This window comes from Mustela putorius, unplaced genomic scaffold, assembly GCF_011764305.1.
Source record: "Mustela putorius furo isolate JIRA1106 unplaced genomic scaffold, ASM1176430v1.1 tig00001093_pilon_pilon_pilon, whole genome shotgun sequence".
In the NCBI taxonomy this organism is placed as follows: Eukaryota; Metazoa; Chordata; class Mammalia; order Carnivora; family Mustelidae; genus Mustela; species Mustela putorius.
Genome location: NW_025421565.1, coordinates 620,873 through 765,051, shown reverse-complemented (window position 1 = coordinate 765,051; position 144,179 = coordinate 620,873). Strand labels below are relative to the sequence as shown.

At 40.4% G+C, this 144,179-nt stretch overlaps 1 protein-coding gene across 4 annotated transcripts; it reads left to right on the top strand.

The window, feature by feature from the left end:
- Positions 1–59,515: 59,515 nt before the first annotated feature.
- LOC123393940 (cancer-related nucleoside-triphosphatase homolog) lies at positions 59,516–122,966 on the top strand. 4 transcript variants are annotated; one of them, XR_006608765.1, is made up of 7 exons: positions 59,516–59,712; positions 64,874–64,968; positions 65,371–65,430; positions 85,429–85,638; positions 87,709–87,930; positions 99,269–99,373; positions 122,705–122,966. XR_006608765.1 is itself a non-coding variant. In XM_045087307.1 (4 exons), the coding sequence occupies exons 1-3, from the start codon at positions 64,834–64,836 to the stop codon at positions 99,359–99,361; spliced, it is 438 nt and encodes a 145-aa protein (XP_044943242.1). In that variant the 5' UTR covers positions 63,690–64,833; the 3' UTR covers positions 99,362–99,373; positions 122,705–122,966. The 4 variants fall into 4 exon arrangements, 2 of the variants coding, with proteins under 2 accessions (XP_044943242.1, XP_044943241.1); XR_006608766.1 differs by lacking the exons at positions 59,516–59,712; positions 64,874–64,968; positions 65,371–65,430 and adding an exon at positions 67,697–67,737; XM_045087307.1 differs by lacking the exons at positions 59,516–59,712; positions 65,371–65,430; positions 87,709–87,930 and having other exon boundaries at positions 63,690–64,968.
- The last annotated feature ends 21,213 nt before the right edge of the window (positions 122,967–144,179 follow it).

Sequence of the window (144,179 nt, the reverse complement as noted above, 5' to 3'; positions counted from 1 at the left end):
AATTCAAAGCCAATTAAAAACCTAAATGTGAGTTGTAAAATCATAAAAATTTTAGAAGAAAACATAGGACAAAGGTTTCACAATATTGATTTTGTACTGGTATATGGGATATGATACTAAAGGCACAGGCAACAAGAGAAAAAATAGGCAAATTCAAGTTCATGAAAAGGTAGAAATGGTGTGCAATGAAAGACAACGTCAGCAAACACTTGTCAACCTGAAAATTGAACGAAATGCTTGCAAATTCATGGTAAGGAATTAATATTTAGACTATATAGAGAACTCCTGAAACTCAATGAGAATATGTACAATGGACTTGAATAGACATTCTTCCAAAGAATATTTCTCTATTTGGTCAATAAGTACCTGAGAAGAGGTTCAGCATCACTTGCCATCAGGGAAATGCAAATCCAAACCACAATGAGATACCACCTCACACCCTCCAGGATGACCACTATAGAAAAAGAAAAAAGGAATCCTCAGGTGGGGACTAATCTTGGTGAGGTTGTGGAGAAATTAGAACCCTCAGGAACTGTTGGTGGGAATGTAAAGTGATACAGCTCTGTGGAAAACAGTATGGCAATTCCTCATAAAATTAAAAATAGGACTATCCTATGATCTAGCCATCCCACTTCTGGGTATATACTCAAAAGAACTCAAAACAGGTCTTGAAGAGATATTTGCACAGATTCACACAGCATTATTCACAATGACCAAAATGTGAAAGCAAAGTAAGTGTCCACGGATGATGAATAGATAAGCAAAATGTAGTATTTCCATACGATGAAATATTACTCAGCCTTGAAAAGGAGGGAGATTCTGACCCAGGCCACAGCATGGTTGAAACTTGAGGACATTAGGCTAAGTGAAACAAGGCAGTCACGAAAAAAGATAAATTGAGTTTGATTCCATTTACAAGAGCTACTCAGAGCAGACAAACCAAAGAGACAGAAAGCAAAATTGTGTTTTCCAGGGGCTGAGGGAAAGGGAACAGGGAATTGTTTTTTAATGGGTAAAGAGTATCAGTTTTCCAAGATGCAAATAATTCTGTTAGAAGGATAGTGGTGATGATTATACCACATTACGAATATATTCAGAAATGGTTGAGATGGTAAATTTTTGGATATGTGTATTTTATCACAGAGGAAATTAGAAAAAAAACTCTACTGAACTATTATGCTGTCCCAGGCAAGCCCCTGAATGACAAAGGGAGGAGACCCAATAATTTAAATAGTGTTTAAATATTATTTCTTAATCCTGGATGCCAAACTAGATACTTTATGTATTTCAATGAAGACAGCCACGGTATCCTATAGCATGGGCTTAAAAAAAAAAACATACTGCAATTTTCTTTTCCAGATGAGAGTTTGAATATTTAAATTAGTCAACGTTTTCTGTGTAACAAACCACTCCAAAACTCAGTTGTTTCAATAATAACAATTTATTAGCATACAATGCTGTGGGTTGCCAATAAAGGTGGGGTTCTACTGATTGGTTCTTCCCTGCTGGGCTTGGCAGGGCTCACTCATATGTTTGTGATCTGTCTACTGCCTTTTGGGCTTGGTTACTGGGGAGTGGGCTTCTGGAAACTACACAACAGAAATGAAGGGGCTGTTACTGATATCCATCATCATCCAATAGGCTCACTAACTTGGGCTTATAAACATGGTATGGAAAGGCTCCAAGTGTAGCACTGGGGCAAATGCTTCTCAAGTCTCTACTTCTATCACATTTGCTACTATTCTGTTGGTCAAAGAAGGCCACATGGCTAGTCCAGCCATAAGGGATGGAAGAAGACTTCATCTCCTGATGGAAGGAGTTAGAAAGCACACATGTAGGTGAGATTAATAGGAAGGAGTCCTTCTGACAAGTATTACAATTTACCACAGTATCACAAGTGAAAATAGGCATGGCTCCAAGGACAAGGGAATGTTCCTTGGCAATAATTCACATGGAAGGTGACTTTTATCAATCAAAAATATGAGAAGCATCTTAAAATTCTGCTCAAAGTGTTCATGCCTCAATAACCTACCATATTAAAAAGAGAAACAGAGAACTCCCACAATATCATTTCACTAAATAGAACATGATCTCATTGACAATGGGAAGCTGAGATGTTCTTGAGGTAAGACCATAGATAATGGGAACTGGATTAAGACCTCTGTTCATCTTATTTGTCCCCTCATTTAATCTTTCAATCCACTCTGAAAATCCCAGGCTCTTTGGCACATATTTTGAAAACCCTCCTCAATGGCAGAGTCACTGGGCAAAGATGGTGACCTTGCCAGCCTCTCCTGGTTTCAGGCTGCAGGCAACACTCCTGCCTCTGTCTCTAATCTCTGAGGCCCAGTGGCCAGACTCGCTAGGTATCAGAGAAGCAGGCCCTCCACTGAATAGAGTGTTGACCTACAAACCCACCGCCAAGCTGCGAATGTTTATGTCAGGTTGAATGAAAAAAAATAATTGCTTGTCAACACACGTAATTGCGTTTGAGAAGCTTTGTGTCCATCTTTCATTTTGACAAGGTGTCCTCCATGTTCTCTTCTTAGATTCTGAACTCTCAGCTGATATTGGCTTCAGTCTGTGTGAATGATGGACAGACTGTCACTAATCCATTCGATTTTAGATGGTGCCAGGTCCTTCTAGGTTGGAGGAAAGTTGGCAATGAAGAAAGGAGTGCCCGAGGTTCTGATGGGAGGGGAATTTTATTTATTCGTGCACCGCTTTCACAAAAAAGGGATTTCAGGTGGACTCTCAAAATACATGTGTAGCAGAATTTAAAAAATAAATCAAAAAAGGGGTGCCTGGGTGGCTCAGTGGGTTAAAGCCTCTGCCTTCGGCTCAGGTCATGATCCCAGGGTCCTGGGATCGAGCCCCGCATCGGGCTCTCTGCTCGGCAGGGAGCCTGCTTCCTCCTTCTCTCTCTCTGCCTGCCTCTCAGCCTACTTGTAATCTCTGCCTGTCAAATAAATAAATAAAATCTCTAAAAAAAATAAATCAAAATGAAGGGAAAATAAAAACAAAAAAGAATTAATGAAATATTAATTGGGCACAGAGTTTCCTTTCAGACAATTCAGTCAGGAAAATATAACCCAGTGTTCATGAGATATAATTCAATCAGTTCCTCAGGGGAAAGGCATTTTTTCCTACCATCAGACTTTGAAACATACTTTTCCCAAGGGTCTTTATGGAGAGAATGTGCCTGTGGACATTTTCCTCACCAACCTCCTGATGTAGAAAATACTGGGATGGCCTGTGACAAGGGTTGGAAGTCGGGAACCCCTGAGGTCTGGCGTGACATAGATGGGCCTCCTCAGCTCAACAGCTGATAGCACCCACACAGTCAGGGCCCAGAGGATTTGAATGCACTGACCTCTTTCAAGGGGCATAGACAGATCATTAGTAAGGGTTCAGCCTTGCCTGTGAAACCCTGAGGGATTTTTGAAAATGTAACAAGAGTCTGTTCAAGGTAACCAAAAACTGGGTTCTTCTCAGAGAAACATTGACCTAAAGTCCATGTACACCATGGAATTAGTAAAGGGAAAAGGGAGATTGCCTGACGTAAGCATGGCTGGGATTGGGGACATCAGCTTTCTCTGGAGAGCACTGGTAGGGCGAGATCGACCCACCCACTTCTGGAAGGTTCTAGACTGGTTTCCTTGTGGAAGCTGGTCACTGACTATAGGGGAATAGAGTGTGAATGGGTAAGATTGCCCCAGGAAGCTCCTGAGACTCCAGATTTCTAGTACTTAAGGAGGGAAAGAACATGCAGGCTCAGTGCAGGCGCAGAAATTGGACACCCCTGGACTCCCGGCATTATCACCGTGGGCTGTGTGGATGGAGCAAGAGACAATCTTTTGAACCTTGGACTCTTTTGGTGAAAACAAGTTATATACCCGCCACAATTACCCCAGGCTTAAACAGAAAGGGTGTTATTCATCTCGCACAACGAGAATTCCGAGGGACTGCACTACAGGGCTGGTGGGATGGCTTAGCAGCCCCATCAGGGACTCAGGCTCCACCTTCCTTCACTGCCAACTTTGATTTGTACCCTTCGTTCTCATGACATCCCTCCAGGCTTGGTGTCTGAAGTTCCAGGTAGGGGGAAGGCAGGAAAGATAAAGCCTTCTGTTGCAAAGCTTCACTATTTTCTCCAGAGGAGAAAAAATTCAGAAATGCTTGGATCCATTGCATCAGTCTAATGTCGCCCATTCATCCCTGGCTGCAAGGGGGTCTGGGAAGTTTCTCTGTTTGCTGCCAGCCTTGGAATTAGAGAAGGAGGAGGGGAGGGTCCATGTGGCATGTAGGTCGTTCTTTCACATTGCCAGTCCATAGCCAGTAACATTTCTGTCAAAGAGCTGTCTTTCAAGCATTTAGCTCACTCTTCAGGAACATGGCGAGGACACAATAAATGTTACTGTTTCTCCCACTGCAGGGCAGAGCCCCAGAACGAGGCAGTCTTGGCTAGCCGGACCCAAGAGATCTGTCCACGAAACTTCCCAGATTTTCCAGATGAGCCTCTGTTTACAAACTGTTGTCTAAACATATATTAGATAATGAATCCTGATTTACGGGTCAGAAGACAGGACTGCCACACTAAAAAGCAGTTCTGGTGAATGGCTGGTATGAAGTTAATGGACATGGAATTGACATTACAGCCCTGGATACGGGAGAAATGTCTGGGAGGTATTTCTACATAGAAATGCAGCAACATAATAACGGAAAACAAAGGCTTCAAATATCTTGGGAAAATCTAGGCCCGGAGAAAAGAATAGGGTGTTTGTTTCTAAACCCAGTGAAAATTTTGGAGAGGAAAAAGGGTTTTCTTAAGAACCTATTTCTAATTGACCAAAGCTAGGATCCAGAGCTCTGAACTTCCGTCCTCTCCCTCGCCCACTGAGACTGAATAAAGCTCTCACTCAGGGCATGAATACTGTGGAGCCCTGGGGATGCAGTCTCTTGAGGGACAGGGTGGGGACCACAGTGAGTCCTGGGACTGGGCGATCTTCCAGACCCTCCCCTCTCCCGGGGTCTCATGGAAGCCTTCCAAGCTTCCAAGTTGCCTTTCCTGGAGGGAGCTGGACCCACTGTACCCGGTGGTTTGGAAAACAGGGATAGGAAAAGTTTCTCTCACCCACCTGTGGGTTGCTGGAGCTGCCAGCCCTGCCGTGTCTTGAGTGTGATGCTGCACTGTGGCTCTTGGGCAATTTCAGCACAAAAGGGTCTCACTGTTACACTTGGAAGCTCGATCTATTGCTTTGTTAGGTGCTACAGTGTCCTTTTCAGTTCTTTCTGGAATTCCAAGTCTGGCCTGCTGACTCTGGAAAGCTAAGGAGGGGGTAGGGAGATAGAATACATACATACTGATCAGAGAAGAAATTTACGAGAGATGGAAGGATACTTGATGTTTTGAGCCAATCACAGCAAAGCAAGAGGGCCAGTCTCTTGTGCTCCACCACCTAGAAGCTACTCTCTTTCTGTCAAAAGCCAGGCCAGCCCCTGCCACCATTCCAGCTGCTCAGACTATGGAGATAGAAAGAGAAGCAGAAGACAGACAATCATACCCTGGCAATAAGCAACAGCCACAGCTTTCCCTTTAGAGGGAATGCACAGAAAATCCAAGAAAGAATCTACTCAATGATGCTAATTCAGGAACAGAAATCACCAAAATCTGCCCTTTGTGGGGTCCTCCAAGCCAGCTCAGCCCTTTCCAGGCATCACAACACACATGCCTCTAATGGTTGTTAAGAACCAAAGTCCCCCATTCCTCCCTCTTGAAAATACTGGGAAATGTTATTTCAGTGCCGGCCTGCATGGACAGGGTTCCCCAGGGATCACAGAGGAGAATTGCTGAGATCCACAGCTGGGATGGGGAGAAATAGGAATTTGGAAAAGCTGCACGGAACTCTATCACATATCACTAGAGTTCTCAGTGATTCCTTGGTCAGAAGGGGAGGATGAACCTGCTAGCTGTCCTCTTCTTTTTTTGTAGGAATAGGGACACTAAACTCCATCCTAATCTATACGGCTACTCAGAGTAAAATTGCTTTAGTCTGTAGTGTCCTTTGCTGCTTCAGTGTGGCTATATGACTGAATTTTAGCCAATGGAGTATGATGAATGACTTCTGGAGAAGGTCCTTAAGATGCCAAGTCATGCTCTTCCCTTCCATGCTTCTGCCATTTGGAATAAGCCTGTGATGTGATGACTGGGGCTGGAGCAGCCACATTGGACCATGAAGTGGCTTTGGTGTAGGAGATAACTTGGAGAAGACAGGGTGTAGCTCATATAAACTTGCAGAATCACTATGTTGCACAACCCATCATCAAAATCTCCCAACAAACAAGAGCTCAGAGCCAGACAGCTTCATGAAACTGCTCCAAAAAATAGAAATGGAAGGAAAACTTCCAAACTCATTTTATGAGGTCAGCATTATCTTGATCCCAAAACCAGACAAAGACCCCATCAGAAAAGAGAATTACAGACCAATATCCTTGATGAACATTGATACAAAAATTCTCACCAAAATACTAGCCAGTAGGATCCAACAGTACATTAAAAGGATTAGTCACCATTACCAAGTGGGATTTATTCCTGGGCTGCAAGATTGGCTCAACATCCACAAATCAATCAGTGTGATACAATACATTAATAAAAGAAAGAACAAGAGCCATATGATTCTCTCAATAGATGTTGAAAAATCATTTGACAAAGACAGCACCCTTTCTTTCTTTTTTTAAGATTTTATTTATTTGACAGAGAGAGATCACAAGTAGCAGAGAGGCAAGCATAGAGAGAGAGAGAGAGAGAGAGAGAGAGGAGGAAGCAGGCTCCCTGCCCAGCAGAGAGTCTGACACGGGACCCGATCTCAGGACCCTGAGATCATGACCTGAGCTGAAGGTAGAGGCTTAACCCACTGAGCCACCCAGGCAGCCCCAACAGCACTCTTTCTTGATCAAAACTCTTCACAGTGTAGGGACAGAGGGTACATACCTCAATATCATAAAAGCCATCTATGAAATACACACAGTGAATACCATTCTCAATGGGGAAAAACAGCTTTCCCCTAAGGTCAGGAACATGGCAGGGATGTCCACTATCACCACTGCTATTCAAAATAGTACTAGATGTCCTAGCCTCAGCAATCAGAGAACAGAAAGAAATAAAATGCATCCAAATCAACAAAGAAGTCAAACTCTCGCTCTTTGCAGATGAGATGATATTCCATGTGGAAAACCCAAAAGACGCCACCCCAAAACTGCTAGAACTCATACAGGAATTCAGTAAAGTGTCAGGATATAAAATCAATGTACAGAAATCACTTGCATTTATTTTTTTAAAGATTTTATTTATTTATTTGACAGAGAGAAATCACAAGTAGATGGAGAGGCAGGCAGAGAGAGAGGAAGGGAAGCAGGCTCCCTGCTGAGCAGAGAGCCCGATGTGGGACTCGATCCCAGGACCCTGAGATCATGATCTGAGCTGAAGGCAGCGGCTTAACCCACTGAGCCACCCAGGCGCCCCATCACTTGCATTTCTATACATCAACAGCAAGACAGAAGAAAGAGAAATTAAGGAGTCGATCCCATTTATGATTGCACCCAAAACCATAAGATAACTAGGAATAAACCTAACCAAAGATGCAAAGAATCTGTACTCAGAGAACTAGAAAGTACTCATGAAAGAAATTGAGGAAGACACAAATAAATGGAAAAAATGTTCCATGCTCATGGGTTGGAAGAACAAATATTGTGAAAATGTCTATGCTACCTAAAGCAATTTAAACATTTAATTCAAACCTTATCAAAATACCGTCAATTTTTTTTCAAAGAAATGGAACAAATAATCCTAAAATTTATATGGAACCAGAAAAGACCCCGAATAGCCAGAGGAATGCTGAAACAGAAAGCCAAAGTTGGTGACCTCACAATTCCAGGCTTCAATTTCTATTACAAAACTGTCATCATCAAGACAGTATGGCTGTGACACAAAAATGGACACATAGATCCATGGAACAGAATAGAGAGCCAAGAAATGGACCCTCAACTCTATGGTCAACTAATCTTTGACAAAGCAAGAAATAATGTCCAATGGAAAAAAGGCAGCCTCTTCAACAAATGGTGTTGGGAAAATTGTACAGCCACATGCAGAAGAATGAAACGGAACGATTTCCTTACACCACACAAAAAAATAGACTCAGAATGGATGAAAGACCTCAATGTGAAACAGGAATCCATTAAAATTCTTGAGGAGAATACAGGCAGCAACCTCTTCAACCTCAGCCACAACAACTTCTTCCTAGGAACATCGCCAAAGGCAAGGGAAGCAAAGGCAAAAATGAATTATTGGGACTTCATCAAGATCAAAAGCTTTTTTTAAACATAAAAAAATTAAAAATTAAAAATTAATTAATTAATTAAAATAAATAATTTTTTTTAAAAAAATAAAAAAAAATCAAAAGCTTTTGCACAGAAAAGGAAACAGTTAACAAAATCCAAAAGAGGACACCTGCGTGGCTCAGTTGGTTAAGCCACTGCCTCTAGATTAGGTCATGATCCCGGAGTCCCAGGATCGAGTCCTGAATTGGGCTACCAGCTCCACAGGGAGTCTGCTTCTCCCTCTGACCTTCTCACCTCTCATGCTATCTCTCTCTCTCTCTCTCTTCTCAAATAAATAAATAAAATATTTAAAAGAAAAAAAAAGACAACCTACAGAATGGGAGAAGATATTTGCAAATGACATATCAGATCAAGGGATAGTATCCAAAATCTATAAGAACTTAATAAATTCAACACCCAAAGAACCAATAGTCCAGTCAAGAAATGGGCAGAAGACATGAACAGACATTTCTGCAAAGAAGACATCCAGATGGCCAACAGACACATGGAAAAGTGCTCCATATCACTCGGTATCAGGGAAATACAAATCAAAACCACCGTGAGATACCAACTCACTCCAGTCAGAATAGCTAAAATTAACAAGTCAGGAAATGACAGATGTTGGCGAGGATGCAGAGAAAGGGGAACCATTCTGCACCATTGGTGGGAACGCAAGCTGTTGTAGTCACCCTGGAAAACAGTATGGAAGTTCCTCAAAAAGTTGAAAACAGAGCTACCCTATAACCCAGCAATCACACTACTGGGTACTTACCCTAAAGATACGAATGTAGTGATCCAAAGGCGCACGTGCACCTGAATGTTTATAGCAGCAATGTCCACAATAGCCTAACAATGCAACGAACCTAGATGTCCATCAACAGATGAATGGATGAAGAAGATGTTATATATATTCCATATATACATATATGGAATACTATGCAGCCATCAAAAAACTGAAATCCTGCCATTTGCAATGGCGTGGATGAACTAGAGGGTATTATGCTGAGCGAAATAAGTCAATCAAAGAAAGACAGTTATCATATGATCTCTCCGATGTGAGGAGTTTGAGAGGCAGGGTGGGGGTTCATGGAGGGAAGAGAGAAAAAAATGAAACAAGATGTGATCAGGGAGGGAGACAAACCATAAGAGATTCTTAATTTCAGGAAACAAACTGAGGGTTGCAGGGGGGTGAGGGGGTAGGGAGATGGTGGCTGGGTGATGGACATTCAGGAGAGTATGTGCTATGATGAGTGCAGGGAATTGTGTAAGACTGATGATTCACAGACCTGTAGCCCTGGGGCAAATAATGTATGTTAACAAAAAACCGTGATACATTTAAAGGATAAAAGCCAATTACTTCAAGTGAACCTGAAAAGTATAATAAAAATTTCTGAATTATCTTTATTTAAATTGAGCCAGAGATGGAAATTATTAGGCATACCCAAAAGAAAAAGAGATATGGCAACCATTCAGTCACTGGAAACCAATGTTCCGGCAGGCAGGGCTGTTTTGTGGGATAGTAAAAAGGACTCTAAAATTCATCTTTGGGGGAAATAGAATAATCAGAGGATTTTTTCCAAAAAATAAGAATAACATAAACTGCAAAAGGGAAATGGTGCATTGTTTCTTAAAGTGGTAATATTGATACACAAAGAAAGACTGATGGAATGGAATAAGATCTATATGTATACATATATATATATATATATATATATATATATAAATGTAAATATATTAAAGGAGTGGAATCTTAAAAAGAAATCAGGGGGGATGGGGTGATAGGGATAAAGAATCCTTCTGTGGAAATGAAGAATCATTTTGTGGAAGATTTAGCCACAATTGGATGTTCTTCTTCTTCTTTTTTTTTTTTTTTCTGGTACTTTAATTTGCCTTTTCTAGGCTTTCATTATTTGACTTAAAAAGGCAACTTTAAGAAGCATGAAGGGTGCCTACAAGTTAACTATTTCCTTTCCTCTAAATGTTATCAATCATGATGGAAGACACACGGTAGCCACTAGATTAGGAAATTAAATGATTTCTAGTAATTCAAGATAAGTCCATTTCCCGACAGCCTCTTTATTATCTCTATATTTTTTCTTTGCAATTCTTCCAGAAAGTTCTTGTCCCCAATCAAACAGATCAACTTGTTTTTCCCCTTTTCCTCTCCCTTCCCCTCTCCCGCGCTTTTATCTTCCTCTTTCTCCCCCGCCCCCCATGCTCCCTCCCTGCCCTTCTATCCCTCCTCCCCTCCACTCCTCCCAACCTTCTAGTCCTCTCCCTCTCGCCTCAATCTCGCCACTGCTCAAAAGAAACATTCTCAAATTCCCTAACCTTTTAGGCCTCAGTGATGAATAATGGGATCTATTATCAAGGATAGCCTTTTCTAAAACTGTAATTTTTAGACTGTTTCCGGTATTTTAGATGGCAGCCAGCAGTGGCAACCAGGTACAAAGTGACAGAAAATAGTGTGTCTGCAAGTCTGGTTTTATAAATGGTGCTTTTTAAGTCTCTGACTAGATTTGGCTCTGAGAACTTTAAGAGAGAGAGCAGTTGAAGCTCTCTTTCTCTTGGAGACAGAAGGTGAAGACTCCTACCTTCCAAAACAAGAGGCCAAGAGCAAAATGGCAGGAAGTCACCTAGGGTTATTTTCTTTCTTTTTTCTCCTTTTTTCCCCAGAGGCAAATGGCCCTCCGGGTGAGCCCTAGGACAGGGAGCTCTCATGTCTGTCCCTGGAGCCTAGGTGACTCGAGCAGACGTTGGCTGAGCAGAGAGTGCTGGGAAGGACACGGTCACAGCTACTGCTCCCTGGGGCCATTTAACTGCCACATAAAAACAAACAAGGGCACAGTGTGCGGGGATAGTCTCTAGCTGGACACTGAGCCGGAAGTGTCGGGCACATGGTACTCAGTAATTAGCCGCTGAGCTGAGTTAATGAATTGAATGGATTCTCCCTCCAAGTAGGGCTTAACATGCCTCTTCCATCACAAAAGCACAGCACAGAAGTGGAGATCTGCCACTTCAAGAACCATCTAATTAACTCATTAAGTAGCAGCACCTCCCAAAGTATAATAGTGGTAGGAATTTTCTGGAAATCATCAACTGGCGAAGACTCAGCTCACAAAGACTGTTTTTAATAAAGAAGTGAAGAGCAGGTCGTAAACGGGGGACTGAAGGGAGCTCCAGACCTGCCGCGACCCATGCTCTCTCCCTGCCTTTTGTCTGTGTCCCTGAGGAAATGGAGGACGAGAACTTCCACGTATGTCTCCATGAAAGTGCCACGTTGCCAGCCTTTGCCCACTTCTGTGTGTCCCTGGTGCAGAGCCTTGGAGCCCTCCCTCGTTCTGAGGACTTGGCCTTCAGTCATCCCTCCTTTTGATGCTCATCTGGCTCCCACCCTGTGAACAACACCCCCAAGCTCTCATCTTAACAATGGCAGCACAGGACCGTATGAAACCCACTGGGGCCACCGGCTCTCCCCACTGCTAGTCTCTTTACCTGTTTCCAGCTACCCCCCTCAGAGGGTGGCTCACCTGTCCATTCCACCTGTGCCCCTCTCAGAGTCTCACCGCTGACCCTGACCAAGCCCGCATTCCCCCAGACTTCACCTGCTCTCTGCAGGGTACCCACTCTGTCTCTGATGGCTCCTCCTTTCTTGAAAGCCTTTCTCCTCTGGGCCTCTAGGACATGCTGTTTCCTGTCCCCTATAGCTTTTTGGTCTCTCACATTTGCTGGTTTTCCCTCCTTTTCCCAACTTCTGAGAATGGCCTTCCTAGGACTCTATTGTTCTTTGCCCTTTGTTAGAGTCCTTTAAAAACAGAATCCTTTTTCCTTTCTGGGCTCACTCTCTTTCCCCAGGCTTCAAAGGCATATACAGAAGGAAGACTTCCATGTTTATGCCTCCATCTTGGATATTCCTTCTGAATTCCACACTCACATACCTGACATTTCCCCTGAGAATCTATAAACCTCTTGAATTTAGCAAGTTCAAAGCCAAACTTATTATTTTAATCCACAAACATGTTTGTTCTCATAGTCCTTCCCCACATCAGTAAATGGCAAAGTCATTCTTCATGTTGCTTGGATAAATAATTCTAGAGTCTCCTATTCTCCACTTCCCAGCCAAGAGCATATCCTGTCCATTTTGCTTTAAAATATGTCCAGAATCTGATCCCTGCCACGACCTGGGCCTCATCAGCATGGACTGTCCCTGATTCCATCCTTGAACCTGGCCCATCACCTCCAAGAGCCATACTTGTTCTCAGTCATCACTGGCCAGAGTTGAGATACCTCATTGCTGAATTTAAGGAGGATGACATGCAGGGACGTTGAAGGATACTGTCTTAGCTAATTCTTGACTCTTGGACCAAATGGCTCAATTTCCAGTTCCTTCCTTTTTTCCCGTTTTTGAGGCTCTGACCTGACAAAGGAAAATTATAGAAAAATATATCCTTTCCTTCCTTTCCTTTTTGGGGCCTAAAGATTTTGAACCTCCATTTTCCTGGACTAAAAGATTGTCCCACAAGTATTGACATGCACTTAAACAAGTATGGACCTCCCTCTCAGGGTGACCGAGAAGAAAACCCACCTGAGACCCCAAAAGATAACCCAGTTAAAGATAAGAGGTGCATTCACAGGAGTTAGAACAGAGGTTTCTGAAGATGCCACTTACAAGAAACACAAGAAGAAGTTGGAAATTTTCAAATACAGATCTTCAAAAGATGTAATGGAACTTTATGTCTATAAAGCTAGAGAAGACAGCTTTCTAAAATCATAAAGCACTAGATGAGGGTAGTAAATGATATGATAGGTGATCACATTTACCCCTAAATGGAGAACCCCAGGGAAGGCAGGGCAGGCAATACAGGGGTGATATTGTAGAATATCAACTAAGCGGCTATAAACCAGGAAAGAGAAATACCACCAGAACACATACACACAAAAGGAAAAAAATAAGACTGGAAGAGTACAAAGCAAGCTATGTAGAGGGATCCTGAAAAAGAGAAAAGAGAAAGTGTAAGGAAAGAGATAATAATAATTGTAAGAAAGCTTTCCAAACACAGCAAAGACAGGCTTGCAGTACCATAGAAAAATAAAGGAAAGGGGAAGAATTTGAATTTCAAGCATAAAGTTAAAAAAAAATTATATATCCAGGCAGAAATAACTGAGGAAACAGAATTTAAAAAGTTGTCTGCAAAGGAATGAACAGACTTCTCTTTGAGTTCTCTTCCAGAACAATGGAGTTAGCATGGAATGCTCTATGTCCAGCCAAACTGTCATTTATGTATCATGTTAATAAATAGACATCTTAAACTATAGAAAGATCTAGAAAATACAATACCCCATACTCTCCCTAAAACAATCATTTCATTCTACACTTAGCCAACAGATCAATGAATTAAACTGAACTTTGAAAAAGAGAACTGTATTCAGCCTAATACCAATGAAACAGGGTTGGCTAAGCCCATGAATTCTTTTGATCCTGTTCTAATAGGATACGAAGGCCAACATCGTCATTGGAAGAGATGTTACAAAACAGACCTAAATTTTTAAATAGTTCTGATTGATCATCAAAAATCAGATCATATTCCTCAGATCATATTCAGAACAAAAGGAATGACACCAAAGGCAGGGAGTGTAGTGAAGCCCAAGAAGGACGGTCCACATTCCAGTATGGCATATGTGTGGCATGCATGCTGGTAGGACGTGGCTTGTGTGGTCCCATTGCTGGGTACGTGGTGGGAGCCACAGCTCTTCGTTCCCAGATAAATCCAGGCTGGGAGTGAAGAAGACACTTAAGAGAAGATGAAGGGTGTTGTTCTAGTCCAGATGTTGAGAATAGAGAAGTATTCCTGTTCTATGTCTTGAGTGTTGCCATGAACCAAATAAAAATAGCACGGGTAGTTCCCAAAGTTTTAGAGATATGCAGAAAAAAAGAAGTTCCAACATTTTCCAGGAACCTTTTGTTGACTTCAGAATAACTGAATTTTGGAAACTTTCTGGGTATTGTTAAAACGACCTCCTGAACCCTGAGGCCACTTTGTGATGATGACTGTTGTGATTCCAACACCCAGTATGGACAAAACCAGTGGGCAGCACCTGCTTCTTTCATAGTTGTGCAAAAGTATGGATGCTTTCTGGCGAACATATGAGTTAGGCTGTTTTTCTGATTTTGTTTTACTTTTAAACTCCCATGACGAAATCCTAGCAGACAGTGTCCTCTGAATGGACACATCAAACCATATGAAAGCCAATTTGCAATTGCTTTTAAAAATTGCAAAACAAATACTGCTTTGGAGGACAAGGGGAGATGGAGAGGAGAAAAGAGTTGAGGGAAATTGGAAGGGGAGGTGAACCATGAGAGACTATGCACTCTGAAAAACAATCTGAGGGTTTTGAAGGGGCAGGGGGTGGGAGGTTGGAGGAACCAGGTGGTGGGTATTATAGAGGGCACAAATTGCATGGAGCACTGGGTGTGGTGCAAAAACAATGAATACTGTTACACTGAAAAGAAAAACAAAAAAAACAAATACTGTTTTAACAAGATTTATTTCTATCAGAGGCTGTTGCAGACTATTGGGCCCAGGACTAATAAAAGGACAGGGGTTTATTTCTGGTCCTCTGGGGCAAGCATTTCCCTACATTCTGGAAGTTGCAACATCCTGTTGATTTGATTCTGTAGCTTTCTCTCTGGTTCCCTCCACCCAGATTAAACATGCTTTATTTATTTAATATTTAAGGGTGGGAATTTAAATTGTTACTGTTCTAAAAATTTCTCGGCACTTTTACAATATCCTTTTACATAATGGGAGCTACTACCACAGGCTGAGAATCAGAGTTTTAAGGCAATATTCAAAGGAATGAATGGGACACAGAGCCTGCAGGGAAAAATAAATCAACAGAGAACAAACGTGACACAGAGTTAAGGAGGGGGGAAAATCAGCAGGGAATTTAATTGGTAAAAGAACCCTCAGATTCTGCTTTGGAATTTCAGCATAACAGTATTCAGAACCTTGGTTTGGGGGGAGGGTTATATTTGTGTTACTGACAGGGGGACTAAGTTGACTCAATTCAATTCAAAAAGAAGTATTTTTGAGAAGGTGCCACATTATGGGCAGTTTGGTGGGCATGAAAGGGAACACTAAAGATAAATAAAATGTTTATTCCCTTGAGGAACTCCAAACCTGCCAGGGAAAAGGAATGGTCAACTGAGTCAGAAAACAGTTAACAACTATGTTCACTAAGACAGGACCAGAAATCACACCCCAGTCACCTTCAAATTCCAGCAAAACTGGACTTCCTTTCCAGAACTGGCCTAATCTAAACCTTAGAGAGAAATTTCCATGGGAAATATCTCTAGAATAGGGTTCTAGGGAAATGTTTGGATTTTTTTTAATCATAGTTACCTCCAGGATAATCAAGATCTCAAAGAAATCATCCAAAAAGAATCTACAGAGATGTTAGAGAGCTCCCCACCCCACCCCTAGACCATGTAGGGAGCTTTGACTCCTTTCCTTGTGTCGTCCCCTACAGATGGGGTCTTCAAATATTTACTGGATGTATCCGAGGGAAATTGGTACAATACAATTATTATTGTTATGGACTGAATTGTGTTTCCCTCCGCCTCCAAAAATACCCCTATATTAAAGTCCTAAGCCTCAGGACCTCAGAATGTGACCCTATTTGAAAACAGGGTCATTTGCAGATGTAGTTTGTTAAGAAAAATGTTATTACACTAGACACTACTCAGATAGGACTGGTGTCCTATCTCTCTCTCTCTCTCTCTCTCTCTCTCTCTCACACACACACACACACACACACGAGAATGTCATATGAGAATGAAGGTAGAAATCAGAGGGATGCTTATATCAGCCAAGGAACATCAAAGGTGGACAGAGCTAAGAGAGAGGAATGGGCCAGTTCCTTCCCTCATGGTCTTCAGAAGAAACTCACCCTGCTGACATCTTGATCTTGAATTTCTGACCTCCATTACTGTGAGACAATATTTTTTTTTCAAGTCAGCCAGTCTATGGTATTATGTTAGGGAACCTATAGCAACCTAATGGAATCATGTTTTAATTTTCTTCTCTCTGATTACCAGTAACAGAGAATATTAGGTGGCTTTGTTTACTGGTTGTAATTTCAAAGGGAATTTATGAGTACTAAGAAGTCACTAAGATAACAGAATGACTTCATGATGTCGTGTCACACAAGGTATGCCTTTCAGAAGTGTCTTTACTGGAGTTTCTGGAATGCTTCAATGTGTGGACCCTAGCTGTGAACTTCTGAGGAAGATTGTCCTGGAGTGGGGTCCAGAAATCTGCATCTTTATTATGCTTCCTGGTCACTTGGATGTACATTAAGGTTTGAAAACCACTGCTCTAAAGGGAGACTTCTAGCTGTTGGTGGAGAGATGCTCCTCACTTGAGTGCTCTATCCTGTGCAACTCAAATCACATCACGTTGGTTAATTCTAGGCATCAGCTTAGCTAGGCTATAGTGTCACATAGCTCTAATCCAACTCCAGATGTTGCTGTGAAGGCATTTTTTGATGGCATTAATATTTAAATCAGTTGACTTTGAGTAAAGCCTGTGAATATGGGTGGGCCTTATCTAATCAGTTGAAGGCTTTAAAAGGAAAGACCGAGATCCTCCTGAGGAAGAAGGAATCCTACCTCTATATAGTCTCCATATTCAAACTGTAGCATCAGATCTCCCCTGGGTTTCCAGGCTGCTTTTAGACTCGCCAGCCCCCACAATCATGTGATCCAATCCTTAAAATACACCTCTCCACATACACACCTCCTGTCCATTCTGTTTCTCTGGAGAAGCCTAACTAATACCTATGTCATGTCTATTAATGTCTATGATATCTATGATTAAGGCTGGGCCTGCAATTGGCTAATGTCTTCATTAACTCCAGTTGGTTATGCTCATTCTGCCTTTATTTTGTAAAAAAAAATTTTTTGGAGCACCTACTATGTGCCTGGGCAATCTTCTAGAAGTGCAGACTTTAGCACAAACAAAAATAGCTTCCTGACTTTAAGAGTTCAGAAGTTTACTAGAGATATTGAGATAAGAGACATCTAATTCTCAAAGGCATCTTGTATGTGTTTACTTAGGAGTGGTAATTTGCTTGTTTGGAGCAAATTTTCCTGATGACTTCATCAAGTAAAAAGTTGATTTTTGAAGTTCCCTCCCTTGATTGGCCCAAAAGAATTCATAATTTGGCATAATGATGGCCAATTCTGTCATTCCAGTGATACAGCGTGTATTCCATTTGTGTTTTAAGCAAAGCAAATAGCACTCTTCTAGAGTATTTGCTTTCCTTTCTCAAAAAAATTGGTGTGTTTCTTCATAACAAGGGGAATCTGGGGGAACATTTGTTTATGCTTGAGCACTTGACAGATCTTGAATAGATATGACAATGTGGAAGGCTACATTAGGGAGCAAATTCAAGCAATGGTAGATGTTCATTAGCTCTTCCAGATCATTCTCTTTTTTCCCCCATGTAGTAAATTGCTCATTCAGGCCCTCAGGCTCAGGGGAGGACCTGACTCACTCAGCTTTGATTATGTGCTGAGAGTGGGTGGCAGGCCTGGAGCAAGGGCAAGTAAGGACATGCCACCACCCCCATGGCAAAGGGAACGTTCCCATCTTCATCCCTATCCATGGGTTACTAGGTGGTGCAGCTGATATCTCTTTCCTTGTTGTGGCTCTGAAGGGGCGGGAAGTTGGCATTTACTGTGAGGTTGGAGCAAAGGTGAAGGAACGCCTTTCCAAAAGAGGAGCATCTCTTGGTGATGGGATCAGATTCTGTGACACTGATTGTTGTCACGGGTTAAGTTAGGCACAGCCTGATGGGTATTAGGCACTAATGAGGCTAGAATTTACCAGAGACCAACTGGGTTACAGCTACCATTTCAGTCTCTGGAAGCTGGTGGAGATAATCAAAACCATACTTAATTTCTAAGCCATTCACTAAATCAAAACACAGTTCAGAAAGGAGGGAAAAAGCAGTGCCCTGTGAGCAATTTCTCCTTTCTGACTTTCTGATTGGGCATAGAGCAACAAAAATTACTTTGACCCTGATATTACCTTTAGGCTCCAAAGACTCTTTAAGGCGTTAGTAAATGCAGACACTGTAATTAGGAACTCCCAAATGCAGACACTGTGATTAGGATATCCCAGAGCAACAGCATGGGGCTGGGCCTTGGACTTGGTGGTAGCCAATGTAAAATGGCTGCAAACCTCCATCTTCCATTTTCATGGGGACGACTGTTAAAGGATATAGCTTGGTCAGTAAAGGACTTCTATAGAATCTGGAAGGGGATTGAAATTTCTAACGTTTTCGCCCTTGGTTTAGGACCAGAGACTGCGGATACGGTACCCACAGGACATGGATATCAAGAGAATTTAGGGTGGGAGACCACAGAGTCGTCTGCCTGGTGATGTCTCCATGAGCCAGGATAGAGTGGATGGGAACAATCTTCTGCTTTGCTCAACTCTGTATTTCTGGGTTGCAGACAAATTGCAATGAGTTGCAATGACCTCACATTCCTGTGACCTCTACTTTTGTTGCCCCCCAATTTACTCCCAGAGACTACACTACACCAGGGAAATGTACATGGAAAATATCTCGTGAACATCTCCAAGACGGACAATAAAAACATACCATTCAGAGCTAGGTTCTGGAGCCTGATTAAGCCCCTTTGGTGATTTAAAATGAACTCACTGGATGCCAGGGTGGCTCAGTCAGTTAAGCATCTGCTTTCATCTCAGGTCATGATCCTGGGATCCTGAGATTGAGTCCCGAATCTGGCTACTGGCTCAGGGGGGAGTCTGTGTCTCCCTCTGCCCCTTCCCTGACATGTGCACATGCTCTCTCTCTCTCGGAAATAAGTAAATAAATAATAATTAAAATGAATTGACTGAATTTCCCAGATCATTCCCACAGCTCTGTGTTACCTCTTGATGGACAGATGCCGTACCAGTGGTGTGAGTAGGGTTGAAATTTGCTAATGTTAACCTGAAAAATAAAATTGCCAGTTACTTTACTGGCAAAAATGGGCTAATTTGAGAAGAGCCGAGAATTGAAATTTGGGACATGTGAACCACGGCAAAACCATAGGCAAGCCTGCAGAACAAAGGAGAGGACAGAGGGGATGGGGGACTAGCTGTTACAAACAAAAAGTCCATTGATGTAAACTGAGAGCCAGAAGTGTGCTGGCTTTTCATTGAGTGAGTTGTGACAGTCTGTCTTTGGCTGGGCTGTTGCTGGGCAAGAAGAAAATCTTTCTTTCCCCTGGGGGATAGTCAGGGGTAAGTTTTTCTCCAGTTAGGAATTCAAGGCACTTTTCTTCCTGGTGGGTCTGCTATTGGTAAGGACAGGCAGTGAGGCATGAGAGCTCCCCCTTCTGGCTTCCCAGCTCCCTCTTAAATGAGGTTTCCTTGATCCAGTCCCACACTAATAATTCTCTAGCCCAGAGCCAGGCCTGGGAAAGGCCAAATGTTAAGGCTGGAAGAAACCACAGACACCCCTGGGTCCCACTGCTGGTTTCTACAGATGGAAATCCACAACAGTCAGACTAATGACTGACCCAGGATCACACAACTAATGGTGGCGACGCAGGGACTAGAATCCAGATCTGAACTCCAACTCTCGGCTTTATTTATCTATTTTTTAATTTATTTTTTATTTTTTTATTATGTTATGTTAGTCACTACACAGTACATCCTTAGTTTTTGATGTAGCATTCCATGATTCATTGTTTGCATATGACACCAGTGCCCCATGCCATCCGTGCCTTATGTAATACCCATCACGGGGCTGGCCTGGGCTGTATTTAAAGACTGCTCTGCCCTGCCAGCAACAATAGGTCTGGTCATGCTGACGATGCTCCACTTTCCAGCTGAGATAGACCCAGACTTACTTCAGCAATCAGGAAGCCAGAGGAGCAAGGGAATAATTTGCCCCTGCAGGGTAGAGACAAAACAGCTTCTTTCACTAGTTTGCTAAGTTCCCCCATTTAACGTGAGCCAGAGAACAAGCCCAGACAAAAAGCATCTCAAAAACAAAACTCTTCCTGGGAGCTGGGGGCCGTGAGGGCCATGTGCTTATCCGTCCACTTGCACCAGATGTCTGCTGCTACTTGAAGACGTCCCTGTGATGTGGTTATTTAATTCTCCTGTAAAGGGAGTTCTGCTCAAATTCAACAGGACGACTTAAATTCAAACCAGGGTGCGGTGCACTGCTGTGCATTCGTTCCAGTGGCACATCAAAGCTCCAAGAGGGGGGTCTTGGGTTTCTTCAAGCACGCCAACAGCCCTTGAAGCACCGTGCTGTGGTGAGGATGGCGTCTCATTCTCAGATGCATTTATGTTCGGCTCTGTGGCGGGATTGCCCTGCCTGGCCCATTGAGCCTTTTGTTCAAAAGTCTAGACCTTTGAAGTAAGCGGGCAAAACTCAACCACAGAAGGCCGCTTGGGCAGGGCCCTTGGCCAGATGCTGGAAACAGGGGAGGAACAGCCAAATTCTTCACACACAGGCAAATGGGTTCTTTGAAGAAAGGGCTGTTAAGAAACCAAATAATGAGATAGAAGATGGGTGTCCGCTGTGACTCATGTGTGCTGAGCCAGAGAGAGGAATCAAAGGTCTCAAGTCAATAAATATTTTCCTAGAACCTCCCAAGGGTAAGAAGCAAAAGGCTGGGCCATGCTTGCTCTCAACATGTGGTTGTAACTTTCAACCAACTCCTTTATCACATAGGTATCCGACTAAAACACAGACATATTAGAAATTTAAGAATAAGGGCCAAAATGCTATTTCAAGAAGGGATATCCAAGCACCATGATTCACTAGGTGAGTAACATTGTTTGCTGTGGGTCCGAGAAGGGAGAGAGGGACCTGGCCTGGCACAGCTTTCCATTTGTCACGGACTTTGCTAGATGGCATTTATATCTGTGTATTGTGAACAAGTGAGGCTTTATTCGTTTAGGAGAGGAGTTAAGAGCCACCTGACTGTCGCAGACAGGAATTCCTCTGTGATGGGTTCCAGTCCAAACAAAAGAAAACACAAGATTAATGATGTGATGGCCTCGTTTTTAGGTCTCAGCGGTCCTTCAGGTTCATACAGGAGACTGCCATGATTTCTGGCCACACGGCACAGCCTCCACGATGGCTCTGCCCTTGACATTCTGACAAATAGCCCCGCGATGCCTAGTGTCACTGCTGTGCGAGTTACAGTGTTTTTCACTTCTGCACTGAACCTCGTCCTTACTTTCCAAGTAATCTTCCAGGTTCACGAAAAAGGACATTTATGGAAATTCTGTTTACCTCTTGCTGTACCTGGACATTTATGGAGCTCTCGTCTTTTTCATTCTTGGGAACAGTTGCAACAATCCACCCTTTCCCCAAATTATACTCATTCCTGTGTTCATTCTATAATTCAATGATATTTAATTGAGCACCTGTTATGTGTAGGTGCAGGAGAGTCAATAAAAACATTGGAGGTCAAGTGAAGGGATAGAGGAAAGTAAAGAGGCTGTGGAAATACTCTGTTACACGCATGGTGCCTGACCTAAGGTGTAAGGAACAAATCCCAAAGTGACATAGAAGCTGAACCCAATGAGTAGGAGATGGTCTCATAGAGGTTGACGGAGGAGAGGGGGTTCTGACCAGATAGGAGTGTATGTAAAAGGGCCGAGAGGCTGGGCGAGTGGCCAGGCTCCAGAAGCCCAAAGGTTGTTTCAGAGGGCTGAGCAGCAGTCAGTTGCTGAAGGCCTTGTTGGAATGCCAAGAGTCTTGACTCTGTCTTCAGGGCAGTGGGGAGCTCGTAGAAGAATCTTAGGGTCTTAGCATGACAAACTCAGAGCAACTTGCCATGAAACATTCATTGGGTGCTTTGATCTCCCTCAGCATTTTAAAGAAATGACAGCACCCCAGGGGAGCCTTAGCAGGCATGCAATGAAGCAAAGAGTTTTCTCATTTTACAGGTGAGGAAATTTGAGATACATGGAGGTGACAGGGCTTTCCAAGGTCACAGAGAAGCCAAAAGTAGAAGTTGAGCAATCAGCGAAGTTTGTGACAGGAGAAGAAAATGGGATCATGGTGTGATGAATATACTGCCCAAGTAGAACTGAGCTAATGTACAATATAAATTCTTTCAAGATTTCTTTTTTTAAAGAACCAAACTCCCTGATTGAAACTTAATCAGGAATGTATCATGCAAGTCGGAACATCAAAGGTCAAGGCTTTGCAATTGCACTGCAGCTACCTCTTATTCTGCCTCCTAAAATATAGTTAGGCCAACAACGATGTCACCAGAAAGTGAGTGAAAGTGAGAGCTTCTGCCTTGAGAAAAGAACGCACTTCATTAACCCTATACCCTTGGTAGTGGATCTACAGTATTCTTTGTTTTTTTTTTTTTTAAGATTTTATTTATTTATCAGAGAGAGAGGGAGAGAGCGAGCACAGGCAGACAGAATGGCAGGCAGAGGCAGAGGGAGAAGCAGGCTTCCTGCCGAGCAAGGAGCCCGATGTGGGACTTGATCCCAGGATGCTGGGATCATGACCTGGGCTGAAGGCAGTTGCCCAACCAAGTGAGCCACCCAGGCATCCCAGATCTACAGTATCCTGAGTGGTTTCAGTTCCAGAGGGAGAAACAAGACACCAGTGACTTTTTCTCTGTGAAAATGTGAGAGGAGGAGTCCAGGATCAGTTATTCAGAGCCACAGGGAGGTGGACAGTGGCTTATTTCCTCCTCCATAAGAAGGGATAATAAGGCACCCAATTCATTGGACTTTGGTATGAGGATGGCTTGAGTTAATGCTCATCAAAACACTTAGGGCCATGCCAGGCATATGATACGTGCTCAATTTGTTAACCATCCTTTCCCTAAAAGATATGTGCACCCATTTGGAGAAACCTGGTGGTAGGAGGTCTTCTGCATGTAAAGGCTTCCCTGGGATCTAGAGGGGCCATAACTCTTATCTTTAGAAGAATGGAGTCAAGTGGACATGAGCCCCATCTCCCTGAAACACCCAAGAGATGCAAGTACAGAATGTCTCTCCATCATTCAATCCATGTCCACCATAGAGCAGAGGAAAGCTGGTGCTGATGTAACACTGGATTGGATTCTTGTGTGGACCATCAAGAACAGCTGACCAGATATAAATGGCCAAGTACATTCATGTGAAGGGTGATTTAGCTGAAAGTGTGGTGTTTGAAAATTATTGTAATTTAAAATTTTTATTTGTGGGGCGCCTGGGTGACTTAGTCGGTTAAGTGTTTACTCTTACTTTCAGTTTAGGTCATGATCTCATGGGTTTGAGATCAAGTCCCGCATGCTGCTCCATGCTCAGCAGCCAGGTGAGGGTGAGGAGGTAGGGGTGGAGGGGTGGGGAGGTGGGGTGGGGTGGGGTGGGAGGAAAGCATCCTGCTTGAAGAGTCTCTCCCTCTGCCCCTCCCCATGCACTCATGCTCTCTCCCTCTCTCTAAAAAGAAATCTTTCAAAAAATTTTACTGTAACTTTCTTGTATGACTTTAATTTAATGTATAATATTTAGTAAAAATCCCTGGAAAGTCAAATTGGAGTACTACATAAAAAGGAGAGGAATACATATCATGTACTACTCAAAAAAAACCACTCTTCTCAAGGACTTACATCAGTTTAACAAACCCATGCTCTCTATTTTCCAATCTCTAACTGACCCTTTCTACCAATCTCTAGACCACAGATTCAGTGAGGAATGAAGACACCTCACCCTTTTGTAAAAGCTCTTGACCCTTCAAGTGATGATTAAGGAGCTAAATCTACCTAGTCAAAATAATCCTTAGAAGTCTTTTCCGTGTTCTAGGCAGAGAGCTATAGGCAGCCAAGAGCTGTCTAAATTCAGCAACAATCTATAGGCCAGTTCTTTCCTTTAGAAGGCTGCTCATTCTTGGTCAGTGGGTCCTGGAGTAGAAGAACTGGTAGTGCCCACATCTTCAAAACCATTTCCCCACCACCATGAGTATTATTTTATTTTATTACTTTATATTTTTTTACCGAAGTACCCCCTGGTTGGTTTCCCATCGGTTGTGCATGTGGGCAGGGCTGTGCCTATGCATGGCATCTTTGTTTCCCTGGATGACCTCTCTGCTAGGTCTCTCTAGGATACAGAAAGAAATAGCTACCCTCAGGTTTATGCTTTCTTATATAACGAAATGCTATGACCTTCTGGAGTCATCTATCTCCCCTTGCCCCAGATTTAACCAGAATGGACTTGCACAATAATCTTGCTAATTTAATTTTTGCATGGCCATGACATGAGTCAATACCTTTGATTTCAGCAGCGATGGGCTTTGCCTGTGACCTCTTGTCTATGGAGATTGCAAAAGCATTGTGAACCAGGATGTCTGACTCCCTCCTGTCTTATACTCCTCCCACCTGTAATATGTTGTCTTAGGTCTGTAAATGCTTAGTTAAGATTAAGATTTCAGCAAGTTTCCACTATGTCTACTTAAGGATTTGCTTAAATTCTAGCATAGCTAATTAGGGCCAGAACCAACATTTGCTGTTTCTCTGACAAGGAATTTTTATCAAGAATATACAAAGTGCAATTATAACTCAGTAACAGGAAGAAAAAGAACCTAATTAAAAATGGGAGTGGTTATTGGATACTTCCCTAAGGCAGATATATGAATGGCTGATTAGCATATGAAAGATGCCTAACATCATTGATCAGCAGAGAATGTAAAGTGAACACATAAGAATGTTTCACTGGATAACATTTTTTAAAAAGGCCTGACAGGGGTGCCTGGGTGGCTCAGTGTGTTAAAGCCTCTGCGTTCGGCTTGGGTCATGATCCCAGGGTCCTGGGATCAAGCCCCCCATCAGGGTCCTTGCTCAGCAGGGAGCCTGCTTCCCTTCCTCTCTCTCTGCCTGCCTCTCTGCCTACTTATAATCTCTGTCTGTCGAGTAAATAGAAAAATCCTTAAAAAAAAAAAAAAAAGCCTGACAATACCAAGTGTTGGCAAGGATGCTCAGTCTCCAGAGCTGTCATACGTTTCCAGTAGCAATGTAAAATTTTACAAACACATTGGTTATTTGGCAATTTCTCATAAAGTTCACAGACACCTGCCATGTGACCCAGCCACTCTACTCTTCAGTGAATACCCAAGAGATAAAGACATAGACACACAAAGATGGTGCATGAATATTTATGGTGGTTTTGTTTGTTTGTTCCTTTCTTTCTTTTTGAATAGCTCAAATGTCCATTAGCAGGTGAACAAACCCTGGTATATCAATAGGATAGAATACTATTCAGAAAAAAAAAATGGAATGAATAAAACACTCCTTGAAATAAATTCATAGGGCCGTTTCTTTCTTTAGCTTGTACAATGTCAGCTTGTGGCCCTTCTCCCTCTTTGATTTCTCGGGCTTTGTAACTGAGTTTATATAGATGGACCTTCTAGGTCGTAACTCGTGGAACCAGCACTGTGTGTATTATAAGTGAATATAGTCAGATACACACAGAGATATATGCTACATAGCATTCTAAAGAGTAAAGACTAACCTATTTTGATGGAAATCAGATGAGGTTTTGTTTGGTGTATGTGTGGCAGTGACTATCTGGAACGAGGACAAGGGAACTTTCTGAGGTGATGCAAATTGCTCTCTGCCACCCATTTGTCAAAACTGATTAAAGGATGTTCATCCTCTAGTTTAAAAAGTGCCCACTTCAGTGGTGGTGTTATGTGGATTAAATGAGATGATGCCTGTAAAGCCTTAGGCAGAGATCCCAACACATAACAGGTCTGCTTTCTGAAGTAGTGTTAGAAGCTTCTGGTTTCAAAATGGAAACCATAATGAAAGGCTGAAATGTGAGACAGGAAACCATCAAAATCCTAGAGGAGAACACAGGAAGAAATCTCTTTGACCTTGGCCATTCTTACTAGACACATCGCCAGAGGCAAGGGAAATAAAAGCAAAAATGAACTCCTGGGACTTCATCAAGATAAAAAGCTTCTGAGCAGTGAAGGAAACAGTCAACAAAACTAAAAGGCAGCCTACAGAATGGGAGAAGATACCTGAAAATGACATATCTGATCAAGGTCTAGTATCCAAAATCTATAAAGAACTTATAAAACTCAACACCCAAAAAACAAATAATCCGTTAAGAAATGGGCAGAAGCCATGAATAGACATTTTTCCAAAGAAGACATCCAGATGGCCAACAGACACATGAAAAGATTCTCAATGTCACTCATCCTCAGGGAAATGTGAATCAAAACTACAATGAGATATCATCTCACGCCTGTTAGAATGGCTAAAATTAACAACAGAAGACACAACAGGTGTTGGCAAGGATGTGGAGAATGGGGAATCCTCCTACACGGACACTACTGGAGGGAATGCAAACTGGTACAGCCATTCTGGAAAACAGCATGAAGCTTCCTCAAAAAGTTGAAAATACAGCTACCCTATGACCCAGCAATCACAGTACTGGGTATTTACACAAAGGATAGAAAAACACAGATACAAAGGAGTACATGAACCCTAATGTTTATAGCAGCATTATCAACAATAGCCAAACTCTGAAAAGAGCACAAATGTCCATCGACTGATGAATGGATAAAGATGATGTAGTACATATATACATTGGAATATTACTCAGCCATCAAAATGAATGAAATCCTGCTTTTCATAATGGCATGGCTGGGACTAGACTGTTATTATGTTAAGCAAAATGAGTCAGTCAGAGAAAGCAAAATACCATATGATTTCACTCATATGTACAATTTAAGAAACAAAACAGATGAATATATGGAAGGGAGGGAAAAGAGAGAGAGAGGGAAACAAACCATCAGAGACTCTTAAAGATAAAGAACTGAGGGCTGATGGAGGAAGGTGGGGGATGTGTTCCATGGGTGACGGGGATTAAGGAGGGCACTTGTGATGAGCCCTGGATATTGAAGGTAAGTGATGAATCAACTCGCAAAACCAATATTGCACTGTATGTTTATTAGCTAGAATTTAAATAAAAATCAAAGGAAAAAAAAGGAAGCCTTAATGAATTAGAGAAAAACATGTATTATGAAAGTTATCTGTCAGTTTAAAACTTCTCCCCAAGCGTTCGGGACTTATGAAAGCCTGTCTAAGAGCATTAAGGAGAATGAATTAAGGGAAGGAAGAAGAAGGCAAACAGCATCTCCATTTTAGAGAAGAACAAAGGAAAGATTAATTTTCTTTGCAACTTAAAATTGTCTCTTTGTTTGTATAATTAAAGTACCACTGATTTGTAAGCCTTAGTAGAGGGGCAAAGTGTACACATTCAAAATTTGCAATTTAACAAAACATGTTTTAAATAAAGCAAGAAAAGCATTAATTATAAGTTTGTTTTTTTAAATTACAATGAGGCAGTTCAGTGAAATCCTTCAGTTTTCTAAAAAGAGCTCTAGGCTTAGAGTCCATGAGCAGCTTAAAAGTAATTTAAACCCACACAGATGCTTAGTTACTCTGAAATTCGAAGACCACTGGAACAAATCAAACTTGGCACAGGGGAAAAACTAGGTTAGCCTTTAAAATGTATAAAGGGGAATTCAAAAGTGGTTATTTTGTCCAAAAAGAGATTTCGAGCATAAGTGCAGATTTCTGCCATATTCCTTGGTATAAAAGTGGTTCTGGGAATTTCTTTGAAATCAATTCATGGAGTTAATTATATTTCTGAGCCCTGCATCTGCCCGTGTTCCTTCTTCCTCCTTTTGTTTTCTCCAGCTTTTATAGCTGGGTTGATACCAACGGGTTCCCCCAAGATGTACCCAAGACCATCCCAGGGTCTGAACTAAACAAGACTTGGTACTTTACTGTCTTATCAACTGGTCTTAGGATAAAGGGCACTGGGACATCCCTACGTGCCATTGTGGGCACTTGGTGTCCCCTCTCCAGCCAGACTTGGCCTCTACTGAAAGCCTGGGTTCCTACAAAACAAAGCAACACCAACAGGCAGCTGCCAAGCAGCCAGACAATGATAAGGGGACTCTCTGAGTCAAGTGTTAGTGTTGCAACCTGATTCAGCTGCAAATTTGACATGTTTCACAAGTGCGGTCTATGTCACAAAGCCAAAGGCCAACTTTCCACCTACACACAGCGCTGTGTTTTGCAGACCATGCATCTGCACCTTTGGGGACATTTCTGACTAAATCACTTGACTCTTTGGTTGGAGAGAATGGGTGATGACATTCTCTTTAGGCCAGAAAGGCCTGTGAGAACTGCTGTCATTGAACTAGATGCTCTGCATTCAGTGGGGATTTTGGAGTCCTGAGATTTGGGGATTAGACAGAAGCATTGAGCCACAGACAAGGACTTGTAACAGGACAGCAGAAACACAAGCCACTCAGTGATCGGACTCTTTAGGAATCAGAATAATCGGTACTGCAATGTCTTCAGTGTTAATCATGACACCCCATAACTGAAATATGTACTGAAATCTTAATTTCTAGAAGCAGAAAAGCTCTACATCTGGTGAGCAGAAGTCTGAGCTGAGTCACCACCACAAGAGAGTATTACAGCCTCTCAACCATTTCTCAGACTGGTGCCAGCTCACATCCAGTCAGGGCCTGGGCTGGGATGAAACAGGAAGACACAAGTTAAGGTCTTAGATTTAAGGAGGCACTCACTCTCAGGGTTATATAAATGCAGGACCAGCCCCTGCAGGACCCCAGGAATACTCACCTCCTTAAATCCTGCACACAGGTCTCTCTTGGCTCACCTTAGCCCTGGTCAACATATTCTCCCTGAATGAAAAGGAGGCTAAGCCCTCTAGAGGAAGGGCCAGGTTACACTGCAAACATTGGTACTGTGAATCCTCCACAAGGAACTGTGGTCATTTACCAGAGCAATTGCATTTGGGGGAAAGGTAAATAATCAGAACTTCCGTGTCTTACAGGACATGGGCTCTGAACAGAAACTCATTTCTGGAGCAAAGCAGCACTATACTCCACTAATCAGAACCAGAGTTTATGAAATCAGGTGACCAATTAAGTTTTGATATAAGTTTCACAGTGGACCCAATGTACCCCCAGACCACCATTTGGTGATTTCCTCAGTTTGGAACGTATGAGTGGAATATAGCTACAGGTTTTGCATAAGGAATGCATAATTGGGGAATCTTCAGCAATAGGCAAACTCTCCACATTGGTTCCATGATCTCTGGAGTGAGGATGTTGTGGTAAAACAAGATCAAATAGAAGCCGCTGACATTGACTCCACTGAACGAGATAATAAAAGCAAAACTACATTCTTGGAGAGATTTCAGAGATCACTGCTACCTGACCAAGGTCTTAAAAGATGCAAGAGTAGGGGTGCCTGGGTGGCTCAGCGGGTTAAAGCCTCTGCCTTCGGCTCAGGTCATGATCCCAGGGTCCTGGATCAAGTCCTGCATTGGGCTCTCTGCTCAGTAGGGAGCCTGCTTCCCCCTCCCTCTCTCTCCGCCTGCCTCTCTGCCTACTTGTGATCTCTGTATGTTAAATAAATAAATAAAATCTTTAAAAAAAAAAAAGATGCACGAGTAGGTGATTCTGACATGACCCCATTCTACTCACCTATCTGGCTTGTGCAAAAGAGAGATGAGTCTGGGAGGATGAAGACAGGTTATCACAAACCTAGTCATGCTGGGACTCCTAATTACAGTTATTATTGCAGAAGTGGTTTCATTGCTGTATTGAATCAATACATCCCCCAAGCCAATGTATACAGCTGTTAATCTAGTGAATACTTTTTTTTTTCTCTGAACCTGTTAGCAGAGACCACAAGAAGCCATTTGCTTTCTACTGGCAGAGTTAGAAACACATCTCAACTGTCCTATCTCAGAGCGCCAGCCATAAACCATATTCTTTTTTTTTAAAGATTTTATTTATTTATTTGACAGAGAGAGATCACAAGTAGGCAGAGAGGCAGGCAGAGAGAGAGAGAGGAGGAAGCAGACTCCCTGCTGAGCAGAGAGCCCGATGCGGGACTTGATCCCAGGACCCTGAGATCATGACCTGAGCTGAAGGCAGCGTCTTAACCCACTGAGCCACCCAGGAGCCCCCTAAACCATATTCTAAACACCCTTCCATCACACAGGATATCATGGTAGTCCATTATATTAGTGCTGTCATGCTGATTTTTGCCTGGTGAATGAAAGAAGCGACCATTGGGAGATAATACTTTTCACATTTTTGCATGTCTTATGAGCAGAAGCACTGACTGCCTTTATTCTATCTTTTCAAGGAAATTTGTATAATGACTAGCCTTGGAAGAAGATAGAGATAATGTCTTAATGTCTCTTGAAAGCAAAAGGTAAGCATGCTTACAGGATAGTATAACAATGATAATGTCTCCTTCTGGAGCAAAGGGTGGACACGCTTACTGCTCATTATAAAAGATTCAGCTTCCCTGATTTCAGGGTTCTTCAGGGTTCAACTGTGTACAGCTTTCAGCTGTCAAGTGGTCCTCTTTGTGTATCCCTATAGGAACTTGAGCTTTGGGAACCAGTACAAGAAACGCTGATACTCTCCTAATATGATTTCGAGTAATAAACTCCTTTGTCTCTGACCTAGGAATCTCATGTCTTCTATCAGCATTAATGAAACTATTGCAGATAACTTGTTAGCTGAGGAGTAGCATAAAATCTCAGAGCCTTCACAGATATTAACAGCAATTAGTCTAGATACCTTGATAAGACACAAAAGGTGGGAAATGAATCCCACAAAAATCTAGAAGGGTACCACCCCCTTGATTCAATTTCCAGAAGACCAGGGATTTGGACTCTGTTGGGATATTTCTTCCAAAATGAAGAATAAGCTGCCTCATTTGTCCCCTGTGATATTCCAATTCATAATAAGAAAGATGTATTTGACCTTTGTTCCTTTTTCTGGCACGGAGCTCCCAAAACCCTTGAAATTTCCTAGATGAGAAGAGCAGTAAAAGTGTCTTTTGTTTCATTGACAAGGCGATTTTAGAAAGCATATAAAGATGGAGGCTGGTTGCCAAGGGAGCCAATCATGGGATCAGACAGTTGAAACTTTTGCATGGAGCACTGTGTGTGTGCTGCATAAACTGGGTGTGATGCATAAACAAGGAATATTAGAACACTGAAAAAATAAAATTACATTTTAAAAAAAGAGAGAGAGAAAGTTGAAACTTTCAGTTCCACGTCGCCTGACCTCTGGAGAAAGAAGAGGGCCTGGAGATCAAGTTCAGTCACCAATGGCCAATGATCTCACCAACCATGCCTATGTAGTGAAGCTTCCATAAAAACCTGAAAGGAGAGAGTTCAGAGAATTTCTGGGTTGGTGAACCTGTAGAAATTTGGGGAGAGTGGTGCTCAGAGCGTCAAAGCTCCACACACCTTTCCCCAGATCTTACACTGTGCATCTCTTCCATCTGGTTCTTCCTGAGTTGTGTCATTTTATAATAAATGACCTAGGGGCACCTGTGTGGCTCAATCAGCAAAGCATCTGATTCTTGACCTCGGTTCAGGTCATGATCTCAGGGTCATGAGATTGAGCCCCATGTTGGGCTCTGCACTCAGTGCTCAGCAGGGAGTCTGCTTGAGATTCTCTCTCTCCCTTTCCCTCTGCTGCTTCCCAGCCTCACCCTGTCTCTAAAATAAATAAATAAATCTTTAAAAAAATGCAACCTAGTAAGTAAAATGTTCCTCTGAGTTCTGTGAACCACTAGAGCAAATTAATCAAACCCAAGGAGGGATGCTTAGAACTTCCTGATAGCTGTTGGTCAGAAGTCCTGGAGGCAACCTGAACTTGAGACTGGCCTCTGTAGTCGGGGAGGGGCACAGTCTTGCTGAACTGAACCCAAACTTGAGGAATCTCGTGCTGTTTCTGGGTAGATCATGTCAGAACTGAGTTGAATTATTGGACACTCAGCTGGTATGTGAGAACAGTTTGGAGCTGTGGACACCCTTCACTCCCACCACACATACACATACACACACACACACACACACACACACACACACACACACACACACATATGCACAAATTGGAATATTAGTCCTTCTTCTCACTGAAAAACAGGCAGTACATAACTCACCTGCTCTTCCTACTCCCACCCATTTATTGAGTGATCTGAAAAGTTGCCAGTTTTGAGTGGGGCTGACAACACTGTGGAATTATGGAAAGGCTTATTCTCCCACATGTCATTCTACCCAGCATTGCTTCTGACCAAGGGACTCACTTTTCAGTAAATGAACTGCAGCCACAGGCTCATTCCCATGGGATTGGCTACTTGTACTATGTTTCCCATAACTCCCAGTACCTGGCTTCATAGAACAATGAAGAACCATCTGGAAACTCAGTTACATTATTTCTGAGTACATTGTTTCTGCTGGATCCATAGAGTGTGTAATATACTTTTTAAATCAACCAACCAAATATGATACTGTTCTCCATAGACAGAATTTGGGGGCCTGAAAATCAAGGAGTGGAAATGGGAGTGGGTCCTTTCATTATTATCCCTAATGACATATGTTTTCTTCCATCCCCATGACTTTGGGTTCTGTTGGTCAGGAGGTCTTCACAAGGAGACACATGAATGGTTCTGTTAAAAGGGAAGGTAAAACTTTGGGCTTCCCTGTGCCAGAGAATCAACCAGCAAAGGAAGGGGTTACTTTACTGACTGGGGTGATGGATCTCATCTGTCAAAAAAAGAAAAAAAAGGGGGGGTTGTTACTATATACTGTGGGTGGAGGAGGAGGAAAAGCAGTTCAGGAATGTATCTATTGGGCATAATCAATGGAAAACCAGCAACTCACTGTAGCAGGACTGCTAATGACCAGAACCTTCTGAAATGAAGCACAGGAAGGAAGGTTTGAGTCACTTCACCAGGGAAGGAATCACAATTAGCAGAAGGGTTTGTTGAAGGCAAAAGGAATTCGGAATGAGTAGTAAAAAAAGATGGTCTTAAATGCCAGCTGTGGCCATGTGACCAATTATAGACATGAAGACTGCAATGGTCTGAGCATTATTTCTTTCTTTTAATATATGTGCATTAACCATGTCTTCTTCATCTCTTCTATTCCCCTACTATCTAATATAAGTCTCCGTAGGGGTTAACCCTGTTCTCAGCACTAGTTACAGGATACGTGAGGGCCTGGGAGGCCCGGCTAGAACAAGATGACCACAGAAAAGTGAATAAAGTGTTAGCATACCCCCCTTTGTTTCCATCTCACTAGGAATTGCTAAATTACACTAAGCAGATTCCTGAGCTCCCAATTATCTTGACTTGGAGCTCACATCTGGCAAAGCCCTGTGCATGTAGACGCCAGGATTACATGGGGTAGACTGCAATGACTTTGGGCTGTGTCCCCTTAACTAAGCTGGAATTCCATTTTCCAGAATTCCCAGCTCTTGTCTATTTTTACAGGTTAGCTTTGGCCTCAGGAAGCATCTCAGGAAGAAAGGAGAAGTAAAGCAGCAGCTGTGTGTTTCACCCACCAAGAGACAGTTCACCGCCCCAGACATGAGGTTAGCTCTGCATGTCGTCACTGATCTCCCAGCTCCCCCTGTGGCTGGGCACACAGCCAGGCCATTGTCTCCCCTGGCTCCAAGGGTCTGAGGGTGTGGCTCCAAGGCAAAGGCTCCTTCCTCTGTCACCCATACCACCGAGGCTGGAGGTGGTGAGAAGCAGTGTGCCCTTGCCCTTGTCTTTGTCCAGTTTCCCTTCCCGACATCAGTCAAAGTGACCTTTAGGGATGTCAGGCTGAACACCAGGAGCAGAGGCAAACTGGCTCTTTACAGGCTCTAATTTATGCCCTTACTCTATGTCACCCACAGAAGCTTGGTTTCTTTGACCAAACTATATCTGATCCAGAAGGTGACATTATTAACGGGGTCATCTTTAAATAGAGAAGATAGAATTTGCTAGAAGAGGAAACATGCATGAGGGAACAAGAACAGTAATTGTGTGGCAGTGAAAGGTTCCCTCAAGGCCACAGAGAAAAGCATTGAGTAAGAATCTTTGTGTCAGCTGGGCCCTCAGTGAGAGTGGGTGAGAGTGTGCAAGTTCATGTGTGAGTGTGTGTGTGTGTGAGTGTGTGTGTGTGTGTGTGTGTGTATGTGTGTCTATGTGTGTGTGTGAGTGAATGGTCCTTCACAAAAGGGCACAGGAAGACCATTTGCCTCTGGCCTGAAATGATCTCCTAGTACACAGCCACAGCAATACACTGGTAGGATTTGATGAAGACAGACACCATAATGGCCAACTTGAAATCATTAGCAGTCCACATCATGTGCCATGATGGTTAATGTTATATGTCAAAGTAGCTGGGCCATCGGGCCCATATATTTGGCCAAATGTTATTCTGGATGTTTTTGTGAGGGTGGTTTAAGGGCTGAGATTAGAGGAGTCAAGATGGCGGAGAAGTAGCAAGCTGAGACTGCTTCAGCTAGCCGGAGATCAGCTAGATAGCTTATCTAAAGATTGCAAACACCTGAAAATCCATCGGCAGATCGAAGAGAAGAAGAACAGCAATTCTGGAAACAGAAAAACAACCACTTTCTGAAAGGTAGGACCGGCGGAGAAGTGAATCCAAAGCGACGGGAAGATAGACCCTGGGGGGAGGGGCCGGCTCCGGGCAAGCAGCGGAGCAACCGTGCACAAAATCAGGACTTTTAAAAGTCTGTTCTGCTGAGGGACATCGCTCCAGAGGCTAAACCGGGGCGAAGCCCACGCGGGGTCAGCGTGGCCTCAGGTCCCGCAGGGTCACAGAAGGATCGGGGGTGTCTGAGTGTCGCAGAGCTTGCGGGTATTGGAACGGGAAAGCCGGCTACAGAGACAGAGCCGACAGTAAGCTCGCAGCTCCGTGTTACCTTGAACCGGTCGCAGGCTCGGTGAGCTCAGAGCGCGGCCGGAGGTCAGGCAGACGGGAGTAACTGGGCGTTGTTCTCTGAGGGCGCACTGAGGAGTGGGGCCCTGGGCTCTCGGCTCCTCCGGGCCGTAGACCAGGAGGCCGCCATTTGTATTCCCGTCCTCTGGAACTCTACGGAAAGCGCTCAGGGAACAAAAGCTCCTGAAAGCAAACCCGAGCGAATTACTCACCCCGGCCCCGGGTAAGGGCGGTGTAATTCCGCCTGGGGCAAAGACACTTGAGAAGCACTACAACAGGCCCCTCCCCCAGAAGATCAACAAGAAATCCAGCCGAGACCAAGTTCACCTACCAAGGAGTGCGGTTTCAATACCAAGGAGAGCAGCAGAATTCCAGAGGAGGAGAAAGCCAAGCACGGAACTCATGGCTTTTTTCCTGTGATTTTTTTTTAGTCTTGCAGTTAATTTAATTTTTTCTTTTTCATTTTTTTTTTTTTCTCGCCTTCGGGTAAAATTTTTTTTTTAACTGTTACCTTTTTCTTTTTTAACGATTTTTTACTAGTTTATCTAATATATATATATTTTCTTTTTTACAATTTTCTTAGGTGTTTTCTTTTTTTAAAAATTCTTTTCTTTTCTTTTCTTTTCTTTTCTTTTCTTTTCTTTTCTTTTTTTTTTTTTTCTTCTTTCTTCCTTTTTGAACCTCTTTTTATCCCCTTTCTCCCCACTCACGATTTTGGATCTCTTCTAATTTGTTTAAAGCATATTTTCCTGGGGTTGTTGCCACCCTTTTAGTATTTTACTTGCCCCTTCATTTACTCTTATCTGGACAAAATGACAAGACGTAAAAATTCAACACAAAAAAAAGAACAAGAGGCAGTACCGAAGGCTAGGGACGTAATCAATACAGACATCGATAATATGTCAGATCTAGAGTTCAGAATGACAATTCTCAAGGTTCTAGCCGGGCTTGAAAAAGGCATGGAAGATATTAGAGAAACGCTCTCGAGAGATATAAAAGCCCTTTCTGGAGAAATAAAAGAACTAAAATCTAACCAAGGTGAAATCAAAAAAGCTATTAATGAGGTGCAATCAAAAATGGAGGCTCTAACTGCTAGGATAAATGAGGCAGAAGAAAGAATTAGTGATATAGAAGACCAAATGACAGAGAATAAAGAAGCTGAGCAAAAGAGGGACAAATAGCTACTGGACCACGAGGGGAGAATTCGAGAGATAAGTGACACCATAAGACGAAACAACATTAGAATAATTGGGATTCCAGAAGAAGAAGAAAGTGAGAGGGGAGCAGAAGGTATACTGGAGAGAATTATTGGGGAGAATTTCCCCAATATGGCAAAGGGAACAAGCATCAAAATTCAGGAGGTTCAGAGAATGCCCCTCAAAATCAATAAGAATAGGCCCACACCCCGTCACCTAATAGTAAAATTTACAAGTCTCAATGACAAAGAGAAAATCCTGAAAGCAGCCCGGGAAAAGAAGTCTGTAACATACAATGGTAAAAATATTAGATTGGCAGCTGACTTATCCACAGAGACCTGGCAGGCCAGAAAGAGCTGGCATGATATTTTCAGAGCACTAAACGAGAAAAACATGCAGCCAAGAATACTATATCCAGCTAGGCTATCATTGAAAATAGAAGGAGAGATTAAAAGCTTCCAGGACAAACAACAACTGAAAGAATTTGCAAATACCAAACCAGCTCTACAGGAAATATTGAAAGGGGTCCTCTAAGCAAAGAGAGAGCCTACAAGTGGTAGATCAGAAAGGAACAGAGACCCTATACAGTAACAGTCACCTTACAGGCAATACAATGGCACTAAATTCATATCTCTCAATAGTTACCCTGAATGTGAATGGGCTAAATGCCCCTGTCAAAAGACACAGGGTATCAGAATGGATAAAAAAAACAAAAACCCCATCTATATGTTGCCTCCAAGAAACACATTTTAAGCCCGAAGACACCTCCAGATTTAAAGTGAGGGGGTGGAAAAGAATTTACCATGCTAATGGACATCAGAAGAAAGCAGGAGTGGCAATCCTTATATCAGATCAATTAGATTTTAAGCCAAAGACTATAATAAGAGATGAGGAAGGACACTATATCATACTCAAAGGGTCTGTCCAACAAGAAGATTTAACAATTTTAAATATCTATGCCCCCAATGTGGGAGCAGCCAACTATATAAACCAATTAATAACAAAATCAAAGAAACACATCAACAATAATACAATAATAGTAGGGGACTTTAACACTCCCCTCACTGAAATGGACAGGTCATCCAAGCAAAAGATCAGCAAGGAAATAAAGGCCTTAAATGACACACTGGACCAGATGGACATCACAGATATATTCAGAATATTTCATCCCAAAGCAACAGAATACACATTCTTCTCTAGTGCACATGGAACATTCTCCAGAATAGATCACATCCTCGGTCCTAAATCAGGACTCAACCGGTATCAAAAGATTGGGATCATTCCCTGCATATTTTCAGACCACAATGCTCTAAAGCTAGAACTCAACCACAAAAGGAAGTTTGGAAAGAACCCAAATACATGGAGACTAAACAGTATCCTTCTAAAGAATGAATGGGTCAACCGGGAAATTAAAGAAGAATTGAAAAAAATCATGGAAACAAATGATAATGAAAATACAACGGTTCAAAATCTGTGGGACACAACAAAGGAAGTCCTGAGAGGAAAATATATAGCGGTACAAGCCTTTCTCAAGAAACAAGAAAGGTCTCAAGTACACAACCTAACCCTACACCTAAAGGAGCTGGAGAAAGAACAAGAAAGAAACCCTAAGCCCAGCAGGAGAAGAGAAATCATAAAGATCAGAGCAGAAATCAATGAAATAGAAACCAAAAAAACAATAGAACAAATCAACGAAACTAGGAGCTGGTTCTTTGAAAGAATTAATAAAATTGATAAACCCATGGCCCGACTTATCACAAAGAAAAGAGAAAGGACCCAAATAAATAAAATCATGAATGAAAGAGGAGAGATCACAACTAACACCAAAGAAATACAAACTATTATAAGAACATACTATGAGCAACTCTACGGCAATAAATTTGACAATCTGGAAGAAATGGATGCATTCCTAGAAACATATAAACTACCACAACTGAACCAGGAAGAAATAGAAAGCCTGAACAGACCCATAACCAGTAAGGAGATTGAAACAGTCATTAAAAATCTCCAAACAAACAAAAGCCCAGGGCCAGACGGCTTCCCAGGGGAATTCTACCAAACATTTAAAGAAGAACTAATTCCTATTCTCGTGAAACTGTTCCAAAAAATAGAAATGGAAGGAAAACTTCCAAACTCATTTTATGAGGCCAGCATCACCTTGATCCCAAAACCAGACAAGGATCCCACCAAAAAAGAGAGCTATAGACCGATATCCTTGATGAACACAGATGCGAAAATACTCAACAAAATACTACTAGCCAATAGGATTCAACAGTACATTAAAAAGATTATTCACCACGACCAAGTGGGATTTATTCCAGGGCTGCAAGGTTGGTTCAACATCCGCAAATCAGTCAATGTGATACAACACATCAATAAAAGAAAGAACAAGAACCATATGATACTCTCAATAGATGCTGAAAAAGCATTTGACAAAGTACAACATCCCTTCCTGATCAAAACTCTTCAAAGTGTAGGGATAGAGGGCACATACCTCAATATCATCAAAGCCATCTATGAAAAACCCACCGCAAATATCATTCTCAATGGAGAAAAACTGAAAGCTTTTCCGCTAAGGTCAGGAACACGGCAGGGATGTCCATTATCACCACTGCTATTCAACATCGTACTAGAGGTCCTAGCCTCAGCAATCAGACAACAAAAGGAAATTAAAGGCATCCAAATCGGCAAAGAAGAAGTCAAATTATCACTCTTCCCAGATGATATGATACTATATGTGGAAAACCCAAAAGACTCCACTCCAAAACTGCTAGAACTTATACAGGAATTCAGTAAAGTGTCAGGATATAAAATCAATGCACAGAAATCAGTTGCATTTCTCTACACAGCAACAGCAAGACAGAAGAAAGAGATATTAAGGAGTCAATCCCATTTACAATTGCATCCAAAACCATAAGATACCTAGGAATAAACCTAACCAAAGAGACACAGAATCTATACTCAGAAAACTATAAAGTACTCATGAAAGAAATTGAGGAAGACACAAAGAAATGGAAAAATGTTCCATGCTCCTGGATTGGAAGAATAAATATTGTGAAAATGTCTATGCTACCTAAAGCAATCTACACATTTAATGCAATTCCTATCAAAGTACCATCCATCTTTTTCAAAGAAATGGAACAAATAATTCTAAAATTTATATGGAACCAGAAAAGACCTCGAATAGCCAAAGGGATATTGAAAAAGAAAGCCAACGTTGGTGGCATCACAATTCCGGACTTCAAGCTCTATTACAAAGCTGTCATCATCAAGACAGCATGGTACTGGCACAAAAACAGACACATAGATCAATGGAACAGAATAGAGAGCCCAGAAATAGACCCTCAAATCTATGGTCAACTAATCTTCGACAAAGCAGGAAAGAATGTCCAATGGAAAAAAGACAGCCTTTTCAATAAATGGTGCTGGGAAAATTGGACTGTCTCATGCAGAAAAATGAAATTGGACCATTTCCTTACACCACACACAAAAATAGACTCAAAATGGTTGAAGGACCTCAATGTGCGAAAGGAATCCATCAAAATCCTTGAGGAGAACACGGGCAGCAACCTCTTCGACCTCAGCCGCAGCAAAATCTTCCTAGGAACAACGCAAAAGGCAAGGGAAGCAAGGGAAAAAATGAACTACTGGGATTTCATCAAGATCAAAAGCTTTTGCACAGCAAAGGAAACAGTTAACAAAACCAAAAGACAACTGACAGAATGGGAGAAGATATTTGCAAACGACATATCAGATAAAGGACTAGTGTCCAGAATCTATAAAGAACTTAGCAAACTCAACACCCAAAGAACAAATAATCCAATCAAGAAATGGGCAGAAGACATGAACAGACATTTCTGCAAAGAAGACATCCAGATGGCGAACAGACACATGAAAAAGTGCTCCATATCACTCGGCATCAGGGAAATACAAATCAAAACCACAATGAGATATCACCTCACACCAGTCAGAATGGCTAAAATCAACAAGTCAGGAAATGACAGATGCTGGCGAGGATGCGGAGAAAGGGGAACCCTCCTACACTGTTGGTGGGAATGCAAGCTGGTGCAGCCACTCTGGAAAACAGCATGGAGATTCCTCAAAATGTTGAAAATAGAACTGCCCTATGACCCAGCAATTGCATTATTGGGTATTTACCCTAAAGATACAAATGTAGTGATCCAAAGGGACACATGCACCCGAATGTTTATAGCAGCAATGTCCACAATAGCCAAACTATGGAAAGAACCTAGATGTCCATCAACAGATGAATGGATCAAGAAGATGTGGTATATATACACAATGGAATACTATGCAGCCATCAAAAGAAATGAAATCTTGCCATTTGCAACAACATGGATGGAACTAGAGCGTATCATGCTTAGCGAAATAAGTCAAGCAGAGAAAGACAACTATCATATGATCTCCCTGATATGAGGAAGTGGTGATGCAACATGAAGGCTTAAGTGGGTAGAAGAAGAATAAATGAAACAAGATGGGATTGGGAGGGAGACAAACCATAAGTGACTCTTAATCTCACAAAACAAACTGAGGGTTGCCAGGGGGAGGGGGTTTGGGAGAAGGGGGTGGGATTATGGACATTGGGGAGGGTATGTGATTTGGTGAGTGCTGTGAAGTGTGCAAACCTGGTGATTCACAGACCTGTACCCCTGGGGATAAAAATATATGTTTATAAAAAATAAAAAATTATAAAAAAATAAAAAAAATAAGGGCTGAGATTAACATTTAAATCAGTGGACTTTGAGGAAAAGCCAGATTCTCCTTCATAATGTGGTTGGGCCTCATCCAATCAGTTGAAGGCCTGACTAGAACAAAAAAAATGAGGTACATTAAGTAAGATGGATTTCTCCAGCCTGGAGTCCTTTGGACTAGAACTGTAATACTGGCTTTTCCCTGGATCTCCAGTCTGGTGGACTACCCAGCAGATTTTTTAACTTGTTAGTCCCTATAATGTGATTTTCTTCTGTTTCTCTGGAGAACCCTGACCAATAAACCCCTGGTGAAGTAAGGATTAATTTTGAAAAATTATTGTGATTATTTTGTGAAAAGAAGCACAGTTACATTACATTACATTTCTGTTTGAAAATTTGATTTGTTACATGTCAGTACTCTTTTATATTACACAATGTTTTATAATCCTGTTCTAATATTCTCTCTCTAGATTACTCTGTTCTAGCCATGCTAGCCTCCTCCCACTCTTCAAATATGTCCCCAAAGACTTCGCATTTGCTATTCCTTCTACTGGAAATGCTTTTCCCTCAGATACCTGCATGGCTTGCACCCTTGCTTTCTTCAGAGCATTGCTCAGATGCATGTACAGAGGCTTTCCTTACCCTCCACTCATCTGAAATAACACCCTCCCTGCCACTGGCTCCTCTGGGTTCACAAAGACTCCCCAGACATCCAGAAGGCCTGCTGCTTACCATAGACTTCCTTTCTGCAGGTGGAAAATGACAGTAAGTGTGACTGATCATGAGATCTCGTAAAAACCAGAAGAGAAAGAATTGGCCCCAAAATGAGGATTTATCTCTCAATAATAGCATTTCCAATTCTCAATCTGTTTCATAGAGTTGCTATTTTAGAATTTAATTTTAAACACATATTAGATTAGATTTTAAACACATATTAACTGGTTTCTACATCGATACCTGTGTAGAGCTACCTTCTGTTTCTTGTCAAAGAGTTCTCCACTTGTAGAATGTCAATATTGTCTGATTAGAAATGTGACACATTTAAAGGGCACCTGAGTAGCTCAGTTGGTTCAGCTTCCAAGTCAAGGTGGTGGGTTCCAGCCCTTAGTGGGCTCCAAGAGCAGTGCAGGGTCTGCTGGGTACAGATTTCTCTCTCTCTCCCACTCTCTCCCTCTGACCCTCCTCACTCTCTAAAATAAATAAATAGCATCTTTTTAAAAAAAAAAAAAGTGATATATTCAAGCCCACTTAGGGACACTGAAAAAAAAAATGATGCATGATTTTGTAGAAAACAGGAAGATACAGTAAAACATATGTGAGAAAAATCAGTCATTGAAAATCCCAAGTATCCAGAGATAAGCAATACCAAGATTTTAATCATTCACCTTTTATTTATTTATGTTTTATTTATTTATTTCTAGACATATGTAATATGTACAGCTATCCTTTAGATTTTGTGTAGTTTTGTTCCTTTATTTTTAAAGTTTAACATGTTTTCTTAGGCTCATTAAAATTCTTCATAAGCAGAAATTTTTCCTGGTTACATGACACAGAATATTCTATATGATTATGTCATAACATATCTAACAATACCTTTATTTTAGGACATTTAAATCATTTCCACTTTTTCATCATAACCGATAACAATAAGGTGAGCAATTTGTTCATAAATATTTGACATGAATCCCCTTTATTTTTTTATATTTTGACACAAGCCTCTTTAATATTTGAATACTAACCTTGCCTTTTTACCTGAAGCTAAGCCTACAAATGTAAAGAGAATTATGAAAAGAGAAAATGTCAGTGTATAGTTTGGTACTGTAGAAATATTAGCTAAATTTCCTGTCACAATGTGTCATTTTTTTCTTTTTCTTTCTTTTTTTCCTTCTTCTTTTTTTGCCTTTATAGATGTTCTAAGCCTCAGGTTTTGCTTTTCCTCCTCCTAACAGTATTTCAGAAACAGAATTTGAGAGCCAAGGACTCCCATAGAGGCTTTCTGGTCGGACTTCCTCATGCTGCCAGTGAGAGGGGGAGGGAGGGGACACTCATCAGACCACAGTCAGTGTTAGAATTGCCAGGTTTAGCCAAGAAAAATACAGGACACTTCATTTGAATTTCAGAGAAACAATAACTTTTTAGTTTCGTAACATCTCGAATATGAAATGGCTAAAAAACAATATGCCTTGTCTACCTGTGTTTTCTAGCAAATGGGGGTGCGGGTGCATACTGCAAACTCAGGCATCCTGCTGCCTTGGGTCACTCACTCCACATCCCGCAACACTGCATCCGGAAACACTGACCACCTTTATCCTCCAGCCCCTTCTTCCAATTCTGGGCATCTGTTCCCTAAATTTCCGTAAAGACTACAGAAAACATGGCTTCGGACTCTGTGATTTTTGTTTCCATTGCAATGCTGCTGGGATAAGTGCCCTCACTTTGGGGTTCCCCCAGGACTAATGTGGCAGAGGTGCTAGTTAGGCTTCGGGTCCTCAAGTATTTGCAGAGTCCATGACCAGGTCCTTTTTGAGGAGCTTCTGGTCCTGCAGAGACAGTGCAGTCCGGGGTGGGCGGGGAGGGGGGAGTCCTGGATCTCCCAGCTGTCTGTGCCGGAAGTCTCCAGCAGGACAGGGAACTGATCTGAGGAGTGGCCATAGCCGCAGCAGAATTGTGACCGTGGTCAGGTCTGCGCGTGGGAACACGTGCCCGCGGTTGCTGCTCCGCATCTCCTCGTGCATCTCCGGTGTCCCTGTAAACTTGCAGCTGCTGTCCCGGGTCACTGCGCAGAGCCCATCTAGACCTTGAAGCCATGCCAAACCCTTCCGTCCTAGCCATTTTCAGAGCAGTGACTGCGCCGCACTGAGTGGGGGATCCAAACACAACACATTTGGATTTCAACGAAGCCCTCACAAATAGGGAAATAAAATCAAATTATCAAGTTATTCATTACAGCAAGCCAGAGGATGTCCTTTCTTCGCCTGATGCAGTGCACTTGTGGGGAATTAGAGCCCTAATTCCTGGCTGTGCCTAAACCCCACAACATCGCCTGTGTTGGTGGGGGTGGGTTGTATATGTGTACATTTTCAAAAACATTATTCATGATTGGGAAAACACCAAATATTGACAAGTATAATGATGGAAATGAACTCATTTTCCCACTTTCATCTGCACCACACCTAATTTTGGATTACTTCTTCCCAGCCATTTTTTCATGCATCCGTTTTGAATTTCATTTCATTTCCGTGTAGTTGTAATCCCATTATACTTGTAATATCCTACACTGTTCCTTTATTTTATATTACTCAGTAGTATCTTTCCATCCTATCAGTGAAAATTTTCCTGATTGCCAATGACTTAAGTGACATGAGGGCTTTACACTCTCATATGCCCTGAGGCAGGGTTGGCTCTGGGTGCCTGTGATTTGGGGGCTCATTACAAGGAGTAGGTTTCTGGTTTCTCTGCTGCAGTCTACAAACCTAGCTTCTTTCTGGCCTCCGCGTGTTCATGGGGGACTCCAGTGGGAGCTCAGGGACGACTCGGGAGGAATCTGACAGAACAGCTGGCCCTCTCTAGCCCCCCAGGCTGCAGCAGAGCAGGAAGTAATCCCTCAGACATGAAAAAGGGTATACGTGCTAGGCAGCGAAAATCAGTGTTGAATTCAGGAAAACAAAAAGGGATCATGTCTGTAAGAGTGCAGCTCAGCACCTGGCACATAACACATTTGTTGATGAAATCGTGTGAGGTCTGATATTTTGCTTGGAAAAAAGCCCGAGGAGGGAAAGGCAGGTAGCAGGGGCACAGAAAAAATCCTATTAGCCATGAGGTGATCGATAATCCCTTAAGCAGGGTTTGGGTCTGCAGGGCCTCTGATTCGACTCTCTCTACATTTTTACGTGTGTGAAATTTTACATGATGAAAAATTAGAAAAGCGGGGGGGGAGGGAACATCCCTGGTGTATAAACACAAGTTTAAGAAATGCTTCATGGGGACAGTGCAAGTCCTAAGAGAAAGTGCCAGTTACATACCTAGCATGTTCCCCTTCGGGCAGGTAGGAACCTTGATTGACTTCAGCCTTTGTACAAGCTTCTCTATGAATAATCTCACATCCTTATTACTGCACATGTGAGTGTCCTGCTGGGTAGGAATTTTATTTTTATTTTTCTGTCATGGATGCCGGGACCCAAAGAACCAGGGAGACACTACGCACCCAGAACTCCTTGGACCCACGAGCTCATGCTCCACCATACTAGTCCTATTTTTTCCCACAGCTCCTCCCACCCTGGCTTCCTTGCCTCCCAGTCTGCATGATGGGGAGAATGGTCCTCCAAAGCCCTCTGTCAGCCCTTCAGACTCACTCAGACTTGAGGAAGCTATAAGAAAGGAGTGGAGTCCTGGATCTCCCAGTTGTCTGTGCCGGAAGTCTCCAGCAGGAACTGTTTTCTAGGGACAAGGAGGGGACACGCATGTCCTTATCATAACCAGGCCTGGGTCGGTGCAGGGAGGAGGCATCAGAGGGAGGCCCTGGAGCTCTTCCTTTCAAGGATCTTCCCCAGCTTTTAAATTCAGGTACTAGTTTGCCAGGATTCCAGGTACCGTGAAAGCCCCCATTGGACAGAAGCTCTGCCCTTGGACATGGGAGTTACTCACAATTAGTGAGGATCTGCCCCTTGGCTTGCCTCCCCTTCCCGTGCTCATCCCGTTGGCCATGTGTCCCCTGCAGTCCCACTCAAAACCCCTTCTCTGACCACCCCAGCCCTTACCAATCTCTTCTCTTTTGCCTGAGTTTCTACATACTGATTTTTTAATAAACTTAATTATGGTCAAATACACATATCACGGGATACACCGTCTTAACCATTTTTAAGTGTGTGGTTCCATGGCACGAAGTACATTCACGGTGTTCTATAACCATGGCCACCACCCATGCACAGAACTCTTTCCATCTTGCAAAGCTCAAACTCTGTTTCTGTTAAAGAGTATCTTCCATTTTTCCCTCCCCCAGCCGTTGGCAGTCACCCTTCTACATTTTGTCTCCATGAATCTTCATGAATTTGACTCTTCTAGGGACCTCATGTGAGTGGAATCATACAGTACAGTCATTGCTTGAACAACCTAGAATTGAGCTGTGCAGGCTCACTTATACGTGGATTTTTTATGGTTCAGTATTGTAAATGTATTTTCTTTTCCTTATGATTTTCTTTTTTTAAAAAATATTTTTATTTATTTGAGAGAGAGAAAGAGTATGAGTTGGGGGAGACACAGAAGGAGGAGCAGACACCCTCCTGAGCAAGTAACAAGATGTGGGGCTCGAGCACAGGACCCCAGGATCATGACCTGAGCGGAGGCTTAACCCACTGAGCCACCCAGGCACCCCCTTATGATTTTCTTAACAACACTTTGTATCCTCCATCTCACTTTATTGTAAGAATACAGTATGTAGTATATGTAACATACAAAGTAAGCGTTAGTGGACTACTTGTGTTTTCAGTCAATAGGAGGCTGTTAGTAGTTAAATTTGGGAGTCAGAAGTCATACGTGGGTATGAGTTAGGGGGTTGGTGGGTAGGAGTTAGGGGGTTGGTACCCCTAACTTTTGTGTCATTCAAGGGTGAATTCTGTTTGTCTTTTTATTTTTTCCTTACTTCATACAGCACAACGTCCTTCAGGTTTATCCATGTTCTATCACATGTTGGAATTTCATGCCTTCTGAAGACTCACTAATGTTCCATTTTGCAGACAGATCACATGGTTGATCCATTCATCCATTCGTGGATACTTGAGTTGCTTCCACCAACTCTCTGTTGTGAACAGTGCTACAGTGAACATGGCTGTACAAATCTCTCTTCAAGTCTCTGTTTCAGTTCCTTTGGATATAAACTGAGAATGGAATTACTGGATTTGGTGGTAATTCTAATTTTTGAAGGAATTGTCGTACTGTTTTCTCCAGTGGCTGCCCCATATTGTATTCCCACCAACAGCGCATGAGGGGTCCAGTTTTTCCACATCCTTGCCAACACTTGTTCTTTTCTGTTTTTGTTTGTTTGTTTGTTTACTAGTAACCACACTAATGTTATAAGGTATCCATAGTACTGGTTTTTGTACAGGTTTCCTTTTTTGTCATTACCTAATTGTGTTGAGTGTGTTGACGTGGTTTCCAAAATAGATTATATGTATTTTTAGGTCAAAGAGCTTATTGTATACATGTCACCCTCTGTAAGCAGAGGTGAGAAATACAATTGATGACAATGACATTTTATTTCTTCAAAATGCTATTATGAGCAGTAAGTTGCTACCATTGATTTGTATTTCTTTCCCAAATATCTCTAACAGACATGAAGATTTTCAAAAATATTGCACTGAAAAATAAGTTAGAAACTCATTTATTTATCAAACATTTACTGAACACCTAGATGCTGGGGATAGAGTGGTGAATAAATCTTATTCAGTCTCCTCTTTCATTTTTATTCCAGCAGAAGAGAAAGTCATTACATTAATTTAAGTAACTAATTATTCAGTTATGACTATGGTCAATGAAATGAACTGGAAGTTCAGGAAGCTAAAGGAACTATAACAGGGGCATTTGGCATGTTCTGGGGGATTGGGAATGAAGAATAAATGTTAGCTAGGGGAAGATGATAAAGGACAGAGAAATACTTTAAAATAGAAGAAATAGCATATGCAAAGGCCCTGTGACAGAGAGCACGTGATTCCTCTGCACATGTGAGAATATTTTGCACCTCCTCCTTACCAAGCAGGAGCTCTAGGAAACCCATGGTTGAGTTATTTCCAGGCAGGGAAGCCAAGAAGCCAATTACTCTCAGCTCCTCAAACATGAGGGTCTATGGAACAATAAACAGGACCAGGCCTTGAGTGCCTTCCCACTAACTCATTACTCTATCTACTCTTGCCTCTGTTTGGAGTATCATCATGAAATAAGGACTAGAGGTAGGGGTCTTCAGGTAGAGTGGGCTCTGTCTGTCCTCATCTGTATGAACATTTGCCCTATCTCACATTGGGTGACCAAAATCAAGTATCCAGGATCGTTGCTTCACTAGCCAGTAGGGTGTTATTTATAAGGCGTAAGAACAGAACTTGCCTTAAAATGCCCCCACAATTACTTCTCTGTCACAAATTGACACTTCATACATCCAACCCCACTGGCTTTCAGACCACACAGGGTGTTAGGAAGGGGTGATGGGAAAGGAATCAAGGTACACTGCCCCTCTGGGAAAATGAATCAAGGTACACTGCCCCTCTGGAAAAATGAAAACCCTAGACAAAGTCTGTCATGAAAGTCATTGTGTAACACAGGATGGTTTCAAAGCCACCAAATCTGATTCTGGTCTCACCCTTGGAATCCAAGAGTTTTCTGACTTTGGTTAGGAAAGTCACTCTTTCTCTAAGGCTTGATTTAGCTATAAAGTGAGGGTGTGACAATCTCTGCTTATAGGACATATGAAAATGCAGGGCATTAATATTGATCAAGTGTTTAGTTCATGGGTGGTCAATTTTAAGGTAGTTTTAAAATACATTCACAAATTCTTTAACAATTATCCAGTTGGAAGGTACAGTCTATGTCCCCCCTATGCCTCCAGGTATAACATGCCAGGACTGAAGCTGGCCTGGAAAGTTCTAGGATGGGGACACAGGTGAGTTCCCACAGTTCCATTGCTGGGTCACAAATCACCACAAATTCAACAATTTACGATCCCACTCCTTTATAAGCTAACAGCTCTGGAGACGAAGAATCCAGTCACTAGTGTAGCTGGTTTTTCTGCCCAGAAGGTGTGTGTTGGGGTGAGTTCTCATTTGGGGGCTCTGAGGGAAATCCGCACTCAAACTTATCCTTATTTTCAACAAAATTCAGGGTTTTGAGGTGTAGGAGTGAGGTCGCCTTTCCTTTCTGGCTTAGGGTCCACTTAAGGTGATTTCATATAAACTATATACATTGTGGATAGAGTTTGAGGGACAGGGAATTTGGGGGGTTATTTGTCCAACAAGTAGGACTGCCTCTTCTCCCCACACTACATCTGGATGCTCCTCAGAGCAATTCTTCTAGCCAGTGCACTGGCACTCCCTCCCCCAATCAACCTCTATAATTTCAGGTGACCTTGGCAAAGAGATGTGTTTGATGTGTTTGACCCTAATGGGGTACCACAGAGCTGTGACTGGGGCTTTCTAGTGGGGCTTTGCTGTCCCAGTACTTAGGGACACTAACCAACCCCATCATCTGTATTAGAAAGGGAATCCTTGTAGGATTCCTTGTAGGATGTGAGTGCCCTGTCCAACTTGGTCACGCAAAATCTTGTGACTACTACAGGGATATTACTACCTGAGCATGACTGGTCAATATTACCTCAATTACATCAACTCTGCAAGACTGGGAAAGCCTGTATGACTCTCCTGCCCCTCTGCCATTGCTCTACTCCTTCCTTGACAGGCTGGTGCTGTCTGTGGGAATGGCATTCTTATTCACTCACTTACACAAAATAAAATAAAATAAAATAAAATAAAATAAAATAAAATAAAATAAAATAAACATCTACCAAGCAACTATTTTATGGGTCAGTGAACACATGATCATTTCTCATCTGAATTGTTACAGTAGCCTTCTGACAGTCTCCCTGCTTCCACCCTGCCCATCTGCAGTCTATTTTCCACACAGATGTCTGAGGATCTTCTAAAAATAACTTAGATAATGCTACTCCTCTGTTCAAAACCCTCCAGTGGCCCTCCCACTCTGCTACAGTAAAAGCCAGAGTCCTCACCAAACCCTATAAAGACTGAACGATCTGGGCCCCCACTGCCACTTGGACTTCATCTCTGACCCATCTGTTTCTCCCAGTCTTCTCCAGCCACACTGGCTTTTGCTGTCCCTTCTTCAGCCAAGCACTCGTGCCTCAGGACCTTTGCACACCTAGATCTGTCTTTCTAAACTGCCATCCCCCAGACTCCTTCTACAAGGCTTGCTTCTTTCAGAGCTCTGCTCAGGAAGTATCTTCTCAGGGAAATCTTCCTCGATCACCCTCTGTAAAATGCATACACACCCTTAGCATTCCCCATTCTTTTTTTTTTTTTTTTTTGTATTCTTTTTTTTTTAATTAATTTTTTATTTTTTATAAACATATATTTTTATCCCCAAGGATACAGGTCTGTGAATCACCAGGTATACACACTTCACAGCACTCACCAAAGCACATACCCTCTCCAATGTCCATAATCCCACCCCCTTCTCCCAAGCCCCCTCCCCCCAGCAACCCTCCGTTTGTTTTGTGAGATTAAGAGTCACTTATGGTTTGTCTCCCTCCCAATCCCATCTTGTTTCATTTATTCTTCTCCTACCCACTTAAGCCCCCATGTTGCATCACCACTTCCTCATATCAGGGAGATAATATGATAGTTGTCTTTCTCTGCTTGACTTATTTCGCTAAGCATGATATGCTCTAGTTCCATCCATGTTGTCGCAAATGGCAAGATTTCATTTCTTTTGATGGCTGCGTAGTATTCCATTGTGTATATATACCACATCTTCTTGATCCATTCATCTGTTGATGGACATCTAGGTTCTTTCCATAGTTTGGCTATTGTGGACATTGCTGCTATAAACATTCGGGTGCATGTGCCCCTTTGGATCACTACATTTGTATCTTTAGGGTAAATACCCAATAGTGCAATTGCTGGGTCATAGGGCAGTTCTATTTTCAACATTTTGAGGAACCTCCATGCTGATTTCCAGAGTGGCTGCACCAGCTTGCATTCCCACCAACAGTGTAGGAGGGTTCCCCTTTCTCCGCATCCTCGCCAGCATCTCTCATTTCCTGACTTGTTGATTTTAGCCATTCTGACTGGTGTGAGGTGATATCTCATTGTGGTTTTGATTTGTATTTCCCTGATGCCGAGTGATATGGAGCACTTTTTCATGTGTCTGTTGGCCATCTGGATGTCTTCTTTGCAGAAATGTCTGTTCATGTCCTCTGCCCATTTCTTGATTGGATTATTTGTTCTTTGGGTGTTGAGTTTGCTAAGTTCTTTATAGATTCTGGACACTAGTCCTTTATCTGATATGTCATTTGCAAATATCTTCTCCCATTCTGTCAGTTGTCTTTTGATTTTGTTAACTGTTTCCTTTGCTGTGCAAAAGCTTTTGATCTTGATGAAATCCCAATAGTTCATTTTTTCCCTTGCTTCCCTTGCCTTTTGCGCTGTTCCTAGGAAGATGTTGCTGCAGCAGAGGTCGAAGAGGTTGCTGCCTGTGTTCTCCTCAAGGATTTTGATGGATTCCTTTCTCACATTGAGGTCCTTCATCCATTTTGAGTTTATTTTTGTGTGTGGTGTAAGGAAATGGTCCAATTTCATTTTTCTGCATGTGGCTGTCCAATTTTCCCAGCACCATTTATTGAAGAGGCTGTCTTTGTTCCATTGGACATTCTTTCCTGCTTTGTCGAAGATTAGTTGACCATAGAGTTGAGGGTCTATTTCTGGGCTCTCTATTCTGTTCCATTGATCTATGGGTCTGTTTTTGTGCCAGTACCATGCTGTCTTGATGATGACAGCTTTGTAATAGAGCTTGAAGTCTGGAATTGTGATGCCACCAACATTGGCTTTCTTTTTCAATATCCCTTTGGTATTCGAGGTCTTTTCTGGTTCCATATAAATTTTAGCATTATTTGTTCCATTTCTTTGAAAAAGATGGATGGTACTTTGATAGGAATTGCATTAAATGTGTAGATTGCTTTAGGTAGCATAGACATTTTCACAATATTTATTCTTCCAATCCAGGAGCATGGAACATTTTTCCATTTCTTTGTGTCTTCCTCAATTTCTTTCATGAGTACTTTATAGTTTTCTGAGTATAGATTCTGTGTCTCTTTGGTTAGGTTTATTCCTAGGTATCTTATGGTTTTGGGTGCAATTGTAAATGGGATTGACTCTTTAATTTCTCTTTCTTCTGTCTTGCTGTTGGTGTAGAGAAATGCAACTGATTTCTGTGCATTGATTTTATATCCTGACACTTTACTGAATTCCTGTATAAGTTCTAGCAGTTTTGGAGTGGAGTCTTTTGGGTTTTCCACATATAGTATCATATCATCTGCGAAGAGTGATAATTTGACTTCTTCTTTGCCGATTTGGATGCCTTTAATTTCCTTTTGTTGTCTGATTGCTGAGGCTAGGAACTCTAGTACTATGTTGAATAGCATTGGTGATAATGGACATCCCTGCCGTGTTCCTGACCTTAGCGGAAAAGCTTTCAGTTTTTCTCCATTGAGAATGATATTTGCGGTGGGTTTTTCATAGATGGCTTTGATGATATTGAGGTATGTGCCCTCTATCTCTACACTTTGAAGAGTTTTGATCAGGAAGGGATGCTGTACTTTGTCAAATGCTTTTTCAGCATCTATTGAGAGTATCATATGGTTCTTGTTCTTTCTTTTATTGATGTGTTGTATCACATTGACTGATTTGCGGATGTTGAACCAACCTTGCAGCCCTGGAATAAATCCCACTTGGTCTTGGTGAATAATCTTTTTAATGTACTGTTGAATCCTATTGGCTAGTATTTTGTTGAGTAATTTCACATCTGTGTTCATCAAGGATATCGGTCTATAGCTCTCTTTTTTGGTGGGATCCTTGTCTGGTTTTGGGATCAAGGTGATGCTGGCCTCGTAAAATGAGTTTGGAAGTTTTCCTTCCATTTCTATTTTTGGAACAGTTTCAGGAGAATAGGAATTAGTTCTTCTTTAAATGTTTGGTAGAATTCCCCCGGGAAGCCATCTGGACCTGGGCTTTTGTTTGTTTGGAGATTTTTAATGACTGTTTCAATCTCCTTACTGGTTATGGGTCTGTTCAGGCTTTCTATTTCTTCCTGGTTCAGTTGTGGTAGTTTATATGTTTCTAGGAATGCATCCATATCTTCCAGATTGTCAAATTTATTGCCGTAGAGTTGCTCATAGTATGTTCTTATAATAGTTTGTATTTCTTTGGTGTTAGTTGTGATCTCTCCTCTTTCATTCATGATTTTATTTATTTGGGTCCTTTCTCTTTTCTTTTTGATAAGTCGGGCCAGGGGTTTATCAATTTTATTAATTCTTTCAAAGAACCAGCTCCTAGTTTCGTTGATTTGTTCTATTGTTTTTTTGGTTTCTATTTCATTGATTTCTGCTCTGATCTTTATGATTTCTCTTCTCCTGCTGGGATTAGGGTTTCTTTCTTATTCTTTCTCCAGCTCCTTTAGGTCTAGGGTTAGGTTGTGTACCTGAGACCTTTCTTGTTTCTTGAGAAAGGCTTGTACCGCTATATATTTTCCTCTCAGGACTGCCTTTGTTTGTCCCACAGATTTTGAACCATTGTATTTTCATTATCATTTGTTTCCATGATTTTTTTCAATTCTTCTTTAATTTCCCGGTTGACCCACTCATTCTTTAGAAGGATGCTGTTTAGTCTCCATGTATTTGGGTTCTTTCCAAACTTCCTTTTGTGGTTGAGTTCTAGCTTTAGAGCATTGTGGTCTGAAAATATGCAGGGAATGATCCCAATCTTTTGATACCGGTTGAGTCCTGATTTAGGACCGAGGATGTGATCTATTCTGGAGAATGTCCCATGTGCACTAGAGAAGAATGTGTATTCTGTTGCTTTGGGATGAAATATTCTGAATATATCTGTGATGTCCATCTGGTCCAGTGTGTTGTTTAAGGCCTTTATTTCCTTGCTGATCTTTTGCTTGGATGACCTGTCCATTTCAGTGAGGGGAGTGTTAAAGTCCCCTACTATTATTGTATTATTGTTGATGTCTTTCTTTGATTTTGTTATTAATTGGTTTATATAGTTGGCTGCTCCCACGTTGGGGGCATAGATATTTAAAATTGTTAAATCTTCTTGTTGGACAGTCCCTTTGAGTATGATATAGTGTCCTTCCTCATCTCTTATTATAGTCTTTGGCTTAAAATCTAATTGATCTGATATAAGGATTGCCACTCCTGCTTTCTTCTGATGTCCATTAGCATGGTAAATTCTTTTCCACCCCCTCACTTTAAATCTGGAGGTGTCTTCGGGCTTAAAATGAGTTTCTTGGAGGCAACATATAGATGGGTTTTGTTTTTTTATCCATTCTGATACCCTGTGTCTTTTGACAGGGGCATTTAGCCCATTCACATTCAGGGTAACTATTGAGAGATATGAATTTAGTGCCATTGTATTGCCTGTAAGGTGACTGTTACTATATATGGTCTCTGTTCCTTTCTGATCTACCACTTGTAGGCTCTCTCTTTGCTTAGAGGACCCCTTTCAATATTTCCTGTAGAGCTGGTTTGGTATTTGCAAATTCTTTCAGTTGTTGTTTGTCCTGGAAGCTTTTAATCTCTCCTTCTATTTTCAATGATAGCCTAGCTGGATATAGTATTCTTGGCTGCATGTTTTTCTCGTTTAGTGCTCTGAAAATATCATGCCAGCTCTTTCTGGCCTGCCAGGTCTCTGTGGATAAGTCAGCTGCCAATCTAATATTTTTACCATTGTATGTTACAGACTTCTTTTCCCGGGCTGCTTTCAGGATTTTCTCTTTGTCACTGAGACTTGTAAATTTTACTATTAGGTGACGGGGTGGGCCTATTCTTATTGATTTTGAGGGGCGTTCTCTGAACCTCATGAATTTTGATGCTTGTTCCCTTTGCCATATTGGGGAAATTCTCCCCAATAATTCTCTCCAGTATACCTTCTGCTCCACTCTCTCTTTCTTCTTCTTCTGGAATCCCAATTATTCTAATGTTGTTTCATCTTATGGTGTCACGTATCTCTCGAATTCTCCCCTCGTGGTCCAGTAGCTGTTTGTCCCTCTTTTGCTCAGCTTCTTTATTCTCTGTCATTTGGTCTTCTATATCACTAATTCTTTCTTCTGCCTCATTTATCCTAGCAGTTAGAGCCTCCATTTTTTATTGCACCTCATTAATAACTTTTTTGATTTCAACTTGGTTAGATTTTAGTTCTTTTATTTCTCCAGAAAGGGCTTTTATATCTCTCGAGAGGGTTTCTCTAATATCTTCCATGCCTTTTTCGAGCCCGGCTAGAACCTTGAGAATCGTCATTCTGAACTCTAGATCTGACATATTATCGATGTCTGTATTGATTAGGTCCCTAGCCTTAGGTACTGCCTCTTGTTCTTTTTTTTTGTGTGTGTGTTGAATTTTTCCGTCTTGTCATTTTGTCCAGATAAGAGTAAATGAAGGGGCAAGTAAAATACTAAAAGGGTGGCAACAACCCCAGGAAAATATGCTTTAACCAAATTAGAAGAGATCCAAAATCGTGAGTGGGGAGAAAGGGGATAAAAAGAGGTTCAAAAATGAAGAAAGAAAAAAAAAAAAAAAAAAAAAAAAAAAAAAAAAAAAAAAAAAAAAAAAGAAAAGAAACGAATTTTAAAAAAAAGAAAACACCTTTCAGAAAGTGGTTGTTTTTCTGTTTCCAGAATTGCTGTTCTTCTTCTCTTCGATCTGCAGATGGATTTTCAGGTGTTTGCAATCTTTAGATAAGCTATCTAGCTGATCTCCGGCTAGCTGAAGCAGTCTCAGCCTGCTACTTCTCCGCCATCTTGACTCCTCCCCTCAGCATTCCCCATTCTTAAAAATGTTTTTTCCAAGCGCTTACCACCTCGTGGCTTTCTGTCTATATATCTTGTCTATTTGTTTGTCTCTCCACACTAGAACATGACTTACACCAGGACAGACTCTGTTTTCTTTACTGCTGTGTCCCCCAGCACCTAGAACAGTTCCTGGCACTCAGTGGGTGGGGGAATGTGCTAACTACTATATGGCATATTGTGTATAAAAAGAGATGGATAAGAAAAGATCCCACAGGATCTTGCCTTTTAGGTGGAAGGAGAAGAGGCGTATATAAACAGATCCTTGTGGTTTCACGACATGGGGTGCTCAGGGAGCCCTGGTGAGGGGCCAGGTGAATCAGAATAGCTTTCCCTGAGCAGGGACATTGGAGCCTGTCTTGCACGGTAAGAGTTGACTGCGGAGAGAGGGAGGGGTCCCCAAACCATCCCTTGTCCTTCTGCTTCAGTCACACTGGCTGGTGGCTGTCCTCAATCCTGAGGTCCAGGGAATGACCCGGCTAAAAGGAAGAGGAACGTGTCAGGTAAAAGATTAAGGTTTATGTGCCTCTGGGTTAGCTAGGATCATGTGTTTCCTGGAACCAATCACTGAACGAGAAAGATGGAATGCTCTCATTGGCCAGGCCCGAGTCACGTGCCTCTGCCCCACCCTCCCACCTGGTGGGAAAGGGTGGGGAAGGAAATCAACTCTTCAGTCCTGGGGACTGGGCATGCAGAAGCCCTGGTGCCAAGAGGGTAGATCAGGTGCTATTTCCATATGGGGAAATACATGCTGGGCGCAAAACATGGTTACCACTTTTGATTTAACCACTTTCTTCTTTTCACATCCCCAGTAGCCTAATCTGTGTTCTGTTCTCAGTTTTCTTGTGCTCAGGACCCATCACACACTACATGCCGGAACCTTTGTTCTTTATCCAGGCCGGGGAGAGGCCTCTGGACACCAGTGTGAGGGTGTGTGTGTGTGATGTGGGGGAAACATCTGGTCATGCTGGGCAGGGAGAGCGGGTGTTGAGGGTGTAAAGCCGTCCCGGGTCCTTATAGTGAGGAGGCTGGGAGTACCAACAGAGCAGGCTTTACCTACAGACTGTTAAATAGGCTTTTCAGTTATTTACTGACATTGTAAGTTCTTCTGGAATAGGATCCTATGTTCAGAGCAACTGAACTCTTAAAGAAGAAAACAGCTTGCATAGTGCCTTAGTCTGTTACCTTTGCTATAACACAACACAGACTGGATGACTTATAAATAATAGACACTTCTCACTGTTCTGGAAGCCGAACGTCTGAGATTAGAGTGCCATGATTGGGTGAGGGCGCTCTTCTGGGTGGTAGACTTCTCTAGGGTCCTCAAGAGAGTGAGGGAGGGACTATAGGGGAAGGGACTAAGCATCTCTCCCGGGTCTCATTCACAATCCCATTCACAAGGCCTCCACCTTCATGACCTAATCGCTTCCCAAAGGCCCCACCTCCTAACACCATCACTTTGGACATTAGTTTTCAACATATAAATTTTGGGAGGACACAAGCATTCAACCTTTGCTTTGCCCTTTGCTTTGCTTCTTAAATGCTCCTCTGTCCTTCAGCTGTAGAACAACCAGCCATCCTGGTTTGCCCAGGACAGAAGGGGTTCCAAAAACAGTTTTAAAACTAAGACTGTCTCAGGGCACCTGGGTGGCTCAGTGGGTTAAAGCCTCTGCCTTCAGCTCAGGTCATGATCCCAGGGTCCTGGGATCGAGCCCGGAGTAGGGCTCTCTGCTCCACGGGGAGCCTGCTTCCTCCTCTCTCTCTCCCCCTCTCTCTGCCTGCCTCTCTGCCTACTTGTGATTTCTCTCTGTCCAATAAATAAAATCTTAAAAAAAAAAAAAACACAAACCTAAGACAGTCTTGGCAAAGCAGAGCTATGAAAACAAATAAACAAACAAAAACACCTGTGGTTTTAGGACTTTCAGGATTCTGAAATCATGGAAAATTTAAGCATGTACCTACAAACTGCTTTAATAAAGCACTCTACTGCGTCTTGCCAAAAGGGAGACCACTCCTAGGTGTCGCAGGAAGAAAGAATTGAAATCACCTGTTCCTTAAATAATTATCCCATGGTTCAATTGTAAGCAAAAGTTAGGCTCAGCACAATAATCACCTATTTATTCTGAAATATGTTTCTAATTATTCTCTAATATAAATTATTTCATGTTATTGATGTATAACACATAGAGGAAACTGTACAATCAAAATACTCAAATCAATGGATTATCATGAAGTTAAGACACCACGTAATCACCACCCAAATAAATCGTTTTTAGTGGGGAAGAACCCACATCCAATTACAGAAGAATATTCTTTTTGTTCTCTAAGACATCAATTCTCTACATCTGGAAACTGTATGTTCTTTGAGCTACTGAAACTGATGCCCATTATTAGTTACCAGAATGCCAGATAGAACAAAAGAAAAATAATCCAACTCTTAGCAATCCTTATGAATTATAAATGGTTTTCCAATGATGGAAATTTTTACATAATTAGCATTTAACATTTAAGTGTTTCTGATTGAATGTTTTTTTTTTTTTATAAAAATGGGTGTATTTATGACAGTGTACATGTTTCCTTTCTTTTGGAAACTACTGCTATGGGTTTACTTGGCTACATCAGCTGTTCTTGATTCCAGTTTGCATAGTTTAAAGATAAATGTAGTTGAAAGGCCCTACATTATGAGTGATGCAGCTTTTTAAATGTTGCCAAAATGATGGTAAGAGCTGCACAGTACAATTCTTATTTTTTAGATGATTACTTTTTTAATAGCTAAAAAACTGAGACCATCTAACTGATGTATACAGCAGACTAAGGGGAGCCCTGGAGGGCCTGTGTGGGCACAAACCAATTAAGTTGAGCACTCAGTGAAATTGCTTTCTTGGCCAGGATGGAGAATGATTGATGACAAGTCAAATCGTACAGGTGTCAGGCTGAAAGAGTTTACAGGTAAATTTGGCCCAAGGCCATTGCCACTTCATTTCTCGGGCTGAAACACTTCAAGTGGTTAAGTGAGTGGGGGGAAAGCCACTTAATTCTTTGTACAGCGAGACCCTCCAGCTGGGTCTTGCGTTGGTTTTCCCTTAAGGTACAGAGGTAAGAAAGACCAACTTCTGGTGTTCATATGCACGACTGAGGTTGGGAAGTCTGCCTGATCAAGTGGTTCTCAACCCCACTGGACTTGAGAAATTGCTGGGGAGTTCGAAACAACGAAAAAGACCCAGATATTCAGGACACACCCAAGATCAAACACTCCGAATTTTAGGGATGTAGAGCCCAGGCATCAAACCCGTTTAATCGGGCAATTCTACTGGCAGCTGTGGTTGACAGCGCTAGGCAGATTCGAATGGGTAAAAGCCTCTTCCCTTTGAAAGAAGGGTCCTGAGACCAAACTTGTAGAAGGGCTGTCCCCGCAGTCTGGGGGAATTTCAACTCGCAGGTCTGGAAGTCAGCGGCAAGGGATGGCGCTCAGGTGCCACAGCACCGCTTAGTGATAGACATTCTCGCGCTCGTCTCCTTGGAGACACCCTACATGAGCCAGACATCGAGGCTCAATGAACCCGGAGAGAACAGATCACCGACCTCCCGACCCTTCTAGGGACCTACATTTGCGCGCGCCAAGACCGAGAACCGAAAGCGCATTCGGGTAGGATGAGCCCAGCGGAGGTACAGGACCGGACCGTTGCAGAACCCTGAGGCGCATGCGCAGTCGTGAAGGCCGCGCTTCCGGCCTTCGGAGGCGGGGCCTGGGTTCCGCTGGGGGGCGGGACCCAGGCCGCGGCCCGGACCCCGATCCAGGCCGCGACCCCAGCCCCGACCCCGACCCCGACCCCGACCCAGGCCGCGACCCCCCTTTGGGCCCACCGCTATGGCCCGGCGAGTGCTCCTGACGGGGCCCCCAAGTAACCCCGCCCAGGTGTTCGCTTACGGGGGACCGCGGGGGTAGGCCCGGGGGGCGCGCGGGGGCGCGCGGGGTGAGGGTGACCCGTGCTCTCGGGGAGGCGCGCCGGGCTGCAGGGCTCTGGCTGCGGCCGCTGAAGCTCCCGACCGAAATTACAGGCTCATGAGCGGAAGCCTGCGTGCCGCTTCCCTGAAAGCGCGATTTTCAGTCGGGAAGATCGGATTAGAAACGAGGCGGGCGCTGGTTAAGAAGAAAGTTGCGGTTGGGTGGCGGGCGGCCTTCTCCGTGACGGTGTGAGAGAGCGGGCCGCGGCGGCAGGGTCGCCCCGTGGCACCCAACTTGCGGTGGGCGCCAGCGGTGTTTCAGGCCGCCTGCCGCGCCGGCACTGACAGGACAAGGCCCGTCTCTGTCGGTATCGCCGGTGCGCGCTGCAGGTGCTGGGGTCCGGACCCCACTCAGGGAGGGAAGCGCCGGGGTTCCGCTGAAGGGTAGTGAAACCCAAGAGGAGACCTGCCCCCTCCCAGGCTCCTGCAGGGGCGAGGCTGCAGGGTGAGAAGCCCGTCTCAGATCCTGTGTCCGTGCCAGGCCCTCCTGATGCCAGTCTTTGGCAAAGCCCTCAACCCTGCGGGGCTGCGAGTGGATAGCATCGTGTTCCTGCAGAGGAGCCTGGAGGAGGAGGTCATTCCGGGCCTGGAATTGTCTTTCACGTCATTTTAATGGTTACGTTTTGCCTTAAGCAGGAAAGGCCACACTTAATAATATCGTAGACTTTGGAATTTTATTGTTACAAGCGGAGGGGAAGCCGTGAGGAGTGCGGTGGTGGTTGGAGGAATGGCTGACATCCAAAGGACTCCCTGACCTGGCACAGGTCACCGACTTATCTGTCGGTCCTTTATTTGAAACTGGGAATGGCATTTGCTCAGCAGGCTGGCCCCAAGACACCTACATGTTTCATAACAAAAGTGATCTGTTACTGTGTTAGCACCTGCCCTGGGTCCTGCAAGTGACTGGGGACAGAGGTTGGCCAGGTCAACATTGGCTCTTCCTTTTTTATAAAAGTCTCGTGTGCACACAGTTGAAAGACTCAAGTAATTCCACAGTATAGCTCTCCTGAGCCTGTGTTAAAACCTGGTCACCCTCTCCATCTTCCTAGTGCAGTTATTTTGTAATCTTTATTAGCCCAGTACATGTAAAAGCTAATCCCAGAAAAGCCATGTGGAGAGTAATCTGTAGTTTTCTTTTCCTTTTATGTACAACTTTTTTTCCCCTTTGGAGTTACTGTCAGGTTTGGGTTTTTTGTTTGTTTGTTTTTTAAGATATTTATTTATTTATTTATTTGACAGACAGATCACAAGTAGGCAGAGAGGCAGGCAGAGAGAGAGAGAGAGAGAGAGAGGAAGCAGGCTCCCTGCTGAGCAGAGAGCCTGATGTGGGGCTCAATCCCAGGACCCTAGGATCATGACCTGAGGCAGAGGCTTTAACGCACTGAGCCACCCAGGTGCCCCACTGTCAGGCTTTTTAAAATAGTTTCTATCACCAGCTCCCTCTCAGCCTCTGCCTGCTGTCTAAATCGAATCTGTACACTCAGATCATTAGATAATGTATCTTCTCAAAGTGGCCTCTTTTCTCTATGTTGTCAGTGTCCCACCAGTGTATCCTTAGCACTTAGCATTCTTTCCCAACTTCCAGCTGTCCAACTTGTGACCAATCTTGGAGGGCTTTCTCTGGTCACTAGATTCTGCTATACCAGTGCACAGGGCAGGCCTGAAGAGCCAGGGAATTCCTGTCCCCTAGGAGCAGCCTCGAACCCATGACAGATGGAAGTTGGTGGCTGAACTCCCTACTTCCTCCATCCTCAGCAGAACTGAGTCCTGCATTTAAACTGCAGTATCCCCCAGTGGAATTAGCTACCCACATGGGTAACTTGCTTGATAACGCAGTTACTTCCCTTAGGGTCATGGGGTCACTTTCCAAATTAAACTTCCTGCAGTTGAATCTTTATCTCACGGTCACTCTTCTGAGAGAACTAGAGCAAAAAGGGTTCTAGAGCTGTCCAACCTGCTCGTCTTGCCTGTGTGGTGTGTGGAACTGTCATTTTGGGGTTTCCTTCAGCATCGGTTACCTCTTAGTGTAGACAGTGTGAGGGTAGCGGCTGAATGGATGGAGATGAAAAATTAACTGAAAGAAGATTCTAGAGCTTAGGAGGAAGGGTCTTGAGCCAGTGCCTCCTCTTACTTCCCCGTGTCCTAGCCAATATGCAGGACATGCAGAGCCTTCTTTATTACAGCTGCTCTGGTTACCACCTTCAAAATGCAGTAACTTTCTTTCGTTTTTTTTTTTTTTTTCTTACATTTAGAGTAAAACCCACTCTAAGACCAAAAAAAAAAAAAAAAAAAGTTTGACAGAAGAACATGAAAATCACATGGAATTGCTATGTACAGAAATAAGTGCTGTGACCCGTCCCAATTCCTTCTCGACATTTCCTTGTGTAGATACATATACTTTATACTTTTTTTTTTAAGCTTAATGGAATACCACTGTACATGCCTGCTGTGTCTTAACCTGCTCTTTCTCCATCTGCCCACATATTGTGGTCTACTTTCTGTGCTGATACACATAGGTTAAACAATATCTCTTTAATGGCTGCTTGGCTTTCCTGTGTGTCCTGTGTGTTTTATGCACGTAGTACCATAATTTAACACTCCCTTACTGATCAGCATATAGATTGCTTTCTGTATCTTGCCATTACAGTGAATACTGACATAAATACCCTTTCATATATCTTTGTGCTGCGGTCAAGTGTTTGTGGAGGGAATTCACAACAATAGAATTGCTGTGTGCTGTGGAAGACATATTGAAGCTGCCGTTCAGAAAAGTAGGAGCTTACTTACCCAGTGCCACTGGCCGGCATTAACCAGGTTCTTCAGGGACTTTCCAAAGGCAGCAGTTACTGGGGGATGGAGCTGGGATGAGAAACCTACACCATTCTCTTCCAACCCCAGGGAGCATGTGGCTGGGTTGCTGTTCATGTTCCAGAAGGTCAGCCACCATTGTCTGCTGGTTTGAAGTTGAGAAGAGAGATTTATTAAAGAACAGATCATCGTTTATCTCAAGGAAGCTTAAAAGGGTCCTTGAGGAACCCTGATGACTGTGTTGGAAGACGTAGAAATAACATGATTTACAACTTTGTGGTGTCTCAAAATAGTCTCTTGCAGACTTGCCAGAGGTTTCCCCTTTTTCTTTGTTGGGTCATCATGATGCCATTGCCTTCAGTGTGGATGGAACAAGGCTCATGGAAACGAAGCCATGGGGACACTCCAAGGTTCCTGTTAATGTGCATGATCCTTACTAGTTGTGTAAGCCTGGATAAGTTACCTAGCCTCTCTGGGACTCATCTGTAATCCAGGAACAAGAATGGTGACTGCCTGAGAGGGGGAGTTGTGAGGATTTAACCAAGGAAATGCTTGTGGAGTGTGCTAGAACAGTGCCCGGCTCCACAAGTCTGGGTTACTTTATCAGCTCGCACCTGTTGGTGCTTGTGAACACATAGCAAGAGCCAGTCAGAGTAGTTAACAGGCCAGGTGGATGAGGGGGTGAAGGTGCAGAAGCTGTAATTTGGGGAAGGTTGGGGGGCAGGCTAGGGGAATGCTTAGGGTCGCTGGCAGAGGTCATAGATGGGGTTGCCAACCTGCTAGGATTGCTCTTGTGAGAAAGTTTAAAACTGCTGTTTCTTGTGGTGTTTGTGGTATTTAAGAGACACTTTTTTGGGAGACAGAGTAATTTAAGTCCATGAAGGAGTGTAGGGATCTTCCCACAATTAAATATAGGTCCAGGGCCTCCTGGGTAGCTCAGTGGGTTAAGCCTCTGCCTTCGGCTGAGGTCATGATCTCAGGGTCCAGGGATTGAGCTTGGCATCTGGCTCTCTGCTCAGCGGGGAGCCTGCTTCCCTTCCTCTCTCTCTGCCTGCCTCTCTGCCTACTTGTGATCTCTCTCTGTCAAATAAATAAATAAAATCTTTAAAAAAAATAAATATAATAAAATCTTTCAAAATAAATAAGTATAGGTCCAGAGTATTCCAAAGGTTGAAATCCCAACTTAAGGTGCCCAGCATTTGACCCAAGTATGACCATGTTTACCTCCTCGTGAATGAGTGTGGCCACCCACGGAGGCAAGTAAACCTAGTTCTAGAAGCTTGTCTCAGAGGATGCAAATTTTGCCTGTACCACAGAGCTACTTAGTTGTTCCTGGTATCGTATATGTGCCAAAATTAACGGTGTCTCGGAGGAATTTTAAAATCAGACTTTGAGATCCCATTAATATTTTTATTATGCTTGAAATTAAAAAGTTTTAACACCCTGGAACAATCAGAATTGAAGTGCAGTTAATACTCCTAAAACTCAGGTGCAGCCTGTTTCACTCCCCGCCAGGAAGGCTCTCGGAGTTGGTGAGTGCTGTGTGTCCTTTGGCCAAGGAGTGGTTCCCAATGGGCTATTGTTTTGTTTTTTTTTGTTTTTTTGCTGGTTTTTTTTTTTTTTTGAGTTGGAAAAACAATGCTGATCCAGAAAGCCAGTGAGGTGTTAAAATCTTCCCGTGTGCCTGTGGTTGGATTTTACACAGAAGAAGTCAGTCAGGGAGGTAGAAAAACAGGATTCGATGTTGTCACATTATCTGGTCTGCAGGGAGTTTTGTCCAGAATTGGGTACTGATATTTCCGTTCTGTGGTGTTTTATTGCCCCTGGGTACAAGATTAAGCCAAATGATCCCTTCTATCTTGAAGAATCTGGGGCCTTTACAGATTTCTCAGAGAAAGAAAACAGATATTGAAACCATCACATGAAAAACAAAGTATAAAAATAGCATATTTCAATTAAAACTCATTCCGCCAAGTAATAAGTGTTTAGCATTTTGTAATTCATAGTCCTGTTTCCTGTGTGCTGCTTTTCTGTGGCGCAGCCCCCCTGCAGCTTCAGGATTGGCCTCCAAGGTCCCTGCCAGGCCTGGTGGTGGCGGTGGTGGTATGCACTCCAGTTGCTAGCCCTGATGTCAGGCATCAGGTTACATGGCATCAGGTTAGCTTAGCATACCTGGGTGATTTTTAAAGGTGATTTAACCTACATGGAGGGCCAGAGGCCCACTGGAGTAGCTACAAACCAGAAATCAGTATGGGGGTCTTTCAGCAGAGAACCCTCTCTTTTCATTCAGGTCAGAGCCTCCACCTGGAAAACGTGAATGCCGGGTGGACAGTACATGGTGGATATGACTTCCTTCGAGCACTTGGCACTCCGGTCTTGAGGAATGTAAGTATGTGATTTCTGCCTCTTGAGCCCATCTCTTCTTAGTGCATTGGGGGAATTGCTCGCCCTGGGAACAGATTGGTTTCACTCCAAAGGAGTGGCCAGTTTTGCATTTGACAATTGGAAGGTTTTCAAGTGATTGAGCCTTATAAAGGATGTATGCACCATAATTTGATGTCACTCTGAACTACACAGAAATTCCTTGTTACACGTATTCAGCTCATGGAAATAATTTTATTCTGGGAGGGCTCTGATGCTCAGCTACGAAGACTCCAAAAGTTAAATCTTTCCTCTGCCTTCCTCTCTTTTATATCTTTACCCTGTTTTCACAGCACAACAAATAAACATTTAGGAAGGGAAATGCCATTATATAAATAATAATGGTAAGCACCTCACATATTACAGATATTCCTCAACTGACTGTGGGTTTACCTCCTGATAAAGCCATCGTAAGTGGAAAGTCTGGTAAGTGGAAAACACATGTAATACACCTAACCTACACACCATTACCCCTCAGCCCAGCTGACCTTTAGCGTGCTCAGAACACTGTACAGTTGGGCAAGATCATCTCACACAAAGTGTATTTGATAATAAAGTGTTGAGGATCTTATGCAGTGTACTGAACGCTGTACTGAAAGGGAAACATGTAATGGTTGTGTGGGTGCAGAATGGTTATTAATGTATTGGTTGTTTACTTCCATGATCTCGTGGCTGCTTCAGACCTGGGACTCCAGCTCCTGCCAGCATTGTGAGAGATCATCCTGCATGCTGCCCCTAGTCCAGGAAAAGGTCAAAATTAAAAATCTGACCTATGATTTCTATAGAATCTGTATTGCTTTCGCACCGTCGTAAAATTGAAAAATCATCAGTTGAACCATTGTAAGGCACAGACCATCTGTGATATATCATATATCACTGTATTACCTGCTGTTGTTGTTTTTTTAACAGCTTATTGAGGTATAATTCACATACCGTACACCTCACCCATTTGAAATACACAGTTCAACTTTTTCTAGTATATTCACAGGAATGTGCAATCATTTGTCACAAGCTAATTTTAGAACATCTCCGTCCTTGCAGAAGGAAGCCCCATACATACTTCATTCTTCTGTCCCTCCCCGCACTTGGAAACCACTACTCTACCTTCTTTGCCTGTCAATTTGCCCATTCTGGGCATTTCCTGAAAAGGGAATCATATAAAATGGGGTCTTTTGTAACTAGCTTATTTCACTTGGCACAGTGTTTTCAAGGTTTATCCACACTTCAGTACGTATCATTCTTTTTCATGGTTGAATAATATTCCTTTGACTGGATATACCACATTTGTTGATCAGCGGATCAGCTGATGGACATTTGTATTGTTTCTACTTTTTGGTTATTGTAAGTAATACTGCTCTGACCATTTCTGTGCAAGTTTTTGGGAAGATGTCTGTTTTCATTTCTCTTGGGTTACACCTAGGAGTAGAGATGCTAGGTCATAATGGGAGTTCTGCATAAATCTTTTTGAGGAATCACCAGACTGTTTTCTAGACCAGCTGCATATTTCCACCAGCAGTGGATGAGGATTCCAGTTTCTTCACATCTTTGCCAGCACCAGTTACGGTCTTTCTATTTTCATCCATTCTAGGAGGTGTGAAACATTATATGAATTTAATTTTGATTTCCCTCATGACTAGTGATGTTGAGTGTCTCTTCATGTCCTTATTGGGCGTCTGTATATCTTCTCTGGAGAAATGTTTATTCATTTGCTTTGCCCATTTTTAAATTGGCTTAGTTGTGTTTTTATTACTGGGTTATGAGATGTCTTCATAAGATCTGGATACCAGTCTGTAATTAGATACATGATTTGCCAGTATATTCTTCTGTTCTGTAGATGCGGTCACTTTCTTCCTGGTGTCCCTGAAGTTTGAACATTTTTGAGAAATCCAGCTTATCTGTTTTTCTTTTGTTGTTTGTGCTTTTTGGTATTGTATCAAAGAAGACTTTGCTGACCTAATTTCATAAAGATCAACTCCTGTGTGTTCTTCTAGGAGTTTTACGGTTTCACTGTTACATATAGGTCTATAGCCTAAAATAATTTTTGTGTGTGCTGTTAGATATGAATCCAAATTCTTACTTTCACAGATAAATATCCAGTTCTTTCAATACCATTTGTTGAATACTCTTCTCTTTCCATATAATTTCCTTGGGACTGCTCTTGAAGTCATTTGAACATAAAATACAAGGATAATTTGGATTCTGAATTCTGTTCCATTTATCCTTATGTCAGTTCCATCTGTTCTTAGGTCAGTACCTCACTGTCTTTATTACCAAAATTAGGATTTTTATAGGGACTATATTAGGGAATATTGCCAGTATTAAGTTTTTTGCAGAATATTGCAGTATGAAGTCTTTTGATTCATGAATACAAGATGTCTCTCCATGTACCTAGGTCGTCATCATATTTTTTTTAAAGATTTATTTACTTAAGAAAGAGAATGTCCACGTGTGAGTACAGAGGAAGAGGGAGAGAATCCAAGTGGACTCCCTGCTGAGTGCAGAGTAAGATGTGGGCTCAGTCTCAGGACCCTGAGATCATGCCCTGAGCGGAAATCAAGAGTTGGACACTTAAGTGACTAAGCCACCAAGGCGCTCCTACCTAGATCTTCTTTAATTCTTTTTTTTTTTTTTTAAGATTTATTTATTTTAGAGAGAGAGCACGCACAAGTGGAGGGGGCAAAGGGAGAGGAAGAGAAACTGAGAGTCGGAGACTTAACCCACTGCACCACCCAGGTACCCCTTCTTTAAATTTTTTTCAACAATATTATTTTGTAGTTTCTAGTCTCTACGTTTTACAATTAAAAAAAAATTATACCTTAGCATTTTATATTTTTGACACTATTGTAAATGGAATTGTTTCCTTTATTTGACTTTGGAATTTATCATTACGAATGTATGGAAACACAAGTGGTTTTTATTTGATGATCTTGTATCCTGTAACCTTGCTAAATTTGTTTATTTGTTCTAAGAGTTTTTCAGTGAATTTTTTAGGGTTTTCTGTGTACAAAATTGTATCATCTAAAAATGGATATAATTTTACTTTCTTTCTTTAGACTTTGGATCCCTTTTATTTCATTTTCTTGCCTAATTTCCTCGGTTAGAACTTTTAATTCAGTGTTGAATAGAAATGGTAAGAGTGGATGTCGTCATCTTGTTCCTTATTGTAGGGAGAAAGCATTCAGTCTTCTACCAAAAAGTATGACATTGACTGTGAGTTTACGATAACCATTACCAGGTTGAGGAAGTTCCTTTTGTTCCTAGTTTGTTGAGTGTTTTACAATGAGGAGGTGTTGGATTTCGTGAAATCCTTTTCCTGCATCTATAGCGGTGATTATGTGATTGTTATCTTTCATCATATTAATGTAGTATATTATGTTAATTGATTTTTGGATGTTAAACCAACCTTGGTTCTTGGACTAAATCCCTCTTGGTCACGGTGTATGATTATTTTTATATGTTGATGGATTCAAAAGGATCATATGCAGATCCTTTTATGTATGTATTGCTGGATTTTGTAAAAATAAATAAAAAATTGTTTGCAAGTATTTTGTTGAAGATTTCCACGTCTGTATTCCTAAGGGACATAGTCTGTAGCTTGCTTGTGTTATATTTGTCTGATTTTGGTAGCAGGGTAATATTGGTCTCAGAATAAGTTGGGAAGTGCCGCATCCTCTTTTGATTTTTGGAAGTTTGTGACATATTGGCATTTATTTTTTATTTTTCTTTGTTTTTCTTTGTTTGATTTCCCAGTGAAGCCCTGTGGCCTGGGCTTTTCTTCACAAGAAGCTTTTTAGTTATGAATTTAATTTCTTTGCTTGTATAGGTCTGCTATTTTTTTATTTTTTGTTGTGACACTTGTGGTAACCTCTCTTTTTTTTTAAAAAAGATTTTATTTATTTATTTGACAGAGATCACAAGTAGGCAGAGAGGCAGGCAAAGAGAGAGAGAGAGGAGGAAGCAGGCTTCCTGCTGAATAGAGAGCCCATTGCGGGACTCAATCCCAGGACGCTGAGATCATGACTTGAGCCGAAGGCAGTGGCTTAACCCACTGAGCCACCCAGGTGCCTTGGTAACCTCTCTTTTAGTAATTTGTCTGTTTTATTTATCTCATCTGTTGGCATACAGTTCTTCATATATTCCCCTATAATCCTTCTTATTGTGGAGGTCAGTGGTGTTTTCCCTTCTTTTATGTCTTATCTTAATCATTTAAGTTCTCCCCCCTGCCTTTTTTTAAGCCAGAAGAAGGGAGAGGAAAATAGGAAAAAGTTTGTCAATTTAGTCAATCTTTTCAAAAAACCAACTTTTGCATTTAGATTATAAATATATAATTTTTTATGTTCATTCATCAAATATTTATCAGATCCTAGATATGTAGTTGTAAACAAAACAGACATGTTTTCTCCTCTCTCGAGACCCTCGGTCGAGGGGGAGATGTAAGTAAGTAAGTAAGTGTATGTCATAAGCGCTGTGAAGGAGACCACTGGGGTGCTGTGAGAGGTGTGGAAAGCTGACTTTAGATCAGATGGCTGGGAAGGAGCTCTGGGGAGGTGGTGTGTAGCTGAAATGGGAGGATGAGAGGGCACCATCGCTTCAGAGAGTCAGTACTGGGTGTGTGTGTGTGTTGGGGGGAGTGGGGGTGGATTCTGTGGACAACATTATAGATGAGGGGAACAGATAAACTGTGGCCCCAGGGTCCTGGGGCAGAACGTGAGGAAGAAGGTGTGGCTTGTAGGGTGGGTGGGGCACGTGGTCACGGTCTCCTGGACTGTATTAAGTACTCTGAGTGCCTTTAATCTGTGATAGATGTACTACTTGGATTAATTTTTGTAGAAATCCATTGGTGACAACCTATCTCACAAGACAGGTCTAAACCTTCCAGAGAATCTGTTCCACCAGTAGGAAGGTTCAGGGTTTTTCTCATGGCCTGGTGGGCCCGATGCAGTCTGGCCCGCTAACTTCTGGCCGCCTGTCACCATTCCCCAGTCTTGCTAGCTCAGACGCATTCCCCACAACATTGCAGAGCTGGTGCCGCACCAGCCGTTGGCTCACAGCCCTGGCGGTTTTCTTTGGTGGGTGTACTGTTATCTTTGCCTCTCTGTTCTTCTTTGACATTCGGGGCTGAGCAGAAAGGTGTTGTTGAGGGCTTTGGTAGCTGCCCGGGGCTGCCGGAAATTTAACCACAGCCCAGGGAGGGCGGTTGCTGACTTCAGAGGGCAGGCAGGGTTTTGCGTTCTGTTCTTTGCAGGCTGCTGCTCGCCAGAGCCCACCTCCTCCTTTGCTTCCTCCCGGTTGCCTGCTACTCCCACCTCTTGCCTCTTAGAATGTTCCCTCCATCCCGTGCTGGGTCTGTTGTGGCCATTGTTTTGGTGTGAGCAGTCAGAGCACATGATGTTTTTCTCTCTGGTTTTTTCCCATCAAATGCTTAACTTTCTACTTAACTGTTCAAAGGGCAGGTGAAATACTTTAAATGAAACTCCAGGTGAAGACCCTGGCTTTGGGCCCTGGATCAATACAAAGAATTTATTTTTACTCACTTGGCTCAGAACAGACGGAATCCTGGGGGAGCAGTGCGTACATACATGCGTGCTGTCTGTCTGCGAAATTATGCAAGAAGTCATACATTGACTAGAATAGAGCTTAACTCTCTTTTTTAATTAAAAGATAGAGGAAAGCAGAACTTCCCCCAATTTCTTATACTTTGGATACCAAACCCAGACACACCCATATTTTAGGAAGAGTTCCCAGGCCACAGGTTCTTACCTAGTCCAGGTCACAGACTTTTTTTTTTTTTTTCTTCCCTGAAGAACAAATCTTTCCCCCATCTCTTACTGGAATGAAGAGAAGTAAAGGAATTAGTGTTTTGCCTTTAGAAAGAAAAAATGGTGAAGTAGCTACACAATGAAAACAGAGGAATATGAAGAGACAGTTGTTATTACTGACAAGTAAACAGAAAGCTCCAGCAACCACATCTAGGCAGAGGAGAACCTTGGTGCAGGTAGCATGTTAGGGTCTCCTGCCCAGGATGTCTGAAAACGCTCTCTAACTTTAAGTTCAGAAATATATATTAAGTGCCTCCTATGTGTAAGGTATTTCACCGTGGATGAAAAACATTGTGAGTCGTAAGATGGAAGGGAGCTAATCCTTGGGTCAAACAGGGCCAGCAGGGGTGTGGGCCTGTGGTGAGCTAGGTCAGAGCCCACGGGACTGGAGCCCAGAAGGGGCTGGAGGCCAAGGCAGGGCTAGAGGAGGAGTTGCAGTAAGGTTCATAGAAAGTCCTTTCATAGGGTTGACTGCAGTGGACTTTTTTCATTCTACTGGTGACGACTTTCCTTATTTGACAATGTTTTTATTGTTTTTCTGAGTATGGACACTCTCTACTCAAGGTAGCGAATTTGTAAAAAATATGAATAAAATTGGAGGACAAAGGGAGATGTAGAGGAGAAGGGAGTTGAGGGAAATTGGAAGGGGAGGTGAACCATGAGAGACTATGAACTCTCAAAAACAGTCTGAGGGTTTTGAAGTGGCAGGGGTGTGGGAGGTTGGAGTACCAGGTGGTGGGTATTATAAAGGGCATGGATTGCATGGAGCACTGGGTGTGCTGAAAAAATAATGAATATTCTTATGCTAAAAAAATAAAAAATTAAAAGAAAAACAAAAAAAATGAATAAAAACAAAGAAGAAAATAGGAAAAAACTCATAATCTTATCACTGGGTTAACCACTGTTAGTGTGTTTGTTCCCTCTTTCTGCTTTGATTCCCTCATTCCTAAATGGGGACAAATACTGCATCTGGTTTTATAGGTTTGGCTTTTCCTGTTAATATGATCCAGTGACATGGGAATGGCCTACGAGGGGATGATCATCACAACTGTGATAATGTAGTGATTGCACAGTGTTTCCTGGCATGGGTTTTAAGCTCTGACTCAGTGATGGGTGTTTATCACCATCACAAGGACCCTCATAGCGAACCCCCTTTGCACAGACAGCCTTTCTCCCCAGTGGTGGAGCTTTCCTGGGGGATGATCTGAGAGTGAGTTCCTAGGTGAAGAGCTGACCTGGGGTATCGCTGGGTGCTGTTGAAGTGCTTCTGTGACTAGTCTGCCAGGTGAGGGCGTGTTCCTCTCCCTGCACTGTGGCCAGCAGGAGCCCTATACCCTATACCCATCTTCTGTAGGGAAACCGGCTTCTTCGCTTTGACTCCTGCTTTTAAGTTGCTAATGAGGTTAAATGTTTTTTAGCTTGAGTATTTTTTGATCTAATTATTTCTGTTTATCCCTTTTCCCATTTTTTCCCCTTTTGGCTTAAAAAGATCTTTTATAAGGCAAGTGACCTTTTTGTATTTATTGATTGCAATTTTCTCAATTTGTCCCTTTGGTGATTTCCGTCCGTCCTTCCTTCCTTCCTTCCAAACTTCCTTCTATCCTTCTTTCCTCTTAACATTGACGCAGTCTCTGTATTCCACGTTAACACAGAATTTCGTTCTTCTTCTATAGTACTGTAGTACCTTTTTTTTACCTCTTTTAACATGTTTTTAATCCATCTGGATTTATTTTGACTATAATATACAGTGAGACTATGAGTTGATTTCTTTCCAAATACTTAGCAAGTTTGCCAAAGGCATTTGTTAAATAACCCATTTCTCATTGGTTTGTTATGCTTTATTAATTATAATAAGAAATATGTGGATGTATAATGTTCTAGGGTTGTCTGTTCTCACCCATTTGAGTCTCATGTCAGTACCATGCCATGTTAATTGCCATGTTATCTTCTATTTTAAAAGTTGTCTTACCCGTTCTTGTTTGTTTTTCCACACTGTAGTGGTATTGGGGGTAACAGTGCTAGGGGTAGGGACAGTAGTGCAGGTTGTCAACAGCGATCCAGTGCGAACTGTGCTATGCACAGGCACGCTTAGTCCTCAGAGTGATTGTAGCACTCTCTTCCTGGTTTATAGAGGAGGAAACTGAGCTATAGACTAGAGGTTAAATTGCCCAAAGGCCCACAGCCTATAAGTGGCAGAGCTGGCATGAACTGTAGAATCAAGACTCTATTATCCACCACAGAAGTCTTACTTGGAGGGATTGGAACCATATAAAATTACAGTTATTTAGATTCAAGGAGCATCTTAATTTTTCAGCTCATAGTCTTCATAGCCAAAAACCCGATTATCTCTGCTTTTCTTTCTTTCTTTCTTTCTTTCTTTCTTTTTTTTAATTATTTTTTTGGCAGGGTTATTTATAGGTCTCTTCTACTTTCTGATGCTCCTGTAATTAGGATTATTTTTCCAGTTTTTTAGTGACCAGGGCTGGCAGGGTAACACTGTCCTTTTTCCTAATGGTCTTTTTGACAATGACACTGACTGCTTTATTAGAATTTGTTGCAGTATGGGATTAAACGTTTTGTTGGCACCCCACCTCATGTATCTCCTACTCACACAGAAAGATAACAATAGATTATAATTTTTTAAGAACAAAAAGTGTCTACTCCAAGCTGTTTTTTCTAGACTCACCCATGTCATTTTTAATTAAGATCCATGAAAAGAATAGGCAGCTGGAACCAGGACGTCTGATGAAAATCAACATAGTAGTACCTCATTTTGATCAAAAGAAGGCTTTTGGTGTATATTTGTTTTCAAGAGCAGGATCTGCATTTGATTCTGAAATGAGATTCTGCTTCAGATCTTTGAAACTTCATTTGAAGGTGAGAGGATTCCTGGCTGGGGAAAGTTCATCTGTTACCACTTGACCTGGAATTGCTATTTCATATTTCGGGCCACTAGGCTTGAGAGAGAATTTGGAAAAATCAATTTCTAGTCAGGATCCATTCTTGAAAGGTTGACAGGAGCCCAAGCATTGCTTTTGAGTTTCCTTCATCGTTAGCAAATGTGACATTCTTTTTTTTTTCTTTGTTCCTCCTCACTTCCTATTTCTGGACCTCACGATCATATATATGCACTGAAAGATCGGCCAGGGAAACAAAAAGCTGTCTGGTGCAAACATAAGAATTAATCTAGAGATTGTCAGTGGAAACATATCTGCAGTGAATCAGAAGAGAAAAATGAATGGAGAGTTCTGTGTAGGGTTGAAGCTGCCCTTTATCATGTAGGATTTCTGGGTCTGCAACCTTGTCAGGAGCTTCCAGGTGAAATGCAAAACCAGCCCCCGCTTTGTTGGGAGGGTGGAGGGAGACCAGAAAGAGGCAGGCCACTCCAGGCTGGGAGGTGGCAGTTGTACTAAGCAGCAGGAACTTATGTGTTGGATACAGCAAGATGAATGGGGCCACCTCCTGCCCACCAAATCTTAAGTCTGTATGGAGAGAGGTCTTAACTGGTTTTATTATTATTTTTTTAAGATTTCTTTATTTATTTGACAGACAGAGATCACAAGTAGGCAGAGAAGCAGGCAGAGAGAGAGGAGGAAGCAGGCTCCCTGCCAAGCAGAGAGCCTGATGCGGGGCTTGATCCCAGGACCCTGGGATCACGACCTGAGCTGAAGGCAGAGGCTTTAACCCACTGAGCCACCCAGGTGCCCTGCCTTAACTGGTTTTAGTCACGTAGGCCATGTCATTGTTCTCAGCACCAGGTCATTATCTCAAGGCTGTGTCCTGGGAGCAGTCTCTGGGGATTAGAAAGGCAAGTGGAACCCACACGCCAAGGGGTTGGGGTGGGCAGTGAGAAACCTCTGATTGCCGGGGTCCAGCTCATGGAGCAGCTGGTGGTCTGTCTTTTCGGTGACATTCCCCAGGAGTCCCCCTCATTGCCCTGGCAGGTCTGATGCTCTGTTACTTCTCCCTGCTGGCCTGTGGTTCTGTGATTTAGAGGCTGAGCTGGCCTCTGCCTTGGGTTCTTTACCTTCCTGCTGTTCTCACAGCCCACTCCCCGGAGGCCTCGTGGAGGCATGTGCTCTGTGAGTGGGGCTGGGGTAGAATCTGTGTCAGCTGCTCCTTCCTCCCCATTACACTTCTGCTCTGTCCCATTTCCAACATGTGCCATGGGCTGCCTCTCCCCAGACATGGCAGTCCAGGACCTGCTCCTTCGGAGGCAAACTCACACGTCCGTGATGAGCTGGTGGTTTTTTCAAATCTTACACCGAGAAAATGTGTATGGGTTGTTCTTTTTTTGTATTGATTCTAGTTTTTTGAATTTTATTTGGATACACTTTGACTCTTAGAGAAAACAGGAATAAGAATAATGCCAGACCACCCATATACGTGTTACCCAGAATCACCTGTTTTTACTGTTTGCCCTGTTGTTTGTCTATCCTCTCTCTCTGCGTGTGCACGTGTGTGTCTGTTCGTAACAACATACCAGTTTAAAGAGGGAACCATTTGAGTATATTGCAGTCACTGGGGTTTTATTCAGTATATTTTTCAGTATATTTATATATATACTGAATGTTTATATTCAGTTATTTATAAACATAAGTGTATATATTAAACATATGTATTTATATAAAATAAAAATATATTGTAAGTAAAATCTATTCAGTATATTTATATATAAAGTTCAGTATATTTTTCCAAAGAATAATCATATGCTCTTATGTAATTGGTACAGTTCTCAATCTCAGTACATTTTTACACCAAGAAAATACTATTGGGGGCACTTGTGTGGCTTAGTCAGTTAAGCGTCTGCCTTTGGCTCAGGTCATGATCCCAAGGTCCTGGGCTTGAGTCCCATGGCTGGGTCCCTGCTCAGTGGGGAGTCTGCTTCTCCCTCTGACGCAGCTCTCTCAAATAAATAAATACAATCTTAAAAAAATAAAAAAGAAATACTAATAATCTTCCATTCCCAGTCCTGTTTTGTCAGTTGACTGGACGATGTCCCTTGTAGCAGGTTCAGGGTCAAGTGTTGGGTGTAGCTGCCATATCTCCACAGCCTTCTTCAATCTGGAACATTTCCTTAGTCATCCTTTGTCCTTTGTGACCTTGACATCTTTGAGGAATACAGTTCTACTCTAATGGGACTTTCCTTTTGAGAACTTTTCTGCTTGTTTGCGGTAACTTCAGTCAGAATGCTACATAAGCCGTGACGCACGTTTCTTGGGCATCTCATCCAGAGGCACTCTGTTTGCTGATGTTTGTTTTGACTACCTGAGCGAAGAATTGTCGTGTCCCCACTGTGCATTTACTCTTCTTTCCTTTGAAATTCATAAGCAATGAGTGGGGAGACACTTTAAGACCATGGACATCCTTGTCATGAAAATTCTCCTGGTTCTCCTTCTTTTTTAGCATTCTTAGATTATTTGGAAGTAATACTTTTCATGGAGGCTTTATCTGGAAAGCCAGTATAACTACTGCCTTTTGGAATACTTCCTGGAACAGGGTGAGTGGTAGCTAAGAGTAGGATGGCTGTGCATCGGAAAGGCAAACCACAAGAGCCATAATGGTTGATTTTTCCTCATCAGAGCTGTGCCTGCTTATTTCTCTCCAGCCTCCTTGTTAGTTAGACAAGAAGTCATCACTGTTTTCCTGTAGCTAAAACATTCAACCTTCTCTCTTCTGAGCAGTATGTAATAAAAGGATATCAGACCTCAAAAATAACTTGAATGAAAAGTTTAGGGGTACCTGAGTGGCTCAGTGGGTTAAAGCCTCTGCCTTTCGCTCAGGCCATGCTCTCAAGGTCCTAGGATTGAGCCCCGCATCAGGCTGTCCACTCGGTGGGGAGCCTGCTTCTCTCTCTCTCTCTGCCTGCCTCTCTGCATACTTGTGATCTCTGTCAAATAAATAAGAAAATCTTCAAGAAAAAAAAAAGTTTAAATACTGAGTGAGATTTTTACTCAGTAAGAGGACTTATTATAAGCGCAGCTACTGTTAACACTGTTAGCCGATAAGGAAGTGGCAGGAGTGAGCACCTCTGGGGGTGCCTGGTCCCTTCTCGCTGTGTGTAAAGGAGGGAGGACTGCTCCTGTGGTGGGGTTGGGTGGGGGGAAGTCACATCTGCCTACTAAAGCAGGCCGTGCTCTGTCCTGGATAAAATGATGTCGATGACATGAATTGTTCTGCTACCCCAACTATGTCATCCTTTTTGAGAAATTAAAATAATGTGGTTCCTCCAGAAACAGATGAGGGTGTTTATGGCTCTGCCTCCATAGCCCCTAGAAACTGAAGTGCTCCTGCTTCTCATTGGAGAGAAAAGTCCTTACAGGACTTACTGTCCTGTAATGAATTCCTTCGTTTCTTTCTTTAAGCATCTTGGATCCTTTCCTTCCCTTTCTTTCCTTCCTCGGCTTGACAATGTGCAGGCGGTATCGCACGTGGGGATGGAAGGGAGCTCTGGCATCAGGTGATCTTGGCTTTGACTCTGAGCTCTCACTTGGGAGCTCAGTGACTTTGTCTAAATCCATTGTGCTCCTCTGTAAACCAGGCAGATAGCTGTGGGGTGGAGTTATTAGGACTGAAAGCAACACTGTTAGTAAAGCGTGTGTATCCCGGGCGGCTAGGGGGTGCAGATAGGGACAGGTGTACTTATCTCTCTTGAGAAGGTGAGCAAAGTGATGGGTAGGAGTACGTTAGGAGGAGCCTCACATTAGCAGTTTGCCACAAAGCCCCCCAGGGGCCAGAGCAAGCCGTAGGTCTGTCACGGAGACCCACAAGCTCAGATGTCCAGGCTGGTCCCAAGGTGCTGGGATCTCAAGGGGTAGTGGGTTCTCCATGCACAGGGCTGACTTTCAGCCAGCAGATGCTGTTTCAGTCCTGGGATAGTTCTCGTAGCTTGCAAGATAGCATCGGTGCCATCTGGTTCTCTATGATCAGGTGCTCACGTGGGTGAGCCCCAGGAGGCCAGTTAGGACATTCGGGCGGAGCCTCAGCCCTGGTCTGCTGGGCCCTGGGGTAGGAATCTCTGGCATTTGGGTGGGCACAGCTCCTGCCCAGAGCACGCCCAAGGGGAGAAGGGCTGGGCTGCAGGGTGCGGGAGGCCATCTAGACAACTCACCCTGGCTACCAGCTGGTGCCTTCATCCCTGGGGACACGAGATCCACATGCCACCAAACTGCTAAGGGGATCTGAAACTTGAGGTTTGAAATAAGCACACAGAGAGGTCTAATTGGAGCCCTTCACTTTTACTTCCTAACTTCAGACGGTTGAGCAGTTGTGGGCTTGGCGGCGACCGCTGTTCCCACCACATGCTTTCCTGGCCTCCCAGAACCGGTGTGTTTGTGGGGAAGGGCCCTAGTTCTGCTGCCAGACTTCTGGCAGATGTTCCCCAGTTCTTCCCCATGACTTTTGATACCTGTTGTCCTAGATAGGCCAGCTCAGAAGCTGGTCCATGTGTGTGATACTTTAAAAAAAAGAGCTAAGACTACCAGAAATATTTATTAAGTAAGTAATTCACAATAAGGCAAAAGCCACTTTAAATAGCTTTTCCTTGGATCAGTATTTTGATTAAATGAAATTGCCTCCATTCAGTATTTCATTAAATGAATTGACCACTTTGGTTAAATAAAATTACCTTTTCTTTCATGTTCTTAAAAGTACATGTGAAGATTAAACAATAACAAAATCACAGTTTTCAGGTCTCTGGCATAATTGGTACACAGATAATTTGTTGTTGCGCTAAATCGATTTAATCTTTTCAGAAAGCAAACTAGCTGAGTATAAGCAAAGCTATAAAATTATTCATAGCTTCCCTTACCCCTGGCTGGTCAGTTTTAGGACCATATCCTGAAGAAATCTCTTCTCCCTCAGAACAAACAGAAGAGGTAAAATATGCTTTGCCCCAAGTGTTTCTCCCTTTCCTTTCCTGTGATAGTGGATGGATAGTCCTGTGACCTGTAGGCCTGGCTGAGGAGTGGTGCATGATTCATGCCCTCCTGTTGCCTCATGGTACCCTGCAGAGAGAGGTGGTGCTGTGGAGAAGGGCCGCACCCCAGATGTGCACATAGTGATGTTCGCCTGCGGCCCAAGGCGGCTCAAGGTGCTGCACGAGCACCTTACTCTATCCCTTCAGATACAGGCTCTCCAGGGTCTCCTTCTGACTTCCCCGCAACTAGCACCCGGGAGGACCGTAGGGGTTCCTGACCATTTTCAAACCTGGGCCCTGGAGCTGTCAGGTTGCGTCTTTATGAACTGAGAATTTGGAACAATGTAAACATGGTATGTGCTCACTGGCTTGTTTTTTGTTTGCCTCTACAGTTGCTTGACATTCTATAAAAACAATTTTGAATATGATAGTGGTCCTTTTTTTTTTTTTTTAAGATTTAATTTAACTTTTCTTTTTCTTTTGTCTTTCTTTTTTTTTTTTTTTTTTTTTTTTTTTTTTTTTGAGAGAGCAGGAGCAGGGGTATGGCAGAGAAAGAAAGAGAATTGAAAGCAGACTTCCTGTTGCACATGGAGTCTGACACAGGGCTCAGTCCCATAACACTGGGCCCATGACCTGAGCGAAAGACAAGAGTTGGACACTCAACTGACTGAGCCACCCAGGCGCCCTGATACTGGCACTTGTATTTCATTCTCGTATGTATGGTCCTGAGTTATTTAGAAAAACCAGTCTTGACGACAGGCTTCTCAGTGGCTTAGCATCTGGTATCTGCCTCTTACTCGAGCACCAATAACAGATTTTTCATCAAAAACCCCAGGCTTATTTTTGAGATTCCTACAGTTTCTGGATGATAGAAGTCCCTACTTTTGGACAGAGAGGATTTTATATAAACTAATGTTTTAAAGTGAACGTGTCCAATTGGTAGAACAGAACGTATGCATGTGTGTCCAGATATCTTTGTGCAGGTGCTTAATGTTGTGAGCGGTCATGGGTGAATGTTGTAGAGACTCCAAGGAAGGGTCGTTTTGGAGCCTCATGCTTTATGTTTGTATCTACTCGTGTCTATTTACATACATGTCCGTGTTCACTACCTCCCCACATACATACACCCAAATACGTACATATACACAGGCAAACACATGTGATTTTTTTTTAATTTTTATTTTTAAATTTTTATTTCTTTTCAATGTTCCAAGATTTTGTTCATGCACCATACCCAGTGCTGCATGCAATATGTGCCCTCCTTAATACCCACCACCAGGTTCACCCAACTCCTCATCCGCCTCCCCTCCAAGACCCTCAGTTTGTTTCTCAGAGTCCACAGTCTCTCATGTTTCATATCCCCCTCTAATTTCCCCCAGCTCACTTCTCTCCTTCTCCCAGTGTCCTCCGTGTTATTCCTTATGTTCCACAAGTAAGTGAAACCATATGTTAATTGACTCTCTCTGCTTGACTTACTTCACTTAGCATAATCTCTTCCAGTCCCATCCATGTTGATAGAGAAGTTGGGTATTCATCCTTTCTGATGGAGGCATAACACTCCATAGTGTATATGAACTACATCTTCTTGATCCATTTGTCTGTTGAAGAGCGTCTTGGCACTTTCTGCAGTTTGGCGATTGTGGCCATTGCTGCTATAAACATTGGGATACAGATGGTCCATCTTTTCACTACATCTGTATCTTTGTGGTAAATACCCAGTTGTGCAATTGCAGGGTCATAGGGTAGCTCTATTTTTAATTTCTTAAGGAATCTCCACATCGTTTTCCAAAGTGGTGGCACCAACTTGCATTCCCACCAACAGTGTAATAGGATTCCCCTTTCTCCACATATTCTCCAACACATGTTGTTTACGGTCTTGTTGATTTTGGCCATTCTAACAGGTGTACGGTGGTATCTCTGTGTGGTTTTGATTTGAATCTCCCTGATGGCTAGTGATGATGAACATTTTTTCATGTGTCTGATGGCCATTTGTATGTCTTCATTGGAGAAGTGTCTGTTCATGTCTTCTGCCCATTTTTTGACATGATTATCTGTTTTGTGTGTGTTGAGTTTGAGGAGTTTTTATAGATCCCTTTGTCTGTAGTGTCATTTGTGAATATCTTCTCCCATTCCGTGGGTTGCCTCTTTGTTTTGTTGACTGTTTCCTTTGCTGTGCAGAAGCTTTTGACCTTGATGAATTCCCAAGTTCATTTTTGCTTTTGTTTTCTTTGCTTTTGGAGACATGTCTTGAAAGAAGTTGGTGTGGCCAATGTCAAAGAGGTTACTGCCTAGGTTCTCCTCAAGGATTTTGATAGATTTCTGCCTCACATTGAGGCCTTTTATCCATTTCGAGTTTAGTTTTGCATATGATGCAAGAGAATGGTCGAGTTTCATTCTTCTATATATAGCTGTCCAATTTTCCCAACACCACTTATTGAAGGGACTGTCTTTTTTCCACTGTTTATTTTTTCCTGCTTTGTTGAAGATTAGTTGACCATAGAATTGTGGGTCCATATCTGGGCCCTCTATTCTGTTCCACTGGTCTATTTTTCTGTTTTTGTGCTAGTATCATACTGTCTTGGTGATCACAGCTTTGTAGTAAAGCTTGAAATCAGGCAACGTGATGCCCCCAGTTTTGTTTTTCCTTTTCAACATTTCCTTTACAATTCAGGATTTCTTCTATTTCCATACCAATTCTAGGATTGTTTGTTCCAGCTCTTTGAAAAATGCCGGTGGAATTTTGATGGTAGTGGCATTGAAAATATAGATTGCTCTAGGTAGTATAGACATTTTAACAATGCTTATTCTTCTGATCCATGAGCATGGAATGGTCTTCCATCTTTTTGTGTCTTCTTCGATTTCTTTCATGAATGTTCTGTAGCTCCTCGAGTACAGATCCTTTACCTCTTTGGTTAGGTTTATTCCTAGGTATCTTATGGTTCTTTGTGCGATAGTAAACAATTGATTCTCTAATTTCCCTTTCTGTATTTTCATTGTTAGTGTATAAGAAAGCAGCTGATTTCTGTACATTGACTTCATATCCTGCCACTTTACTGAATTGCTGTATGAGTTCTAGTAGTTTGGGGGTGGAGTCTTTTGGGTTTTCCTTATAAATTATCATGTCATCTGCGAAGAGAGAGCGTTTGAGTTCTTCATTGCCAATTTGAATACCTTTTATTTCTCTTTGTTGTCTGATTGCTGTTGCTAGGACTTCTAGTACTATGTTGAACAAGAGTGGTGAGAGTGGGCATCCTTCCCGTATTCCTGATCTCAGTGGGAAGGATGTCAGCTTTTCCCCTTGAGGATGATACTCGCTGTGGCTTTTTCATAGATAGATTTTATGAAGTTGAGGAATGTTCCCTCTATCCCTGTACTTTGAATATTTTTAATCAGGAACGGATGCTGTATCTTGTAATGTTTTTTCTGTATCAATTGAGAGGACCATGTGGTTCTCTCTTCTCTTACTGATTTGTTCTATCACACTGATTGATTTGCGAATGTTGAACCACCCCTGCATCCCAGGGATAAATCCTACCTAGTCACAGTGGATAATCTTTTTAGTGTGCTGTTGGATCCTATTAGATAGGATCTTGTTGAGAATTTTGGCATCCATATTCATCAGTGATTGGTCTGAAATTCACCGTTTTGGTGGGGTCTTTGCCTGGTGTGGGGATCAGGGTAATGCAGGCTTCATAGAAAGTGTCTGGAAGTTTTCCTTCTGTTTCTATTTTTTGAAACAGCTTCAGGAGGATAGGTAATATTTCTTCTATAAATGTTTGGTAGAATTTCCCTGGGAATCCATCAGGTCCCAGACTCTTGTTTTTTGGGAGGTTTTTGATCACTGCTTCAATCTTGTTATCAGATATTGGTCTATTCAGATTGTCAGTTTCTTCGAGTCAGTTTTGGAAATTTATACGTTTCCAGGAATGCATCCATTTCATCTAGGTTGCTTGCCTTATTGGCATATAACTGTTGAGAATAATTTCTGATGATTGTTCCTATTTCCTTGGTGTTAGTCTTGATCTCTCCCTTTTCATTCATAATTTTATTAATTTGGGCCCTCTCACTTTTCTTTTGGATTACTTTTGCAATTGGCTTATCGATCTTACTGATTCTTTCAAACAACCAGCTTCTAGTTTCGTTGATGTGTTCTGTATCTCTAGTTTCTATCTCATTGATCTCTGCTCTAACCTTGATTATTTCCCTTCCAGTGTGTGGGGATAGCTTAACTTGTTGATTTTCCAGTTCTTTAAGGTGTAAAGACAGCTGGTGTGTTCTGGATTTTTCAGTATCTTTGAGTGAGGCTTGGATGGCAATGTATTTCTCCCTTAGGACCACCTTTGTCAGATCCCATAGGTTTTGGACCAATAACACACATTCTTCATATGGTTTTTCTTTGTCTGAATTGACTGCTTTCAAACTATCATTTTCATGTGCCAGATAGAGTTCTGTTTGGCTTCTGGATGGTGCCCTGTGGGAAGATGACATCCACCATTAGTCCCAGTTTCTGGAGGCAGCAGAATGCCCCAAATACTCCTTGGTCAGAGCTCATTGGAATGCCTTGCTCTTTTGGGATCATCTGTTTTTATGCTGATGAGCTTGTACCTGACCATTTTTTAAATTTCTCCCAATTTTGGCATTCATTTTCAAAGGAAAAATTTGGAAATGACAGTGACTGGTTCCATAGGTGCTCACCTCTCCTCCCTCACCCCATCAGTGGGGTGCGCTAGCTGCCTTGGCTCAGCTTTGCATCACTCAGTTCCGTGGGAAAGAAAAAGATGAATATGACCTTGTCCCGCCCCTGAAGGGGAAACGTCATAAGTGTGGGTGTGTGTGCGTGCGTGGGTACATGCCCGCGTGTATATGTGTGGGCATGCATGTGTACCCCTCTCCACACACACAGGATACAATTTAAAGTTAAAAATGCAGTACATTAGAAACACGGAAGTTTGAGTAAGTATAGAGACCAGCTCTTGGATGACTACAGTGGGTCCCTTCCTGGCCTTTCTGCTAGTGAAGTGAGTGGGAAAATAGGTGTGTGATACTAAGTCGGCAGATGAGAAGAGTGCCCCTTACATAAAATTTGACAACCACTGCTCTAATGCTTCCCTTCAGGAACTGCCTCAGACTGGACCCCATAGTCTCACATCGTCTGTTCCAAAAGATTCCCCGCTTGTCCCTGATGCCACACAGCTAGCAGCCTTTCAGGAAGAACCTGTGACCATCCTTGGCTTAGCATCCCTCGGCTGTTGGATAGAATGCACAGCCCTCTGTGTCCCTTACAGGCTTCAGGACCTGCCACTCAGCCCTGTCTCTCACCGGCTGCCATGTGTACCCCGCCAGCCGCACCACACTCTAACTGCAGGATTCTCAGTAGGAGACAGATCTGGTTGAACTCAGCCACACATTCTGAGAATGAACTGATGTAATTATTTATGGAATCTAAGAACTGGAGTAAAAATCAGCTTTAGAGTTTTCAGAGTCATCGTTTATACAAAGATACATAAAATGTGTTGTCACTCAGCATTCACCGAAGAGTTACATGTTCTTTTGTGTCCCCACTGCCGCAAGACCATTCAGAGTCCGGTCAGCTTTCTCTGGGAAGGCTTTCCAGGGAAGGCATGGAAGTTAGTGGTCAGTGGTTATGGAGCAAAGGGCCGCAGAACTGAGGAGTTTAGAACCATGGGCTTTATCTTACATGGTTTTCCTGGGTCAGGAGTCCAGGAAGGGCTTAGCCGGGTGGTTCGGGCTCAGGCTCAGTCATGAGGTTACAGTCATCCCATGCTTGACTGAGACGTTCCACCTCCCAGCTCACTCTCACGGTTGTCAGGAGGCCTCTGTTCCCTACTACGTGCTTTCTGAGCGTGCTTACTTACACCATGGCGCTCGCCTTCCCCAGAGGAAATGATCTGAGAGAGAGATTGAGACCAAGCTGGACGCAGAGGTCTTTTCTACCTAATTTCAGAGGGGGACATGCCATCCCTTCACCATTCTGCTTATCACAGAGACCAGCCCTGGAACTGTAGGAGGTGTCAGAGCAAGGGTGGGAGCCAAAGAAGCTGGGAGGCCCTGGGGCCTGTGGAGGCTGGCTGCCGCACCTGTTCCAAGAGGGGCTCGGAAGGAAGGAGAGGGATGAAGTCGTTAGAAAGGGAATCTGCAGTTAAAATGGCATAGTCCTGCTCACTTGTTTTTCTTCTAAACAGGACCCCTTTCCTTTTACCATTCAGTTCTCTCCACCAGCCCTCGCAGTGCACACTGTGAACCACACAGGCATTTGAGTGCAGCGGTTACGTCCTCCAGACAGGGAGGCTCCCGAAACTCAGAACCACACACAAAAAGAGGCCAGTTTTACTAATAAGGGCTCCCAGGCTTGCTGTCTCATTTATTTTAAACCTGAGGCATTCGGTTGCTGCTTATTTCCTGGGTGTATATAAATACAAAGCTTGGTTATTACTGGAACCATTCTAGAAGAGTGAAAATTGCCAGGAACCTGGGTTGCTTGGGGAACTGAATTTTCTGATTGCTGCAGTTTCCGAGGGAGTTCCCCCAGATCTGTTTGCCAGCGAGTCCCCTGTAGACTGAGAGGTCGTCTCCCGCCTTCCAAAGCTTAGTTGGTGAGTGACTGGGGAGTAGGACCCCGGGGCCCTTTGCTTATTAACATGACTTGGGTGTCTTTGTCATCTCCAGGCAGGTTCCAGCAGTGGCCCAGAGCACAGAGTGTGCATCATCAACGAGATCGGGAAGATGGAGCTCTGCAGTCAGCCTTTCATCCAGGCTGTTCGTCAGACACTGGCCACCCCAGGGACTGTCATCCTGGGCATGATCCCAATACCGAAAGGAAAACCGCAGGCCCTTGTGGAAGAAATCAGAAACAGAAACGACGTTCAGGTGTTCAGTGTGAGTACAGCTGGTTTCCTGTGCCTATAAAAACAGAGCAGGTGGGGCGCCTGGGTGGCTCAGTGGGTTAAGCCGCTGCCTTCAGCTCAGGTCATGATCTCAGGGTCCTGGGATCAAGCCCTACATCGGGCTTTCTGCTCAGCAGGGAGCCTGCTTCCCTCCCTCTCTTTCTCTGTCTGCCTCTCTGCCTACTTGTGATCTCTGTCTGTCAAAATCTTAAAAAAAAAAAAAAAAAATGGGGCAGGTGACCTCAGACATGGGGTAGGCTTTAAAATGTACCTTTGCTTTGAATTACCATTTCCCCCCCCTCAGAGGCTAGATCCAGGTGAGTCTGATTTTCTAGGAATTTATAGAACGTGCATTTTGCCTGTCCTCAATGACAAAACGCACTTCCCTGTGGCCCCAGCGTGGAACACAGCCTCCAGCTGCTGGAGAGCAGCACCGCGCAGTAGAATGGCCAGCGAGGGTGGAAATGCCCCGTCCACACTGGGTGGTAGCCATCAGCCACCTGTGACTCCTTACGCTTAAATGAAAAACGCATTTCTTCAGTCACTCTGCCTTCCTGGGCAGAGCCAGGGCAGAGTGCGTCAGGCCAGGTGATAGAGGCAGAGCAGCTGCCCAGGCCTCACCCGCAGGTCCAGGGGGCACACGGAGCTGTAGGCCCGCCCTGACCTCACGAATGGGGCCCCAGGCCTGGGCCCAGCGGTGTGCTTTCACAAGCCTTCGTGTGGTTGCCCGGTGCCCGTTGGTGGGTGGGTGTGTGGTGGAGCACGTGTGAGTGAGGGCAGGCTCCGTCCTGCCAGCTGGTGGCCATGTCCAGAGCCAGCGCCTGGGCCTCTGATAGCACTGCTGGCACTTGGCCCACGTACATGATGTCCTTTCCCCTTTGTCTCTCCAGGTCCTTCTTAGCTCCTTGTTTTGTCCTGAGCCCCTTCATCTGTGTCAGGGAGAGAGCCACGTTCCCAGCTGAGCCCGGCCTGTGACCGAGCCCCACTACCAGTGTAACAGCTCACAGGCCCACAAGCACTTGAGAGCAGGTCGGGCTGGCTGGGCACCTCCACCTGGACATGGAGAGTGAGTGCCAGCTGCCCAGTACCACAAGCACCTTACGTCACTGGCTAAAATGCCACCACTGTGGCTCGCCCGTCCTGTGGGGCATCCACGTGTCATCACCAGCATATCCTGGGGTGCTCTTGCAGCAGTAAACCATGTTAGGGTTTGAGCAGCCAGACTTGGAAAACTTCGTGCCTGTCTGCCTTCATTTACTCAGTAGGAAGTGAGCAGCACTGTGTGCTAAGTGGTGATGCTGGCAGGGAGTGACCAGGTTGGTGCCCTCTGGAGTGTGCGGTCTAAGAGGGGCTCAGCCCACCGGTGTCAGCTAATCACCACAGCATGTATCGACAAGGGCAAAGAAAACCACTACTGGGGTGATGTAGCCCTTGGGCTGGAGGCCTTTGGGAAGGGAGGTGCTGACCCCGGGGGGAGCTGCCCAAGGTGCTGAGAACCCTGAAAGTCACGTGACATCTCCGAAGTCTGGGGGGCCTTGTCTTCAGAGTTTCATGTTGCTCACGCCATCTCTTACTTTACACGGCCTCAAGGTTAGAGTTTTTGGTTGTGATTCTAGAGTTTCTGTGGAAGTAGAGGGAGAGAGGAGGAAAGACCATTCATCTTCAGGCCAAGTGGCTTCCAGGGTGGAAGGTGGGGGCGTTGCTGCCCTTCAACTCCAGAGACTGGCGGTCCCTGCAAACCAGTGTCATTTCCAAGTCCTAGATGGGATTGAGGGGCTGCGGCTGTTATATCCAGGAAAAAGCTGTGTATCTTAAGATAATAGTTCATTTTCTCTTAGGACTGGAAATTATTCTCCAGGCAAGGTAATCATTGTTCCTAATGATGTATAAATAAAGTGACTACCTTTGGGTTAATTATGTAAGAGATAGGGGCTCACACGCCCATTGTTCTTATCTGTTTTATGTTCCTTTTAGGCTGGTGTGGGCTTTCTCTTCCCCTTCTTATTGCAAGTCCAGGGGTGGGATTAGCTATTTCCTGGTCCTTTCCCTTTCTCCTATGCAGGGAAGTTCTCTGAACCCTGTCTGAGAGCAGCCCGTGCACCCAGCACTTCATCCAAGGCACCGCAGAAGCATATTCTCTTCCCTCAAGAGACATAGGTGATGTGACATCAACATCCAGAAGCAGAGAAGAGAGAGAACTCTGTGGGGAGAGGTGGCCCCGGGCACATGGTTCCTTGATGAGTTTTTAAGGAGGAAGTGGAGAAAAGAAGGAAGAACATAGCAGGTGAGGAAGTAAGTTCTGTAGCATGGGGAGGGCCGCCTCCCCGTGCTGACAACCGAGCATGTTAGGACGTGGTCGTGGGACTGAACTCAAGAGGGAAAGGATTCCACTGAGGTACTCCTGTTACCTAGACTTACTGATAGCATTGGTAAACAGCACTCCTTTTCAGAAAAAAACCCTCTGAACGCTTCCTGTTCCACATAAGGTGGAATAGATACACTTTCCCTATCCTTCCTCTCAAACGGAGCTGAAAACTTTGGACATTACATATAAACCAAACATCAGGAGACCTGGAGGGTGGAAAGAAAAAGGCACACTGGCTGGGAAGTGCAGCCAGAGGACAGCACAGCAGACACAACTGAACATCGCCTGTCCTACCAAGCACCAGGACAAGCAACTGGAACAGAACAAACATCAGCACATGCCGACAGTAAGGAGATGGAGATGTTGGAATTATAGGATGGGGATCCTGAAACAGCCGTGACGAAATGCTTCAGTGATCAGTTACAAAGATGCTGGAAACAAGTGAAAATAGGAAGTCTCAGTTTTAGCAAAGCTATAGAAGACATAAAAATCAAAGAAAAACTTTAGAACTGTAACATACAGTAACTGAATGAGAAAGTCTGTGGAAGGACTCCTCAGGAGAATGGAGATAGACAAAGGGAATATTCGGTCAAGTTTGAAGGTAGAACAATAGAAACTGCCTGACAAAGAGCAGACTTGGGGGAACCCCCCCCCCAAAAAAAAGCCTCAGGGACTTTTGGTACTATAATAAAAGATCTAACATTCATGTCATTGGTGGATGGTTTTGGTAATTTAGGAGCTTCTATTATCATGGTGTGGGTATGGGTATGGACAGTCCCCTTCCTGGAAATGTTTCTATTTCAGAAGTTTGGTTAATTTTGTTTCTAATGTCTCTTAGAGTTTACCGGTCTCTAAGTGGGGCCACTGAAAAATGTTTTCAGTTAATTTCACATTTATTTGTCTGAGCATAATTATGTGAATGCTGTAGAGACAAGATAGAAAGCCCGTCATGGATCAAGATGGCTAGAAAGAGCTGTGTGCACTGTTTCCCTGGTTCTGTAGCAACATGAAGAAAATACCTGTGCTGGCCCCTTCCTACCACAAGCACGCACAGACGTGTGAAAACGTGCACACACATATACAGACACAAGTTCTGTTGTCGTAGTGGCATTTAGAAAGCTTGTCTCATTTGATTTCCTTTGAAATACCTGCTTGCTGGAAATGCTGGCAAACATTATCTGCTGAGGGCCCAGAAGGGACAGCTAGAGCCTGGAGCCTTGACTTAGATGCCACTGTGGGCACCAGGTACTAAGCACCTGGACTGAGGTGCTGTGCTTGGTCCAGGAGATCACCGGGGCACATAGACCTCACAGTACCTGCTGAGGTAGAGCTGCAATCTAGTGTTTTATCAATGAGAAAACGCTGCACAGTGTGTCCAGGGTCTTCAGCTAGGAGGTGGCACAGCTGGGACTCAGACTTCTGTCTGTCCGTCTGCACGGCCTATGCTCTGGCACAACCCTTTTGGTGATATGCCGGGATGATTCAGAAGATTTTGCTAAAAATATCTCATTGCTAGAAATTATTTGGATTTTCTACTTTATAAAATTTTACTACGACTGCAATCTCTTCCACTGTGAATTCAGAGCCCTTTATACTTCTTTTTTTCCCATAAAGCAGTTTTTATGCTTTTACTTTTTATTTGTGGATTGCAAGATCACAAGAGTAACAGGAACTGGGTCCTGATTTCCTTCCAGTTTGGGCATTCGTAGACCTCTGCTTTCTCATTCCTGCCATGGGTATTTTCATCAAGCCAGGCATAAAGCATTTTTATCTCACCAGGAATTCGATGCTGTCCTGGGGGTCTGTGGACTTCTGTACATAGCAGGAGTGAGGGAGGGTCTGTTAAGCTCTGCTTCAAAAGCCAGCAGGGTGTTTGTGGATGCTGACAAGCAAGCTAATCCTAAAATGCATGCGGACATGCAGAGGACCCCACTGAAACGGTCTTGGAAAAGAACACTATTAGGAGACTCGTGCTTCTGACTTCAGAACTTCCCACAGAGCTACAGCGATCGTGATGGTATAGGACTGGCCGAAGGCTAGACACACAGATGCATGAAAGTCCAGAAATAAATCCTTATATCTAAGATCAGTTCATTTTTGGCAAGAGGGCCAGAACAACTTAATGAGGAAAGAATTGCTTTTTAATAAATGGTGCTGGGAGACTGGATATCCACGTGAAAAGGAGGAAAGTTGGTTCCTTACATCATACACCAGAATTAACTCAAAGTAGATCCTAGGCCTAAACGTAAGAACTAAACTCTACAGCTCCTTTTTTTCTTTCTTTAATTAATTTATTTATCTGAGAGAGAAAGCATGCAGGGAGGGGCAGAGGGCGAGAAGCAGACTCTGTTAAACTCTGTGCCTTGTAGAAGAAAATACAGGAGTAAATCTTCGTAAACTTGGGTCAGGCAAAGTCTTACTTGACACAACACGAAAGTAATTTTTGGTTTGGAAATTAACCTTTGTGGAAAAAACAGAGCTAGAGGGACTGGATTCAGGAATCCGCTTATTTTTAGGTTCAATAAAATAAAGACAGCATGAAATAGGCTAGTAATAACTTTTGATATGTGTTAACTTACAATAAGCATTGTCAAATTTCTTTCTGTAATCCTGTGCTTCTTAGGAATTTGTCAAGGCACTTCCCATAGTTTCAAGGAAAATAGGCGGTTTTGTTTTGCTTTCTTGCATGTTGTATATAGGCACTTAGGGGCATTTTTTTCTTGCATATGCTTGTGTCCAGAGAGTCACAGCTTCTCTGATGTCCTGGTGCCCAGATTGTTGACTGGGAACTTTCAGGCCCTCCCGTGGCCCCTGCAGACAGCACAGAGCAACTTGGATGCTTGAGATGGTCAGGGCCTTCATAATCTGTCTTTTACCACTCAGCTGTATTTCAGAGATAATATTCAGATATTTTCAGAGATCGGTTAAGCTTAGATATTAATAAACATTTCCTGAGCTACCACCCTCTTGCCCCCATGTGCCAGACACAGGATGAATGAAATGCCCTGGTCCCCATGGAAGTCAGGGTCTATGTGTCACCAAGTCACCGAGGGCCACCGCGCTGGGCAGGGGCTCAGCTTTCCCTGGGCTTCCAATCATTCTCTGGAGGCCACAGTGTGGAGGGGAGGGCAGATCAGCTTCCTTCCTTGTTCTCTTCCTCGCCCAGTGCCCTCTCCTGGCCAGTCTCTCGGGAAGGACTTTCTGCAGAACCAGATCCTTGGTGGTTGACTACAAGACGGGTTGTGCATGCAGAGAAGGGCCCCTGGCAGGCCAGGTGGTGCTCTGCTCGCTCTCGAGTTCGAGAACTTGGCTTTGGAGTACAAGCACATCTGTAACTGAACACTGTTGACAGTTTCAAGTACACCTCTAACTGCTGTGATTCTCAGAAATCGTCTTAGGGAAATCAAAGTTGGTGACGGCGGGGAGTTAGCCAAATATTAATGTAGTTTTGCATTCATTAATTTTTAACATGAAAACATTCCCAAAATGTATCTTTCTCAGTTGTTATTTTTTTCTGTGGAACCAAGGCTTGGAAAGCATCTGTGCATACGGGATGCCCCACCGTTGCCCAGAGCCCTCAGCTCCCAGTGGTGGGGCAGGGGCTCACTTCCCCCTGGTGAGATGGAGGTGGCGTGTCTCACCTCAGGCTGGGTCCTGAGACTAGTTGCTGCCTGATTGTCGTGGTGCTGATGGAGAGGACTGGGCATTTTCCGGGAGCACGGGATGGTGCCTGCGTGGCACGTGAGTGCTCCTCGGGGCTCCTCTTGATGACCTCTACAGCCCCACACCTGTGAAATCGCACCCCTCTGCCGGCTCCACGTCTCCTTCGTAAATGTTGAGTTTCTGGAGGCAGTGAGGAGCTGCTGAGAAGGAAAGTGACCTCAGATGCCCCTCACCTGGGAGGCCTCCTTCTGAGGCACACAGTGAACTCCCAGACCCTGTGGGTGGAGCCTGGTGTCCTGCTGAGGTCGGGGTTCAGGGAAGGGAACTAGTGGCCCATCTGCTCTCTGCTGCTGAAGCCACAAGCCCCACAACAACCCCGCTGAGCTCCCACCAGGATGATGGGAGCTTACCTGTCTCCCCCTTTCCCCCCTTCACATCCGCACGTGCTTCCTTGAATGCAAACAACGGAAATGGACTTTGGATCATTTGAGCAAACACAGCAACAAAGAGCCTTGCCAGGCCGTGCGGTGTTTTCTCGTCAAGCTGGAGGCAAAGCTTATGGTTCTCATTTCAGTGGGACCAGAGCTGCCAGGGAGCGACAGGGTGAGGACAATTTAACTAATGCCCTTCTAAAAGCTCAGGATATACATCAATGAACAAGAAAGTCAAGAATGTAAGCTGGGCTTACATTCAGCAGGGAGGTGTAGAGATAAGGACCGCAGAGGAAGAAAGGATGCAAATAAATTAATCCTATAATTTCAGGTCATGCTAAATGCTGTGAAGGGTTTTAAAGACCAGAAGATGAGATGATAGTGATAGAGGGTATTGGGGATAAGTAGACTGTTTCAGCCAAGTGGCCAGGGGTACTCTCTTCAAGATTGTATCTGGAAAGGACCTAAATTACATGAAAAGTCTTGACAGCAAAGATATGTAGAAGAGCATTGCTGAGAGAGGCAGGAACGTCTTGGTCAGGAGCACCCTGGACTCATTCAGTCAACAGCAAGATGGCTAGTGTGTTTCTGTCACGACAAGCACAGTGAGCAATGGCATGAAATAAAGTTGGAGACACCAGCATACACTTGATCTTGAAGTTCTAGGCCATGCTGCAAAATTTGAATGTTCTTAAAAAAAAAATGGGGGTCCATTGCAGGTTTTAGTAGTGAGAGAGACTATAATATAACCAAAGGGAAAAAAATTTGTTTTGGCTCTTTCCCATGGTTCCTGGCACATAGTTCCTAAAACCCTTGGAATCTCTGGCATGAAAAGAGTGTCTTTTGTATACTGAAGTAACTGGTGGCTGGGGGCCGCGAGATCACTTCAGGTGTGTGTGGGGGAGGCCATCACCAGTGGCCAGTGACTTAATCACTCAAGCCTAGGTAATGAAACCTCTCTAGGAGCCTCTAAACAACAGTTCAGGAAGCTTCAAGAGGTGTGCGCCAGAGAGGGTGTAGGAGTTCCACATACCACACACGTCCCCAACCCTTGCCTATATATCTGTTCTCTTTGGCTGCTCCAGAATTGAATCCTTTATAATAAATTGGTAATATAGGGGCCGCCCAGGTGGGTCAGTTGTTAAGAGTCTGCCTTTGGCCCAGGTCATGGTCGAGCTCTGCACATCTGGCTCTCTGCTGGGAGGGAAGCCTGCTTCTCTCTCTCCCGATCCCACTGCTTGTTTCCCTCTCTCACTTTGTCTTGCTCTCAAATAAATAAATAAAATCTTTAAAAATAAAATAAAATAAATTAGCAATATATAAGTAAATAGTTTTTTGGGGTTTTTTGAGGTGTTCTAGTGAATTACTAGTCTGAGGTGAGATGGCTAGTCATGGGAACCCACGGTATATAGTCAGAAGCCCTGGAGGCAAAAAAAAAAAAAAAAAAAAAAAAATTATTAATAGTCCCTTCAGCTTTCTTGTAATGTCTGTGTGGTGTATCTTTTTCCATCTTCTTACTTTTAATCTATTTATATTTAGAGTGGGTTTCCTATAGCTAATACATGGTTGGGTCTTTTTTAATTAATGTGAAAATCTCTCATGTTTTAATGGGAATATTTTAACCACTTAAGTGGATGCCCTGTGGGATACGATACCTTCAGACTATGACAGTCTGATTTCAAATGACGTCATGCTATTTTATAAGAAGCTTACAGTGTTATAATAATATGCTTCTGTTCCTCCTCCCGTTCTGTGTGATATTTTACTTCAAACCCCACAAGGCATCAAGCAGCTCTTTCTGCCCACAGGTCGTCTTGTGCAAGATGTTTTCTGTCGGTACAGAAATCTGGATCGACACTTTTCTGCTCATACTTGATTCACTTCACTGTCTTCTAGGCTACATACTACCTTCTCTGATTTTTAAATCTCTGTTTTTCCATATTTAATATTCTGTTTTCTCTTGTTGCTGTCAAGATTTTCTTTTCATCTTTGGTTTTTAGCTGTTCAACTCTGTTGTTTCCAGATTTACCTTTGTTTTATTTAGTGCGGGGGGTGGGCAGGGTGGGTTTCCTGGTTATTTTTCTTGTCTTCTCGGTTTCCTAAATAAGTGGTTTGATGTATTTCATTCTTAATGTTTTCCTGGGACTCCAGTTCCTTATGTGTAGCTGTATTTGATACTGTTCCCTAGTTCTTGGATCTTCACGTCAGAATTTCCTCAGTGTCTGTGCTCCGTTTTCAGCTTTTGGCTGCCCATCCAAGCCTGTGTCACAGAGGGTTTATTTCTTTATTCCTGTTTCTCTTCCACCAGTCAGCTGGGCTCATGCTGCTTCTATGAGAAATAAAGCCAGCCACCAGTTAACAGTGATAGATACAGATTTTATTCAGTAACTGTTGGTATAGGGGGTTAGAAGTTTCAGTAAAACCGAGCTCAACTCCACATACTGCTAAGACAGCTAGGGACTTACAGCCAACAGGCAGAGTCAGGGGAATCACTGGATAGAAGATTACTAAGAGAAACACCAACAGTAGGGGGATTCTTGCTGAATGCAGATCGGGCACTAACCCATAAGGGACAGGGTTTAAGGAACTTGATCAGATATCAAGGGTGAAGGGACTGTCACTAGACTGACTTCAAAGGGTTCTTGCGGAAACTGAGCTCAGGCCGGATAGACCTGGAAGACCTAGTCAAGGCCTAGTTGAGCACAGGGCTCAGAGGACACTAACTGAGGTTTAGTCAACAGGGGAGTTCGTCTCAGAGTATCATTAAATTTGCATTGGTAATGAAATAAATTATAGCAGCTGTACTTTTAATTGTGTAATTTCATTGTAAAATTCTAATGGACATACTACAGGAAAAGAAAATGAAACCCAAAAGAATGCTGGAGAGGAGTGGCAAGTGATAAGTCATGACAAAACACAGAGGTGAATCTGAACAAATGGGTGTGTAAAACAATTATAATACTAATATGTAGGGCTAAAAAACATACACAGAGCACTAACTGTATATAAATGAGGTGAGAGGTGATCAAATTGAGCTTGATGCTTCTGTTCTTCAGAAAGGGAGATCTAAAAGATATTGAATTAGTGTAGATTTTAAGTTAAATATTCATGGTATGATGTGATGGATAGCCCCTTAAAGCTGAGAAACAGATGTGTATAACTTCTAAAGTTGTAAGGAAGAAAAAATGGAAAAGATAAGAAATTATTTCAAAAAGGAGGAAGAAAAGTACAATAGAATTGGTAGTAAATTGTGACAGATATAAAGTACCAGGTAAAATGTGAGAGATGACTTGATATATTTCAGGAATCACCATAAATAGCAACAGACTACATTTACCTGTTAAAGTACAAATCGTCAAATTGCATTTTTGAAATAAAATAATACCTTTCTATAGCTAAAATAAGAGGTTTTCATTTATTCTGCTAACTGCATATTTATATTTTTAAATTTTTTTTAAAGATTTTATTTTATTTATTTGACAGAGAGAGATCACAGGTAGGTAGAGAGGCTGGCAGAGAGAGAGAGAGAGAGAGAGAGAGGGAAGCAGGCTCCCTGCCGAGCAGAGAGCCTGATGGGGGACTCGATCCCAGGACCCTGGATCATGACCTGAACCGAAGGCAGCGGCTTAACCCACTGAGCCACCCAGGTGCCCCAATATATTTTTAGCATCTTTTGCCCACTTGACATTCAGTGTTATACCTGTGTGTACACAGAAGATACAGGATATCCTGATCCCTTCAGTGTGGGAAGAAGTAATATCACAGTCAGCATTTACAAATCATAAATTTTCCCCACTTCATTTGTTACCTCCTGTGAATCTTCTCTTGTAACTATGTCCTTGTGTCATTTTACTTTTCTGTCTTCCTTTCTTATTAATGTTAGATCACTATTGTTATATTTTTGTAAACTTTAAAAAAATTATTTTTATAATCTCAGTATGCGCTGATACCACCCAGAACACTTGGGCATACTGTTTTCCTCTTTGTTCTGATTCCTAAATGCAGTTAGACTTGGCCTGCCGAAGCATCTAATTTATCATGTTATTATCTTGAGTTGTCTTTTGCCCAATACATAATACAGCAAATTTATGTTTTTCTCATTTAATGACCCTTAATCTTTTTTACCCTGTGAAAAAAAGATTTTATTTATTTATTTAGAGCAAGCACACATGAGTTGGGGGAGGACCAGCAGAAGAGGGAAAGAAAGTATCTCAAGCAGACTGTGCTGAGGGTTGCCTGGGTGACTCAGTCATTGGGTGTCTGCCTTCAGCTCAGGTCATGACCCAGTGTCTTGGGATTGAGCCCTGAGTTGGGCTCCCTGCTCAGCAGGGAGCCTCCTTCTCCCTCTCTCTTTTCCCCTGCTTGTGTTCCCTCTCTCTTTCTCTGTCAAATAAATACATAAAATCTTAAAAAAAAAATGAAAACAAACAAACAAAAAAACCTCTGCTAAGCATGGAGCCCTACACAGGGCTTGATCCTCACAATCCTGAGATCACAATCTGAGCTGAAATCCAGGAGTCAGACACGTAACCACCCGAGCCACCCAGGTGCCCCAGTTACCCTTAAATATGGCTATGTTTCCTCTGTATGGCACAGAACTGGTGCTAATCCTTCTTTTTAGGATTACCCACAGATGTGCTTTCCCTGCCATATAAGTCTACATTTCATTCCTAACATACTTGGGGATTTTTGTGAGTTAATACATGAAAAGTACCTGGAACAGTGCTTGGCTCATGGTAATGGTTAGTTTTCCTGTTAACTTTTCTTGTTGTTAATATCATTATCATTGGTTTTAAGCACATTTTCAAATTTAAGCTCAGCTTTCCACAGCTTTTAAAATGTTCCTTCATTCCTTTAATTTACGTTATCTACTATAGAATCTGATTCCTGGTAGTGTATGGATGTTGAATGAAGAAGCTATTCTCTGGATTATAATTTCTTCAAAGAGAGCATATCTTACTATGTTATATAACATATATTAGCTATTCGATCATTACTTAATTCATTAACTGTGCCTCTTGATGAGTGAGAGAGCCCTTATATTCAGAAAATATTATAAGGAATTAATTTCTAAATGGGGCTTTTGGGTTATAAACCTGTAAGTTCTTGTTCAAAATTACAGATTTGTAGAAAACTTGAACTTTATTTTGAAAAAGCACACCATCTGTTAAGGACCATTACTTTCATAATCACTCAGGTGTATTCAGAGGAAATCAGATATAAATACTTGCCACACACCATAGATCGTAGATGGAAAAAGAAAAAAGATTACCAAGTATTTCAAATTTCAGCAGTTAACAGGGTATGTTTATTTTTCAAGGGAGTATTAGCCAACAGTTTTTTTTTCACCTTTTTACATTTTTATTTATATATTTATTTTAATTTTTTATTTCTCTTCAGTGTATCAGTATTCATTGTTTTTGCACCGCACCCAATGCTCCATGCAATCTATGCCCTCTCTAATACCCACCACCAAGTTTCCCCATCCTCCCACCCCGCACCTCTTCCAAACCCTCAGATTGTTTTTTTGTTTTTCTTTTCATTTTTTATTTTCAGCATAACAGTATTCATTATTTTTGCACCACACAACATATAATGAGATGTATAGAATGCAATTAATTTTTTAAATTGATGCATAAGTAGGACTTGAAATGGTGGAGATGTTTGTGAAGACTTATTATGAGACAGTGTCATTTTCCTAAAGAGCGAAGTTCTGAGCAAGTCCAAAATGGGAATGTAAGCCAGCTGAGTTGAAAAGTCTTGCTAGAACGTGAATGATTTTTGACAAATTAATAGTCTGGCATTTCTACAAAGAAGACATGATGGACTAGTGAAGCGATCACTTGAATACCCAATATGTATGTAGTTGAGGACATGTTCCCCCTCCACCCAAGCATTATAACTGCAATACATTTCCTTTAATGGTGCTTGGAGACAATGGGCTTTGAAGAGGTTTTTAAACAGGGTCATCATTGTTACATTGTATGTACTGAGCAAGAAGGTAATGTGAAATATAGCTGAGAATTCCTAGGGTGAATAGATAGATCATTGAGTATTTGGGGTCAGGTCTTCCATGGTTATACATACACATAAAACCAAGAAATGTAGAAATCTGGGCGTAAAAGAAAAATTCTTACTAATAATATGTCAGAGAGAGTTTATAGTGGGGAGAAATTAGCATTTGGTGGTAGGCTATCTGACCAAATAAGCTTGAATATACCACAACTAAAAACAACGGAAGGATTTGATTGTCTTTCCGTCTTCTTCCTCATCTTTTTAATTTTACTTTTCCTGGTAGACATTGTATTTTTTATAAGTAACATGAAGAGAAGGAAAGTTAGAAACTACATTACAGGACTCTCTTCATAGGCACAAAGAAATCAGTGCTTCCAGAAATTTAATGTGGTATTAACAGTATACTAAATTAATGTATATATAACAAAACAGAAGTAGTTTTAAAGGGGGGAGAATGAAACTGGAAACATGTAAAGTTTAGAGAGAATTTAGGTGCACTAATGTAAGTATGAGAGGAAAATTATGTAAAGTTTGATCCTTCTAAAGGATACCAAATCGTTCCTCTATTTCTTTAAGGCACTCTTTTTTTTTTTTAAATATATTATTTATTTATTTGACAGACAGAGATCACAAGTAGGCAGAGAGAGAAAGGAGGAAGCAGGCTCCCTGCTGAGCAGAGAGCCCAATGTGGGACTCGATCCCAGGACCCTGAGATCATGACCTGAGCCGAAGGCAGCGGCCTAACCCACTGAGCCACCCAGGTGCCCATCTTTAAGGCACTCTTATCTACTAAGTTTCATGGCCTCTCTGGTCTCTACATTTCCCCTTCCTAGAAGAGCCTTTTTTTTTTTTTAAGTCTTTTCTTCACCATGCTTTATATTTATTTGTAACGTACATATTAAGTCTTGAAGTATGTATTTGTAAATTACCAAATGTAGATGTGTGTGTTCTAAGTTTTTAATCCCCTTTTCTACCCTTTCAGATTTTGTTTTTCTAATCCAAACGGATGGGGCAGTATGACTGTTTGGATCACTCTTATTTCACAAAACTAAGTCAGTGACGTAGAAGGGCATTTGTTTTAAGTGTAATTTCATCATAATTAAGACACGATTCATGGCTTATGGTTTGTTGGTCTTTGTCATCTTTAGAAGTCTGCAAAATTGATAGCCAAGCAGAAGAGACTCAAGAAACCCAGGACAGACGTTTCTGGCAAGCTCCATTTATCAACAACAAAACACTGACTGTGCACAGAGGTAATGTATTAGGAAAAATTTTTAATTTCAGCACAGACACAGTTCCTTCCATAAAAATACCGTGTAGGTGTGACTCTTGTGGTATGAATTTGAAATGTATTTCAGAATTAATTATTAATAAGAAAACCTATTTAAGTAAGAAGGCTGTTGGCCTCAATACAGTAAGGAACAATCGTTTCTTCAGATTAACCATAAATAAATTAAAATTTATAAATACAGCAGTGAGAGAACAACCTCAAATGGGAAAGAAACCTTATGAATTCATTCAAAATGGAAAACACCTCAGTCATAATGACGATTTAATCCCATATCAGAGAACTAAAAATATAGAGCAATGCTTTATTCAAAGCAATAAGGAATACAAGGAATGTGGGAAAGCTTTCCATGAGACGGCAGTTGTCATCCCATATAACCAAGCTTACATAGGACAGAGTCCTTGTGAACATAATGAATCTGATAAAACATTCTGTAGTAATTCAACCCTCATGCTCAGTAAGATGGCACAAAGAACAGAAAATCTTTATGAGTTTCAAGAATATGCTACAACTTTTGAGAAATCATCTCTCTTGGAACACAAGAGTTCATTTAGAGGTGAAAGGTTATGAGTATATTAAAGAGTGGATAATTTCAATGGGAGATCAGACTTTCTTGGCACAGGAGAGAGAATATTTGAATATAACAACTTGGGAGAACCCTTTGGGGAGAAGTCAGTTCTTAATATAACTCAGAGAACACACATAGGAGGCAAAGTCTATCAATGTAATGAATGTGGAAAAACATTCTGCAAAGAGTCAAAACTCACCAAACATCAGAAAACACATACAAGAGAAAAACCCTATGAATGTAAGGAATGTGGGAAATGCTTCTCTCGCAAATCTCTCCTTAGTATACATCAGCGAGGCCACACAGGAGAGAAACCTTATGAATGTAAGGAGTGTGGGAAATGCTTCTCTAGAAGTTCACACCTCATAATTCATCAGAGAACTCACACAGGAGAGAAGCCCGATGGATGTAATCAGTGTGGGAAGTCATTTTCTGAGAAATCAGTTCTCACAGTACATCAGAGAATACACAGGGGAGAAACCTTATAAGGGTAGTGCATGTGGGAAGTCCTTCTATCATAAGTCAGATCTCACTAAGCATCAGAGAACACATACAAGAGAGAAACCCTGTGAATGTAATCATTGTGGGAAAACGTTCAGTTGCAACTCGGGCCTCAAAGTACATCAGAGAAGACACATAAGAGAGAAACCCTGTGAATGTATTGAGAGTGAGAAAACCTCCAAGAAATCAGTTATCACAGTACATCCAAGGTTACATACAGGGGAAGAAAATTTATAAATACAGCAGTGAGAGAAATCTTTCTCTTGTGATCCATACCTCTAAATACCACAGAAAATTCACAAAGGACATGACCCCTATGAATGTAAAGAATGGCAAATTTTTACCCTAATTCATCTTCCAAAGTAAACAAGACAATACTCGTAGTGGGAAATACTCTGAATTTGTCGAATGTCTGAAAACCTGTTGAAATAAGACAAATAAAATGACTGTAGAAGAAACCCTATTAATGCATGTAGGAAATATGGGGGATTATTATGAAGTAGAACATATTAAATAAGGAACTTACATAGGAGATAATCCTGTCAATCAAACAGATGTGTGAAAATATTCTTCCAGAATTTGGCCTTAAATAACAATCATAGCACACTTGGGGGAAAGTGTCAACATCTTGTATACTTTTGAGACCTTTATACACAAGTTGTACTCAATGTATGTCAGGGAAATAATAGGGAAGATACCCAAAGAATGCACAAATCTGGTTCAGCCTTTATCGAGAAATGCCATTTTGTTGAGCAGGGCAGTTGATATCAGAAGACATCGTAAAGATGTTTTGAGCGTGCATGCTTAAACAAAATTTGGACTTTCTTATATCTGAAGATTGTATTGAAGGAAGAATGTCTCTAAGAAATACGGACAGAAATTTTCCTTTAGCTATATTATCTCTGATCTCAAAATTTTTAATAGAAATAAAACTGAAAATAGACATGTATAAAAACATTAACTGTGGAATCTGAAGCTTTTTGAAAAGAACAGATAAACAGAATATTCTTCTCAGACCCCGATTTCACTTTTGGAGAGACATATGTCACTCCATCCCTCGTCAGAGGGTTTTTGATTAGTCTGTCCCCAACCTATGCTGATACTTCTGCAAATAATGCTTGATGGTCTGGTTCATCCTGGAATCTACTCTGGGGGTTCTCCTCATGGACTAGAGCCAAATCAGAATGTACACTGCCATCAGCCAGGGACAGTTGAGGATGTGTCTGCTTCTTCTTCTTGGGCTCAGGAACCAGAAGTAACATTGAGTGTGTTAATGAAAGTAGAGGACTGCCTAGAGTGCCGGGACTTTTGTGTCCCACCTGAAATTTACAGGAAGCTCCTCATGGCTTAGCTTTATTGAATTCAGGCCTGTTGACCCAGGGATAGCCCGCCTTTCCAGGGAGAGAAACTTGGTGGTGTTTTAGTGAAATATTTCATATATCTATCTAATTATGAGGCATATCTTAACCATTGGTGTGTCTGCCGCAGGTTGGAAGTAATGTAGTACAAGAATAGTTGAAGTATCTGCATACCATCCTCAAATCCATTCCATACCCAATAACTAGTACCACCTTCCGCACTTTCCTGAATTTGGTTAGTATTGATCTCAGGTCTTAACTAGTTTTACAGTAATATTTCACATATATTTCTGTGTGTGTGTGTGTGTGTGTGTGTGTGTGTGTGTGTAACATTGTTTTGCTAGTATATCAGTGGGAACTCATGTTTTGCAACTTATTTTTGTCTTGAAATGCATGGTTTTGCTATTTATACATACTGATATATTTAGCCTTAGTTGATTCACTTTAATAAAGCTTAATATATGACCATAATGATATTGTCTCTTTTCCTGTTAATGATTTTTAGAATTTTAAGTTCTTTGTTATTAAAATAATAGTGCTTCCAAATTTTTAAAAATCAACTCTGGGCAGTAATTGAAATGTGGTTAAATAGACCCTATTTAAGTCACCAACTTGAGTTTTAAAAATAAGAGTATACTCATACGTATGACTCCTACAGTTAAGAGGACACACCCATTACCCAGAAAGGTTTCTCAATCTTGGGACTTCCCCCTCCCTCCCTCCTGGCCTCTGGCAACCAGTGATTTGCCTTCTGTAGCTAGGTTAGACTGATTTTTTAAAATACCATTTCATGTAAATGGAGATGCACAATATGTCCTCTTCCTTGTCTGTCTTTCATTCAGCCTGATTTTGAGATGCATCCGTGTTTTAGTATCTGTCAGTAACACCTTCATTTTTTGATTAAGTCATATTTTATTGTATGTTTAGTACTACGGTTCTGTTTACCCATTCCCTTTCCAGGTTTTGATTATTACGAGCAGAGCTGCAGTGAACTTCATGTGCATTTTAGTATAGGCCTATTGTTATTTCCCTTGGCTGAATACTTAGAAGTGAAGTTTCTCGGATTGTAGGATTAGCATACGTGGTATCAGACTTTTCTGAAGTGTTTGTTCCATTTTATATTTCTGTCACCAGTGTGTAAGAGATGTATTATTTCATGTTTTGGTCAATACTTGGTATTGTTACTTTTAATGTCACCATATTAACGTACATAGTGGCATTTCCCTGTGCTTTTTCATTTGCATGTCCCTGATAAATAATGATATGCATCTTTCACTTACTTATTGGCCATTTGTGTATCTTATTTTGTGAAGCATCTATTTAAATCATTTGCCCACTTTGTAGGTTGTTTGGCTTATTTTTGAGTTATAAGGATTTTTTTTTAATTTAATATTTTCCCCCAATCTGTGCCTTTCCCCCCGACCCCCTAGTTTGTGGCTTTTTAGAAGAAGTTTTTCATTTAGATAAAAGTCCAGCTGACCAGTTCTAATCTTTTCTAAGAGATCTTAACAATAGTATCAGAGATTTTCCCCCTTGTTTTCTAAATGCCTTAGTTCTGTGTTAGGTATAGGATCTCTTTGGAATACATTTTTATGTATAGTGTTTTAAGGGTTGAAATTTATATCATTCCATTTGAGCATTCAATTTTTTCAGCACCATTTGTTGAAATGACTGTCTTTCCTCCATCAAATTACCTTGGCACCTTTTAAGACCCCCAATTGATTATTTGTCTTTGTGTGTATTGGGGGTGGTTTCTACCTATGACCCTTTACTCTGTCCCACTGATCTGTTTAGCTTCTCTGTGTTGTCTGTATTCCCATATCTTTGTTAATAAGTCTTTAAATGAAACTGTGTAAATTCTCCAACTTTGTTCTCTTGTCCAGAACTGTTTTGGCCCTTTCAAATCTTTTGCATTTCTGTGTATATTTCAGAATGAGCTTGTCAGTTTCCAAAAACAAAACAAAACAAAACAAAGATTACCTTAATATTGCTTTTAGGATTTTATTGATTCTGTATGTCGGGTAAAGTTGACATTTTAATAATACTAACTTTTCTGACCCATGAATATGATCTATCTCACCATTAAATCCAGTCTTTCTCTCAGCAGCATTTTGTATTGCCCAAGTAATATATATGTAATATATATACTGTTATATTAATATTATATATAATACATATACTGTTAATATTAATATACTTATATATTATATATATTAATATAATGTCGTATTAATTAATATAATATTATATTTATGTTATATATATAAGTATTATATTAATATTAACAGTATATATATTATATATAATATTAATATAATAGTATATATATAATATAACAGTATATATTATATATATAACATATACTGTTTTGTTAGGCTTATCCCTAAACCTTTCTTGCTTTGAATGCTATTATAAGTAGTATTATTTACATAATTTCACTTTTAGTAGTTTTTTGTTAATCTGTAGCAATATGGTTGAACCTTGTGTATTGACCTTGTTTTCTGTAATCTTGATAAACAAACATCGTCTTGGTAGCTTTTTTGACTCCATAAGATTTTCTGATTGTATATGATCATGTCACCTGTACTTGCTTCTTTCTTTTCAACCTTGATGCTGTTAACTTTTTTTTTCCTTTTCTGCATTCTCACTACAATGCGGAATGAACTGGTGTCAAAAGACATCCTTGCCTTACTCTGTCTTAAGGGACAGCACTGAGTCGATTATTGTATGTTTCATGTCAGCTGTGGGTTTCTCAGGTACAGAATGTTGTTTTTAATTCAATTTTGCTCAGAGTTTTATCATAAATAAATGTCGATATTTTTTCTTTTGGCCTTTTAAGCACAAAATCTAATAATCATATGATTCCTTCTGAAATTCTTCTGATGCAATTAATTACACTTACTTATTTCTAAATGTTCAAACAACCTTGTATTTCTGTAAAAATCTACTTGGTTGTGATCTGTCCTTTATATATTGCTGAGTTTGATTTGCAGATTCTGTGTTAAAGACGGTTGTGTCACTATTCATAAAGAATGACGTCTGTATGATCTGTGCTGGTTGCCCCTCGCGTTTTTACATTGGTAATTTGTTTTCTCTCTTTTCCTTCCTTGGTTTGCAGGAAATTTATCAGTTTTACTGATTACATTTTTCAAAAGATTGAACTTTTTGTTTCACTGATTTTTCTCTGTGCTTTTTCTATTTCATTGACTTATGTCCACTTCTCTACTATTTTTATCTTTTCCTTCACTCTGCGGGTGGTTCTTTTTTTAACTTCTTAAAATGAAAGCTGGGTTTTCATTGGCTTTAATAATGTTTTCATTTTAATTATAAGTTTTTTAAAGTTCTGATTTTCTCTCCAGGATCTAGAAATTCTGGGAAGTTATGGGTTCATTTTCATTTAGTTAAAAATATTTTCTAATTTACCTTAAGGTCTCTCCACCCACCCTACCATGAGTTACTTAGAAAAGCATGTGTGATTTCTACATATTTGGAATTTTTTCCAGATACTCTTTTCTTTTCTTTCTTTTTTTTTTTTTTTGAAGATTTTATTTATTTATTTATTTCACAGACAGAGATCACAAGTAGGCAGAGAGGCAGGCAGAGAGAAAGAGAGAGGAGAAAGCAGTCTCCCTGCTGAGCAGACAGCCAGATGCGGGGCTCGATCCCAGGACCCTGGGATCATGACCTGAGCTGAAGGCAGAGGCTTTAACCCACTGAGCCACCCAGGTGCCCCCAAATACTCTTTTCATTTCTGACTTGTTTGGTGTTCAGAGAATATAATCTTTATGGTTTTCCTTAAGTTTATCTTTCTTGGTGAATGTTCCATGTGACTTGGGAAGACTGTACTCTGCTGTTACTGCACAAGATGTTCTAAAATGTCAGTTGGTTGCAGCTTATACATATTCATGCTTCCTTTCCCTTTCAGTTGTTTTATCAATTCCTGAGAAAGGTATGTTGAAGTTTCCAGGTGTAATTGTGATTTTGTGTTTTTTTGTTGTCCGTTTCTCACATAACGAAGCTCTCATTTAAGGTACAGTTGCGTTAAGATTGTTGTATCTTCTTTCTCATTGTGAAATTTTCCTCTTTATTCCTGGTGAAATTCCTTTTCCTGAAATCTTTTTTTTTTTTTTTAATTAGTATAACTACATCAGCTTCTTATGATTATTGTTTGTATGGTATATCTAATTCCATCTTTCTGTAGTTTATATCTCTCTTTTAATTTAAAGTCAATTTTGGGGGCATCTGGGTGGCTCAGTGGGTTAAGCCGCTGCCTTTGGCTCAGGTCATGATCTCAGGATCCTGGGATCGAGGCCCGCATCGGGCTCTCTGCTCAGCAGGGAGCCTGCTTCCCTCTCTCTCTCTCTGCCTGCCTCTCCATCTACTTGTGATTTCTCTCTGTCAAATAAATAAATAAAATCTTAAAAAAAATAAAGTCAATTTTTTTTTATACGATAGAGTTGACTCTTGCTTTCTTATCCTTTCTGATCATCGCTAGCTTCTATTTTAATGCTCTTATTTGGAGCAAGTTCTTAGGTGAACTACCATCTTGCTAATTTTTTAAATTGAAATACTTCTTTTTATGAGATGACTACAGATTCCAGTGCACTTTTAAGAAACGATATATGCAAGTCCTGGGAACAGTTCACCCAGTTTTCACTAATGGTAACATTTTGCAAAACTGTTGTATAAATATCATATCCAGAAAAAAAATATATATATATATATATCATATCCAGGATATTGACATTGATAAAATTTTGGGGCCTAAGAAAGATCTCTCCAGTTTTTCTTCTCTTCATTTGTTTGCATACATTTAGTACAGTACAACTTTGTCACTTGTGTAGGTTTTGCGTATCTGCCCCATAGTCAAAATACTCTATAGTTCCATTATCATAAGGACCTCTACTATTAGCCCTTTTATAACCACAGCCTCTTCACTCCTGTGCGCTCTGCCACTGTCAGTTCAAATGTTACATAGATTTGTATGTATGTCACTTTGGGATTAGTTTCTTTCCCTCGACATAACACCTTTAATATTCATCTAAGTTATTGTATCAATGGTTCATTCCTTTTAGTTGCCCATTAGTGTTCCATTTTATTTATTTATTTATTTATTACAGAGTTTATTTTTAAGAGTCATGTATTAAAACAGGGAGATAATTTTAACCTTATTAGCTAAATGATGTCTTGAGCAAATGTATTAATTCATGTACTTAGAACAAAAGTATTGAGGAAGAAACAAACTCTTCTCTTTTTTAAACAAAATTACTTGTTAGAGTAACATTTTTTAAATGAGATAAAATTCTTTCAATAAGCATAAGGAAATTTTGATCTAGGTATGCTATATACCTTTTTGGTACTAATGGAAATGAAGTAATGGTAAAAATACTTTGTAAATGTGTGCATCTATGTTTTTTGAAAACTGAAGAAGCAGTCTGACATCTGGATAGTTTTCATGGGCTAGTTGTAGGAAATTTATGGAAAATAAGAATCAGCACACCAAAAAGTCTGATGCATTTTCACATATCTAGTTTCTGTTCACTATGATCAGGATTATAGGTAATACTGTAAAATACACTCACATGCTGGTTATTAAGGCTATTTGGATTCTTTTTAATACTGAAAAGTTCACACAGATTGTGATTACTGTGTAGTGTCCAAGAACTAACGTTTGCCATCTGTTACTCAAATACAGGAAAAAGTTAAGATAATCTAGTGATATGAGTGGTTTTGACATTTCTGTTTTTTGGAATCATCTATTAATTATAGTCTTTAAAGACTAATACCAAATTTTAAGCTTTTGCAAAAATAAAGCTTAGAGGTTATGCCAGTGTTTATATTTTTCTTATAAAATGTGAAGATATTGGTTGAGAACTAAAGCTTATGTAATGGAAGTCTGGCTTTTAGTCATTTAGTTTTACAAGATTATTTGGATATTTAAGTGGGAACACCATGTTTTATCTTGAGATATTAAGTTATATGAGATTTTGATAGTTTTAAGCTGTAATTTTCCTAAAAGTTGATATATAGGAATTCATTATTATGGAACTTCATCAGAGAACTGATTTAATATGTATTCCTTAAATATTTGCTTTAAATATTTTTCAGGTCCTCTGCTTTCTTGTACAACTCAGTTCTTGTCTTTCTGCTGTGAAGTGATTTTTCCCATTTAAAATTTTGCTTTTTCAAGCTACAATATATATAAGTTGTTTCTGTAACATAATTCCTTTTCACACCCTCCCTCCCCCACCCCAAGAACTGGTGTTGCCAGGTTGGATAAATGTCTTTAAAATTGCATATTGGGCTTAATAGGGTCTGATTAGTTTTAATCTACTTTATTTATTGATATTTTTACTGAGAAGTTTGTTATGCCAAATGATTAATATGATCAGGCATACTATTTCAGTGTAGATAGGATCTAACTTTGTGTTTAGGGCCTCTATTTTTTGTGTAAGAATCATCTTGCCAATTTAAAACTCATGTCTGATGAAAGTAGATTGTTTGATAAGCATCACTTTATAGAATTTGTTTGGGTCTGAGTGGTAGGTCATGAAGAGAATGGTGCCCTTTTGGATAAACAGATAATATGTGTGTAAATTCTATCTCTTATATTAAGTGAGGGAGCATGTATGTAGGTGAGATTTTTATCCAAATATTCAGTCTTTACCTGTTTTGTTTGCCTAATAGTATTTAAAGGGTGTGAGGTGTTATGAGCTCCTTTCCCTTGTTTTCATTTCTGTCCCTCCCATCTAACTGTTGGTATTTCTGTTTTTCTGTATGTTGACCTTTTAATGTTTTTCAACAGTTTTTTGGTTGACAGAGTTATCTCCCTTTTTATCTTTCATGTTTCAGCTTAATAATTTTCGAAGTTTTTCTGTATATTCTCCTTTGCATATGAAGATTCCACAACTAATTGATTAGTAATTGTGCTTTTTTCCCCCAATTGTGATAATTGGATTTATACTAAAATGATACTTGCTTTAGGAACAAGCATTTATGGGTAGATGACTAAAACTAAAAGTACTGCCTTTTCAAACCAAGCAATGTAGACTTGCTCTCATATTTTTTAGTATATTTAAATCTGCATATTACTAAAATTTAAAATATGAATTTTCGCTAGTATTTTAGTATATGTAATTTCAGAGGTTTTTTTTGATGATCCACTTATTCAAGTGATTATAAAGTTGATATAATGATAAAAATATCCTCAGTGAGAATATAAATCATGTTTTTCAGTATTAGAACCAAGGCAGTTTTCATAAAATCAGTAATATGATTCTTATTAATGTAGTAATAAATGCCAATATCTGTGCCTTAATATTTTAAAGTAGACCTGTATTTCTAGTTTATATTAGTATAAACCCTTCCAGGATTAAAATACAGCAGTTAGGCAAAACTATTTTTGCCACTTGGGAAAAAAAAAAAAGCAAGTCATTTCTAGATGATGTCGTGGCTTAGATATAAAATAAAGAGATTTGGGTCTGTTATATTAAAGCCAAATATAAAATGAAGCAGCCTAGCACACACTTGTTTGGAGCTTTCTTCCATTAAAATGGTTCAAATTAGCAGTGGTTTCATTGAAAGGTAAATTTGATAGAAGTAAATTTAGAAATTTTACAGTTTTAGCTTAATTAGTAGGAAAATGAAAACCCACTTGCTGGCGATACGTTTTGTATTGAGCTTTTTTCCTTCGTATTATGTATGTGTAGTAGTTTCGAACATTAGGAAATTTGTGCACGGCTGCACCTAGAAGATCAATAGAGTTGGAAATGTTAGAATCTGTTGTGTTTTTTTTTTAATGTAGTTTACTAGTATTGAGAAAATTTGCACTAAATATTATTAGGCCTTTGTTCTCAAACTATTAATACATTCCTTATCATCTTTTTTGTCTTACCTGTTGGAATGTCTTTCTTTCTGTGAAAGTTAGTGACCTGAAAGAGCAGCCCAAATTTAGTGTTTTAGATAGTTATCTCTGGTAAATTAAATGATGAAAAGCATGGCTTTTATAATGAAATGAACTACAGAAGTACCATAAACCTAACACTGAATATAAAGATTAGAGTGTAAAAGATACACTCTTATGTACTTTACAATAATGCTGGATTGATGTCATAATCTTAAGTTTCTTAATTTTTCATATACTTTATTATAATTTTGCTATAGAAAATTAGGTTAGCGTTTGGCTTATAGTTCAGGTATATAATGCTGACAAGTATATCTAATGCATATTGGACTGATGATCTTTCTGAAAGTTGTTCTGTAAGTTACAACCATATTTTATTTGATTTGTCATTGGTAGTCAATCTTGGATGTTTGTTAGTGGGAGCAGAACCATGGCAGGGAGGGGGCGGGGTTTACGTGTGTGTATTTTAACAGCAGCAGAGTTCTGAAACAGGAAATCTGCATTATCGTATTCGTCCAGAGAGCTAGGAAGGAGGTAATTGTTTCTTACGCTCGTTAAAACCAGTTAGTTGGGCAACTTAAATTTTAGAGGTTCACAGATGTAGGTTTGAACAGTTGTAGATACATTATTTCATAACAGCTCTGAAGAAAAATTGATTAAATTTGTTGAGAGGAATAATCCCTTAGCTAATACACACAAAAATTGTACTTTGGGTTTTGGAGCATTGCTAGCATTATCAGTGACTTGATTAGATATTTTTCTGTGGTTCTGGTTTGCTTACATTTAAATAAAGTTCAGAGGGCCTTGATTGTTCCTTTAAAAAGTATTTGTTTAAAACTGTAATCTTCAATTTAAACAATAGAAGAAGTTGATTATGTGTCAGGTATTTGTCACTGGAAATTATCATTCCCTCTTTGTTAATGTGTTTATGCTCATAATTACATTCTTAGGTATTCACAACTTAATTTTTATCTGTCAGTGGGTATTTGTCATTTTTAAAGCTATATAGGTAGCATTTCATTGGGCTAAATATCAGGCATTGCTTACTGTGCTGTGTTAGGATTATTTCCATTTTTTCCCTTTAAAAACAGCATATTGTGACTATCTTTGCATAGTTTACATTGTTTTCTTAGTGCACATTGTTAGAGTGGGGTTTCTGGAACAAAAGGTAAAACAGTTTCATAGTTCTTTGTTACAGATTGCAGATTTTGTGCCAAATGAACCAATTTATGGTATTGCTACTAAGTAGAAGAATTACTAGCAATTCTTGATGTTACCTTTGAATAATGTGGTATTTTCCTTCAGAAAGTAAGATCTAAGCCTGGCTCAGTTGGTAGAGCATGGGACCCTTAAACTCCGGTTTGTGAGTTCAAGCCCTGTGCTGGGCATGGAGCCTGCTTAAAACAAACGAAACTACAACAGCAACAAAAAGAACTCCACCTAGTGACATCTAAACTTCTTTTCAAAGCAAAAATGTGTATAAACTCTTCAGTCAGGGCAAGTTGGTATAATGTAACAATTTTAGAGGAAGTTGTGAGGTCCTAATTGTTTGGAGGAATAGAAAGCTCCAGTAGAGCTCATAAATTACTTGGCAGTCAGTTTTCCTTTCTGGTTTGCCATTGTGGGCAGCTAATTTAGAAGTGTTAAAAGGAACCTAAAATTTATGTTAAAGTGGATTTAAGTGAATATATTAGAATTCTTTTCTTTTATAATTTGTTTATAAAAACATCATATTGAGTTGCCTTGTAATGAGACATTGAAACTAAAATTAAATAACAGGATATTTCTAGTCCATGCAACCTCAAATCATAACAGCTTCTTATTACAATTCTAATAGCCCTTTACAGTTTATAGTTTTAAAGATATTTCCAGATACCGCATTTGATCCTTGAAACAACCAATAAAGAAATTACACTAGGTGTTAGGATCATCATTTTGCAGAAAAAAGAAACAAAAATATTTGAGGCCCAGAGACTTAGTAACTTACCTGAAGTCATAGGCTTTTAAGTTGCAAAGCTGAGAATGGAACTTTGGTCTTCTATTTATTAAATGACACTATGCACAATGAATCATGGAACACTACATCAAAAACTAATGGTTTACTGTATGGTGACTAACATAACATAATAAAAATAAACAAACAAACAAACAAATGACATTATGCATGAAGTATTTTAATGCAGGCCTGGCACTTTGGGAATATTTAAACAAATGTTCCTGTGTCCTGTGCTGTTTCTGACCACTATGCTTTATTCTTAAAAATCCCCAATTTTTTTGGAGCAATATTTTTAATATTTTTGTAGTTTTCTGTATTTTTTTGAGAAATATTTTTAATATTTCTGTAGTTTAGGCTTTGGTGCTTACGCACCCTTTTCACTTTATAAAATCAGATTTTAGGCAGCATTAATTTGCTCTGTACAGGAATATTTATATGCTTTATATGTTAGGACAAATTGTTCTCAAATAATGCAATTAGCACTTTATCAACTGGAAAAATCAGCATCTCCTTTTTCTGCTTTCCTACCAATATGAATCTTCAATTTAGAAACCAGATACAAACATTTTACACATTTAATAGAGAAAAAGAATACCTAGTCAGAAATAAAAAATCTTGCATTAAATGAGACTCCCGTATAAGTCTATGAGTGGCAGTTGTTTAAAGCATAATTTGATTAGTGAAGTTGCTGATATGGATATAACTGTGACATACATGGAAACTCTTTGTTAATTTTAAACTTGTTAAAATTTGTTGGAAAAAAAATGTAGACCTGATGTAGCTTATGAATCAGTGGCTGAATTTTTTTTCCCCTCACCTGACCCTTAAGCATCTGTTGGTTGATAGCCCTGACAGAAAGCAGGGGAAAAGTTCCAGAAATTCCTGGAAAATAGAATTAAATGCTGCAGTCTTGGTATTTACTAACTAGCTTTCGATTCTTCTTGTCTCCTCTTGTTAGTCTGACTTTATTCCTTCATTCCTGCTGCCGATTCAGCTCAACGTCAGTTCCTCTTGTGAGCTAGGCAACTTCAGGTTTGCTCTTACTGCTTTTTGATCACTACCTCTGTAATCCACATGTCACTTTCTATTTGCCATCTGCGTTCCATGTATGTTACCGCTTCCAGTTAACTAGAATTTTTAAAATAACTTATATGTGATCTGTGGAAGTAATTTTTCTTAAAATAATTGTGGCAGAAAAAAGGTGTTACTGGTTTGAATACTAGTACTGTATACTGGTATTTTAGTTTATAACTTGTTTGGGGATAAGTATATCTATATATTACGTTGAGTAGTACTACAAAGAAACTTCAGAAGTGCTTTATTTTTAATAATTGTACTTAAAATAAGACTGTCTATATTCAGGGACACATAAAATAAGGCTTACAGAGCTATTTTTGGTTATTCTCTATTTGAAAATTCTAGTTAAATTTGTAGTGCAAATGACATTAATTTGGGTACAAGTAAAATTTTGAGACAAGGTCAATATGAAATCTCAGCTCACATGTTTTTTTCTAAAGGCATTTTGTTAATTTGGTGTAACTTAGAATATCCTTTTAGTGTTTTAAGTCAGGATTGGATGTTAAGAACAACCAGTAAAAATTGAGTTAGCTCATATACTAGCTGCATCATTTTATAGTGTGTCAGTTCTGTTATTGGTGAAATTGACTTCTGTGGACAGGCTTTAGAACTTAATTATCATTTATTATTTTCTTTCTTGCAGTCAGCATTCTATGTTTGAGAGGGGATTGTTGCAGCACTTGAATCAAGACTCTCCAACATGATATATATGATTATCAAAACTCATCAATGAATCACTTAAGATCTTGTATTTTATTGTATGTAAATTATACCTGAATTAAAACAAAACAAACTGAGCATGTTTGCTTAGAGGTGGGGTGAAAGGTCATGTACTGAATGTCGTATGTCTGTGTCTGCAGATCTGCCATAGCAATGGTAGCTGTCCCTCTGAGGGCCGACAAAAATTCCTTTTACCTCTCTGCTTACTTCATGTAGCCACTGATAGCAAGGGGAAAGCAGTCTTTTGTTTTGTTCCCTTTGGGAAATTTGGGAATATTTTACATTTGTTCTGAAGTTAAATACTTAAAAGGCAAATTGCTATAGTCAAGATTTCAAAGAGTTAAGGTTTCTATTAGACTTTGATGCTCTTTAGAAGGATTAGGTTATTCAGTAAAGAATGTCATTGGAAAAAAAAAATATCCAAATCGTTACAGTAAGCACTAATGGTATAGTTCTGTCCCATTTGTTTAACTGATAGACAGCTATCACTATGTTCTAGTTGTTTCCCATAGGTTAATGCATTTAATCCTTATCACAACCCTATGTGATAAGTACTTGTTTTTTAATGAAGGTAACACTTTCTGTTTAATTTTTAATTCAAACTTTTATTTAAATTCCAGTTAGTTAGTATACAATTAATTAGTATACAATAATTAATAATTTCTATACCTGAAATTAATACTATACTGTATGTTAACTAACTGGAATTTAAATAAAAGCTTGATTAAAAATTAAGCAGAGAAGAAAAGAAAATGTTACCTCCTAACAGTCCCATTTTACACAGGGAACTGAAGATGGGTAACTTGCAAAAGATGACTTAGTAAGTGAAGCTAGAGTTCAAATCCAGGCAGCTTGGCTCTTGGAGCATATGTTCTTTTTTTTTTTTTTAAGATTTTATTTATTTATTTGACAGAGATCACAAGTAGGCATAGAGGCAGGCAGAGAGAGAAAGGAGGAAGCAGGCTCCCTGCTGAGCAGAGTGCCCATGCGGGACTCTATCCCAGGATCCTGAGATCATGACCTGAGCCGAAGGCAGCGGCTTAACCCGCTGAGCCACCCAGGTGCCCGGAGCATATGTTCTTGACCATGTTGCCACATTGCCTGCGAGTAGATCACTAGATGGCAAAAATATTTGGCTTCCTGCAGTGATCTAGTTAGTATAATTCTTTATGCGCAGCATTTATAAGTAATAAGATGAGAATTTCATATGAAACACTCTCGTTATTTGAAAGTATATCTGGTAATTGCAAGTTAACACTATTCCGTATTAGAAATATATATATATATATATATATATATATATATATATATATATATATATATATGGTTTTCTCAGTTATTTTTATTTGGTTTAAATTGTCCAAAAAAAGCATGTCAGAAATTTTAACATTAGGAAGCAAAAAAGTCAAATTGGACATGCATTGGTATAATTCATGTCATAAGAAATATGTGTCTTATAATTCATTACTCAGTTTTGGAAATTCCAGTGATTCTGTATTGTCTTTTAAAAGTTTTTCAGCTTTAACATTTGATTAGTAAATTCACTTTCATTTGAACCTGCTTCCTTTGAAGCTTTTATATTTTTGTTACTGATTTGGAAATATAAGGAACTCTTAATCTTTTATGAGGCAGCATGGTATAAAAAGCTGGGTTTGTACCTAACTGGTTTGAATCATAACTCAGTACTTACTGGCTGTGGAACTTAATGCAAATTACCCAGTCTTTTTGACCCTCAATTTTGTCATTCATGAAATGGAAATATTACCTTGTAGGGTTGCTAGGATTTTTTTTTTGTTGTTTAAATCTTTAATTTTTTATTTTTTATAAACATATATTTTTATCCCCAGGGGTACAGGTCTGTGAATCACCAGGTTTACACACTTCACAGCACTCACCAAAGCACATACCCTCCCCAATGTCCATAATCCCACCCCCTTCTCCCAAACCCCCTCCCCCCGGCAACCCTCAGTTTGTTTTGTGAGATTAAGAGTCACTTATGGTTTGTCTCCCTCCCAATCCCATCTTGTTTCATTTATTCTTCTTCTACCCACTTAAGCCTCCATGTTGCATCACCACTTCCTCATATCAGGGAGATCATGTGATAGTTGTCTTTCTCTGCTTCACTTATTTCGCTAAGCATGATACGCTCTAGTTCCATCCATGTTGTTGCAAATGGCAAGATTTCATTTCTTTTGATGGCTGCATAGTATTCCATTGTGTATATATACCACATCTTCTTGATCCATTCATCTGTTGATGGACATCTAGGTTCTTTCCATAGTTTGGCTATTGTGGACATTGCTGCTATAAACATTCGGGTGCATGTGTCCCTTTGGATCACTACATTTGTATCTTTAGGGTAAATACCCAATAGTGCAATTGCTGGGTCATAGGGCAGTTCTATTTTCAACATTTTGAGGAACCTCCATGCTGTTTTCCAGAGTGGCTGCACCAGCTTGCATTCCCACCAACAGTGTAGGAGGGTTCCCCTTTCTCCGCATCCTCGCCAGCATCTGTCATTTCCTGACTTGTTGATTTTAGCCATTCTGACTGGTGTGAGGTGATATCTCATTGTGGTTTTGATTTGTATTTCCCTGATGCCGAGTGATATGGAGCACTTTTTCATGTGTCTGTTCGCCATCTGGATGTCTTCTTTGCAGAAATGTCTGTTCATGTCTTCTGCCCATTTCTTGATTGGATTATTTGTTCTTTGGGTGTTGAGTTTGCTAAGTTCTTTATAGATTCTGGACACTAGTCCTTTATCTGATATGTCGTTTGCAAATATCTTCTCCCATTCTGTCAGTTGTCTTTTGATTTTGTTAACTGTTTCCTTTGCTGTGCAAAAGCTTTTGATCTTGATGAAATCCCAGTAGTTCATTTTTTCCCTTGCTTCCCTTGCCTTTTGCGTTGTTCCTAGGAAGATATTGCTGCGGCAGAGGTCGAAGAGGTTGCTGCCTGTGTTCTCCTCAAGGATTTTGATGGATTCCTTTCGTACATTGAGGTCCTTCATCCATTTTGAGTCTATTTTTGTGTGTGGTGTAAGGAAATGGTCCAATTTCATTTTTCTGCATGTGGCTGTCCAATTTTCCCAGCACCATTTATTGAAAAGGCTGTCTTTTTTCCATTGGACATTCTTTCCTGCTTTGTCGAAGATTAGTTGACCATAGATTTGAGGGTCTATTTCTGGGCTCTCTATTCTGTTCCATTGATCTATGTGTCTGTTTTTGTGCCAGTACCATGTTGTCTTGATGATGACAGCTTTGTAATAGAGCTTGAAGTCCGGAATTGTGATGCCACCAACGTTGGCTTTCTTTTTCAATATCCCTTTGGCTATTCGAGGTCTTTTCTGGTTCCATATAAATTTTAGAATTATTTGTTCCATTTCTTTGAAAAAGATGGATGGTACTTTGATAGGAATTGCATTAAATGTGTAGATTGCTTTAGGTAGCATAGACATTTTCACAATATTTATTCTTCCAATCCAGGAGCATGGAACATTTTTCCATTTCTTTGTGTCTTCCTCAATTTCTTTCATGAGTACTTTATAGTTTTCTGAGTATAGATTCTGTGTCTCTTTGGTTAGGTTTATTCCTAGGTATCTTATGGTTTTGAATGCAATTGTAAATGGGATTGACTCCTTATAAATGGGAATGTATTTCCTGTAGTGTGGTACATGTTCTTTGCATCTTTCTAACTTATGATGGAGGTTAAAGTCTTGGGTAAAATCTCAAACTGTGAATAAGAAAGGTGAGGATCTGTGAAAAATGAAACCTTCAGAAGACTGGATGTTTAGATTCTATGTAAAGGAAGCATTGGATTGTTGCTCTGTCAGAGACCCCCACGCCGATTCTGGCCTTTGACTTCTTATATGTCTGGTTAAATTGAACTCCCTCTCACAGCTTCCTTCAAACTAAATGCAGTCTTCTGTCCTGCCTTCTCCATACAGCTCTGTGTGTGAGCCACACTGGCCTGCTTGCTGCTTCCTAATGTTGTATGTATTTCCGCATCCCTGTTCTGTTCCCTGCCTGAAGTGTTCTGATTGCTTGTTTGTTCTTCTGTCTACTGATGTCTGACTGACTTCTTAAGGATTTTCTAACATATCACCTATTTTGTAAAGCTTTAATTAGAATTAGCCCCTCTCTCTTTATCTCTTAAAATATTTCGGTCTTATATTCAGTAGAATATAAGTCATGTGGCACCGCTGCATGTCTGTGTGTCTATCTGTCTTTCCTGACAGAGTAGGGACTTTTCCAGTGCAGTAGTCTTTGCTTACTTAGCCTCTGCTCTCACTGCCCCTTGCATGGAATGTTCACTGTGTGTTTGAATAATTAAGTGAATGAAAGGGGGCCAACTGAGTTTACTTTAATGAGTATATAACATTCCTATTTATGTATAATTAGAGACAAATGGTTTCCTTTGCAACTTTAACTCCTTTATTAGTATTCATAGTGCAAGGATACATTGGAGTTTAGTCCTGGTTAAAATGACTGCATTTCAAGGGGCATGTATTATTGTGCTTTTCTGTAAGGCTGAAAATCATACTAGTGTCTTTACTGAAATTAAGCATTCAGTTGGAAAGTTCATTAGGAGCAGTAATTACTATTACTTTGAATAAGAAATATTTTGCTGTTGCATTGCTCAGAAAAATTCAACTTAAATTTTTTACTTATATCTATTTACAATTTTTTATGTAGGAATTCTGGATTGGTGGAAGCTGCCACTGCTTTGGGTCCCTACTGCTGCCTCATTTGTCTTCTGAGTGTTATTTTCTATATGTTGGTGCTCCCAAGACAGGGTTACAAAGTAAAGATTATTCACTTTCAGGAATTACTACTGCTGTAGGCTTGACTTGAGCCTCCAGTCTCTCTCTTTTTTTCTTTCTCATGAACGGACATAATACCCAAAATATTTTGATAATTGAACATAGTTCTTTGAATGAGCTATGTTTTTAGGTGGAACTACTTTCTTAGGTGAGAATGATAGATGACAGCTATTATTTGTAATGTGTGATAATCCTAGTAGTTTTGGAGTCTCCATAGTAGAAGAACCCTTTGAGATTGGGGGTGAATTTATATATTCTTAAATTGACAAAATTGCCACATAGTAAATGCTACTTAAATCTTTTTTCATTACATATTTGTGTGTATGTATGTGTATATACATATATATATATTGATAGAAATTCATCATTTTTTAAAAACTAAATACAGAGCTGAATTTAAGTCACGTGGGACAAAACAATATTTTGTCATGATACTTGGTAAATAGACCTGGAGGTAATTATAAAGCAAACAATTTTTAAAAATCTCTTACAGAAATAGTGCAGGCATTGTATCAACAACAGAAAATAAAAAACAAAAATGAGAAAAATATATATTCCCACCTCCTAGAGATGATTACTTTTAGTACCTTAGTTTGTAATCTTTTTGTCTACATATGTCTATATGGGTATATATGCATTCTTATTCGATTATGGCATAATGCTGTGTATTCTCTTTTGAAACCTTTTTTTTTTAGTCAGTAATGTGTGCTTTTCCATTTCAGTCATCTTTTATCTCATATAATGCCCAGATCATTTTCAAATTTCTCTGGTTGGCTCAAAAATGTTCTTTATGGCTTGTTCGTCTAGAACAATATCCAGATAGCATTGTACCTATGAACTTGGCTCTTAGAATCCTTAAGTCTTTTTTTTTTTATTTAAAAAAATGTTTTGGAAGATTTTTATTCATTTATTTGACAGAGAAAGGCACAGTGAGAGAGGGAACACAGCAGGTGGAGTGGGAGAGGGAGAAGCAGGCTTCCTGCTGAGCAGGAAGCCTGATGTTGGCCTGGATCCTAGGACCCTGGGACCATGACCCAAGTGGAAGGCAGAGGCTTAACGACTGAGCCACCCAGGCACCCCAACCCTTAAGTCTTTTAAAAATAAGGGATACCCATTCCTCCCCTCCTTGCCTTTTAAAAAGACATTTGAGCAGAGACTAAGTCATATGTTTCAGACCTTTTGAATTTGTCCAGTTTATTCTCATGTCATTTAGCTTGTTTTTCTATCTCTTGTATTTAATGTAAATTAAAATTTATATCTAAATACTTGGTTGAGTCTCAGGTTGAAGATACGTTGGATATCCTAGGTGATGCTGTGTCCTTCATATTGTATCACACAGAAAGTTACAGGATCTCTGCTTAACTTCCTTGGTGATGCCCAGATTGACCACTGAAATTGGGTGGTGGCAGTCTTTTCTGCCCGCTGTTCAGTTACATTGGTCTCCTTACATCATAAGGTATTTTGGGTGGTGTTGCTTTGGCTCTCTTAAGAAAAAAAAAGTTGAGTTCTTCATCATCCACTAACCTGTTGGTTTAGAACCAGTTGTTGATCCTTGCCTAAATCAATAAATTTATTAGGGTTTGCAAAATGTGATTTTTAAAGTTCTATTCTTTTGTGTTTATTAACACAATGTTTTTCTGTAAAGTAGATCTTTACTGTATGAAATGGTGCTATTTGGTTGTCGTGAAATACAGCACCTACAGGAAAAGTAGCATAAATACTTAATCTCCCTCTTTTTCTACTTTCAGAGTAGAGAAAGAACTGTTCTAACAGCCACTTCAAAAGGTGATAAATGAAAAATAGTTTGTTCTTTTTTTCCTTTGAGAGTCTTTATATAGACTCAAGGGTTTTAATTTTATTTAGGGTGTTTTAATTTACTACCATTTAAATTGTTTCTTTGATACTCAGTTTGTTAGAGCTTTAGGTCCTGGGATGTCCTTCATTTTAGCTCCTATATCTGTCTGATAGAGATCATTATCTCTTGAATACCTTCCTTGTCTCCTGGCACAGAAAAATATTCCAGACTCATCTTGTACCTTCCTGTCACAGACCTGGCATCCATTGTAGTTCCAAGTTTAGTACCTTTTAATATATTAAATACTAGAGATGCAGTCTGGGTCCATCTAGGGATTGTTTGCTGCTAAGATTGATATGCTTTTAGGCCATTTCAGTGAAAAGACCTAGAGAACATAGATTTTTATAAACATGAGTTCATATTGATATTTCTAATTAAGCTTTTTACTTGATTTCTTGATTTTATACCTATAATCATAAATCTTAAAATCATTAGTAAAATTTCATTTTTTTGTACAATATAAAGCAGAAAGCTTGAGGATATCAGTACTGATAATAGTAAAAACAAACTTGCAGAAGAAGTTTAAAATTTCTTTGTAGTTCTTTTTTTTTTTAAGATTTTATTGATTTGAAAGAGAATGGGCATGAGAGAGAATATGAGCACAGGGAGAAGAGAAGCAGACTCCTCTGCTAAGCAAGGAGCCCTGTGTGGGGCTTGATTCCAGGACCCTGAGATAGATGTGTAACCAGCTGAGCCACCCAGGAGCCCCTCTTTGTAGTTCTTTTTGTTCTTACAGTGCTTCCTACCAAGAAGTACAGTAAACTTGAAGTAGCCAAATAACTCCTGTGAAATAAACTCTATCTCCTGGTTACCAATTTGATATTTAATTGGATTTGTTTGTTGCTGGTTTTAGTGTATGTTTTCCCCCTTTGCCACTCCTTCTCTATGAAGCAAACATGTTTATTGGTTTCTCAGTTATCATTTGTGTGTGTGCAAATGCACATGTGTGCTGAGAAGTTCAGATTCAGGCAAATTGTGTGTAAATCTTACTCATTTTATCCAAAAAGAAAATATTTTTTGTACAGAAGGTAGCATATTGTATATGCTATTGTGTGAGGTCTTTTTTCTTTTAATGAAAGGTTTTTATTTTTATTTTATTTTTTAAATTTTATTTATTTATTTGAGAGAGAGAGAGATGGAGACAGATAGTGAAAGAGCATGAGCAGGGCAGAGGGAGAGGGACAAACAGAGTCCTGGTTGAGCAGAGAGCCTGATGTAGGGCTCTACCCCAGGACGCTGGGATCATGACCTGAACCACAGGCAGATGATTAACCGACTGAGCCACCCAGGTAACCCTGTTTTTTTTTTTTTTTTTCCCTTAAAAAATTTTTTTAGGTCTGTCCAATAAGTGTGTGGTAAAAACTATGGATAAAACCTTTTAAAAAAATAATTTTAAAAAGCTTTTAGTAACTTGATAATTATTTTCAATTGAAAATAATACCGAAATTAACTCAATAATGTGAAAGCAGCCAAAAGTGATGAAAAAAGATCTACAAAAAGGCACTGGATTTGGTGAATTTTGGATTGTACTTGAAGATCAAATGGGGTCCAGGAGTAGGTAGGTGGAGAACTTCAGGGAGGGTGTTGAAGGGAGGCTTGGGGCAGATCAGCTTGGCTGTTTTGGAAGGTATATCTCAGAAAAATCACGAGATTAGAGAGAGGAATAATGGTACTCGGGAAGAAATGAGGTCTGCCACTATTGACAAATGGATAGAAATGTAGATTGGTTGGTATTTTTTTGTTTTGTTTTGTTTTTTTTTTTTTTGATGCAGATTCTTCTGGAGCACAGAAGTTTGTTTTTATGCTGACTACAGTGTGTAACATAAGTAAATAGAATGGCATGCTAAATGTTGATTACCTTGATGGTGAATGAGGAAAGCTTTCTACCTTAGTTCAGTATTACTAAGTCACAAATACCAAGGACTTGGAAGAGATCATTGTGGTTGTCTCAACCTAATGTTGTGGAGTAGGAAATTTAAGCCTGGAAAGATGAAGTCATGCCCAGGTTATACAACGGGATGGCGGCATAAGCCAGGTCTTAAATCTGGCTTCCTAATTCTTAATTGTCTCTACTTTTCTCTATGCTGTGGTGCCTTTTGTAACAATGAAAAATGAGAAGTTGTGTAGCTTTTTTTGTTTTTATTTTGATACTTGATTTTTGTCCCAAGGTAACTTCAGTTCTGATTTATAGTCTGTGGTTTTTGTTTTCATGTTTGTGGGCCTAAATAGTGTAAATGTAGAAGTTCCTTTTTTCCTTAATTTTTATGTACTTACTTTTAATGTACTAGGTAAAGAGATTTGAAAATTATTTTGCCATATAATTATTTTGAGAATTTTGGGGGGAATTAATTTAATGTACCTGTGTTTCTTAATTACACATGATGGTTTATAGATAAATACATTTGACATCCTTTTACTAGCATAGGTATAGTGATTTTTATAATCAGCTAATGTTTTACAAAATGTACATGTAGTTTGCATTGTTGTATATTTCAGATGTTTCCTTAACTTAAGTACTCAAATATTTATCCCAACATTATTGCTATGGGGTTTCCCGCAGAAAGACTTGAAGGCGTATACAGGAACAATATTGATGATGCAGTAAGGTAAGAACTCTTAATTTTCTGTTGCAAATATTGATGTATTCATGCTATATTTTCATTTAGAGAAGATTTCTAAGTCTTAGAAAATGATGTGCTTTGTGATGTGAACTCTTTTTATTATGTTGGTGCTCTATAACTGCTTTTTGTTTGTTTAATGGACCTAAATGGGATACAGCTCATTTGATAAGAACTAACCTTTGACATGGTTAGGTGTATATAATAGGATTTCCTGGATTCCTTTTAAGGCTTCTTACCAATTTAAGTCCTGGATTCAGTTACACTATGGTTTTTGTCTTTTATTTCACAATGGGGGATTAGATTTAATCCTTGAGTGTATTCAGTCACTTAAATTTATTCATTCTAAGGTAGAGATAACTGATACCATGTATTTTTTACATAGAACAGTTTATAATGGAGCATAAGTATACTAAGCATTTGAAGAAGTAATTTGGTACAGAGGATCTGGACAGGAATTGCTGGGCAGACCAAGGCCTGACTTTGTCTCTTTTATAAACTTGCATGATTTTTTAAGTGTAATTATTATCCAGCTTGAAACCGTATTTCTCAAGACTGATTTAAATAATTTTAACACATGTATAACCTATGAGTATGTGATATATTTTATGAGAGAAGGAATTTGTTTCTGTTGTAGTCTTAATATATTTTCTCATTTCAAAGCAAAAATATATATGTATGAAAAATTAACTGTAAACATCAGAAAATTTAATGGCTTTTAAAGTTTAAAATTTTGGATTATTTTGTTTATCTTCTTAGAGAAATCTCTTTCTTGGAGACTTTCAATTTAAATATTTGATTAGAATTAATGTTATCTTGAATGGGAGCACACTTTGTAAAGCATTATGCAAATGTAGAATCCTTATATAATTGAGTATATGAATTGTCTGTGTCCTTATTATGAGCTAGCCATAAGTTGTTTTGAAAAGTGGTTAATTTTTAACAATTTGCTTTGAACCAATGTATATATTTACATTTTGCAGTATTGAGTTGTGTCCAGTTGGACTGTTGTTGTGTTTAAATTGTTCAGAATTTTAAAATCAGTATCAGTATCTACAAAAAGTACAGAAAAACCAGACTACTTTTTCATAGTTTTATTACAGTTAGAGGTACATGGGGCTGTCAGAAGTACTGTTTAAGAATTTGAAAATAGGGAAATAAATGTGTCTTCTCATGGTTGGGCAGGACACAGTTGGAAGGATGCATAATATAAGATCCACGAGAGTAATAGCCTGATATGGCTTAGTCAGTGATAATACACATCTACAGAAAACACAGTGGGTGATGGAAAACAGAATGACGGGTGTAAATTTTGCATCGAGAGAGATGGAGAATCTGGAAAATAAGCAGTGCATTTCCTGAAGTGCAGGAGTGTTTATTAAGCCCCCTTAGGACCTAGATGAAATACCTTGCAGGTTGATCTGTTTTATATTACTGCTACATAATTCTGTATTCAACCAAGTACTACTTAACCAGATCAGATTAGTACTCATGTGGAAAAAGAGTATGAATACTATGGATAGAGGACACGTTTTTGGGTCACTGTAAGGGCCTCCTTGTGGTGAGTTTACCTGGGGTGCTTGCTCCCTTTGCTCTCTTCTGACTGTGAATAAGTCACTGAAGCTGATTGATCATCTTTAAGTTACTGATAAAGTTCGGTTTCTGGATCAGCACATTTCATTTTCAGACCTTGGACTGATACTCTCACCAAGAAAATACTGTGCTACCAGTGCTGTGATCTTTCATCTTCCAACTTTGAAACTCCTGCCTTTAAGCCACTGAATTAAGATTCACAAATTTAATTTGTGAAATAGTAACCAAAGTTGAAGTTTATTCTATCCACTTTAATGTATCTATTTTATCTAGCTTTTGTCTTTTTCAAATCTGTTATTCCTTAAAAAAGATTTATGTGTATGGTTTGTTATTTAGCCAGTAGTTGCTTTAGCCAAATGATCTTGTCACCCTTTGGCAAGGGTGGTAGCCTGTAAATGACGAAGAATGATCTGCTGAGTAGAATAGCTATGGCGTGCATGCCTGGCTTGTCTTGCCCTCCTCCTCCCCTCCAGTTTTGTGACTGGGGATATATATGACTATTGAGGCTTTCGTTGGCTTCATTTGCTCACTCCACTCCACTTATCTTATGAGAAAAAGGAGGAACAGTCACCAGGAAGGTAGCTGTAGCTTTTCCTCTATGAAGTAAAATAATTTCCAAGAAGAGAATTAACTTCTCTAAGGGATTGGCTATCTCTAATACCTAAATGATTCATTTCCTTGATTGGTTCCCACAATATGGGAAATAGTAGTAATAAGCAGTAGTGATTTCTTTTTGGTTCAAAGATGATAAAGTGATAATGAAAAGCGTGTCTTTTTATCTTCTTACAAGTTTTCTCATAAACGTATTTCCATTTGGATTTTCCTTTGCCCTATCTATTTGAATTTTTACTTCTCTAAATCCATGTTTTTTTCTATGATTTTCCCCCAAACAAGAAATATTGTTCCAGGTTCAGGTTTTGTTGGTGTTGTACATCTTTGCTCTGAGTAAAAGAAACTGAAATTGCAAATGCCTTTATGCTTAAATTATGCAGTATTAAAATGTTTTGGGATATGGATTGTTATGGCAACGTGAAATTTTATACTTAAGGTACTCAAGTAACAAATATTTAACTTCTCCTTTTGAGGTTACCTCCTAGGGTTAGGAATTAATGTAAAAAAATAGAAAGTGGGGGAGAAGTGAACCAAGTTGGAATTTTTTACTATGTTAACTACAAATGTTAGGCTTAATAATCAGAATTGACATGTCAGGACAAGGACATTTCAACAAAGGAAGATGAAGAGCTAACTCTTCCCAGATTGTTTTTTCTTCTTTTCCTCTTAGTCCTACCTTCTCTTCCCCTCCTTTATTGCCATTAAGCTCTTGCTCTGACCAGCTGGTAATTTGAAACAATGTTTTATTCAGATAATTGATTATTCTTGGATATGTGTGGTAATCTTATCCCCCTGGGCTAATATTGAAATTACCCTAATTTATATGTTATCTGGTATAAATCTAAGCAGCCTTTTACAAAATGATGCATTATGTGTTTAACCGACATAGCTTAAGAACTGTTCTGTACTTAATAAATCAGCCAAATGTAGGTTTAATAGAGGTGAACTGGCTTTCTTACTGCAGAACCTTTAATACATTACTATGCCTTGCAAATCTCCCAAGAATGAAATTCGAATATGCTGCTTTCCTTTTCCTTTTTTTCTTTTTCTTCTCCTCATTCTCCCTTCTCTCATTTCTTTTGTACTGTGTTAAAATAACATCTTTCTAAAACAGTGTTTCTTGGAGCACAACTTGGGAAGTGTTGAAAATGAAAAAAGATGCATCTAACAATATTTCCTCCTAGTCTGAAATCAGTACGAAGTAATTTACTTCCCCTTTTATTGGAAAGATTTTAGATGCGGTTAGATTCCCATATTTGTCATAAGAGAAGGCTTAGAGCTGAGCATTCTGATACATAGTGATTTAAAAAAAAAGACTTTATCCATTGTCTTCTATACTATCAGCTTTTTTGTTCGTGTGTGTGTGTGTGTGTGTATGTGTATATATATATCCTCCAACTTTCCTGTTTTATACATTCTTCCCAAAGAAATTTAAAATAATCTTCTCTTAATTATATGTTGATCTCTCAATCAGCCTTTTATTTATGTGTTAATATCCGATAAAAAAGGAATTGTTTGTCTTCCCAACAATATCATTATTGGCTGTTCAGTTCCAAGAATTAAAAAGAGAGTATATAGAGGAAAGTGTCACACTAATTTAGAGGAAAGAGTATTGTTTCCATTCTCCATTTCAACAATTTTTGACTTCTCTTTTATACTGTCTTTCTTTTTCCTGCTTCCTTTTTTCTCTTTATTGTGGCAAAAATTACATAACATAAGATCAATCATTTTAAAGTGAACAATTCACTAACATTTAGTACCTTTCCAGTATTTTGTAACCACCACCTCTCTCAAGTCCCTAAACGTTTTTAATACCCCAAAAATAAAAGCCTATACCCATTGGCTGCCTCCCACTTCTTTTGTTAGTTTTATTTCCTTACAAATAGCAGATCCTTGATAGATTTGACAGTGTTTATAGTATCTGCATCAATCTAGCTTTTAGGATTTCAATAATAGGTAACACTTATTTTTCATTATTTCTGTTGTATAAGCTGTTACATGTGTCATTTTATTAAAAATCTCTACAATTAATCTGTCCCCATTTCATATATGGTTTAAAAGAAGTTAACTTCCCCAAGTGCCATAGTGGGTAAGTAGTGAGCTGAGGGTCGAGTCTAGTCTGTGAGATTCCAAAGCTGATTGTCTCAGTAGCCATATCTATCAGAGGATGAAATGTTTTACCACATACATATGTACACCAGAATATGCCTATATAGGCATATTCCAGAAAATTTATTTAGGATTTGAGTTTCCAGGTTGAAAAAAAGCTATAAAGTGCCAAGCACAACGAATGAAAACAGGCCTATACCAGGCAGTTATTACAGAATTTCTTTAAGAATATCAGAAATAATGAGAATGTCTCAAAAGCTTTTGGGATCATTTAGGAGGGATTAGGTATATATATATGTCATCTAACTTCTCATAATCTAAGAATCTAATTTAAAGATGGAAGATGGAGGACTAGCACTTTACAAGTTCTGCATTCAGCCTAGAGTTCTGTATCCAGCCAAACCATCAGTCAAGTGCAAAAGGAGGAAAGAAAGACCTTCAAGAACAAGAAAAAAAAATATATCCACCATGCAACATTTCTTAGGAAATTCCTAGACCATGTGCCCTAACAAAATAAGAGAATAAACCATCAAAATAAAGAAAGGGGCTTTAAAATTTCATTTTAAATTTTTCTTTTTCTTTTCTTTTTTTTTTTTTTTTTTAAGAGAGGGGTCAGTGAGGGGGCAGAGGGGAGAGGAAGAGTCTTAAGCAGGCTCCATGCCCAACCCAGAGACTAATGCGGTGCTCCATCTAACATCCCTGAGATCAGAACTTGAGCTGAAGAGTCAGATGTTTAACCAACTGAGCCACCCAGGTGCCACTAAACTTTACCATTTTAACCATTTCTGAGTGTATACTTCAGTGGCCTTAGGTACATTCATATTGTACAGCCTAAAACTTTTTTTTCTCCTACCACACTGAAATGTTGTACGCATTAAATAGTAGCTCCCCCATTTTCTCTACTCTGAGCTCTTGGCAACCACTGTTCTACTTTCTGTGTGTCTGTGTATGTAACTATTCTGGGCACCTTATATAAGTGGAGTCATGCAATCTTTGTCTTTTTGTGACTGACTTAGCATAGCATGTGACTTCGTTTAGCATAATGTCTTCAAGTTGCACTCATGTTGTGGCCTATATTGGCCATGTTTTCTTCCCTTGTATGTATATAGCACATTCTGTTTATTCATCCATGGATGGACACTTGAGTTGCTTCTGCCTTTTGACTGTTGTAAATAATGCTGATATGAACATGGGTGTACCAGTATCTGCATCTTGCTGCTTTCAGTTCGTTTGGTTGTATACCCAGAAATGGAGTGGCTGGGTCAAATAGTGATTCTGTGTTTAATTTTTTGAGGAACTACCATATTGTTTCTCCCAGCAGCCGCATCATTTTTTCATTCTCAGCAGCAAGAATAAATGTTCCAGTTTCACTACATCCTTGTCAACACTTGGTATTTTCTGAGCTTTTTTTTTTCCTCATTCTTTTTTTTTTTTTTTTTTTTTTAAGATTTTATTTATTTATTTGACAGACAGAGATGACAAGTAGGCAGAGAGGCAGGCAGAGAGAGGAGGAAGCAGGTCCCCTGCAGAGCAGAGAGCCTGACATGAGGCTCAATCCCAGGACCCTGGGATCATGACCTGAGCCGAAGGCAGAGGCTTTAACCCACTGAACCACCCAGGCGCCCCACTTTTTTTTTTTTATAGAGCCATCCTAATGGGTGTGAAGTGGTATCTGTAACTTGAAGAAATCACACATGTCAGCTACAGAAGCAGAGACCTGAGAAACTTCCTTCTCTCTATGAGCCTTGGTAACTGACCTCTCCTGCAAAGCCCCTTCCCCAAAAGCAAGAGGAAAAGGATGGGGCATAAAGCACCCTTATTTTATCTAGACTCTTTCTAAGATTTTTCCCATTCTTTTTACTTCTGGAGAATGATAGCTGATGATTGCTTCGTTTGCTGGGAACCAGCGCTCTAGGAAATTCGTGTTAGCCACTTGGCCACTCTCATGTACCCTGGCCCTCTGTTTTAAAAAATGAAAAAATGCCAAAAGAAGGTTTTAGAAACAGAGGTATTTAAAATGTGCACATTGGACACATCAGTACTTCTAGCGTACACACTTAGAATGACTGTAATTATCTTGAAGCAACTTACAAAGTCTAAATTTGAGGTCTATGGTCTCCCTTCTTGGAAGGCCTATTTAAGCATCTGGTTGATTCAGTCTTATATTTCTCATCACCTAATAGGAGGCCTTCCATCTCTTTCCTCTTCTGTTCCTCTTTTAAATTTGAGTCTAGACAATATAGCTCAAGTTCCAGAGGAACCAGAAAAATGACCAATGATTTTCAGTTTTGGGGACTCTAATTTTGCGTATGATCTTTTTGCCGCATGATCTTTTTTCTTTTCATTGAAGTATAGTCAACATATATGTTATATTAGTTTCAGGTTTATAATGTAGTGATTGGAAAAATCTAACAAGTATAACTGCCATTTGTCACCATAGAATACTCTGACTTCTATTCCCTTTCATCACCATGACTATTCATTCCATAACTAACCTGTATCTCCTGCTCCCCGTCACCCATTTTTCCATTTTGTCCATAGCCATACCTGCTCCCTTTTGTATTTAAGGGTCTGTTTCTGCTTTCTGTTTGTGTTAAATTTTTTTTTCAGATTCTACATATAAGTGAAATCATATGGTATTTGTCTTTCTGTGACTGACTTACCTTGCTTAAGGTAATACTCTATATCCATCCATGTTGCAAATGCAAAATTTCATTCCTTTTTAATGGCTGAGGTATAGTCCATTGTTTGTGTATCAATCATCTCTTTATTCATCTGTCATTGGGCACTTGGGCTGCTTTCATAATTTGGACATTGTAAATAATGCTGCAGTAAACATAGGGGTATATGTATCATTTTGAATTAAAGTTTCTGTTTTCTTTGGTTATATATACTTATTAGTGGAATTACTGGATCATAAGGCAGTTCCACTTTTAATTTCCTGAGGAACCTCTGTACTGTTTTCCATAGTGGCTGCACCAATTCACATTCCCACTAACAGTACATAAGGGCTCCTTTTTTTCCACATTCTTAACCAATACTTGTTTCTTGTCTTTTGGACTCTAGACGTTTGGCAGTTGTAAGGTGGTAAGGTGGTAACCTCAGTGTGGTTTTAATTTGCACTTACATAATGATTAGTGATGTTGAACATCTTTTCATGGGCTTATTGCCCATTTGTTTATCTTTTTGGAGGAATGTTTAGCAGTTTGTGTTTTTGTTGTTGAGTTCTAGGAGTTCTTCATATATTCTGGATATTAATCCCTTATCAGATATGTGATTTGCAAATATTTTCTCCCATTCTCTTGCTTTGTTGATAGTGTTCTTGATGAACAAAAAGTTAAAAGTTTGAGGCAGTACATTACAATTTAACGATTTTTTGTTGTCTGCCTTTGGTGACACATCCAAGAAATCATTGCTAAACTGGTATTATGAAGCTTTTCTTCTGTATTTCCTTTTAAGTGTTTTATAGTGTTTGGTCTTTTTTGATTAGATCATTAATCCATTTTAAGTAATTTTTGACTATGTTTTAAGATAAGGGTCTAACTTAATGCTTTACATGCACTTTTCCCAACACCATTTGTTGAAAAGACCATCCTTTCCCCATTGAATGGTCTTTCCACACTTGTCAGAATTTTTGACCGTATATACAAGAGTTTATTTCTGGGTTCTCTATTCTAGTCAGTTGGCATATATGTCTGTCTTCATGCCAGTACAACACTTTGTATCTTTATGGTAGATTTTGAAATCAGTAATTGTGAGTCTTACATCTTTGTTCCTCTGATTCAAGAGTCTTTTGGCCATGGAGGGTTTTTGAGAGTCCATATGAATTTTAATGGAATTTTCTAGTTCTGTAAAAAAAAAAAAAAAAAAAAAAGTTTTGGGGATTTTTGAATGATATTAATCTGTAGATTTTGTTGGATGATATTGAAATATTAACAGTATCAGATTGGGGTGTCTTTTTCATTTTTTAGGTCTCTAATTTTTTTTTTCAACAGTGTTTTATAGTTTTCTCTGTATATCACCTCCTTAATTTAAGTTCTTTCCTAGATTCTCTTTTTTTTGGGTTTTTATCATGGATGGAATTTTCCTTTTTGGATTGTTCATTGTCAGTGTATAGAAGTACAGCTGATTTTTGCACATTAATTTTTTATGCTGCTGCTTTTTATAGTTTGTTTATTTGATGATTTTTTTTTTTTTGGTGTGGAATCTTTAAGGTACATGTAAAAACATATAGAACATGTCATCTGCAAACAGAGATAATTTTATTTCTTCCTTTTTAATATGGCTGCCTTTTTGGATAGAAGTAGCAAAACAGACTTCCTGTTTTGTTATTGACCTTAGAGGACAATTTTTGTCTTTTACCATCACATGTCATGGTAGCTATAGGGTGTGGAGTTTTTCTTTTTAAATCGACTTTAGTTTTTGGAGCTATTTTACATTCACAGCTACATTCAATTAGAAGGTACAGAACTTTCCTGTATGCCCCCTGCCCTCACACATATATGGTCTCCTTCATTATCCTTGCGCTCTACCAGAGTGGTTTATTTGTTGTATTGATGAACCTGTACTGACATCATTATCATACAAAATCCATAATTTCCATTAGGCTTCACTCTTGGTGTTGTGTGTTGTATGATCTTGGAAAAATTTTAATGACATGTATCCACCATCATAGTAACATACCTAGTGGTTTCACTGCTCTAACAGTAGTCTGCAGTCTGCCTATTTGTCCCTTTCCTCCCAGCCCAGCCGCTGGCAACTGCTGATTTTTTTTTACTGTCTCCATACTTCTGACTTTTCTATACTGTCATATAGGTGAAATCATCCAGTATGTAGCATACAAAAACTCTGGTACTATCCAATATGGCAATATATGAAAAACCCACAGCATGCAAAATGGTATGGCCACTTGGAAGACAGTTGGTAGTTTCTTAAAAAACTAAACATACTCCATAAAATCAAGCAATTGTATCCCTCTGGGTAGTTACCCACAAGAGTTGCAAACTTATATTCACACAAGAATGGATGTCAAGTCTTTAATGCCTGGCTCCTAAATGAGGAAAAAGGGGGGAAATGAAGGGAAAAAATGGGCTCTGGATCTTTAAGTCCCCTGGAAGCCTTTTCCATCAGTGGGGATTTCAGCAGTGGTGGCCTGCTTCTGTGTGTGCAGGTGTGTAATCAGAAGCAGCAGCCAATGATCAGAACACAGATCTCTGATATTTGGAGTACAAGGTCCCATAAGCTGGTGTAGGCTGTGCTAGGCATATGTGCATGGCTTCCTCTTGCTAGGTGAGGGGGTGGGCACTGGGGTGGGTAGCTGCTACCATAGTGAGAGTTGAAATTGACTGAAATTAACTGTGAACTGTGATTTACTGTCTAAGCCTTTCCCTAGAAGCTGCAAGCTTTTGAATAGACTCCAGGATTCCAAAATAGTTACACTAGTCAGATTATGCCAGTACAATTCTTGTTTAGGTGGGGAGATGGATTCCTGGTGACTCCTACTTTGCCATCTTCCCTCAACTAATTTCTTATTACAAGTTTTTTTTTATATCTTTTGGAATACGTGTTTATGTATTCCTTTGACAAAAATAATTTTAAAGTGCACTTTGGCAGCTCATAGGAGTTCATAGGAATTGAGGAAAGAAAAGACTTCTAAAAACTAAAGACTGTATTCTCACAGCTGTCTTTAATGAATTCAGATTATTATATATTGAAATTATTTGAATGAAGTAAGGTATAGTGTGTCTTAGATTGTACTCTATTCCACATTTTGAGGGTATTAACTCTCTGCTCTTAAGTTTTTAGTCTACTTTCCAAGTTATCTGTAGTTAAATTTTCCCATTTCCCTTTGGAAAGTGCTGTTTTCTTGCTTTTTTCCGCTTTTCCATTGTATCAAATTTATAAGGCAGTGAGCCAATTGTGGGCATGAAATCCTTGGGAGGAGAGAGGAGGAAGTGGGAGGGGCAGCCATGGTGAATGTTTTCCTAAGTAATATTCAAGTTCTTTGAGAGAACTTACCCTTCCCCCTTTTTAAAAATGCTGTGATATTTTCTCTTAACACTTTTTTTTTTAATTTTTTTTTAATTTTTTATTTTTTATAAACATATATTTTTATCCCCAGGGGTACAGGTCTGTGAATCACCAGGTTTACACACTTCACAGCACTCACCAAAGCACATACCCTCCCCAATGTCCATAATCCCACCCCCTTCTCCCAAACCCCCTCCCCCTGGCAACCCTCAGTTTGTTTTGTGAGATTAAGAGTCACTTATGGTTTGTCTCCCTCCCAATCCCATCTTGTTTCATTTATTCTTCTTCTACCCACTTAAGCCTCCATGTTGCATCACCACTTCCTCATATCAGGGAGATCATATGATAGTTGTCTTTCTCTGCTTGACTTATTTCGCTAAGCGAAATAAGTCAAGCAGAGAAATAAGATATTTTCTCTTAAATAGATTGTTTATCCTCCTGTCAGTCTCACTGTTGCGCAAAGTGCTAGATAAGAAATTGTATAGTTCACATTATTAAAGGGAGTACAAAAAGTATTTTACCAACCCTTAGTCAAAAAAAAAAAAAAAAAACCCAAAACAAAAAAACCAAACAAAAGCCAAAAAAACAGAACAGCTATAGGCTAATAAATAAAAGAACAGAGTCAGAGTTCTGGGTTGCACATGACAGAAAGTAGCTCTAATTAAGCAGAAAAGAATTATTTGAAAAATATTAGATAGCTCATAGGTAGAGAATCAGGCTTAGAAATTTTGCAGAAGCAAAAGAGCATGCCTTGCTTTGAGGGAAGCAAGGCATGGTCAAGAGGTTACAATAAGGCAGTCTCTGCTTAGGACATGGCTGCTTGAAAACTTGCTATCCCGGGTACTGCTGCCTTGACTGCATGTTGGTGACTGTGCTTATAAGCTTTCAGCACTTCTGGAGCTTTCTTTCAGTGATCTGACTCCTTTGCCCCTTGCTATCACCACCTAGGATTCAGTGTCCAGAGTAGGAGGACCTAATTGGTGTTAGACTTGCACCCATGATGAGGAAGATAAGGAAGGGAATATTTGCTTCTCACTTCTTGAAATTCTCTCCAAATTAGAATGGTTGTGGATGCTGAACAGCCTAAAGAGTACTAATACCTCCTATAAATTTCTCTTACTTCACACGTCCTATCCTCAGACTCTCTTCCCAAAGATACCTACAATTAAAACTTTCAGGTATTCTTTAAGAAACTGTTTTCTTCTTACATCCACTTTTTAAGAGAAATAGTTGGGAACATAGTGCCTACTCTTCTGCATCTTGCTTTTTTTTTTTTTTTTTTTTTTACCATACTTAGGAATTTTCCATACTGACATGGAGATGGAACTGATTTTGTTATTGGCTTTTATTCCATTTTATGATCATTCCATAATAAACAGTCCCCTCCAATCCATATTAGGTTATTTCTTGTTTGTCACTATTGAAAACAGCACTCTAATAAACATTTTCACACACATACCTTGGTGTCCTTTAACAGGTATTTACTGAAGGTAGATCCTTAGCAGTGGAGCAGTGGAGTTTTTCTCTTCTCCACAGTGGAATTTATTCTCACCAACATGTATGACAGCATCTTTCCCCCTTCAGTCTTGGCAAACAATATTATCAAACTTAAACTTTTTGTAATTTGTTGGGTAATTTGAGTTTTATTGCATTTCTTTAATTGTGAGATTAAGCGACTTTGTGATCTTTATTGGTCATATTTTTTTTCCTTTTGGTTTGTACATGTATACTGACTGACCCTATCTTCAGCATATTTAAAAATTTTTTTTAAATTTTTTATTTTTGATAAACATATATTTTTATCCCCAGGGGTACAGGTCTGTGAATCACCAGGTTTACACACTTCACAGCACTCACCAAATCACATACCCTCCCCAATGTCCATAATCCCACCCCCTTCTCCCAAACCCCCTCCCCCCGGCAACCCTCAGTTTGTTTTGTGAGATTAAGAGTCACTTATGGTTTGTCTCCCTCCCAATCCCATCTTGTTTCATTTATTCTTCTTCTACCCACTTAAGCCTCCATGTTCGTAAAATTTTTTTTCTTAATGATTTTTATGAACGCTTCAAAAATTAAGGAAGTTAGTGGTATTCTTTCTTAAGACAATTTTATAATGCCCTGCCTTGCTGGTCTTTTGAATTTTATGACTGCAAGATTCAGGTGAAGCTGTTACAGAGAGCTTGATGGATTATCTCTGTTTCAAATTATTGATTGCTAACTGTATGCTTTACTAATATGTCTAATCATGGAATGTCAAAGATTTTGTTAACAGTTGTTTGCTCAAGAATATTCTTTAAGAAATAACCTTGCTTAAATAGCAAATTGAAACAATTTTAATCCAGAAAAATGTTATGCATCCACCACTCTTGAGTTACTGAATCAGAGCAACCCTTCTCTTGGACAGAGACAATAAAAGTGAAAGGGAATTTAGTGGCTCCTAAGCCTAGCCTTGCCTTTTCTCTCTTTCTTTCTTTCTTTCTTTCTGGAGTTCTGCTTAACCTCTGGCTCTAGTGTCATACAACTCTCTAACCTGTGCAGTTCTACCTTATTTAATGTTCTTTTTGGATCCAGACATTTTCCTCATTTCAAGCCTTTTCTTTTGTCTTTACTATTCTTATGTTCCTTTATATATGCTCTTTTGTATTCATCTAGGATTATTTCCCTTTTTTCCACTAGGATTATTTCCCTTTTTCCCCCCCGGTTGTAACCTTTTAAATCTGAACATTGTGAGTGAATTCTCTGCAACTGTATTGATTGGTTTTCTAAGATAATTTCTATTCATTTGCCTTTTTTAAACTAGTATCGCTTGTGATTGTTTATACAGAATTTGTTTTTAAATTAGTCTCTCTGTAATCTTTCCTTTTGGATTTTGAGTTATGAATTCATAGCCTGTTATTTAAATGAAGCTTTTGAAATCCATTTTACTGATCTGTATCATATCTAACTATGCCAGTATTTCCTTCCTTGTCTGACGTGAACTCTAAAATTATATGAACACTTTCTCCCTGTTTCCTGGCATTTCCACCGAAACTTGTTCCTCATTCTAGGTTAGAAATACGTCCAGAATTTTAGTTTTCTTCTTTATTGTATTAATCTACTAATAAAATTAATCAAACATACCAGGAATTTGTTAGAAAACTGCGTATGGTTGAAAATACTTTTTCGGGGCGCCTGGGTGGCTCAGTGGGTTAAGCCACTGCCTTCGGCTCAGGTCATGATCTCAGGGTCCTGGGATCTAGCCCCACATCAGGCTCTCTGCTCAGCAGGGAGCCTGCTTCCTTCTCTCTGCCTGCCTCTCTGCCTACTTGTGATCTCTTTCTGTCAAGTAAATAAATAAAATCTTTAAAAAGAAAAAAAAAAGAAAGAAAATACTTTTTCATGGGCGCCTGGGTGGCTCAGTGGGTTAGGCCTCAGCTCAGATCATGATCTCAGGGGTTTTGTGATCGAGTCCCGCATTGGGCTCTCTGGTCAGCAGGGAGCCTGCTTCCTCCTCTCTCTCTCTCTCTGTCTGCCTCTCTGCCTACTTGTGATCTCTGTCTGTCAAATAAATAAATAAAATATTAAAAAGAAAATAATACTTTGTCAATAGGTATTTTGACAGTTGTAAAGTCCCAGTAATTACTGTAACTTTCCTCTTTTAATTTTATGCTATAGAGCATAAAGAATGTACCCATTTCTACTACCTTCCTAAGCATATGTATTGTGGTCTGTTGCGTTTTTTCAAAGATCTCTGTGTTTTAGACCTGTGCTGTCCAATATGTTAGCTATTAGCCACATGTAGCTATTTATGTTTAAATTAGTTAAGATAAATTTACTAATTAATGTTCATTTGCATTAGTTTTCAATAGCTACATGCGGTTAGTGGCTTCTCTGCTGGACAGCATAGATACAGAACATTTTCATCACTGAGGAAAGTTCTATAGGGCAGTGATTTTTTTTTTTAAAGAATTATTTATTTATTGAAAGACACAGCAAGAGAGGGAACACAAGCGGGGGGGGGGTGGGAGAGAGGAGAGAAGCAGGCTTCCTGCTGAGCAGGGAGTCTGATGCAGGGCTCTCAGTTCAAGGACCCTGGGATCATGACCTGAGCCCAAGGCAGATGCTTAATGACTGAGCCACCCAGGCACCCTGGACAGTGCTTTTCTGAATGTCATTTTGCTTTTCATTCTAAAAAGTTCTCATTCCTGAAGGTGATATACTTGTTGTATTTCTATCTCTGGTATTAAGCAAAATACATTTGAGATATTTTGACGTGGGTTGCATTTTACATGTTGGTAGTTGTAATCAGATTACTTTCATAATCAACTTTATTGAGGTATAAGTATATTCACTTTAAGTGTACAATTAATGGAGTTTTGACATGTATATACATCCATGTTAACATTGCCACAGTCACGATTTAGAACATTTTTAGTGCCATAAAAGTTTTCTTCATGTCTCCCTATAGTCAGTCCCCCAGCCTTGATTCTGGGCAGTTTCTAATTCTTCACTGTATTTAAGTTTTGACTGTGTTAATATTTTATATAAATGCAGTTATAGAGTATGTACTTTTTTTGGTTGGGTTTCTTAGTCTTTGCATAATTACCTTGGTTGTTGCTTATATCAGTAATGACTTTTTTCTTTTTATTGATGAATAGTATTCCACATTATGGTTATGATATAATTTATTTATCCACTCACCTGTGATGGGCATTTGGGTTATTGTAAATTTAGGTCTATTATGAACAAAGCTGCTGTGAGCATTCATGGCCAAGACTTTTGTGGAAATATATTTTTTTTTATGTCTTTTGGTTAAATGTCCATGAAAAGAATTGCTGGGTCATATGATATAATTACCGAAAGAAAAAAAGTATATATATTTAGGTTAATGGAACAGAAGAGAGATTACAGGAAAACTCAGACATAGGTTGTTAGAAAAGATGATAGAGAATTCACTGGGGACAGGATACTCATATTAACAAATAGTGTTGGAACAACTGAATATCAGTATGAAGACAATTACTTCTGATAATACAAAAAAATCTCATATTACATACAAATGGATATTGTAGATAGAAGTATAAAAGTAACATGTAAAACTATAAAAACGAATAGATAAAAACAGAGAATAAAATCTTTGTGACCTTTGGTTTAGTCAGAGATTTCTTTTTTTTTTTTAAGATTTTATTTATTTATCAGAGAGAGAGAGGGGAGAGAGCGAGCACAGGCAGACAGAATGGCAGGCAGGGGCAGAGGGAGAAGCAGGCTCCCCGCCGAGCATGGAGGCTGATGTGGGACTTGATCCCAGGACGCTGGGATCATGACCTGAGCCGAAGGCAGCTGTTTAACCAACTGAGCCACCCAGGCGTCCCGAGTCAGAGATTTCTTAGTACATAAGAAGGTAACTGGGTAAGAAAAAATTCACAAGCTGGACTTGATCAGCATTAAAAACTTCTGTTGTTTGAAAGACACCATTAGTAAAATTAAAAAACAAAAACAAAAACAGGAAATTTGGAAGAAGTACTCACAATGCATATATCCAAAGGACTTGAACTCAATGCAATATAAAGATGATTTTTAAAAATTCACAAGAGGACAACCCCATAAAGAAAAGACAAAAAAAATTTTGAACAGAAACTTTACAAAAGAAAATACTTAAATGATAAGTAAATATATTAAAATATATTCAAAATAAATCATTGGAGAAATGGAAATTAAAAGATAACGAGGCCCTGTTTCAAATTTTACTGGGATAGCTAAAACTTCAAGGGGTAATAATGCGTTGGCAAGGATATATAGCAATTGGAACTCTAATCCATGTTGGTAAAAGTGCAAAATGTTACAACTTCTTTGGAGAAGTGCTTGGCAGCTTTTAGTTCATAGAAATAGCTTTCTGAATTTTTTCACTGATAGCTCACTTCCTCTGCTGTTTCTTTTTCCTCTAGTTCTATTCCTCTTTTGAGAGAATAGATTTTCTTTCCTACTGGGGATCCTTGTCTTTGATCAGACTTTAATAGAAAACTCTTAGTTTTGCTTTTGTGTTTAACTTGAAGTAATAGAGGAGAAGGCAGTACTGTGCAGGCAAATGGTAAGATTGCATTTTTTTTAAATAATTTTTTTATTTTTTATAAACATATATTTTTATCCCCAGGGGTACAGGTCTGTGAATCACCAGGTTTACACACTTCACAGCACTCACCAAAGCACATACCCTCCCCAATGTCCATAATCCCATCCCCTTCTCCCAAACCCCCTCCCCCCAGCAACCCTCAGTTTGTTTTGTGAGATTAAGAGTCACTTATGTTTTGTCTCTCTCCCAAATCCCATCTTCTTTCATTTATTCTTCTCGTACCCACTTAAGCCCCCATGTTGCATCACCACTTCCTCATATCAGGGAGATCATATGATAGTTGTCTTTCTCTGCTTGACTTATTTCGCTAAGCATGATACGCTCTAGTTCCATCCATGTTGTCGCAAATGGCAAGATTTCATTTCTTTTGATGGCTGCATAGTATTCCATTGTGTATATATACCACATCTTCTTGATCCATTCATCTGTTGATGGACATCTAGGTTCTTTCCATAGTTTGGCTATTGTGGACATTGCTGCTATAAACATTCGAGTACACGTGCCCCTTTGGATCACTACTTTTGTATCTTTAGGGTAAATACCCAATAGTGCAATTGCTGGGTCATAGTGCAGATTGCATTTTTAAACACAGGATACTTTACTTGTATTGGATGTATAACTGAACTTAAGTTTGACAACCTAAAAATGAATAGGAGAAAAGAGTGTTTGGAGCTTACCTGTGTTAATGGGATTAAGGCAGAGATGACTTACATATTAAAAAGAAAAACAACAACCCAATTTCATGTTTTAGTAGTAGCAATGGCAGCTGCAGGTATATTAGAGTTCTAAGAGCAAATTTTAATTTTTAAAAAAGATTTTATTTATTTATTTATTTATTTATTTATTTGAGATAGAGAGAGAGATCACAAGCAGGCAGAGCAGCAGTCAGAGAGAGGAGGAAGCAGGGTCCCCGCTGAGCAGAGAGCCCGATGCAGGGCTCGATCCCAGGACCCTGAGATCATGACCTGGCCTGAAGGCAGAGGCTTAGCTTAACCTGTGGAGTCACCCAGGCACCGTATGAGCAAATTTTAATTTAACATGAATGCAGCAGAACTAAATAGGGTGCCAAATAATGAGTTAGCTACAGAAAAATGTAGCAAATAAGTAGTTTTTTTTTTTCTTTTCAGATATGAATTTTTCTTTTTTACCTATTTTTGGAGTAGTAGTCTTTTCTGAATGGGATATCTTTAAAAAGGATTTGCTTCTGGGTTTCTCCCAGACTTCTAGGAGCATTTATTATGATTGTGGTTGTCTTTTTTTTTTTTTAAGATTTTATTTATTTATTTGATTGTGGTTGTCAGTGCTGCCCTGTAAATACAGTAGTAGTTGTCACAGAGGAGGTACTCAATAAATATTTGTAAGATGAATTTTTATCAATTCTCCAAGCATTTAAAAGTGATCAAATGCTCTAATAATATAAACTTTAGTAGCAGTGTATATTGACAAGCAGATATACCAGTTCACTTTCAAGAAAGAGAATGACTCAGGCTTTCCAATAAAGCTTGAATTTAATTGTCTAGAATATATTTAGTCTACATGAAGCCCTTCCGGTGGGTGGATTGATCAGTTAGCTGTTGAAACATGGAAAAAGCATGGTCAGGCTTTAGCCAATGAACCTCAGATAAGTTTGGCAAGACAATTCCTGTTGTAAAGATGGAGACATCAAAATGTCTTTGTTAGAAGTTGCTTTAACTAGCTTCTTTTCTTTGATTCCACATTTATTCAGCAGCACTATATACTTTCAATTTTTGGTGGGTCTCCTTATGGAAATATATTGAACTTGTCATAAAGATGTGGATAATTCCTGTGTCAGTTGGACTTTTCAAGGAAATTAATGTATTGCTGTTATGGTCTTTATGATATTTACGTATCAGTCATATGACATGAGTTTGAATTTGTTTCTGAATGAAAGTACCATTCACTATACTGATAGGATTACATCTTACACAGAAGGTAGAGGATCAGACCCTGGACTGTCATAGTAACTTCACCAGAGTAGTAACAGAATTTCTGAGGCTGATAAAGAAAGTTTATCTTGCAACCCAGATTCCTCCCCCCTACCTTTATTGGAACAAGTTTATTAATTTGGTATAAGTGTGTAGAGCAGCTAGATTGAGTTTTGCATTTGTTTAATGTAATCTTGCATTCCTCACAATTGAACATTGTGTTTTATTTTGCCTGTAGAGTGCTCCACTTTATATAGCAAGTATATGTAAACCTACATAGACTATATTTCATAAAAAAATACTATAAGGTCAAATTTAAAATTACTTTATAATCACTGACTTTCTTAATTGGTGTATTTAGTCAATTTACATTTAGTATAATTATTGAAATGTTTTGTTTACCATTTTTCTGTTTGTGTTTAGTTGTTCAATACTCCTTTGTTCATTCATTCATTCTTATTCTCTTTCATTCCTCTTTTCCTGTACTCGTAGGGATTAATGGAATAATTTTAGGTATTCCATTTTAATTCTGTTGACTTTCTAGCTATATATATATATATATATATATTTTTTTTTTAGAGGTTGTGCAATATGGATTAGAAAACACACTTTTTAGTTTGTTTTAGTCCTCTTAGAGTTGATATTGTGGGCATTAAATGTAAGAAACTTATAAAAGAAGAATTTATGTCTACCTATGTATTACATCCCAGAATACAGTGTTACTTTATTTGCTTTATACACACTTGTGTTTCAGAGAAAGGGAAGGAAAAAAAAAATGTTCTTTTACCTTTATTCCCATTATTCCCTTCAGCCTGAGGGGCAGGTCTGATGGCAACAAATTTTCTCTAGTTTTTTTTTTTTTTTTTTAAGATTTATTTATTTATTTGAGAGAGAGCATGGGGGGAGAGGCAAAGGGAGAAGGAGAGAGAATCTTCAGACAGACTCTGCATTGAGTGCAGAGCCCGAAGTGGGGCTTTATCTCAGGACCCTGAGATCATGACCTGAGCTGAAACCAAGAGTTGGATGCTTAACCCATTGAGCCACTCAAGTCCCATTGTCTTTCACCTGTCCTTCTGAGACTTCAGTAATACAGGTGATAAACTACTTTGTATTGTTACACAGGTCACTGACGAGCTGTTCATTTTTTCAATTTCTTGTTTCTGTTCTTCAGATTAGATAATTACTACTAATTTGTTGTCAGATTCATATTTTTGTGTTCCAGCTAATATTTATGCATATCAAGCTGCCTCTACACATATTTATTATCTAAAGCATTTACTTACTTTATCTGCAAGTGCAAATTCAGTGAGTTAGGAATTCAGAATAGGCATGGTGGAATGGCTTGTTTTAGCTCCAAAATATCTGGAGTCTGGGACTCCCTGACTAGAAATGAGTTGGCAAATTGTGGCCAAATCATCTACAGGTGTTTTCACTCACATGTCTGGTAAATGCTGGCTGTTATCTGGATCTTCAGCCTGGCTATTGGCCAGCACCCCTCTACTTGGCCTTTCCAAGTGGTCTCTCCACGTGGGTTAGTTCATGCTTCATCATATTGTGTTAACTTTGTGCCAAGAGTGAAAATCTAGAGTCCAAGGTGGAAGTGCTTGACATTTTTATTATCTAGTCTTAGAAATCACATAATACCACTTCTGCTATATTCTCTTGATTCAGGTTGTTACAAAGGTGTGCCCAAGTTTTAGGGGGAGGAACAGTAGACTTTACCAGTTGATGGAAGAAGTGTTAAAGTTAGGTTGAAAGGAGAGATATGTGAGATGGATGATGCAGTCCTTCTTGAAAAATGCAGTCTGCCACAGCTTTCTTCTGCAGTCTCCAGTCTTCTTTTAAGAGTAGATTTTTCTTTCCAGATACTGAACTTTTGAGGCCTAGAATTTCTGTCTTTTATAGTTTCTGTTTCTTTGTTGAGAGTTTTCATTCTTTCACTTATTGTAGTTATCTTCCTTTGTATTCATGTATGTATTTATAATAGCTGTTTGAAGTCCATATCTGCTAATTCCAACACCTGGTTCATCTTGGAATTAGTTTCTATTGACTGCTTTTTTCTTTTAGTCATGGGTCTTATTTTTCTGCTTTGCATGTCTAATAAATTTTAATTGTTTAATGTCGTGATTGATATGTTGTATGTTGTGAAAGGTAATGTTGTAGGGAATCTGGATTGTTACTTTCTTTAAGGGTGTTGAGTTTCATTTTGGCAGGCGTTTCTTCTGGCATGGTTAGGCTTGGTTTTCTTTGTTAAGGCAGGCTTCTTTCAGATTTGTCCTTTGTCTTAGGGCATGGTCCTCAATTCTAAGGTGTGGCCTTTCTGGGGGCTCAGCTGAATACCTCGTATGCTTCAATGAAGTCTCTCCATTCTGGCTGGGCCAGAACTCCTCCTCCTGGCTGTGCTATCTCTGGTGTCATCTCCATTATGCTTTCAGATCCTGCACATATGCAGCCCAACTCTTGGCCAAGGACCAAACGTGAATTTCCACACAGACTTCTGAGGTTCTCCTATTCAGTCCCTTTTCTCTGCCTTTTTGTTCTACAAACTTCAGCTGTCTTAGCACCCCCCCCAAACTAAATCTCTGCCTTTTACCTCAGTGAGACCTTTGTTGCATTTGTTCTGTTTCACCCCTGTGTCAGAAGAGAGCCTTCACACTGAAAGTGAGGTAGTCATGGGAGTTACCTCATGTTCCTTTTTTCTGAAGGATTGTAAGCCTGTGCTGCCTTTTGTTTAGTGCCCAAAATGGTTGCCCAGTTTTAGATTTGCTTCTAGTCAGAGGATAATTCCTGTACCAGATACTCTATAATGGTTGAAAGTATATACATGCTACTGTAAGAAAACTTGCAATAGATGACCCGTTTGTATTGAAAACCAATATAAAACTATTTTAAGAACAAACTTATTTAAGGCCTGAAATTTTTACAATAACCTTACTACTGTAGAATAATTTATA

Excerpts from the sequence above, each read along its gene's own strand:
- LOC123393940 (XM_045087306.1), top strand. The coding sequence starts at position 64,834 with ATGGGGGTCTTTCAGCAGAGAACCCTCTCTTTTCATTCAGGTCAGAGC. Across the intron at positions 64,973-85,428 it reads TCCGGTCTTGAGGAATGTAA|GCAGGTTCCAGCAGTGGCCC; the intron begins GTATGTGATTTC and ends TGTCATCTCCAG. Across the intron at positions 85,639-87,708 it reads ACGACGTTCAGGTGTTCAGT|GGAAGTTCTCTGAACCCTGT; the intron begins GTGAGTACAGCT and ends TCTCCTATGCAG.